Genomic DNA, 102,805 nt, shown 5'->3' on the forward strand with positions numbered 1-102,805 from the left:
CTGAGTGTTATCCCTGAATTTTTTTTTTTTTTTTTTTTTTTTTTTTTTTTTTTTTGCTGAAGGCTAGCACTCTATCACTTAAGCCAAAACCTCATTTTGCACTTGTTAGTGGTTCACTGGACAGAGTCTCATGGACTTTTCTGCCCAGGCTGGCTTTGAACTAGGATCCTCAGATCTTAGCTTCCTGAATAGCCATGATTACAGATGTGAGCCACAAGCCCAGCTATCATGAAACGTTAAAAAAAAAAATCTCTAATTAACTACCAAAGAGGCAGAAGTGGAGGTGTAGCTGGCAGTCGTGTGCCAGTCTTGAGAGAAAAAGCTAAGCAAAGTCTTGAGGCCTTGAGTTCAAGGTTCGGTATTGAACAAAATAACAACAATAATGACAGTTGCTTGAAAGAATTATGTACAAAAGGCTGCTATCCAGGATCATAGATTAGCTGATAATCTAATTCTTTCTTTTTTAAATTTTGGTCCAACAACAGAACTTGAACTCAGTACCTGAAACTGTTGCTCATTGGCTAACTCTCTCTCTGTATGAGCTGAGCTATGCCTCCAATCCATAGGGGTTGGTTATTTCTTTTCTTCTCTCTGTCTCGATCTTTGCCTCTGTCTTTCTCTGTCTCTGTCCGTCTGTCTCTCTATCTGTATCTCTCTGTCTCTCTCCCATCAGTTCTAGGGCTTGAACTCAGGGCTTGGGCACTGTCCTTGGGCTTTTTCAAGGCTAGTGATCTACCACTTGAGCCACAGCACCATATCCAGTTTTTTCTGTGTATGTGGTACCAAGGAATCGAACCCAGTGCTTTCTACATGTTAGGTCATCACTGTAGCACTAAGCCACACTCCAGGCCCCCTTTACTCTTTCTCCTATGATAATCTCTTCCATACTTTCTCCAGCATTCTAGAGCCACTTGAAGCCTTAGCCCTCAGCCCCAGTGAAAGAGAAAAGTGACACAACCAATTCCATTTCATCCTCAATGCCAATAATTCACTCTGAAATCCAGAGTGTGGACTAGGTGAGTCCAGACATGGCATTCTAGAGACAAAGACTGGTTTAAGGCTGCGCCATGGCCTCAGCCACACAAGGTCTATAGGAAAAACCAGACAAAAGCTTACCATGTGGAAAAGAGATCCTCAAGCAGGCAGAGATGGTGGCTGGTAGCTCACTTTCCTAATCCTAGCTACTCAGGAGGCTGAGATCTGAGGATCTCTGTTCAAAGCCAGCCCAGAAAACCAGAAGTGAAGCTGTGGCTCAAAGTGGTAGAGCACTAGCCTTGAGCAAAAGAGCTCAAGGACAACACCGAGGTCCTGAGTTCAAGCCTCATTGCAGATACCCTCCTCCCCCGCCGAAAAAATAAAATAAAATAAATAAAATAAAGCAGGCAAGAAAAAGCAAAAAAAAAAAAAAAAAAAAAAGGCTAAGAGACAGCGCCCAGCCCCCCGCCCCCAGCACTATGAAAGAAAGCTTATTATTTACTGCACTCCATGGCAACTTCATGAGTCATCTCTGAACTAGAAGCTGGGGCACAGAAAGGGTATGGAGAGGTAATGTGTTGCAGAGCCAAGCTCAGAAGCAGTGCAGTCTTTTTCCAGAGTCTTCTCTGAGCTCACCTCACTGTTCTGGAGAGAAGTTTTAAGAAGCCCAGGGGCCTGCAGAGAGAGCATATTGTACATGAATGTTTTTTCATGTTTCTCAGTGTGGTTTGGGGATGGATGAAGCTAACATTTGTCCTCCCATTTCATCTGCAGCCCCTTCTTCTCATCAAAACTTTTTTTTCTTTTATGGGGTTAGAGGAGGAGGTGATACTGAGGTCTTCACATTTGCTAGTCAGACCATCTGACACTGAAGGCACCTCTGTCTCTCTCTGTCTCTCTCTCTCTCTGTCTCTGTCTCTCTCTCTCTGTCTCTCTCCCTCCTTCCCCCTCCTCCCTTCCTTTCTTTCTTTTTCTCTCTTTCTTTCCTTCTTTTCCCAGTTCTGGAGCTTGAACTCAGGACCTGAGCACTGTCCTTGGGACAATTTTTGCTCAAGGCTAGCACTCTACCACTTGAGCCACAGCACCACTGCTGACTTTTTCCTGTGTATGTGGTACTGAAGAATCAAACCCATGCTTCATGCATTCTAGGCAAGCACTCTATCACTAGGAAATGCTGCCAGTCCCCTAGCCCTTTTTTGAATAGCTATTCCCCTCCCTTGCTCCAACTTCTTGGCTGACCTCAGATCATAATCTCCTGAGTAAGTGAGATTACAGATGTGTACCACCTTACCAAGCCCAATACATGTCTTGAACACCTATTAGAATCGTGTTGTGTGTTAGGAATACAAATGACAAAGAAGAATGTTTGTGCCTACACAGAAGTTGGGGGGAGATGACATTGTGGATGAATTCTGGAAGGGACTCGAGCAAAGAGAAACATGTAGTCTAGGAAAGGTTCTAGAAGGAAGAAAAGCGCCAGATAGGAGATGGTCGCTGGGTATATCAAAAGGGTTTCTGAGCCAGTGGCTCACGGCTATAATCCCAGCTGCTGAAGTGACTGAGATCTGAGGATTCTGGCTCAAAGTCAGTATTTGCAGGAAAGTCCATGACACTCTTATCTCCAGCAGGGCACTGGTGGCTCATATCTGTAATCTTAGCTACTCAGGAGGCTGAGATTTGAGGATTTCAGTTCAAAACCAGTGGTGGCAAGAAAGTCCGTGAGACTCTAATCTCCAATAAACTACCAGAAAACTGGAAGTAGTGCTGTGGCTCAAAGTGGTAGAGAGCTAGCCTTAAGCTGAAGAGCTCAGAGACAGTGCCCAGGCCCAAAGTTCAAGCCCCATGACCACCAACAGCAACAACAGAGAGAGGGGGGGGGGGCTCTTATCTCCAATTAACCACCAAAAAGCCAGAAGTAGAGCTGTGGCTCAAATGGTAGAGCACTAGCAAAAATGCTCAGGGACAGCATCCAGGCCCTGAGTTCGAGCCCTAGGACTGGCACACACATAAAAAAGTGTTACTAGAGGAATAACAAATAGCAAAGGGCAAGAAGACACCATGAGAGAGGATTGGGGAGGAAATTAATCTATTTCTTCAACAGCCAATCTTGAGGTAGGTCAAGGCAAAGAACAGCAAAAACAGGCTCTGAATCTTGAACTTGTGCTAAAGGCAGTTGCACCGACTGCTCCTTATCCTGTCCCTTGAGACCCAGGGACCTAGTGCTGCCTGGTGCTCAGAGACTCTACCCAGAGTACTTAACTTTAGTAGTCACAACCATGGCAGTGAAAAGCTACCCCCTGCCCAAGGGTTTACTCATTTTCTCGTGTGTGTGTGTGTGTGTGTGTGTGTGTGTGTGTGTGTGCACATGCTAGCTAGTCCTGGAGCTTGAACACAAGGCCTGGGCCCTGCCCTTGAGGTTTTTTTTTTTGTTTCTTGGTTTTTATTTTTTTGCTCAAAGTGAGTGCTCTACTACTTGAACCCCAGTGCCACTTCCGGCTCTTTTTTTTTTTTTTTAACTGAGTAGTTATTGAAGCATGTCAAGGACTTTTCTGCCCAGACTGGCTTTGAACTGCAACCCTCAGATCTCAGTCTCCTGATTGGCTAGGATGACAGATATGAGCCACCAACACCGGGACTTTCTCTTGCTGTTCTGTTGAGCCCTACTTGGTTTTAATCTCTGTGTAGAAGGACTGATACCTAAGCAACAAAATTGCTAACTGTGTTCTGGCCATCCCAGGCTGAACTAATGAAAGCATCAGGTGCAGAAGCAGGGATGTGACCTTGAGTCATGGGGAGAAGGACATTGAGTTCTGGGAGGAAGCTTGCCAGGAAGTGGTCAGTTCTAGAAGAGAGATCTCCAGAGAGGAGAAAGTTCAAAGCCAAAAAGCATGAAAAACATTGAAAGAGTGGGGGTTGTCTGGCCTTTAGCAGATGACTCAGGAGGAGACTGCCTGGCCCAAGGAAGTGGCAGTGGCGGTGTGTGGGGGGTGGGGGAACCTCTGGGAGGGTGGTGGGGGGCACTTGGGAAACTCTTGTTCCTTGCAATCCAGAATTCATTCCAACACTGGAAGCTGGGCTGTTGGTACTCATGAGACCCCCTTAAAATACCCCCCATCCCCCCCCCCCCGTCACCTCCTTCCAGCCACTCTTCTCAACCAAGTCTCTTCTCAAACCAAGCCCTAGTATCTCTTCCTTCCTTTGCACAGATTATTTTGCTCTCTTTCCTGAGGAAACTGATCCAGTAAGAAAAAGAAAACAAAGCAAAACCCAGCTGAGCACTGGTGAGTCTGTAACCGTAGTTACTCAGGAAGGCTGAGATCTGTGGATCCTGGTTCAAAGCCAGTCCAGGGAAAGAAAGTCCATGAAACTCTCATCTCCAATGAATCATCAGAAAACTGGCTGAAAGAGGTAGCCTTGAACAAAAGAGCTCAGGGACAGTACCCAGGCCCTGAGTTCAAGCCCCACAAACAACAAAACCAACAATAAAAAGCCAAAAACCCACTAATGCACCATTGGATAATTAGAATTATCTCTCTTCTCTTTTCCTGCGGTCTTGGGGAAGAGACTCGCTCCTGCCAATATGCCCATCCAGATGGCTCTCACCTTTTCAAAAGCATCTATTCTTCTACTTTTTTCTCCTCCTAAAAAACGAAGCTCCAATATTTTTTGCTGTTGTTGTTGATGGTGGTCATGGGGCTTGAACTGTGGGCCTGGGCACTGTCCCTGAGCTCTTCAGCTCAAGGCTAATGCTCTAGCCCTTTGAGCCACAGTGCCACTTCTGGTTTTCTGCTGGTTATTTGGAGATAGGAGTCTCATGCCCAGGCTGGCTTTGAACTGAGATCCTCGGATCTCAGCCTCCAGAGTAGCTAGGATTTACAGGCGTGAACCACTGGCACTTGGCTAGCTCCAATGTTTACTGTCTTTGATATAACTACTGTCCTATATTCCCATGTAAGTACATTTCTTTCTCTCTCTCTCTCTCTCTCTCTCTCTCTCTCTCTCTCTCTCTCTCTCTCTCTCTCTCTCTCTCTCTCTCTTTCTCTCTCTCTCCATTTCTATTGTAATTAATAGAAGGGTTACAGTTATATTTGCCAGATAGAAGATGCATCAGTTCATACCCATTGATACCCATTCTCATGCTTTTGTTCCATTTCCCTCTCCCCACCCCCTCCCTCTGTCTAGTTTTGTTTCTGTCCCAGGGCTTGAATTTAGGACCTGGGTGCTGACTCTGAGTTTTTATTCAAAAGCTCCACTTCTGGCTTTCTGCTGGTTACTCGAGGATGAGATTCTCATGGACTTCCCTGCCTTGGTAGCTTCCAGCTGCGATCCTTAGGGCCCAGCCACAGGAGTAGCTAGGATTATAGGAATGAGATAGCAGGAACTGACTGGTTTTTGTTTTTTTGAGATAGGGTCTTATGAGGTAATCCAGGTTGGCCTCAAACTCACGATCTTCCCGACAGCTTCCCAAGTGTTGGGCTTGCAAGTTTATACTACCACATCTGGTTCTATACAAATAATATTTTTTTCCCTGTCAGTCCTGGGGCCTAAACTCAGGGCCTAGGCACAGTCCCCAAGCTTCTTTTGTTCAAGGCTAGCACTCTACCACTTAAGCTACAGTGTCACTTGTAGCTTTTTCTGTTTAGGTGGGACTGAGGAATTGCACCCAGGGCTTTATGCATGCTAGGCAAAGCATTCTGCCACTTAGTCACCTTCCCAGCCCATACAAGTAAATCTTTAAGCATCCTTTTCTTTTTCAGTTTTCTGGAGAAACTCTGTCAAAGTCTTTCAAGCTATGCTATGGTGATGCTGTTCAAGCTATAGCAAGGTAATACATTGAACAAATATGAAACTGTCATTTTTGGCAATAACTTTACCGATATGGAGTTGGCACACTGTACAATTTGCCCATTTCCATTGCGAAGTCATCTTTCTGTGTGTTCACAGAGTTGGGCCTGTCCCCACAATTTCAGAACGTATTAATCACCCTAAAAAGAAGCCTCACATCCTTCACACAACCTTACTACCTTTACCACTGCCCCAATCTTCCAATCTCCTTCTTATTCCAGACATAGGAAATCACTAATTTACTTCCTATGTATCTGCATAGTTGGGACATGGCATGCAAATTAAATCCAGCAATGATATGCAGTCTTTTGAACCTTTCTACTTAGCATGTTTTCAAGTTGTTCAGTTAAAATATGACTCAGTACTCTGTGTGTGTGTGTGTGTGTGTGTGTGTGTGTGTGTATGTGCCAGTACTGAGACTTGAACTCAGGGCCTCAGGTTCTTGCTTCGCTCTTGTGTCCAAGGCTGATACTCAATCTACGTGTACTTCGGGCTTTTTTTGTGGGTAATCAATCAAAGATAAGGGTCTCAGACTTCTCTGTGCAGGCTGGCTTCAAACTGCAGTCATCAAATCTCAGCCTTCTTTGATTCTTTGGTACATCCACAAAAAAAAAAAAAGCTGGAAATGGTGCTGTGGCTCAAGTAATAGAGTGTTAGCCTTGAGAAAGCTGAAGGACAGTGCCTAGGCCCTTAGTTCAAAACGAAAGATTGGCAAAAAAAAAAAAAAGAGGGGGTGCTGGGAGTTTGGCCCAGTGGTAGAGTGCTTGCCCAGCATACACAAAAACCCAGGTTCGATTTCTCAGTATCACATACATAGAAAAAAGCCAGACGTAGTGCTGTGACTCAGATGGTAGAGCTCTAGCCTTGAGAAATCCCAAGGACAGTGCTCAGGCCCTGAGTTCAAAGCCCAGGACTGGCAAAAAAAAAAGGAAAAAAACACAGTAACAGCAAAATAAGCTTAACCCACAGGCATCAGTCCAGAAAAGCAACACCAGTGTTTTATTTAACCAATATTTAACCTGGAGTTTCCTAGGAACCAGGCATGGTTCAAAGGGCCTTCCATTTGCTTGGTCACTCAAATCTGGCAGAGGTTGAGTTAGGAGCTAGCATTGACTGCTTTATCAAAGAAGAAATGGCTGAAGGACCAGGGGAGCCAAGACGCTTGCCAAGATCTCTAGCAGTACAAAAGATACATCTAGAACCGGAAAAGGCCCATGTGAATCTTCCAACTCTGTGATAAGGACCTCTTAGTTGATAGTAGAGAAACTTTATTAGTTAAAAGGGTGTTGTTACAAGACCTTCCCTAGAGACTCAAAGGATGTTTTGTTTTGTTTTTTTTCTGTATTTTGAGACAAAGTCTCTCTCTATAACCCAGGCTCGCTTTCACACCCTGATCTTCCTGACTCGCTCAGGCTTCCAAATGCTGGGATTATAAGCGTTGGCTACCATATCTGGCTCCCAAAGGGTTGTTTTTTTTTTTAAATAAAATACAATATCTTTCATGGATTGATTTTTAAAAAACACATTTAGTTCTAAATCTAGCATCAAGGGCTAGAGATACAGCTCAGAGTGCAACCATCTATGTCTAAAAACAAAAATAAAACATATGTAAAGGCTGGGTACTGGTAGTTCATGCCTGTAAGCCTAGCTATTCAGGAAGCTGAGATCTGAGGATTACAGTCCAAAGCCAACTCAGGCAAGAAAGTCTATGAGACTCTCCTGTCCAATGAAGCACCAGAAAACAGGAAGTGGAGCTCTTATTCAAAATGATAGAGCACTAGCCTTGAGCTAAAGCACTCAAGACCAGTGCCCATTCCTGAGTTCAATTCCCACAACTGCCAAAAAACAAACAAACATAAATGGAGAGCTGGGGGTATGGCTCAAGTTGTAGAGCACCTATGTTTTATTTGTTTGTACAGATAATGGGGCTCAAATTCAGGGTCCAGGTCACTGGGTCAGTATCCCTTAGTTTTTTTCACACAAAGCCAGGGCTCTATCATTCTACCCTTAACTCTACTTTCAGTTTTTTGGTTGGTTAATTGAACTTTTCTTCCCAGGCTGGCTTTGAAATTTAGGGAGTTTGGGGAGGGGGGAGGTGCCAGTCTAGGGGCTTGAACTCAGGTCCTGGGTGCATGATTTTATGTCTATCACGATAAATATAGGAATTGCAAAATGAAGATAATATATTTGCAAGTAATAACTTTTGGCATAGCTAGACAAATCAGCCAGAACTATTGGGGGAAAATATTTCATAAAAGATGTCTAATCCTGGGGGCCGGGAGTTTGGCCTAGTGGTTAAAGTGCTTGCCTAGCATGCACGAAGACCCGGGTTCAATTCCTCAGTACCACATACATAGAAAAAAAACCGGAAGTGGTGCTGAGGCTCAAGTGGTAGAGCTCTAGCCTTGAGAAAGTCCAAGGACAGTGCTCAGGCCCTGAGCTCAAGCCCAGGACTGGCAAAAAAAAAAAAAAAAAAAAAAAGATGTCTAATCCTAGGTGCTAAGGAGGCAGAGATCTAAGGATTGAGGTTTGAAGCTAGACCAAGCAGGAAAGACTAAGAGAATTTTTATCTCCGATTAACCAGCAGAAGTAGAGGTGTGGCTTAAGCAAAAAGCTCAGGATAGTGCCTAGCCTGGCTGCACACAAGAAAAACAAAACAAAAAACCAATTGGCTTAAGCCAGTAAAGTAATTGGTATAAAACTAATGTTTCAATGTTTCAGAAACAAAACAAATCAAAACAAAAAAGCCAGGTGCAAGGAAGAAAGAAGAAAGGAATGAAGGACAGAAGGAAGGAAGGCTATACTGAAAATAGCACCAAAATCCACTATTTCAATATCAGCATCAACACTCATGAAAGTAAATGAAAGAAGAAATAAATGAAAAATCTATCATCTATTGTTCATTGATTGCAAGAATTAAGGGTAACAAGTTACATATTTTCTCTAAATTTACACTTAGCTTTAGTTTCATCAGTTAAAAATATATTATTTTTGAAAGTAGATTTACTGAGACTTAAGTTCAGGTGGAAAGATAAGCAGATGAAGTTAGTCTGGGAAATTCTAAATAAATTAAAGAAGAGGAAGAAGAAGAAGAAGAAAAAGAAGAAGAAGAAGAAGAAGAAGAAGGAGGAGGAGGAGGAGGAGGAGGAGGAGGAGGAGGAGGAGGAGGAGGAGGAGAAGGAGGAGGAGGAGGAGGAGGAGGAGGAGGAGGAGGAGGAGGAGGAGGAGGAGAAGAAGAGGAGGAGGCCGGGAGTTTGGCCTAGTGGTAGAGTGCTTGCCTAGCATGCACGAAGACCCTGGTTCGATTCCTCGGTACCACATACATAGAAAAAAAAAAGCCAGAAGTGGTGCTGAAGCTCAAGTGGTAGAGCTCTGGCCTTGAGAAAGTCCAAAGACAGTGCTCAGGCCCTGAGCTCAAGCCCAGGACTTGCAAAAAAAAAGAAGAAGGATTAGCCACAGGAAGTGTTAATACATAGGGCAAAGCTACATTTATCAAAAAAAGGTTGGTATTGGCACCTGAACAGAAAGGCAGATTAATGGATATAGTATTAGATTCACAACCAGAAGTAGCTCAAATGCATTGGAGAAACTAATTTAGAATGAAATCATATAGCAAACTAGACAGGAAAAGTTAAAATTATATGGTGTGCTAATTGGTGTAGATGTTGGCTAGCCATTTGGAAAAGCTTAAAGATAGATGACTGCCTGGCACAGACGTTCATGCTTATAATCTTCATTATTCAGGAGGCTGAGATCTGGGGAGCAAGATTCAAAGTTAGCTTGGGCAGGAACATTCATGAAACTCTTATGTCCGATTAACAGGCAAAAAACCAGGAGTGAATGGAGCTGTGGCTCAAGTTTTAGAGTGCTAACACTGAGTAAGAAAGCTCAGGGACAATGCCCAGGCCCTTAGTTCAAGCCTCAGTAGTGACACAGAATAAAAACAATCAACTGAGCTAATGTATTGGCAATGACACAAATGTTGAATATATGTTCATAAGAGAAAGGACACAGGTGATTTCCTATGTAGCTGGCTAAGATTGGCTCCTCAAAAGACAGATAAATAATATCCATCGCACTTAATAGCATTTACATTCTTCAGTCCCATTTATATTTAATAATCATTACATCCTTTGACCTCAATATCCCATTTCACAGTTATTTCAAGTTCATGATTGGAGGTATAAATAGAAGTTTTCAGAATAATTACAAATTTGACAGAAAAGTACTTCTTCCCTCTTTGAACCAATTGAAAGTAAATTGCCGACATCCTCTAGAAATTTTGTGAAATGCATGTCACATTGCCAAAAAGTACAGTAGTATCTATTTCTTCCCAGCTAAGGAATTTGTCTGCTAAGCCCTAGTCAACCACTGGAATCAAGAAACCGATGTAGATATCATAATGAAAGCCCCTACTTTGCATAATTAATATGAATTAATTTAAAAAACGAAAAGAACTTCAAGCTGGGCACTGCTAGCTCACTCCTGTAATCCTAGCTACACAGGAGGCTGAGATCTGAGGATCATGGTTCAAAGCTAGCCTAGGCAGGAAAGTCTATGAGACTTTTATCTCCAATTTACCACCAGAAAACTGGAAGCAGCACTGTGGCTCAAGTGGTAGAGCACTAGCTTTGAGTGAAAAAGTTAGGGGCAGCACCCAGGTCCTAAGTTCAAGCCCCATGACTGAAAAAAATAAAAGAAATTGGGCCAGGTGCCAGTGGTTCATACTTGTAACCCTAGCTACTCAGGAGGCTGAGATCTGAGGATCAAGGTTCAAAGCCAGCCTGGGCATAAAAGGACCTGAGACTCTTACTTCCAGTTAACCTCTAGAAAACGGAAGTGAGGCTGTGGCTCCAGGGATAGGGTGGTAGCCTTGAGCTGAAGAGCTCAGGGACAGCGCCCAGGCCCAGAGTTTAAGCACATGACCCACAAAAATAAAAAAAGAAATTAGCTGAACTTAACAGGCTCCATTACAGGGGATTGAACATCAGTGGGAAGGGATTGGGCTAACAGTGAGAGTGAGAGAGTTTGAATATAGTCCAAGTAGAGTTTGCATGTGTAAAATACAAATATGAAACCTGTGAAATTGTGTTAAGGAAGGGAGAGAGATTGATTGGAATACATTATACCTAAGTGGAATTGTCACAGTGAAATCCCACTCCATATGATTGATGTATGCTAAATTACATTAATTAATTTCTGGGGTACAGTGGCTCACAGCTGCAATCTCAGCTAGGCAGGAGGCAAAGGCAGGAGGCTTGTAGCCTAAGGATGTCCTCAGGCAGAAAACATGAGATTCTATCCAAAAGAATAATGTAAGCAAAAAGGGCTGGGCAAGTGGCTCAAGTGGGAGAAAATCAACTCAGAAATTGTGAGACCCTGAGTTCAAACTTGAAAAACATCACACACACAAAAAAGAGTAGTGGTGGGCATTGGGAGTTTGGCCTAGCAGTAGAGTGCTTGCCTAGCAAGCACAAAGACCAGGGTTCGATTCCTTGGTACCACACGCACAGAAAAAGCCAGAGGTTGGGCTGTGTCTCAAGGGTAGAGTACTAGCCTTGAGAAAGCTCAAGCACAGTGCCTAGGCCCAGAGTTTAGTCCCCAGGACTCCTCCCCACCCGCCCCCCCCCCAAAAAGGGAGGAAAGACACCATTTGAATCCTCATACCTCATTTAGCCCCATAATTAGACCAATAATATCTTTTGAAGGTGGGTAATTCTAGGATTAGAACTGGGGGCTTTTAGCCTGCTAGGCAGGCTAGCTAAGATTGGAGCCATATCCCTAGCTGGTAATGTTTTGCTTTGTTTTTGTTTTGTTTTTAGTAAAGGAATGGACCTCGGCTTTCATTGCCCTATCTCTTTGGACTCTTTCAACCAAGAACAGTTCCTATCTGGCATGTATTATTTTGACCCTTAAATAATTTGCACCCCTGCTACTTTGAAGAATGTCCTACAGTTGAGTTTGTGTGAATCTAAAAGATATCCCAAGTCTTTTAAGAGGAACGGCACAGGAACCATGTTGCATATTTCAAATTCCATTACCAAGCTGTTTCTCCCCCACCCCTCCCCTTTTTCATTCACAAGCATTTTTGTGGGAGGTGTTTCGCATCAGACTCTGAAACAGCTTTATTGACTCACATATTCTAACTGCATAAGTTGATACGTTTTGACATATGTATACAGCTGTGAAACCATCCCTCCCCTCTAGAAAACAAACATATGTCATCTCTGAAGTTTTCTTCTTCTCTTTTTAAAATCATCTTCATCATCTTCTCTTGCCCTTTTCCTACTCCCAACATTCAAGGACCTGCTTCTGATAATGATAACACAATATGCATAATCACATATTTATGCACATATAATTTGCATACATTTAATGTAAATTGAAATAGACCATTTGTGCCCCTCCTCTACTTATTTGGGTCTGGATTCTTGCTATCAGAATAATTATTTTGAAATTCATCATCCAGGTTGTGTATGTCAATAGTTCATTCCTCTACTAATGATGGGATTCCTTTACATAGGATTCACACTTGATGTGATTTGATTGTAAATTTATATCTTGAGTATTTGTTTTCTATGTGTTCCATTTATTCTTATTTTCCTTCCTGTCATTTGTCCTTTATTCTTTTTTTATTATTAATTTTTATTATAATTAGTAAAAGGGTTACATGATATTTGCCAGATAGAAGGTGCGTTAATTCACATACATTGATACCCTTTCACATGTCTTGGTACCCATTTCCCTCCCCCCCAACACCCCCCACCCTTGTCCTTTATTCTTTTGTTTTCTCTTTCTTCTTTCCTTTTTGTTTCTGCATACTTTAAAAAAACAACTTTTCTATTCAATTTTATTCCTTTGAAGAGTTCCCAGACCATTCAACAGGAAAGGACAGTGGAAAACTAGTTATTCACATATGAAAGAATGAAGTTTGGCCCATAACATAAATATTTTTTATTGGTTTATTAGTCACAAAAATGTTATTGTGCTGATTGGTGTGCTTGTACAATGTTGTCTACCTTAAAGCAATGACATCCTTATTTTTGCAGTACTGGGGATTAGACTTGGAGTTTGATGCTTGCTAGGCAAATCCTCTACCATGTTCAATCTTAATATCATACTTCTTAAATAGACCGTATCACAATAATACTTGTTTTTCTGTGTCTCCTTTTCCAGTTTATTTTTTCCATATATATTACAAGTCCCTCAGTACTTTTTTTTTGGGGGGGTGCCTTGAATTTAGGGCTTCACTCTTGCTCTGCTGCCTTGTTTTGCTGGTGATTTACCACTTGAGCCATGTCTTTGACTCCCATTTTCATTTAAAGTCAATTGATCATCTAATGACATTTCAGTAATAAAGTCTTTCAAGCTATTCAGGAAATTGAGGCCTGACCTTGCAATCCAGCCTTGGCAGAAAAGTCCTTGAAACTTTACCTTGAAAAAGTAACTGACATGAGCCGGGAGGTAGCCTAGTGGAAGAGTGTTCTCCTCACATGCACAAAGCCCTGGGTTCAAGTTCTCCGTACCATATACATAGAAAAAACTGGAAATGGTGTTGTGGCTCAAGTGGCAGAGTGCTAGCCTTGAGCAAAAAGTGTCCAAGGACAGTGCTCAGGCCCAGAGTTCAAGCCCCATGACTTGCAAAAAAATAAAAATAAATAAAATAAAATAAAAATAAAAGACCGGGCACATTGGCTCATGCCTGTAATCCTAACTACTCAGGAGGCTGAGATCTGAGGTTTGAAGTTGAAAGCTAGCCCAGGCACTAAAGTCTGTGAGATTCTTGAACCCAGGGCCGAGGCCCTGCCCTTGAGCTCTTTTACTCAAGGCTAGCACTCTACTACTTTGAACCATAGTGCCACTTCCAGTTTTCTGGTGGTTAATTGTAAATGAGAGGCTCATGGAATTTCCTACTTGGGCTGGTTTCAAACTCGATCTTCAGATCTTCTCTTTAGAGGAAATAACACATTTAAGTCATTGGAGCATTTAAAAACATGATAAATTGCCTTGTGCTAAAACATAAAATTGGATTCTAAGAAACTGGGTAGGTTAGATAGTAAGAGTTATTGACAAGTCTCTTTTTTTGTGTCATGAGAGGAATTTTTCTGATAATAGTTTATGGAATATGGGCATTCAAAAATTTTCAATGCTGGGTGCTGATGGCTCATGCATAGAATCCTACGCTGAGATTTGAAAATCATGATTTGAAGGAGTGGGACAGAAAAGCCTGAGAAATTCTATCTCCAATTAACAGCAAAACGTTGAAATGGAAGTGTGGCTCAAGTAGGAGAGCAAACCGCTGAGATTGAGGACTGAGGTCTGAAGCCAGCCCAGGCAAGAAAGTCTGTGAGACATTTCTTTTTTCCCTTCCAGTCCTGGAGCTTGAACTCAGGGCCAGCCTGGGCATTATCATTGAGCTCCTTTTGCTCAAGGCTAGCCCTCTACCACTTGAGCCACTTCCGGCACACTTCCGGCTTTTTCTGTATATGTGATACTGAAGAATCGAACCCAGGGCTTACCTGTATACTTGGCAAACACTCTACCACTCATCCACATTCCCAGCCGCTGACCTTGTATCTCCCAAGGTGGTGTGTTAGGTGTAGAGACACAGTGAACAGGACAGAATGGGTCTGCATTGTCCTGGAGCAAAATCAAGAGAGTCAAAGATGAAACACATAGCGGAAATACCTCATCCCCCTTGTGACTGATGCTGTGAAGAACAGCAGACTGTCTCTGCAGCATGTGACTGCAAAGGACGGAGGCAGGTGGTGGTGAGCAAAGGCTTTTCCCAGGGGAGACATGTGTGGGCTGAGAGCTGGAGGCTGCTTCTGAGAAGGGGGGACCTCTCAGAAAATGAAAGAGGGGTGCTTTGATTGTCTGGAGTATAGTGAACAAGGACGAATGACCAGAGAGCATGTTAGGGAAATGTGAGAGACCACGTTAAATGTACTAGACTTGGAATCTGAGATCTTAGAAATGGGGGTTTAATGTTAACCTTTGCAGAATGGTCCATGAGGCTCTGATCTCCAATTAACTAGCACAAAGCCAGAAGTGGAGATGTGGCTCAAGTGTTAAGTACCAGCTTTGAGGGGGGGGGGGAAGGCCCAATAGGGATACAATAATAATAATAATAATAATAATAATAATAATAATAAAATAGAATGATCTTTTGCTTCTAAAGCATTCTCTGTTTCTGTCACTCTCTCACACACAATAAAAAGCCTTGGAAGATAAAAATTTTTATTTTCTTCCAATTACATATTTCTTCCAAGTACATGGTATGCTAGTTATTTACTCTTCTCAATAAGCTCAATAAGAGAAGGAAGACAGGTTGGAGATTTATATTCTGGCAACCTCAGGAACTGAAAACAGAAGAGAACTTAGGAAAGAAAGAGGAAAAGTTTTACTTAAATCTACAGTTGTGTACCCTTTGTTTTTCTATAAAGTACTTTCTGATTTTTCTAATGGATCATGAAAGCAGAAAGTAAGGTTGCCAATGGATTTGAAACAAGATGCAGTGTAAAATCTGTTTTTCCACAGTATCATGACCCAGAAATGTAAACCTCCAGTCTGACATCTTTGCTTATGTCCTCACTCCTCAGGTGAACCTTACTATTGTTTAAGAAACCTTGATCTTAACAATCTATGTTGTATTCCTTTCTCTTCTCATTTCTTAGAACAACATCTCTTTTCCTCTGTGTGCTCTTGACGTCGTTTGTTAATTATACACCTGATGGTTGGTTTGAAACAAATCTGTCTTCTCAGCTAGACTTAATCTACTAGGCAAGTTCCTCATAAATGATAACCAGGTCCCGATTACAGTTCTTGGCAAACTACTCAATGAATACTGTTTGAAATGGTGGTAGAAAGTCATTTCGGTTAGTGAGGGGGACATAGGAGTGATAGGTGCAAGTTATTCTTTTCTGTTCTTCTACAAGACTTAAGGCAAAGGCTATGGGTGAAACTCACTATACCAGAGCTCTTGGGATAGGCACATCGTGAATTTGGTATAAAGGAGATGATGACAAAAGGTACAAAAATTAAAATGGTTAAGTGTAAGAAGGAATTTCAAAGTGGAGTCTAGATGCCTCTTAAGAGGGTGTGGCTATCTGTGCAAATGTTGCTAAGAAGTCCAGATAGGGACAGAAATGTTTCTGCTCAGTTGGATCGTTTCAAGGTCTTGGTGACCTTGAAAAGAGCAATGTGGATGTCAGATGAGAGTGATCTCAGAAAAGACATGAGCAACTAGACGCCACTAGGCACACTTCTTTTCTGAGAGGCTTTGCTAGAAAGAGAGCAAATCAAGAAAAGTGGGTAGTAGTGAGGATTTGGGAACTTTGGTGGTGAGTTTGTTTTCAGTAGAAGTTGCTAGGGTTTGTGTGATGAAGGGAAATAGAAAGAATACTATGAGCCTCTGGCTCCTGCCAGTAATCCTGGCTACTTGGGAGATGAGATCAGAATGACTGCAGTTCCAGGTTAACCTGGGCAGAAATGTTTTTTGTTTTTGGCTGTGGGATTTGAACTCTGGGTCTGGACACTGTTCCTGAGATTTTCAGCTGAAGGCTAGGGCTCTACCATTTTGAGCCACAGCATCACTTTTCCGGGTTTCTGGTGGTTCATTGGAGATCAGAGTCTCATGATTGTTCACGCCACGGATTGCTTTGAACTGAGATCCTCAAGAGAAAAACCTGGACACAGTAGTAGTAGCTGGCTTGGGCAAAAATTGAGATCTTAAAAATAACCAGAGCTAAAATGGTTGGTGTGGCTCAGCTGACAGAGTACCTGCCTAGCAAGTTCAAACTCTGAGTTTAAAACCCAATTATCTCTATGGCAGGAGGAAAAAGGTTCAGATCATGACATAATGGGTTCCTAATAAGGAGTTGGCAGTGAGCTGCTTCTTTCTTCTTTCCTCCTCCTCTGTCTTCACTGGTTCTTGAACTCAGGGCCTGGGCATAGCATTATCCTTAAGCTTTGCCCTCTCATAGCTTGTGCTCTACCACTTGAGCCACAGCACTTCCAGCTTTTTGGAGGGTTAAATGGAGATTCCATACTGGCTTTGAACCTTCATCCTCAGATCCCAGCTTTGTGAATACATACTTACAGGTTTCAGCCACTGGTGTCTGGCTTCCATCTTTCTTCTTTGACCTACTCCTTTGTACCAAGTTTAGGTGCCACATTATTTAAAAAAAAAAAAAGACCTATCTCAATCTCATATGATAAACCCTACCCTGAATTTCAGCCAGGAAGCAGTCAATGTGTGTGTGTGGGGGGGGTAGGGGGTAAGCCAGTTACTGTGGACATAACTTCAGGAAATCACACCATGTTTTTTTCTGGGGCTGGCTGGGAATTACTATCAGGGCTCAGCCCTGGTAGTATTGGCATTTTGGTAATACAGTTGTATTGTGAAACACTCATTATCCTACACCTTTGAGGATTTCTCAGGATCCCTAAACTCTACACATTAGATACCAGTAGCACCCAGTGTGCCAACTAAAAAGCAGATATTGCTAAATATCCCCATCCCCATTGCAAAATCACCCCCATTGAGTTACTCAGGCCTAAGAATGAAGAAAAATTCAGCTGATTTTAACAGCTGTGCAAATGTTGATAAATATTGCTATTTTCATTGCCTTACACTATTGTGGGAAATTATTCAGAAACCTGGCATGAAAACATATTGTGTCACACATATAGGCTCTTTAATAACAACAACAACAAAAATGTTTTTTAAGAAATGCTGTGCTTGCTGCTCTGGAAACTGACATCTGAGGATCAAAGTTCAAAGCCAGTCTGGGTAGGAAAGTCCAGTAAGAGTCTTATCTCACATTAACTAGCAAAAAGTTCAAAGTGGAGCTTTGCCTCAAGTGGTAGAGCACTAGCTTTGAGTTGAAAAGCTAAAGGATAGTTCAAAGATCTTGAGTTCAAGCCCTATTACTGGCATCTCTCTCTCTCTCTCTCATACACCCACACCCACATATACAATGCTGTAACTTTTTTTTTTTTTTTTTTTAGTCAGTCATAGGACTTGAACTTCGGGCATGGGCATTGTCTCTGATCTCTTCAGCTCAGAGTCCAGCATCATACCTATAATCTTAGCTATTCAGGAGGCTGAATCCTCAAATGCTAAGCCAGCCTCCAGCCTGGGTAAAACAATTATGCTGATTCTATCTCAGTTAACCAGCTAAAAACTAGATTAGAGGTGTGGGTCAGGTGGTAGATCACCAGGCATGTGCAAGTAGAACAAGAGTACTGGGCCCTGAGTTCAAGCACATTCTACTGGAGGTATGAGGGATCTCTAGAGTGAGATTTATGAGCAGGTATAAGACAATAGATTAAACTGCTAACAAGGAATTTTTAGATTTCAAGAGCATTGTAGGGATTGGATACACATACAGAGGTGAATACACATGTACACATTTGTATCTCTGTTACATTTCTGCATTATTTGTAGGCATGCATTGAATTATTGGATACAGATATGTATATATATATATATTTCATCCACTCCCATGTATGTTACACCGTGTACTTGCTTCTATTGCATGAGAGATTCTGGAAGCTGCTCTTGTTTGTGTGCCAGTATTGGGGTTTGAACTCAGGTCCTGGGTGCTGTGACTTATCTTGCTCACTCAAGGCTAGTGCTCTACCACTTGAACCACAGCTCCACTTCTGGCTTTTTTCCGTGGTTAATTGGTGATAAATGTCTCACAGACTTTCCTGCCCCAGCTGGAAAAGTAGCTATAATTACAGACATGTGCTACCATCACTCAGCCTGGAAGCTGCTCTAGAACTCATGTATTGTGTTTTATCTTCTAGTAACTCTTTTTGTTGTTGTTGTTGATTGTGGACTTGAATGTAAGGACTGGCCACTGTCTCTGAGGTCTTCCGCTCAAGGTTAGCACTCTACCACTTGGGGCCACAGTGATATCTCAGTTTTCTTCTGGTGTTTGATTGCAGATAAGCCTCGGGCCTTTCCTGCCGGGCTGACTTCCATATCGGATCCTCACATCTCAGCTTCCTGAGTAGCTAGGATTACAGGTGAGCTGCCAGTGCCATCTCTCTCCTTATTGATGAACATTTTTGGCTATTTGTAAAGACACCCGTGTTTATTTCCTGAGCAGAAATGTGTGCAGGTGGAATTGCTGAGTCAAAGCTGCCGAACGATATGCATCCGACCCAGATCCTTTACCAAGCTTCCTAACTTGCCTTAGAACTAGTGTGTGTGTGAGAGACAGAGAGATGGATCTTGAGGCCTAAACTTAGGGCGCTTCTCCCTGAGCATTTTTTTTTTTCCTTGCTCAAGACAAATCCTCTACCACTTGAACCAGAACCCCACTTGTGGCTTTTTTTTTGCTGGTTCGTGGGCAGTGAAGAGTCTGCGGGGGGGCCTTTCCCGGGCAGGGCTGGCTTCGAACCGTGATGCTGAGATGCTCCAGAGCGGTGAGCTCGGCCGGATTCCGGGCGGGAGGCTTAGCCCAGCTTCCTTCACCTGGACGGGAGAGACGAGGCGGCCCAAGGTCAGGACGCAGACACCGCGCCAGGCCCCCCGGGGCCCTCCATCATTTTGCCGCAGGGGTGGAATTGGCGGTTTGGATTGTATCTATTTATTTTTTTTAATTATTATTATTATTATTTTTTTTTTTTGGTGTGTGTCCGGCGGGGGAGGGGTTAGATCCTCCCCACTCCCCCCCCACACTCCCTCCCCCCCTCCCGCTGGCGGCCAGGAAGGAAACTTCGTGTCGCAGAAAAGAAAGAGGGGGAAGGAAGGAGGAAGAGGAGGCAGGGGAGGGGCGGGGCGGGAGGGGGCCCCCGTCAGGCCTGGGCCCGCCCGGGGTGAGGAGGGCAGGGCCGGGGAGGGGGGAGGCGTCCTCACCGTCCCCGAGACCCTCGGCCCCGGTGACCCCCGCCCCCCGCCCCCCGGCCCGCCGAAAGCCCCGGCCGGCGTGGTTGCCAAGCGCTTGGTGGGTCTGTGGATCTAGTTGCTAAGGCCTCCATCTTGGAGGAGGAGGTGGAGGAGGAGGTGGAGGAGGAGGCGGCGGTGGCGGAGGAGGAGGAAATGGGCCGCTGGGCTGCGGTGCCCCCGGAAGTAGTTTGCGAGCGGGGCATTCACTTCCGGTGTGGGGCCTGCGGCGGCGGCGGCGGCGGCGGCGGCGGCGGCGGTGGCGGCGGCGCGGCGGCGGCAGCAGCGGCGGCAGCGGCAGCAGTAACAGCGGCAGCGGCAGCGGCGGCCCAGAGGGGTCGGTGTCGAAAATGGCGCTGGTGCAGCGGCTCGGGCCTCTCCCCGCGGCGCTGCGGAGGGCTTGAGGCTCGCGAGCCTCCCTCACCGCGCCCCATTCGCTCGTGCACTTTACACACATGAGGTGAGCGGAGCGGGCGGCCGGGCGGGCGGGCGTGGGGGGGGGCGGGGAGGAGCCTCGGGCGCTGCCGCAGGGCCGCCGGTGCGGGAGGCGGCGGCGGCGGCGGCGGCGGCGGCGTCGGCGTCCCCGGGGCCTGGGCGGGCGGGCGCGGGCACGCGCGGCTGCGGACGCCGGGCTTCGGGTTTTGCACCCCCCACCCGCGTCTCCCGGACCGCAGTGTGGTGGGTGGGGGGGGGAGAAGAAGAAGAAGAAGAAGAAGAAGAAAAAAAAAAAACAACCCCAACCCCGCGACCCCGCCGCGGTGCGCGGCCGCCCCTCCCCCACCGCCGCGCGGGCTCGGTGTTCACGCGCATTTCCCCCCCTCCTCCCCCTCCACCCCTCCCCCTCCCCCTCTTTTTATTTTATTTTATTTCTGGTCTTCCGTTGCAGAGAATTGGAAGCTAAAGCTACCAAAGACGTAGAAAGAAATCTTAGCAGGTAAGATGGACGAGCTTTCATAGATTTATTATTATTATTATTATTATTATTATTATTATTATTTTCCAGTCTCTTCCCCTTCTCTTCCTCCCCCCCCACCCCAAATTTATAATCGTGGTTGCATTTCCCCCTTTCCCACCTTCTCACCTCCCCCCCCCCACCCCCTCTGGTTCATCATCCTCCCCCCCCCCCCGCACCCCCCTCTCCGTTTCTGGATCTAGAAGTTGTCCCAGTGTCATTTGTTAATATTCACATGCAGGCATTCGGGAGAAAACGGCCCCGGGGAATATTGCATTGGGAAGGTTTGCGAGGGAAAGGGGAGGAGAGGAAGGGAGGGGGGGGGGAGATGCGTAATTACGTGTGTGCTTTTTTTTTTTTTTCCTCTTTATTAAAAAAAAAAAAGCAAAAAAAGCAATTCTTGTAAACTTAGTTAAAGCATTCTCACCCTTTTAGGATTTAATTAGGGGACTGGTGCATTAATTACTATTGTAAATGGTTTGCAGGCATTGTGTGACTCATGATTGAGACAGGCCCTTATGGCGGGCTGTCAAACTGTTTTGGCTTCCCCGTTATTACTTTGTAGCGCAAATTGTTGCCTTTATAAAAAGATACTATGTGTTCGCATTTGCCCGCTCTCCCCCCCCCCACCTCCTTACACATTGTAAGCCTGCTGGGTTCGGTTGCATTGGAGACAGTTTTGCCCTTGAACTTTACCAAGCATAAACCGCTGTTTTGTTTTCCTTTGAAACTACATTTCATGCTCCTCTGTTCAGTGTGTGCTCTCTTTTATCGGCTGATAAAATAATTAAACTGTTCCCAGTAAATACTTACCTCTCCTGTAGGGTACTCTTGGTTTTTGCACTTTAAAACATCAAATCTTAGTGGCCTAGGAAAGTGGGCATTTTGTTGTTTGTTGTTGTTCTCTTAACTGATGCACTTACAATAATGTTTCGTTTTATTGAGCTCTAATGGCTTAAGTGCAGTGTTATTTAACTCCTTTTGGAATTCACTTTTGGTCTCCCCAGTCTTTTAAATTTTTTTTACTTACCTTTCTCTTTTGCTTCTATTGGGACACTGGAAAGACTTGGTGGAGGTTAAGCCAGTCTTCTCACTTGGATGGGGTAAAAATGAATGTCACCTTGTTTTGAATCTTCATGATGTTGACTTGAGTTGGGGTGCTTATTATAAACACTCCACAATTCAAATGATCTGAAATATTTTTCATCATACAGAATTGTTCCAAGTTCCTGGCTCTTGAGTTTTATAAATAGTTAATCTGCTTAGGTTGTGGGTAAACAATTTGTTCCTTCCGCCAAAGGATGGGCAACATGAATTTACCCAATAAAATTCTTCCGGGTCTCAAAATCATTATGGGATTGTGTAAAGGAAATTGAGCCTGATCTATTATTGGCTGATTAAAACTGTTCATTGGGCTCTCAAACAAGTTCTGTTGGCAGAACTCTTAATAAGATGGAAAGAAAGCAAGTGTGGTTGAGTTACTGAGGTGTACTTTGTGCAGCAGCGAAACCTTGCAGTTTGGGTTTGTTTTTCTTGCCATTTCTTTTGTAGCAGGTAGCTGCATGCATGTATGCCGCATGTATAAATTCATATTATTACAATTGGGTGGAAGAATTTCAAATCTCTGAATTGGCTTTGTATCTGAGTTTGGATCCCAGCTGTGCTGCTTAAAATATGACCTTGACTCTTGGTATATCATATAGCCGTTGAGATCTACAGCCAAAGGCTAAGGTTTGTTGGTTCCTTTTGCCTCTTGTGTGTGTGTGTGAGAGAGAGAGAGTTGTGGTGCTTGAACTCAGGGTCTTGATGCTGTCCCTGAGTCTCTGCTACATGAGCCACAGCACCACTTCCGGTTTTTGAGTTTTGGTTAATTGGAGATAAGAGTCTCAAGGGAACATCTCTGCTGGGGCTGGCTTGGAACCCCGAGGCTCAGATCTCAGACTCCTGAGTAGGTAGGATACAAGCATGAGCTACTGGTGCCCAGTAGTTCCCTTGGCTTATATAAAAAGGAGTCAGATACTGTCTGTGCCCTCAGAGGACATGAGTATCTGCTAAGAAAAGTGTAAGTACAGAAATGATGGCAATACAGGGTAGACCTTGCAGGGGCAAAAATGGTCAAAGGGCAGTGCTATTCCAGTAATACTTCTTCACTTGGCCAGAAGATGTAATAAACAGCAGACAGATTTTTAAATGCAGTGTGTTCAGTAGGAGGCACAGGAGATGGGGCCAGATGGGTGAGAGCTTCCTTCCCCTCTCTAAAGTAGACTGTACCTGTTTTTACCCTTCTACGCACCTTGGAGGAAGTCAAGGCTCTGTGTTCACCTTGTCACTTAATTCAGTTTTCAAACACAGCTCTAGGTAAGAGGGAGGGGAAAAATGTAAGTTAAATGCTGAATTTGTTAAGCATTCTAAGTCTGGCACACTGGCCTAGACTTTATTTGGATTCATCTGATCTTTGAAAGGTCTTTGTGAGGTAGGTGTTATTCTCCCTGTTTTACAAGTAAAGAATTTGAGTAGAAAGAGGTTAAGTACCAAGTAGGAGGCCAGATCACTGGCGACAGAGCTTTTTAGGCTTGGAACTCTCTTTAAATGGTCTCTTGTTGAAAGCTGGGTTTTTAACTTTGAAAAAACTTGAAAATTTCCTGGCAGCATCCACAAATGCATGCAGGATGTTTTGGTCAGGGTTTCTCATCCTGGACACCGTTGGTATTTCAGACCATATATACAGTCCTTGGGCTTTTACTCAGGGCCTGGGCACTGTCCAGGCTTTCTCAAGGCTAGAACTCTTGAATCATAGCACCACCACTTTTGGCTTTTTTTTTTTTTCCTTCAATGTATTTGGTACCGAGGAAAGGAACTCAGGTCTTGTGCATGCTAGGCAAGCACTCTACCACTAGGCCAAACTCGTGGCTCACTGGACCAGATAATTCTTGTGAGGACTGTTGTGTACATGGTAGGATGATCAGCCTCTGTCAGTAGTCGCAGCCTGTGGTGTTCGTAAAAACAAGGACTGTATCCAGATTTGGTAGAGAACTTGGGAGTGTGGACAGAATCAAACAGTTTTTGAGATCTGTGTCCTGGGGTTTGAACTCAGGGCCTGGGTGCTGTCCCTGAGCTTCTTTAATTTTTGCCCAAGGCTAGCGTTTTACCACTTGAGCCAGCCACAGCTCCACTTCAGCTTTTTGGTGGTTAAATCGAGATAAGAGTTCCACAGATTTCCTGCCTGGGCTGGCTTTGAACTGTGTCCTCAGATATTGGTCTCCTGAGTTAGCAAGGCTTTTATAGGTGTCAGCCACTACTAGCACCTGTCTCTTTCTCTGGCTTTCTAATGTGAAAATTCTTAAACTTAAAATTGTTGGATTTATGTAAGCATTAGTGCCCTGTAAACTCAAGCCCTGTGCGTGGCTCTTCACCTTGGAGGTTTTGGTCTCTTGCAACATCGGAGACAGGCCACAGGTCTCTGCTAAGCAGTGAGTCCTTTAGACACAATTCTAGGTACCCAGTTGCAGTTAGTAAAAGATTTAGGACTGGGAATGTGGCTTAGTGGTAGAGTGCTTGCCTAGCATGCATGAAGCCCTGTGTTCCATTCCTCAGTACCACATACACAGAAAAAGCCAGAAGTGGCACTGTGGTTCAAGTGGTAGCTAGCCTTGAGCAAAAGAAGCTCAGTGTCAGAGCCCAGGCCCTGAGTTTAAGCTCTAAGACTGGCAACCAAAAACAATTTAGTTTTTTTTTTTTGTTTTGTTTTGTTTTTTGCCAGTCCTGGGCTTGAGCTCAGGGCCTTAGCACTGTCCTTGGACTTTCTCAAGACTAGAGCTCTACCACTTGAGCTTCAGCACCACTTCTGGCTTTTTTTTTTTTTTTTCTATGTGTGTGGTGCCGAGGAATTGAACCCGGGTCTTCATGCATGCTAGGCAAGCACTCTACCACTAGGCCAAACTCCCGGTCCCAGTTTTTTTTTTTTTTGTCTTACATAGATTTTTTTTTTTTTTCTAAATGTATCTATCCTTTCAAACTCAATGTTGGCGGTTAGAATCAGAGCTTCAAAGAATGAAATCATTTTTTTTTTTTTTTTTTTTTGCCAGTCCTGGGGCTTGAACTCAGGGCCTGAGCACTGTCCTTGGGCTTTTTCCTCAAGGCTAGCACTCTGCCACTTGACCCACAGCACCATTTCTGGCTTTTTCGATGCATGTGGTACCAAGGAATGGAACCTGGGACTTCGTGGATGCTAGGCAAGCACTTTACCACTAGGCCAAACTCCCGGCCCCAGGAAATCAGTTTTGACTGTGGCAGAGAGAGAGCACTCATTTTAAGAACAGCAGCAGGGCACAAATGGAAAGAGGGTAGTAGTTCAGTTGGATTGTTATATAAGGCATTTGTAGCAAACTGGTTGGGTCCAGATGTGAAGACTGTTGACTATCTAGTTGAGGAGCTGTGCTGGAATTTTGTAGGGGAGCCATTGTGGTTTTGGGGGTAGCATACCAATGTGTTGGGAAAAAATACCTTCCATCCTGGGCTTAGCAAAGAAATTTATTTATGGGTGATAGCTAGTATTTTAGGCATGAGTTGGAAACTTGAGTTAAAATCATGGTGGAAGACAACACACGGTACTGAGAAGGTAGATTCGGCAGCTCATGAATCATGAGAGAGTTAAAGTACTTGGGCAGTATTGTCTTCGTCTTAGATTGGCGGGCCCCTCTCCAGACTTTAAACAGAATAAGGTCAGAGCAGAAACAGGAGTTTTTCTGGGAGGAGACAAGGGTAAGTTTTCCAGATGTTTTAAAAACTAAGTATCACTAGTACCACTCTCCTGGTCTTTTTTTTTTTTTTTTTGATCTGTCATGGGACTTGAACTCTGGGCCTGGATGCTGTCCCTGAGCTCTTTAGCTCAGGGCTACTGCCCTGCCTCTTGAGCCACAATGCTACTTCCCCTGCTCTAACTTTTAAAAAGTATTTTTGGAGACAAAAGTCATAGCGTCACTGAATATTTCGATCTGGCCCATGACCTTAGCTAGAGATAGGTCATCGTTCTGACTCCTTCATTTTTCCAGTGAGAAAGTTGAGGTTGAGCTGTAAGGTTGAGATCTTGTAAGTTACTTAAGGTTACAATGTCCTGCAAGTAGCAGGGCTGAGGTTCATACAGGCCTTTGGCTCTAATACTAGTATTGTTCTCACTGGGCAGTGTTTCATTTTAATTTCACAGAAGATAAAATAAAACTTTGGTTTCTCTTTTCTTTAGAAAATGTGACAATATATTTTATGCCCACTCTAGTGACGAATTTCCTATATAACGTAGGCTTTGTTGTCTGCAGTGGAAGTTAACACGCTCCCTGTTATTCCGAGCCTTTTCCTCTGCAGACGAGCTCAAAATGCCATTATACCACAGATATTGTGAAAGGTGCTCTCTGCATTCTAGTTATTAGGCTGGGATAGGTGCTACATCAGAAGAGATTAGAACAGCAGGACTGAACCAGAGCATTAGTTCTCCCTGGCTAAGGTAGGTCGTGTTTTTGTAATTCATCCTTCTTTTTTTAATTTTTGTGAAAGGGACATCTGATTTTCTTAAAGCCTTTCTCTTGGCTTTGCTGTGATATGGTTTGCAGGCTAATAGGTTCAGATTGGTAGGTTTCTTTTCAGCTTAATTTAGTAACTATGTGGGTAAGTCAACTGATAGTCTAAACTGTAAGCTTAACTTAAATATATGTAATAACCCTCTGGAAAATTTAAATATATGCATCATCAAGAGAATATAATCTTCAGTCTCTTGAATTTTGACATATGAAATATGTCTGGAAGTATAAATTTGACTTAACATATTTTCCATGACTGGAAAGACTAGACTGGTGTGTATTATATGCTTTCTGTTCAGCCTGACTTATGACAGTTCTCACTCAAAATTGAAGAAAATCTGCAATTAGATTGGGGTTGAGCTTTTTTCTTTTTTTTTTAGCACAACAAAATACAGCACTGGAGTTGAGTTAGTACTAAATATTCCTAAAAACTCATTTAAGGTAGTGTGGTCATCCACAGAACGATGATGCAAGTCTACAGCAAGACCCCAGGTGATAGAAAGTGGTTAGAAAGATAGAACATGTCCTTGGAAAAGGAAAACAAAACAGACAAGACCAGATATATTTTTTAGTATTAGTCAGATTTCTAAGGTTACTTTTCAAAGATTTAAGAGATACTGCATTACAGAAAAATGATGAAAAGGACATAACTGAGATTCTGAAGAAAGTAATCCACTAAGGCATAGCTTGTCTGAATCTTGATAAAATAAAAAAACAAAAACCTCAAATAAAACTCCAAATGAGCACACACACACACACACACACACACACATGCACGTGCGCACGCGCGCTCAAGTATTCCATTTTAGAGGTCTTATTTTGAACATGGTCTTCATACTCTAGTTGTTTTGGGTTGGCTAGGAACCTGAAATCCTGACATTTGCCCCCTCGGAACCAGGGAAAGAGCATCATGAATTTTTCCGGCCCGAGTCACGTGACCATGACTCGGCTGACTTCTTGTTTCAAATGGAATGCTCAAAACAGATTGAGACCTGGCGGAGGAGTGTTATACTTTGAGCCTTACAGGGTATTTTCTGCAAACAGCCATTGATTGAATTTGGTATAATAACAAACAAGACTAAACCAGCTCGCTTGGTTTTGCTGTTTTTCCTGGTGCGTTTCAGCCAGCAAGCATTTATTGAGCAGTTTGCTGCAGTGATATTGAATTTCTTTTTTTTTTTTATAGTTAGGGCATCTGTGCTTAGTTGACTTTAGTCCCATTTCTCTCCTGTTCTTTTGAAATGTCCCCATAAAACAAATATATGAGGAAGGAAGCAGGAGGAAATGGTGCTGTGTCGTGCTTAAGTATGTGCTGATTTTGAGCATTACTTCACTCAATTAACTGATTATACAAAGGCTGTTGAGAACTACATTCTGTTTGTGAATCCCTACGCAATATGATATATATAAATGAAAATAAAAGAAGTGACATAAGATGTATTCCCTACACTGCTGTTTAGCAGGCTTCAACTAAGCCACAGTTGTGAGCTTGGCCTATCACTTGTTTTCCTAGAATGCATTGCTGGTTCCCCCCATGACTCGAATTAAAGCTCTGACTATTGTTCTGTACTAAGCTTTGCAGAGCATCTTGTCATGTCCTTAATGGCTACTTGTGTATCTAATTTGGACAGTCGCCTATTTATATCTTCTGATGATTTTCAAATTGGATTGTATATTTTATAATTAAGTTCTAAGAATTTTTAATAGAAATGTAGGTATGTTCTTTATTAGATATGATTTACAAGTTGTTTTTGTTTTTTTTTTGGCCAGGCCTGGGGCTTAAACTCAGTGCCTGAGCACTGTCCTTGGACTTTCTCAAGGCTAGAGCTCTACCACTTGAGCCACACTGCCACTTCCAGCTTTTTCTATGGATGTGGTACCAAGGAATCTAACCTGGGTCTTCATGCATGCTAGGTAAGCAGTCTATTACTAGGCCAAACTCCTGGCCCTAACAAGTATTTTTTTTCTGCCCATTCCGTTCATCTTTTCTTTTTAGTGGTGGTCCTAGGGCTTGAACTCAGGGTCTAGACCCTGTCTCTTAACTTTCCATTCAAGTTGCTGCTCCTCCACTAGAAGATAACAGTCTCATAAATTTTCTTGGCTGGACTGGCTTTGAAACCTCAATCCTCAGATCTCAATTTCCTGAGAAGCTGGGATTACACGTGTGAGCAACCCAGTACCTGATTTCTCTTCACCATTTTTTTTTTTAATTTTTTTTTTTTGGTGCTAGTCCTGGGGCTTGAACTCCAGAGCCTGGGCATTGTTCTTGAACTACAGCTCTATTTCTGGCTTTTTTTTTTTTTTTTTTTGGTGGTTAATTGGAGATAACAGTCTCATGGGCTTTCTTGCCTGGGGTGGATTTGAACCATGATCCTCAGATCTCAGTCTTCTGAGTAAGATTATAGGCATGTGCTGCCACCACCCAAATCTCTTCGCTTGTTGTTGTTTATTATTGTTATTGTTATTATTATTATTATTTCCAGCTCTGGAGCTTGAACTCAGGGCCGGAGCACTGTCCTTGGCCAAACTCCCAGCCCCATATCCACAATCTTTGTATATGTAAAATGATTATATATATACACAAGTATGTGTATATATATATATGTGTGTGTGTATGTGTATGTTCACGTCCATGAATACATATTTTAGGTCCAGTTTCCACATATGAATGAAAATATGGTATGTTTTTTTTTTTTAAAGCTCAATATGGGGCTATCCAGTTCCGTCCATTTTCCTGCAAACAACACAATAACTGTGTAATATTCCATAGTATTTATCTACACAGTTACCTGTATGATACGTACATACACAACATAAACCACATCTTCAGATTTTAGGGTTTTTTTTTTTGTTGTTGTTTGTGGGACTTGAACTCAGGGCTTAGGTGCTGTCCCTGAGCCTCTTTGTGTTCAAAGGTAGCACTCTATGACTTGAGTTACAGCTCCACTTTCAGTTTTTGAGTGGTTTATTGTAAATAAGTGTCTCATGGGGACTTTTCTGCCTGGGCTGGCTCTGAATTGTGGTCCTCAGATCTCAGCCTCCTGAGTAATTAGGGTTACACTGGCACCCAGCCAGATTTTAAATGTTTTTTTTGGGGGGAGGTGGGGCCAGTCCTGAGGCTTGAACTCAGGGCTGGGTTACTGTCTCTGAGCTTTTTTTGCTCAAGGCTAGCATTCTTTTACTTGAGCCACAGGACCACTTCCAGCCTTTTTTTGTGTGTGTGGGTCTTGGACTTGAGCTCTGGGCCTGGGCACTGTCCCTGAGCTCTTCAGCTCAAGGCTACCACTCTACCCCTTGAGCCACAGCCCCACTTCCCCATTTCTAGTGATTAATTGGAGATAAGAGTCTCACATTCTTTATTGGGCTGGCTTTGAACCCTGATCTTCAGATCTCACTTTCCTCAGTAGTTAGGATTATAGGCATGAGCCATCACACTGGGCCACTTCCTGCTTTTTTTTTGTTTATGTGGTACTGAGGAATCAAACCCAGGGCTTCATGCATGCTAGGCAAGCACTCTACCACTAAGCCACATTCCCAGCCTCTATTTTAAACTATTTTTAAAGTCCAGCTTTTACTTACATTGTTTATGCTTTAGGTGCTCAATTCAGGGTACTAAAATTTGTTTTGTTGTTGTTGATTGTGGACTTAAACTCAGGGACTGGGTGCTGTCCTGGAGCTTTTTCGCTCAAGGATAGTACTCTACTACAGGCTCACAGACTTTCTGTTTAGGAGATTAGAGTCTCAGAGACTTTCCTTCCTTGGCTGGCTTTGAACCCTGATCCTCAGATCTCAGCCTCCTAAGTAACTAGGATTACAGATGGACTCACTGGCACTTGGCTCTTTGTTTTGTTTTTTTGGTTTTCAAACAGTTTTATAAATTTGTTGTTTTTGCCAATCCTGGGGCTTATCTCAGGGCCTGGGCGTTGTCCTTGGGCTTTCTCAAGGCTAGTACTCTTACTGCTTGTGCCACACCACTTCCAGCTTTTTCTGTGTATGTGGTCCCAAGAAATTGAACCCAGGGCTTTGTACCTACTAGGCAAGCAGTCTACCACTAGGCCACACTCTTGGCTCCTGTTTTAAAATAGTTTTAAATTGAGGTATATCACCTGTTTTCCTGTTTTGTTCATTTATTTTTGTTTAAGGTTTTTATTAGTGTATATTAATTGTATTTTAATATACACACCATGGATACACATAGTTAATATATAATTTCATCGTGAGATACATTTAAGTATGTAATGTGATCAAATTCAGCCTATTGCTCCTTGTCCTTCCAAGACCCCATCATCTAGTTTCATTCTTTTTTTTTTTTTTTTTTTTTGCCAGTTCTGGGCTTGTGCTCAGGTCAGGGCCTGAGCACTGTTCTTGGACTTTCTCAAGGCACCATTTCTGGCTTTTTTCTATGTGTGTGGTACTGAGGAATCGAACCTGGGTCTTCATGCATGCTAGGCAAGCACGCTACCACTAAGCCAAACTCCTGGCCCCAGTTTCATTCTTGACTTGTGACTGTCTCATTGTTCCAGCATTATTATTAAAAGAATTGTTGATCTTGACACCCACCTTTCTTGAAGGTTATAAGGCAAGTCCTGTTTAAGGCTGGCTTCTCTGCTCATCCAGTCTCAGTTTACTTAGAAATGAGAAAGTGAGTTCTTTCACTTTGCTCTCATGATTCTGTTTACATTTTCATATACATTTTAGTCCAGTTGTGTGTGTGTGTGCATGCGCATGCACCTGTATGAGGCAGGGCCTGGCCTAGGGCCCCCCTCCCCTTGGTAGTTAATTGGAGATTAAGAATCTCACAGACTCTTCTGAGTTGTGAGGATTATAGGGCTTGAGCAACTCTGCTTGGTTTACTTGTCAGTTTCAACGAAAGCAGTTTGGATCTTGATAGTAGCTGGGTTGAATCTATGGATCGGTTTCGACAGTATTGCTATGTTAACAATACTAAATCTTCCAGTTTATAGCATAGAATCTTCTTCTACTTATTTAGGTCTCTTAAGTTCTTTAAAAGCTGTAATGTGGGTTTTGGTGTATAATTTTTGCTTTTGTGAAATTTATTCCTAGGTATTTAAAACTTGATGCTATCATAAGTGGAATTGTTTCCTTGATCTGTTAGTGAATTAGTTAAATAGAAGTAGAGATTTCACCCAGGGCACCAAGAATGCTAAGCATTCACTCTGCTTCTGAATTGTACCCTCAGTCTGTTATCTGTAAATTGATTTACAAACTCCTTTCCTGTCTCCTGGTATTTGCTGAGCTCCCTCTGCTTCTCCCCTCCCCTCTGCTGCCTTTCCCTTTTTAGTTTGTTAGAAGTTCTAACACAGTATTGAATGAGATGTAGCAAGAATGGACATTACAACTTAAAGAAAATGCATTCTATCATTTACAATGGCATTGTGAGTCTGGCTCTTAGTAGATTCCTTTAGCTAACTTAAGGCTATTCCTGGTTGGGCTAGTCTGCTTTTACTGGGTATATTGAAATTATCATGTTTTTGCTCTTTACCCTATTAATGTACCAGTTTCCATAAGTAAAACCAGCTTTGCATTCTTGAGATAAATTGCACTTATATCGTCCTTTTTATGTTAATGGATTCAATTTAACAGACTTTTTTTTTTTTTTTTTTTGCTGGTGCTGGGTCTTGAACTCAGGGCCTGAACTCTGAGCCTCTCAAGGCTCTTTGTCTACTTCTGGAGCCTCAGTGCCACTTCCAGTCTTTTCAGAGTAGTTTATTGGAGATAAGAGTGTTTTTGAGGATATTTACATTTGTATATTTTAGGGTTATTACTTTATAGCTTCCTCTTCTTGTGATATTTTTGTCTGCTCTTAGTACTTTATCTGACTTGGTCTTGTTTGTAATTTGGGCTTAAGCTGTTAGTTTGTTATCTGCCTCACTCTTAATTATGCTGTAGTAACTAATTTTAAAATAGTCGGTTTCATTTTCTATTGTCTGGCTCCTTTAGTTTTAGCCTTCTAAAACTAGTTTTAGCCTACTAGTCCTTGCTTTGGACTGCATTTGCACAAGGTCTTGTGTAGCTTAGTATACTTGCCATATGCACAGGATTGAGCTGGTCCTAGCAGAAGTAGACTATAGACAGGAATAAGGGTGAGTTCAGGTGTTAGTAAAGGTAAGAAGCAGAGATTGACATCTGACTAAAAATGTCCAGCACCAAGGAGTACAGTCCAACTAAAACTGATACTAGTAATTAGAGTGAGATTAGCATGTAGAATAATTAAAGCATGAATATTGTACATATATATATAAATAAACATATATATATTTTTGCCAGACCTGAGGCTTGAACTCAGGACCTGGGCACGGTCCCCAAGCTTTTTTTGCTCAAGGCTAGCACTCTGCCACTTGAGCCACAAGGCTACATCTGGCATTTCTGCTAATTATTATTATTATTCCCACTCCCATGAATATTGTTCAGTTAGCGGTCAAGGATGAGTTTGTGCAGGTTGGAAAGAAATATGCAAGAACTAGTCAATAAGCTAAGCCTCAGAAGCGGAATGAAAGAACGGGCACTGGTGGCTTACTCCTGTAATCCTAGCTACTCAGGAGGCTGAGATCTGAGGATTTTGTGGTTCAAAACCAGCCTGGGCAGAAAAGTCCATGAGCCTCATCATCTCCAATAAACTTCTCAGAAAACGCCAGAAGTGGCACTCAGTTCCAGCTCTAGGACTGGCCAAAGAAAAGGGGGGGGGTGAGCGGGGAAGAGAATGGGATTTATTGGAAAGACAGCAGGCTGAGGTTCTTGCCTTTGACCTTTAGAAGATTGCTTAGAGCTTGTGGTCCTCTGGCTCTGGAAATATCAAATGAGAATACCAGTTCTATGTTTCAGGGCTATAAGCTCCAGAATAGATAACTCTTAGCAGGGAAAGGGATGGGCATTCCTCAGCATGAGATAGCTGACTGGAAGAAAAGTGTTGGGTTCAAATGGGCAATAAGCTGACTACAGAGAAGATAAGTGCAGTAATCCGAGAGCGTTTAAGACCCAGAACCATGATGCATTTATTTTTCACTGTCGTTCACCATCATGCTTCCCATCTATAGAAATCTGGACTGTTCAAGTTTTAGAGTACGCTAGGAACACTAACAGGATTCAGCATGTAGCAGTGTTCTTGGCTGTGATTTAGTGATGGCATACTAAATAAAATCAGCAAAAGAAGAAGGTCCATAAGTTATAATCCCAGAGAAACTAGGTACAAGCTTCTCAGAATTCTGCAGTTATAAGGAACATGCTTAATTTTCCAGACTCAAATTGTAATAGCACATGGAAAATGTTTAAAGGAGAGCTCATTAGAAATTCATGGGAACTTTCTGGGAGTGGGGGGTCTGGTCCTGTAACAAAATTCCTGTGTAAAAGCTCTGGGAAGAAAGCAGGGGTTCAGCATAAAACCATATTGCTTGTTCACTTTAGGTGTGTATATCTATAAGTTAGGGAATGGTATAAAATCTCTTGAAATACAACTTCCCTCATGTCAGCCCCCCCCCAAAAAAAGTCTTCAAGAATACATATCAGTAGGATAGATTGAGGAAACTACTTTTACAGTGCCTCAAGATCAGAAATGTACTTTTTTTTGGTGCTGGTCCTAGAGCTTGAACTTGAGCTAGGCACTATTCCTGAGCTTCTTTTACTCAAAGCTAGTGCTCCACTAGTTGAGCTACAGGTACACTTCAACCCTTTTGGTAATTTTTTTTTTGTTTCTTTTTTGCCAGTCCCCTGTGGCTTGAACTCCAGGCCTGAGCACTGTCCTTGGGCTTTCTCAAGGCTACAGCGCTACCACTTGAGCCACAGCACCACTTCTGCCTTTTTTTTTTTGCCAGTCTTGGGTTTGAGTTCAGGGTCTGTCCTTGGACTTTCTCAAGGCTAGAGCTCTATCATTTGAGCCTCAGCACCACTTATGGCTTTTGCTCTGTATATGTGGTACCAAGGAATTGAACCCAGGTCTTCATGCATGCTAGGCAAGCACTCTACCAATAGGTCAAACTCCTGGCCCCCATTTGAGGTTTTTGAGTGGTTTATTAGAGATAAGAGTCTTGTGTACTGTTCTGCCTGTCTTCAAACCTAGATACTCTCTCATCTCAGCCTCCCAAGTAGTTAGTATTACGATGTGAGCCTCCAGTGCCCAGCTCAGAAATGTGCTTTTAAGAAGCAATTTTTAAAATACTTTCCAGTGCTTACTTTTTCTGTTTCTAGTTCAGGAGGATATTTATTTTCCTGTCCCTTTTTTTTTTTTTTTTTTTTTTTTTTTGCCAGTCCTGGGGCTTGAGTTCAAGGACTTCGTACTGTCCTTGGGCTTTTTCTTAAGGCTAGAGCTCTACCACTTGAGCCACAGCACCATTTCCGTTTTTTTTTCTGTGTATGTGGTACTGAGGAATTGAATCTGGGTCTTTGTGCATGCTAGGTGAGCACTCTACCACGAGGCCATGCTCCTGCCCCGCATGTGTCTTTATACTGATGTATGCAGACATAACAAAAAAGGTGGGAAGAGGGAGCACATAACATACAATACAAAGTTCTAGTAAACAAAAACAGTGGCAAAAAAAATCAGTGTGGAAAAAAAATCAAAAACAAAAAGCAAAGTAACAAAAAAAACTTTTGTTTCCATTTCTTGGAGTTTATTTCAACAAGCATTTTATATGCTCTTGGCTATTGAGCTTTCGTGATCCTCCCCTAAGAATATCCTCGTTTAGTCTCAGTGTGTGAATGTCTAGAGTCCTGGGTAATTTATCATATCCAAATGTATTTTTTTTTTTTACCATTGTGTTTATTTGTAGATTTATAGGCACATTCTAGTTATAACAAATGAGGGAAATTACGCAACAACCTATGTTTCTTTGGATTTGGCCTACTTTGCTTAATGTTTTTTTCTGTCTTTCCATGTCCTTAGGAATATCATTCTTTCTGGTGGAAACCTAAATTTTCCTTGTGTATATGTACCACATATCATGTACCACATGATCCATTTTTCCACTGAGAGGCATCTAAGTTGATTGCATATCTTGGCTATGGTACGCAGTGCTGCAGTGAACATAGTTGTACTGGTAGCTTCACTGTGGCTCTGTTTGTAGTTTATTGGATAAATGCCCAGGAGTGGAGTTGATGGATCATAGGAAAGCTCTATGTTTAGTCTTTTGAGGAACCTCTATACTGCTTTCTATCTGTTTAGGGGAGTAGAAGGAGGCACATAGAAATGGTGGGACAAGCAGTGAAACAAATGTAGCTGTGATACTCACTAGACACTGTTGAAAGTGAACTTTACAATTAGGGAGTGGGAGTGGGCCATTGGAAGGAAAAACTAGGATAAAAGAAGGGAAGAGGTAACACTATCCAGAAAGAAATATACTCACTACCTGACTTACATAACTATAACTTCTCTGTACATCATCTTTGCAATAACAACAAAAAAGCACATAACAGGGGAAAAAGAAAGATAAAGCTTATAGCACTGTCCTTATTTCCGCCACTTGCTCTTTTCATTTAGTGTAGTGTTAGGAATATTCCTTCCTATCAGTAAAGAGGTAGATCCTTTTCAGGATGCTGTGCCATGCCAAAGACATGTCTTTACTACTAGACATTCAGCTTCTCTGCTCTTAGCCATGGGAACTAGGATAGCCATGTACTAGTGCTTTATTGCTATAAAATACATCTTTACAGATAGGATGGCTGCATAGAATATATATAGTGTGATTCATTGAAACCATTCTTGATCACTTTCCAAGACATTGTTCTTGTTTTAGTGTCTGTTATTTTTTTGTTGTTGTTGTTTGAGACAGGTCTTGCTGTTTCGTAGCTCAAGTTGGCCTCCAATTCTAGATTATATCCCCCTTCACTGCAGGAGTGCTGGGATTACAGGCATGTACCCTAATAACTGGCCAATATTTTTTATTACTACTCATAATATGAGTTTTCTTAATTATTTTTGCCAGCACTGCTATTCTTGGACATTCAGTGCTGGTAAAATAGGGCTGGGAATATAGCTTAGTAGTACAGTGCTTGCCTAGCATGCATGAAGCCCTGGGTTCAATTCCTCAATATCACAGAAAAAGCTGGAAGTGGACTTTCTTGCTGGACATGCTTTAAACCAATCCTCAGATCTCAGCCTCCTGAGTAGCTAAGATTACAGATGTGAGCCACCAGTGCCTGACTCCTCTGTTTTTAAAATAATCATAGAGTACACAGTACTCTGTCATGTATAATGCATTTTTCATATTGCCTTAAGGCCAGAAATTTCCTTCTTTCCTCACCCCCTACCCCCCTGCTCTTGTCCTGGGATTTGAACTCAGGGCTTGGCACTGTCCTTGAGCTTTTCAAGGCTAGTGCTCTACCACTTGAGCCATAGCACCTCTAGCCTTTTCTGTGTTTGTGGCACCAGTGTATTGAACCCAGGGCATCGTGCAAACATTCTACCACTAGGCCATGCTCTTGGTCCTAAGGGCAAAAATTTCTGCTAAACTCTCAAAGCCTTTTAGTTGACTTGTTATTTTTCTTTTTTTTAAACATGTAGCTGCTCAAATGTGGGGCTTCTCAGCTCTGTTCATAGTTGTGGTGATCTTGTTTTGCTTGCATTTTCCTCCCATAACACAAAATTAAAAAAAAAATGCCTTAGAGAACATCAGTGTCTGGGTCTCTCATTAAAACCCATGGTGATTTGGTCTTTTGTCTTCCCAATTATACATCCGTGGTTCTTAGAACTCAAATTCTTGGTTTTTAGGAGTAAATTTTGTTCTTATAAAAGATGAAGAAAATTAAGGAAAAGACTGTTGGAACACAGTCTGTGGGAAACAATGCTACAAATAAGACTTATCACAAACTATGGAAAAGACTTTTTGTTGTTTTTTGGATCGGTCATGGGGCTTGGACTCTGGGCCTGGGTGCTGTTCTCAAGGCTACTGTCCTGCTCCTGGAGCCAAAGCACTGCTCATGGTTTTCTAGTGGTTAATTGGAGATGAGTCTCATGGTCTTTAGTGTCTGGGCTGGCTTTGAACCATGATCCTCAGATCTCAGCCTTCTGAGTAGCTTAGGATTGATTATAGGCCTGAGCCACTGTGCTAGGCTTGAAAAGACTTTTTTTTTTTTTTGCCAGTCCTGGGGCTTGAACTCACAGCATGGGTACTGTCCCCACGCTTCTTTTGCTTAAGGCTAGTACTCTACCACTTGCAGTACTTCTGGCCTTTTCTGTTAATGTGGTGCTGAGGAATTGAACCCAGGGTTTTATGCATGCTAGGCAAGCACACTACCACTAAGCCAAATTCTCAGTCCTGAAAATATTTATTTTCTGTGACTCCTGAAAAGAGCTAGAACTTAATTTTGAGAGCTACCATGTGTAGGGACAAGGAGAGGCCATGATTGAAGAAGATAGATTTGAGTCCTGAGTTTAAACCCCAGAACTGAGCCTCCCCTACACACCCTGCCCAACCCCTCTCCCCCCAAAAAATAGTTTGTTAGCATTTAAATCCTAGGTAAACTTAGCTTTCTGAAACAGGAGATGATGTGGCAAAAGCATGAAGGTTCAATACATTTTTTTTTTCTCTTTGGAATAATAATTGGAACATCGGAAAACAAGATACAACACTGAAGATGATGTGTAGACTCTGGTGGATGGTCCTTTACATGCTGCTGAGATGGGTTCATGGTTTGGTATTTGGATACTTTTCCCACCCTATCACCCTATTTTATTTTACATGGCTCTTGCTACATAGTCCTGCTTTCTAAGTGCTAGGATTATAGATATGCCCTGCCATGCCCAGCTTTATCCCAGGTTTTCTTTGTTTTGTTTTGTTTTTTTTGCCAGTCCTAGGGCTTGAACTCAGGGCCTGAGCACTGTCCTTGGGCTTTCTCAAGGCTAGAGCTCTATCACTTGAGCCACAGCACCACTTCCAGCTTTTTCCTGTGCATGTGGTACCAAGGAATCAAATTCAGTTCTTTATGCATGCTAAGCAAGCACTCTGACCACTAGGCCAAACTCCGGCCCCCTTTATCCCAGTTTTAAAATGAAGAAATTAATAAGACTGTCACCAGAATATGGATGAGAATATGCCTCCCAGTTGCCACGCAAAACTACACACCCTTGTGATCACATGAGAAGATAGAGTCACAAAAAGGAGAGTTTTACAAGGTGAAAGTTTAACAAGGGTTTATTTTACTAAAACAAGGTTTTTAAGAAGAAAGAAACATGTCTTGTTCCCCATTCAAGAGATAGGAGTTACAGGATTTAAAATTGTAGCCTTTACCTTCATTCTTTCTTCCCTTGGGGAATACACATGGTCATGTCTAGCAACCCTAAACGCTATAGAGGAAAGAGGCATGGTACATTGACTAAATCTATCAGGCTCCTCTGATAGCTACATGACAGGTCCACAAAAAAGCAAAAGAATACATGTTATCTTATACTTCTTACAGCTTTTGACTAAGTTTAGCATCCAAGGCCTTTACTCATTATTGATTCTACATAATGACACTCATTTTATCCTTCTGCCTACTTTTGTCTTCTTTCTATCTCATCACAAAAGCTACCTTATCTTTGTTTAAGCTTATTTCAGCACACTTGTAATGTAGCATCCAGTCCTGGGGCTTGAACTTAGGACCTGCGCACTGTCCCTAAGCTTGTTCTTTTTTTTTTTTTCCATATATTTTTTGTTGTAGTTAATAGAAGGGTTACATTATATTCACCAGATAGAAGGCGCATTACATCACAAACATTGATACCCTTTCTCATATTAGCTTCTTTTGCTCAAGTCTAGTATTCTACCATTTGAGCCATAGTCCCACTGCTGGCCTTTTCTGTTTATGTGGTACTGAGAAATAACTAAGGGTTTCATGCATGCTGGGCAAGCACTCTACCACTAGGCCACATTCCCAGCCCCTCCCCTTCCAATTTCTTATGGACTTGTCTACCTTTCTGATTTTAACTTCTGATACATTCCCACTGTTATCCCTCTGTAAAAAATGGTTTTCATTCCTAATATATAGATGATGTATCTTGAGGCTAATCTCAAGGCTCTCTTAATCCCTTTGGAAAGCTTCCTCAGGGGACAGAGCTAGCTATTTGTTTTGTATGTGTGGTTTTCTCCAATTATCTGAGGGATTTGGTTGTTGATTTTGTTTGTTTGTTTTGTTTTTATTATTTTGAGCAGTGGGTCGTGGGGCTTGAACTCTGGGCCTGGGCGCTGTCCCTGTGCTCTTCAAGGCTAGCGCTCTACCACTTGAGCCACAGTGCCACTTCCTGATTTTTTTTTTTTTAAGTAAATGAGGTTTAGTTTCTAGATTTTAGGGTAACTAGGGTAACTGGGAGTAAGTAAGTAGCCAGAATGAGTTTCCTCCATCTTTACATGGACTTCTTTCTCCAGAAAGAAGACTTTCCTACTTAAATGAAATGGCTGGTACTTTAGGTGGATAGGTATGGCCTCAGGAAGGGAAGATCAGGAACCTCCCCAAAGGCTGACTTCCTCTGGGTCATCCATACCCTTGACGTTGTCCTGTAGAAAGAAGTTTAAGATAGGGTTTAAAAGCAGCAACTACTTGTAATGGTGTAAGGCTTAGGATGGGAAGTGGGTAGATGGTTTGGAGTGGCACTTCATAGCCTTTTAGTTCCTGTGGTTATCTTTTCACGTTGTCTCCATTTCTCTTCACTGTCTTTTGATCCGGGAGCTTCTCTAGATCTCTGCCATAGGGGATGGCAGGTATACTGTACCTCAGTGAGGTGCAGGGTAAGGAGGAGACAGACTCATTTTGAATCCTCCATCAAACGTTCTGTTGACATTCTGGAGTTTTTTGACATTTCAGAGAATTAAACTACACATTATTTCCTAAGAAATGAGTCACTTGGAATGTTTATGAAATGAAATTATTATCAAAATGCTGAAATACAAGTAGTCTATTTATGTATAATTTGTACTCTAAAGATGTCTGGAATATAGTTTAGCCTGTGCCAGGTCCTGGATTTGATCCCCCAGCAGTGCAGATACAGAGTGTGTGAGTGTGAATAACACAACTTGTTTGGAGGAAAGCAAGCCCCAGATACCTAAACAGAAGATTATGAGGGTGCCCCAGGCATCGCCACTAGCTGTTAGTTGATAATTGGCATCGGTAATGAGCAAACTAGCTTACTTAATGTGGTTTACATTTTACAATTAGAGGAAATTTCTTGTTTCCTAATGTGAAATTTGGTTAATTTTAGGTTGTCATCTTGAAGAGACTAAAAAGGACAAAAACTTAGTGCTTATGAGAAGGAAAGCTACATTATTTAAAGAAAATGAATTGTTTCGTGTAGTAGCTATGTAAGATTTAGGGTTCAAGTTTCATTTTAAATGCAGCTTGCTTGATAGAGGAAAGTATGCCCTGTCTTAATTTGTATAAAGTGAAAATGAACTTGTGTACATTTTTGGGAAAGTTAATTGCAACTGTGTGGTTCAGGGATTTAGTGCAAGAAGAAGAACAGTTGATGGAAGAAAAGAAAAAGAAAAAAGACGAGAAGAAAAAGAAGGAAGCTGCTCAAAAGAAGGTGGTATGTGATAAACTTTGTTAATCAGTTTAAACATAAGATGAAGGTTACTCTTATCTGACTGTTATAAAGTATTTGATTTATTGTTCTAAATTCAGTGAAGGTTCGTTTTAATACTTAAATGTTTTTGAATACATATAAAGTAGCTTGGTGTGCACAATTTAATGCATAATGTTTCCAATTTTCCAAAGGTAAGTATATTACATAGATTCTTACTTTTCAAATAGCTATTCCTAGGAATTTGTAAGTATTCCTACTTAAAATTTTGTAAGTGGCAAGAGTGTGGAATTTGTAGCTTTACAAGCAGGATTTGAACCCTCTTTTTTTTTTTATATAGCACATAAAATTAGTGTGGTCTTAGATTTTGTTTAGCCTCTGTGGGCATTAGTGTCCTTAATGTTTTATAAAGTGAAGGTTAAATTAATTAAATAATGTTGATACACATAGTAGAAAATAAAGTAATTCAGGAATACAGCCTTTGAGAGGTTAATAGATACTATGGAGAAAAGTGTCAATAGGATATTCTCATTTTATTTAGTACCTGAGCTGAGTTTTGAAATTTGTAGTTTAGATTTTGCTACTTTAACATATTTATTATAGAAGACTAGTGCAGTATAAGAAGCAATAATCAGAGCATTATGAGTTAAGGCTAAAAGACTATGCCTTTAATTATAAAATTATAGATGGTTTGGTGGTGCATATTTGTAATCTCTGTACTCAGGAGGCTACACAGGAGAATTGTGAGTTCTGGGCTAGCCTAGACTATATAGCAAGACCCTCAAATAAATAAAACAATGCAAAACCATTAAGGCTTTTCAAGTTATTATACTAAAGGCTAAGGATATTAATTATATCAAGATTTAAAGGACAGACCTTAAGCTCTTTGATTCATCAAGTTACTGTTCCATTTCTTTGTTGTAATGAAATTTTTTACATAAAAATTTATATATACCATGTTAGGAAGTAGATATAAATTATAACTGTATTTGCCACCATATTATATAAATGGGAAAAATCCAAGATACAAAGCTGTGGTGAGTAGTTTTGTTTTTGTAGAGAACTGTTGAGGCACTGGGGGAATTGTGTTGACAGTCTGAGAAATGGCAGAGGGACAGGAAATTTGCCTAGGATAGAAATTTGGTGAGTAAGAATCTGAGTTCAAAAGGACCCCAAGCAGAGTAAACTCAGAACGAAGCATCTGGTATCTTACGCATGTTCATGTTTGGGTTCTGAATTGGAGGTGGGGGCTGGGGGATCCAGGGTAGAAATAACAAGGAAAGGATGGTGGTAGCTTAGATACTTTGTGAGAGCTGGCCATGGGAAAAGCACTGATGATGTTTTAGTAGGAAAGCATAAGTTTGCAGTTTAGAAAGTGCTGGAGTTGATTAAAAGGAGTCAGAACCACATCAACAAAATGTTCTCCCTTTTGTATGGTACCTGAACTGATTTTTAAAACTTGTAGTTTAGATTCAGCTAAATAGACTGAAAACAGTGAGATATTGGCAAATAGAAAAATTGAAAATTAAAAATAATAATCCGTATGGCCAGGAGCTTGGCTTAGTGGTAGAGTGCTCGACTAGCACGCATGAAGCCCTGGGTTCCAGTCCCAGAACCACATACTCAGAAAAAGCCAGACATGATGCTATGGCTCAAGTCGTAGAGTGCTAGCCTCGAGCAAAAAGTGTTTGAGGACAGTGCCCAGGCCCTGAGTTCAAGCCCCAGGACTAGCAAAAAAATAATCATAATCCATAGTATTTGCTTAAAAGATGGGAAGGGAGAGAACCTAGATTGACTCCCAGGTTCCAGACTGAGTGATTTCAGTACAGTGGGGAGCAGTCACACTGGTTAGAGTACTGAAAGGGAAGGGAGGTGATCCATGACTTAGCTGTGAAGCTAGGGGAGGAGTGGATGGCAAAGAGCTTTTGAGGAGACTGACGGAAATGAACAGAGCTGACAGTTGAGTTGGCATCTGCTTTTAGATACCTTCAGGAGCAACTGGAAAGGAATACATAGGTGTATATCATAGCTAGAGTTTGGGTAGATTTTTGGCACTGACTGAGGTCTTGAGTCCCTAATGAAGGCTTTGTCTATATGGGACAGTCTGTGCTGGTCAGTCTTTATTAACAGACTTTTTGAAAGAGTTGTATCCTTTATAAGTTTAAGCTTGAAGTAGGCTTATTAGACTCTTACACTCTGTGGTGCCATTTGTTCAATGAAAGGATTATTTTTTTTTAAGGTAATGCAGGAGGAGGATGTTGGGTGTACTGTATAGAATTGTTTGTCTAGTTTTTTGAGTATTGCATTAGGCCCTGCTGGTCCTAAGGAATGTCAGGTATATATGAAGTGACTGAAGAAGTTGAATTTAAATGTTTTTGGTTGGAATTCATGTTTACTGAGAAATTTGTAAGAAAGGAAGATTGTGCTTTTGTGTGTGATTTTTAAGGTAGGACAATAATGGCTATAATTATTAAAAATACATCCTTAGGTCCCTTCATAACCAAGTTTCTAAGTCACTGAATCAGTAAAGGTGGTACTGTATATGTGCCCAGAACATTTGTAAAGAGCACCTGAATAGGAATTATTATTATTATTTTTTTTTTTTTGCCAGTCCTGGGCTTGAGCTCAGGGCCTGAGCACTGTTCTTGGACTTTCTCAAGGCTAGAGCTCTACCACTTGAGCCTCAGCACCACTTCCGGCTTTTTTTCTATGTATGTGGTACCAAGGAATCGAACCCGGGTCTTCATGCATGCGAGGCAAGCACGTTAACCACTATGCCAAACTCCCGGCCCCCTGAATAGGGATTATTATTAACTAAAGTTTAGTACCTTGAATAAATGTTAATTTCAAGTCTAAGATGCCACTGTAAATAAGACTATTCTCAGAATACTGGCTTACAACTAAATTTAAGTACAGCCAGTTGGTCAAGTAAGGACAGCTGGTGTTCCAGTTACCAAACAGGGAAGGAGAAGGAAGGAAGGGAGGGCTGGGGAAACACCCCAAACAAGCTCAAATTGCCACCCTTCTAGCCCAAAGATTGACAGGCTTCCTGGAGCTTGTCTTCTGACTAACAGGAGCAGCAGAAGTTTGCAGACAAATGGCAGGCATCTACATGATGCCAGAACATTGCCATAAAAACATCCCCTGCTTTATATGGTCACTCTACTTCATTTCTGTAAAATTTCTAGTATCTCTTGTAACTTGTTTCTTTTCACTGTTAAGGAAGCTGATCAGCAGACAAGAGCTAGATGTCTTTTCAGAACTCCTCACCATGACTTCCCCCCCTTTAATACACAACTTTGCGTTACACTTTGGTTTTACCTTTTTCCATCTTAAGGTCAACTCTAAATTGGGAATTAATATATTAGGGTCTTTTTTTTTTTTTTTTTTTTTTTTTTGCCAGTCCTCACTTTGAGCTCAGGGTCTGAGCACTGTCCTTGGTCTTTCTCAAGGCCTGAGCTCTACCACTTGAGCCTCAGCACCACTTCTGGCTTTTTTTTAAATATATGTGGTACGTAGGAATTGAACCCAGGTCTTCGTGCATGCTAGGGAAGCACTCTACCACTAGGCCAAACTCCCGGCCCCTATTAGGGTCATTTTTATAAAAGGGCATAAACAGATTCTTATGCCATGACTACAGAAAATATGTAACTTAACAGTTCATAGTAATTACTGGGGTCTTTTTGAACTCATAGCCTGGGTACTGTTCCCCAAGGTTTTGGGTTTTTTCCTCAAGGCTAGCACCCTACCACTCGGACCATATCTATCCTTATCATGGAGTTCACTGCCTAGGTTGGCTTTCGGTTGTGATCCTCAGATGTCAGGTCCTACTGAGTGCTAGGAGTACAAGTGACAGTCACTGGTGCCTAAGACCACTGGGATCTTTTAGGCATAGAAGATCTTATATGTGTGTTACTTTCTAATTTAAATTAAAAACCAGATAACACAATTTCTTTTTAGATCTAAGACTAAATAGTTTAACTGTGGTAATTTTTCTTATTTTGTCTGTTACTTAGTTTTTCTTTGAAGAAATTTTATACCAAAGTTGAGTGATTTTTTAAAAAAATATATTTTAGCTTTAGTACATATCTAGATAATACAGAGATCAGTGAATGGATAACCTCTTTTTGTGGGGTGGGGGGTTATGGGGCTTGAACTCTGGGCCTGGGCCATTGTCCCTGAGCTCTTCAGCTCAAGGCTACTGCCCTACTCCTGGGCCTGGGCTTTGTCCCCGAGCTTTTCAACTCAAGGTTATCTCCTTACCCTTGGAGCCACAGCCTCACTTCCCGTTTTCTAGGGATTAATTGGAGGTAAGAGTCTCTCCAGCACAAAAGACCACACTGGCTTTGAATCTCCATCCTCAGATCTCAGCCTCCTGAGTAGCTAGAATTTCAGATGTGAGCCACTGCTCCCGGATAACTTTATTTTTAATTTTCTGCTTGAAAACTTTCTCTGAGAAAGCTAACACTTTTTTTTTTTCATTCTTACATCTACGAATCAGTTGTGTTTTCTTAGTCTTTTGATTTCTTAAGCTTTAGAAGAAGAGTTTGCTAGCGTGCTTGTGTAGAGAAATTTTCTCCTTTAAAGAAGGACAGGGGCAGCCCTGGCAACAGGGTACCATGGATTTCTCTCTAGCTTCTGTTTCAGAACAAATTTCTCCAAGTGATGTTAAGGAAACTGTAATGAGGGAGAGGAGGTTGAGAAACAGGTTAATTATAGAGGGATAATTTAGTGTAAGCTTTAAGCTTGTAATTGTAGTTCCTAGAAAGCGCACCATGGTTGAGGCAGAGCAGAAGTATAAATTGGGATCTTTCATGGTTTTCCTTCTGTTACTGCGCTGAGTTGAAGGGATTTTTATGGTGTAGGCACACTAAATTCAACTTTAGTTGAATTTACTTTCAGAAGGAGACCTTTCTCCTTGGGATTACACACTCAGCAGTTCTGTGTCTAGGCTGGAGCTAGAGTTTATGCCTAAGCCTGTGAGGTGTTACCTGTAGTCCTACCCTACTGTACTCGTCTCATTCTTTTTCTCAGTTTTTAAAGCTCATCTTAGCACTCCTAGACCAGATGTTGCTTAGTAAATAAGTGAGGGCCTGGGTGTTGTTCCTGAGCTTTTTTGCTCAAGGCTAGCAGTCTACCACTTGAGCTACACCTCCACTTCAGGCTTTTTGGTGGTTAACTGGAGATAGGAGTCTGAGACTTCCTTGCCCTGGCTGGCTTCGGATCTCGGATCTCAGCCTCCCGAGTAGCTGGGATTACAGGCCAGACTTAACTTTTCATTACTAATGTTAGATTGTAAAACGTGTCACTGGTCTGACATGTAGATGATTAGGAAAGAGAAACTAAGTTGAGAACTAAGACACAGTACCTAACTACTTAAGTATGTTGAACTTCCGGCGTTTCCTAAAGCAGTGTAGTGGATCCTGTCAGACACAAAGTGCCCAATGTGTTTGTTGTGTTGTCTTCCGGTTTTTTGGTCTGCTGCTTTCATTGATGATCATAAGTCATGGAACTTACAGCTAGGGGTTAGTTTCTTTTTAAAGGAAGCAGTATTAGAAATGAAAATCATTTTCTTCTGCATTTCACAAATGTTTTAAATCTTATGGAGCAGTATCTCCGATGATACCTTCCCTTTAAACAGTGGATAGCCTCTCCCTTTCCCCTCCCAACATTTTTCATATGTTATTATTTGACCCTCACAAAAAACTCTGAAATGTAAGCAGTATAAACATTTCTATTGAGACTTAGGAAACTGAGACTCAGAGGGTCATTTACAAGTACAGTAAAGGTAATCAGTTCAAGACAATTTCTGTATATTTTATGGAACCCAGTAGTGCCAGAATATACCATTTTCACATATAGTCAGTGTAACATATTATTACTGAGATACTTTGTGTGTGTGTGTGTGTGAGTGTGTGTGAGTGATTTGGTCGGTTGTGGGACTTGAACTCTGGGCGTGGGCGCTGTCGCTGAGCTCTTCAGCTCGAGGCTGCTGCCCTACCACTTGAGCCACAGTACCACTCACCGGGCTGGCTTTGAACCGTGATCCTCAGATCTCAGCCTCCTGAGTAGCTAGGATTACAGGCGTGAGCCACTATGCCTAGCTCATACTTTGTGTTTTTGAAAATAAAAAAAAATTATGTTTGCACATCTCAGTTAATTAATTGGCCACATTTCAGTGGTCAGCAGCCACTTGTCACATGTTCTGGTGCAGGCGGTTACTATTAAAATCACTGAGACTACTTGGCAGTTTTCATTGTAGCAGTGTACGAAATCTTCTGGATCTCTTCCATGCCAGCCCACACAACCCATTTTAAAGAAGTAAAAACTCAGAGATTGTTCAGAAAGGGAGCCCTTGTTTTCTGTGACTGCTGTGCCTGCATAGCTAGCTCGGTGTATGAAGGGAGGGGCTTGGAGTATCTGCCAGTCTGCCAGTCTTCACAGAAGGCAGACTCCAACCAAGGTGGCTGACCTCTGTTCTCCCTCAGCCCCAGTTGTTTTTCCAGAGGCTTTTGTTGTTGTTGTTGTTTGATGGGTCATAGGGCTTGAATTTGGTCTGGGCACTGTCTCATAGCCCTTCAGCTCAAGGCTGTGAGTATATTAGTATAGACTGTGAGTATATTAGTATAGACTTGCATTCTTTCCAAGGTATTTACTTGTGAGTTTGTAAGCTAAGTCTAGCTTTTATCTGGAAAGAAGAACATGAATCCTTTGTCTCTCTGGGCCTGGTTTACTTCACTGTATTTTCAATATGAATTTTAAAATCTGCTTGTCAATTTTTTGCACAAAAGCCAGCTGGGAGTTTGAAAGAGATTGCATTCAATTTGTTCTTTTGGGGGAATGTTGCTTTTGGGGAAGGGGAGGGTCATGGGGCTTGAACTCGGCCTGGGCATTGTCCCTGAGCTGAAGAGCTACCACCCTACCCCTAGCCTGGGCACTGTCCCTGAACTCTTCAGCTCAAGGTTACTGTCCTACCCCTGGAGCCAAACCCCATTTCCCATTTTCTAAAGGTTAACTGGAGATAGAGTCTCAGGTCCTTTTGTGTCTGGGTTGGCTTTGAACCTTGATCCTCAGATCTCATCCACCTGAGTAGCAAGGATTACAGGCGTGAGCCACCACGCCCAGCTTTTCAGAGGAATTTGTAGCACATTTACTCTACATTGTAAGGCATAGAAGAGCAAACTTTCCCACTCAAAAATATTTAGTTGTTGACTAACTTTTGGCAGCTTAACCAGTTTGACACTAATTTGGTCTTTTTTTTTTTTTTAACCGGTCTTGGTGCTTGATACTCAGAGCCTGGGTATTGTCCTTAGGCTTTCTCAAGACTAGTACTCTACTACTGGAGCCACAACACCCATTTCTGGCTTTTTCTGTGTACGTGGTGCGGAGAAATCCAGCGCAGGTCTTGGTACATTTTAGGCAAGCACTCTGTAACTAGGCCACGCCCCCAGCACATGGTCTTGAGTTTTAATAATCATGTGTGACCTGCAACTTAGTTTCTTTTGGGAGAAACTTGTAGAAGTCCTTTAAGAACTATTTTCAGTATGCCAAAAAATTTTCCTGCTGATTACTTGACTTCAGAAAATTACATGTCTTACTTGACATAATGTTCTTGGTATCCTTTCTGAAATTTTAAGACTTGATTTTATCAGATTTTTAGCAGTGATTTCTCCCAGAGATCAAAGTATTGTCAAATTGGCTAACTGGTATTTTTTTTTTTTTTTTGCCAGTCCTGGGCTTGAGCTCAGGACCTGAGCACTGTCCTTGGACTTTCTCAAGGCTAGAGCTCTACCACTTGAGCCTCAGCACCACTTCCAGCTTTTTTGTATGTATGTGGTACCAAGGAATCGAACCCGGGTCTTTGTGCATGCTAGGCAAGCACTTTAACCACTAGGCCAAACTCCCAGCCCAGCTAACTGGTATTTTGCCTTTTAATTTTAAAGCACAGAGCCAGAGTTAGGCCTCCATTAATTTGTATGGAGGCAATGCTCTAAACAGGGCTTAGCCCTTAAGTGCCTCAGGATGAGTATTTGGTTCAGCTTCAGTGTTAGTCACTGCTTTGGTTTTACCGTACACTGGTAAGAATATAACTTAAAATGGAAACGTGGTAGCTCAGTTTCAATAACTAAGCAAAACAAATTGTCATGCTCTGTGGCTGTTAAGTAAAACTTTACCTTCATTTAGAAACAGTTCCTGTTTAGATGGCCATTTGCTCATCTTTTTTTTTTTTTTGCCGGGGGTGGGGGGAGGTCAGGTCACCCTCTAGTTGGTCTTGATGAGACGATTGATTTTTGTGCCAGTATTGGGGCTTGAACTCAGGGCCTAGGTGCTTGTCTTTAGTTTTCCCCTTCAAGGCCAGCATTCTGTCACTTGAGCATTTCTGGCTTTTTGCTAGTTAGAAATAAGTGTCTCATTACTTCCTGCCCAGGTTGCCTTCAACCTATAGTCCTCTGTGTAGCTGGAATTATAGGTGTGAACTGCCAGCACCCTGTCAAAAGTTGATTTTTGTTTGAGCCTTTTGTTGATCTTTATGAGGCCTTGGAAGGTGTGAGTTAGTCATCTCTTCCCAGATATAAATGTTGCTCATTTAACTAGAATGGCAGCTTAACTTCCAGGAAATTACATTAGTTGCTGATTTGTTCTTGAGTTTTAATAATACCATTATAAAGTTAGTTTTTGTTTTATTTTTAGCTTTTTGCCAGTCCTGGGGCTTGAACTCAGGGTCTGGATGCTGTCCCTGTGCTTTTTTTTTTTTTTTTTTTTTTTTTGCTCAAGGCTAAACCTCTACCACTTGAAACATGGCTCCACTTGTGGCTTTTTGGCTCATTGGAGACAAGAGTCTAATGGACTTCCCTGCCGAGTGCTAGCTTTGTATCATGATCCTCAGCCTCCTGAGTAGCTAGGATTACAGTTGTGAGCCACCATAGCCCAGCTAGTTTGATGATATAATGATGGTGATGATGATGATGATGATGTTTTCAACATGCCAAGTAATTTTTGCAGATTTTTTTCTCCCCACTTTGAGGCAGCCCTGCCCCCATCCCTTCTGGATTGTGTTGTCAGAGAACAGTAAATACCAGGGTGGCTCAGGCACCAATGAAAGAAGAGCTTAGTTTCTGGGCAGTTATTTGAATGGATTGCTAGAGGTAGCAAAGTGATATTCGTAGGAGATCTCCTTCCTTACAACTATTGAAATGTGCACTATATTTCACAGTAATGGCAGCTTAGCCTCCAGAAGTTATATTTGTAACTAATTGGGCCATAGGGATGATATAAAGCTTTGCTTACAGAAAATTTAGCTTATCTTTTGTCACTTGTAACAATATTTGAAGCCATTTAAACATGAACATTTATTAAATCCATAATATACAAAGATGGAAATTAATGATAGCCATTTTAAAACTAAATAATGGAAAAAGCACAGCTCCCACCTAGAAATTATATGCTTATTTAATGTCTTCTGTGTTTTGTGTCTAAAGAAAACACTTTCTCCTTAATAGGTAGTACTAGGAGCAGTGGGACATTATCTGTGGGAAAAGCATGCTTTGTTTGCATCTTTTCTTAGGCAGTTCATCTAATGGACAAATTCTTTGATAAAAGTGTGTATGTCTTAGAGTAATATATGAACATTTTATCATAACAATCCATTTCTTTCAGTTTCATATTTACATTGTTTTTTGTTTGTTTGTTTTTGTTTTAGGCCACTGAACAAAAAATCAAAGGTACGTTGCTTAAGCTATTTTTTATTCCTTCGTTCATGAAAGCAAGGGGTTGTTTCTATACCTTTTGGTTTATCTCTGGGATGGGAGAGAAGACCGTGCCACAGGGGTGAGAACAAACTTCTTCAGTGAGTCAAGAGTCCTTCTCTGAAGCCTTAGTGGATTATTGTGGTGTATGTTACCACATTAGAGTACACTTTTTTAAAGCCGCCTTCTTGAATAACTACTTCCTCATAGACTCTTAGGTTACATCTTTGGGCCCTCATACCTTCCTTTCCGTCTCCATCAAAAAACCTTCGTGCGAGGCCAATAGATAGAGTCTCACTCCACCTTCGGGGCTTCTGCCTGCTTTATTTCTTGTTCTCTATTGTGCTGTCAGCACTCACTTCTTCTTGAAGGCGTGATAATGACATCATCTCTGTATTTTCACTTAGACTACATAATAGTTGAATAGCAGGTTTCAGGGCGAGAAGAAATAGGAACCTGATTCCTCATCAATCAAGAATCAGGGTTTCTTCACTGTTCCAGCAGTTAACTGCTTTGTAATTAAAGATGCAAGGTTCTCAGAGGCTGTATTCATTAGGCCTCAATGTTCTGAATTTTGATTTTTAGTATCTTTGCATTTCATGTATATATGCACTCGAGTGCTGTCCATCTTTATTTAAGGGCAGGCAGTATTAGTTAAGGTGGCATCCATCAGATGCAGCTTCTCTGCTCTCAACTTACCTGTTCTTACACTTTCTAGAGTGTTTATATCTGTCATCTCATTGCTATTTTCCTTTCTAATATTCCTTAAGCACAGATTACCTTCATTGTGCCTTTTACTTTTTTTGTTTGTTTGTTTTTTGGCCAGTTGTGGGCTTGAGCTCAGGGCCTGAGCAATGTCCTTGGACTTTCTCAAGGTTAGAACTCTACCACTTGAGCCTCAGCACCATTTCTGGCTTTTTTCTATGCATGTGGTACCGAGGAGGAATTGAACCCGGGTCTTCGTGCATGCTAGGCAAGCACTCTACCACTAGGCCAAACTCCTGGCCCCGCCTTTTACTTTTTATAAACCTCTCAGGAGTTCGTGTTCTCTCTCTCTCTCCCTCTCTCCCCCCCTCTCCCTCCCTCCCTCCCTCCCTCCCTCTCTCCCTCCCTCCCTCCCTCCCTCTCTCCCTCTCTCCCTCTCTCCCTCCCTCCCTCTCTCCCTCCCTCCCTCCCTCCCTCCCTCCCTCCCTCCCTCTCCCTCTCCCTTTCTCCCTCTCCCCCCTCCCTTCCTCCCCCTCCCGCTCCATCCCTCTCTCCTTCTCTTCCTTTCTCCCCCCCCCCCTTCCAGTACTGGGGCTTGAACTCAGGGCCTGGGCTCTATCCCTAAGCTTCTTTTGCTCAAGGGTAGCTAGCATTCTACCATTTGAGCCACAGCACCACTTCAGGCATTTTCTGTGTATGTGGTATTGAGGAATCCAACCCAGGGCTTCATGCATGCTAGGCAAGCATTCTACCATTAAGCCACATTCTCACCCCCTATAGTTTATCTCTCTCTCTCCCCCCCCCCTTTTTTTTTTTGGTGGACCATAGAGCTTGAACTCTGGCCTGGGTGTTGTCCCTGAGCTCTTCAGCTCAAGGTTTCCACCCTACTGCTTGAACTACAGCCCCACTTTCCGTCTTCCAGTGATTAATTGGAGCTAAGAGTCTCATGTTCTTTATTGCCTGGGCTGATTTTGAACTGCTATCCTCAGATCTCATCCTGAGTAGGTAGGATTACAGGCATGAGACATTGCGCCTGGCCCTATATTTTATCTGTTGATGAGTTGTTTCACCTACCGTTGATCTTTACCTTTCCAACTTCTTAGGATTTTGTGAAATATCCTAAATTTGGGCACTTGACCCATTGATTTCTTTTCCCCCTCCTTCAACATGATCTTTGAGTGCCTACTGTTTATATTGTTTCCAAATGCAAATCATCTTTTTACATCCTTATATAAAGTATGAACAGTGTTTGGGTTATCTTGTATTTTCAGTTTTTCCACAATGAAGTTATGGACTAATAAAAGTACAAAAGTCACAGAGAAATGTACATTGATATTTGCACTAGTCTGTGGTATTGGGGGTTTCACAATTTACAAACAACACTTGGGAATAGGTTTGTCCACACAATGTTGGGTTTTTTTTATCTAAGTAGTTAAGTGGCCCTACCATTGAATACATTAACATAGCCATGATCTATCATCGTTGTCTGATCTTTTGGTGGAAAGAGAATTTAAAATATATTCTTAGTGCAGAATTTGAGGTTATAATAGCGTAGTAACATTGTTCATTAGCTCTCTTGCTTACCATCTTACATAATGTCAACATTGTACCCTTGGACTTTCATCTCTTCATCTCTTACCTCTTTTTTTTTTTTTGCCAGTCCTGGGCTTGAGCTCAGGCCTGAGCACTGTCCTTGGACTTTCTCAAGGCTAGAGCTCTACCACTTGAGCCTCAGCACCACTTCTGGCTTTTTTTTCTATGTATGTGGTACTGAGGAATTGAACCCGGGTCTTCGTGCATGCTAGGCAAGCACGCTACCACTAGGCCAAACTCCCGGCCCTATCTCTTACCTCTTTCCTTGATGACCTGTCTTTTCTTTGGGAGGGCATTTTTTCCCCCCTCCTTTTCATACTGGGGCTGGAAATTGATCTCAGGACCTCATGTATGCTATAGCCAAGCATTCTACCAACTGAGCTACACAGCTCAGTGTGTGTGTGTGTGGGGGGGGGGGATAGGCAGCACTAAGGCTTGAACTCAAGGTCCTGATACTGCCCTTTAGCTGTTTCCACTCAAGGATAGTGTGCTACGAGTCCTACCACACTTCCACTTCCAGCTTTTTGCTAGAATGGGACTTACCTACCTGAGCTTGCTTCTAACCAAGATCCTCAAATCTCAGCCTCCTGAGTAGCTAGTGGCTGCTGCCTGGCTCATTAAGTATTTTATTTCCTTGTCAGGGTTATTTCACTTAGTGTAATCTCCTTCAGTTTCATCTATGTCAGTTTTTAAGCTGAAGAACCTTCTGTTGTATGTTTATGTGTATGTGCATGTATGTCACAGTTTCTTAACTTGTGTGAGCAGACACCTGGATTTTCTTTGTCTTGGCTACAGAGGACACCGGAACTCAGGTATTTCTACAAGGTGCTAATCAAAGCTCTGGACATGCACTCAGAGGGATTACTGGGTGGGTCCTGTGGTATTCTGTTTTAATCTTTCTTTGTGTATGTACATATGGCAGTCTTTTCTTTAGAAGAATATGCCTATACACGAAAAGAAGATCTTTGGTTATCCTTCCTTTTCTGTCTTGAGACAGACAAAGTTCACTGGGGGTAGATTAACCAAAGGCTTAGGAAATACTATACTGTGAGAATATTTTTCAGAGATGAAACACAATCCTTAATGTTCACACTATGGTATTCCTAAACCTTTGGTTAATACATGAAACATGTATGACTTATTTTCTGTATATCACCCCCCTCCCACCTCAGTACTTAAGTTTGACCTCATGTTGTGTCATGCTTGTTTGGCAGGTGGCCTACCATTTTAGCCATACCTTCAGCCCTTTTAAAAATATTTTTCAAATATACCCAGGTGCTAACTTCATATTCCTAAATCTTCCATTGTTGCTGTCATCACACATACTACCATATCTGACTTATTGGTTGAGATGAGCTCTGGCTAACTTTCTGCCCAGGCTAGCCTTGAATCGTGATCATTGCCTCCTGAGTAGCTAGGAATGATGTGAGCCACTTTTCCCAGCCCATGAGACCTACTTAATAATTCCACTAAAGTAATATGGGGTACTAGAATGGCATTTTATTTATATACCTGCCATTTCTGGCAGTATTTAAGAAGATTTAGAATATAGCCAGTATAAAAGCTATGACACAAAGCTTAAGTTGTTAAAAGATAAAAATAATGTATATTCTTCAGCTATTCAGGTATAGAAATGGATCTTTTAGTTGCTAGTGACCAAAAATTATTAGACTGGTTTTTATTTAAATGTTTCTCCTAAATTGTAGGTAGTCAAAGTGAGTTCCTGTATTATGGTTTTCTATAGTAAATGGGTAAAAACTGAGTCTTTACACATTCTTTTTTTCTTTTTGGCCAGTCCTGGGGCTTGAACTCAGGGCCTGGGCACTGTCCCTGGGCTTCTTTTTGCTCAAGGCTAGCACTCTACCATCTGAGCCACAGCACCACTTTCTGGCTTTTTCTGTTAATGGTACTGAGCAACCAAACCTAGGATTTCCTGCATGCAAGGCAAGCACTCTTACCACTATGCTACATTCCTAGCCCGTACACATTTAAATTTTGATTTTTTTTTTAGAACTGGATATTATGTGATTTTTTTTACTTGAATATAAAAATCCATGTATTTAAAATTCATAGCCTTTGTTTTTAGAGCAGTTTTAGATTTGTGTTTTTATATAAAAATACTAGAAATTTGATTGAACAATGATGCCAAAAGCCTGTAATCCTAACTGCTTGGAAGGTTAAGATCTGAGGATCATGGCAGTCCATGAGGCTCTTACCTCCAGTTAAATATCTGTGGCTGCTTTCGGTAGCTTTGTTTTATTTTCTAATTTCTTAGTCCATCTGTTTAAACTGAAATAATGAGTTGGATCACAGTATGACAAAATATGTAAAAATAAAATCTGCTTACTAGTGTGTGCTTTCTTTACTAACTTTCCTTAAAATGTGAGAGAGAGAGAGAGTGTGTAAGTAAGTGTGTATGTTTATTTGCTTGTTTTTAAAAAATTTTTTTTTTCCTGCTAGACACCAGTAGCCCACATCTATCTATATAGTCTGGGCCAAAAAGTCCATGAGATGCTTACACCTCCAATTAACCACTGAAATGACAGAAGAGGTATGGCTTAAGTGGTAGAGCTTGAGCCTTGGGCAAAAGATGTTCAGGGACAGTGCCCAGGCCCAGGACTGGCACAGTTCCCCCCCCCCCCCAGTCAGGTGCCAGGAACTCATGCCAACAATCTAGACATTCTATAGAGGCTGAGCTCTGGAGGGTAGTGATTGAAGGTCAACACAGGCTGATTCTATCTCCAAAATAGCTAACAAAAAAGCAGGACTAGAGGTATGGCTCAGGTGGTAAAATGCCAGCCTAGCAAGCAGAGGGTCCAACTTCAAGTACTTTTTTTTTGTTGCTTAAAGAAATAAATAAATTTACAGATTTATTTAGTGGCATACTCATTAGCTATCATTATCATCCTCTCCTTTCTCCCTCTTCTTTATTGAAAGGTGATACTCCGTAATATCCACCTTAGCATTATTCTCTATTGTTCTGTCCTGTAGGTCATCTCATGTGTGCTCACAGAATTGTTGACTTGAGTGAGGAGTTGTGTGCTTGGTAGTACTAGAAGTGCCAGTGGGAAAGGAAAGAGAAATAAAAGAAGTCAGCACTTTGAAAGAGTTTCATCTCAATGAACAGGGCAAATTGTTGATGATTAAGTTTAATGTTTCTAAGATTAGTTGACTCTTGTTTCCTAGTAAATATGGACAGAAAGATTTGCAAAAACAAAAAAGTTGTCAAGGCATTTTGGGCAAAAGGGAAAGTTTGAAAAAACCATGAAACTCTTTTGAAGAACTGTAAGTATTTGGTATAGTAGAAGAGAAGAAAATATATCTGGAAAAGTTTTAGAGAAGTCATAAGGAGTTTAGAAGTTTAAGCTGGGTGCTGGTGGCTCAGGCCTGTAATCCTAGTTACTCAGGAGGCTGAGATCTGAGGATCATGGTTCAAAGCCAGCTTGGCACTAAAGACTGTGAAACTCTTATTTCCAATTAACCACCAGAAAACTGGAAGTGTCGCTGTGGTTCAAGTGGTAGAGTGATATAGCCTTGAGCTGAAGAGCTCAGGGACAGTGAGTGCCCAGGCCCAGATTTCAAGCCCCACGACTGGGAAGCAAAAAAAAAAAAAAAATAGTTTAGATTAAACAGGGATTTTAGCCGGGCACTAGTGACTCATGCCTCTAATCCTAGCTACTCAGGAGGCTGAGATCTGAGGATCATGGTTCAAAGCCAGCCTGGCACTAAAGACTGTGAGATCTCATCTCCAATTAACCACCAGAAAATAGGAAGCTGCGCATGGCTTAAGTGGTAGAGTGATAGCCTTGAGCTGAAGAGCTCAGGAACAGTGCTCAGGTCCAGAGTTCAAGCCCCATGACTGACAGGGGGGAAAAAAAGGAATTTTATGATACAAATAATTTAGAGCAGATAGAAGATAGATAATAGGGGGTCTAAAAGTGAGTGAGGCTTGGGATCCAGATTTGAGCATGAGAGACCCATTAGGTTTTTTGCAAAATAGATTGAGAAGTGCCTATTGAAGATAAACTTTTGGGTGTGTTGGCTTACTGATTCTATCTAGAAGGATTGGACGGATGGATGGAAGATCTTTCTGCCTCAGTAACTACATAGGCTACCCACTAAGACCATAAGTACCTTTCTCCCTCTGTAGCTTGACTTAATCTTTGTACATCTTCTTCTGCTACTTTAGCCTGTTCTTTGGCTTTTTCCATGTTTTTCTCATCCTACAGTTCTTGTGACTTTTCTTTTTTTTTTTTTAATTAATTAATTAATTAATTTATTGCCAGTCCTGGGCTTGAGCTCAGGGCCTGAGCACTGTCCTTGGACTTTCTCAAGGCTAGAGCTCTACCACTTGAGCCTCAGCACCATTTCCGGCTTTTTTGTATGTATGTGGTACCAAGGAATTGAACCCGGGTCTTCGTGCATGCTAGGCAAGCACTTTAACCACTAGGCCAAACTCCTGGCCCTTCTTGTGACTTTTTTATATGTATGTATTAAACCCAGATTCCCCTCCCCCAACGGTACTGGGGCTTTAAATTCAGGGTCTCTTGCTTGCTAATACTCAACCACTTGAGCCCTGCATCTAGACATATTTTATGTGTTTTTGAGCCCCGGAACCATATAACCATTTTCATGGACATCTTCTGAATCTCAGTAATCTGAGAATAAAGTCTCAAAAGGCTTGCTAAGTTTTCCTTCTAGAGCCAAGTGCACACTGGTGGCTCCATGCCTATAATCCTAATTACTCAGGAGGTTGAGATCTGAGGATTGCTGTTGGGAAATTAGCTTAGGCAGAAAAGTCTGAGAAACTCTTATCTCCAGTTTACCAGTTGAAAACTGGAAGTGGAGCTGTGGCTCAAAGTGGTAGAATGCTAGCAAAAATGCTTAGGGATAGCACCCAGGGCCTGAGTTCAAGCCCCACTATGGGGAGAGGGGGTTGGGAATAAAGGAAGAAGTTCCCTGTCTTGAGTTCCATGAGGTTGTACTCTCAAGAAGACTCTTACTTTAATAGGTAAAATAATGAGATTATTCAGAGGCTGCCTCACAGGATCTGACAATGGACTGGATGCAAAGTATGTGTCAAAATCTTACCTGCTTTGGGTAGGCCAGATTGTAGAAAAGATTGATAACACATGTAAGACTGTGAAATGTGCCATACGCTCACTAATTTTGTTTCGGTTAAGGGGGTTCTAATGCTTGTATGTGATTTTTTTCCCAGTAAATTAATGTTTTTTAAATATCTTTTTAAGCTTCTAATATGATATCTATAGATGTAATGCAGTGTAAGCACAGCTGTTTGGAGCATCTAATTTTTAAGAAAAAAAAAAGGAGTTTTGAGACTGAAATGGTTGAGAATTGCTATTTTTAGTAACAAACCTAACTATCCAAACTCCATGGTCTCTCACATATTTCCCAAATTTGATTTTCATCGTCTAGATGGCAGGCTCCAAACCTAAGGGTCATCTATAGATGATAGCAGAGTAATCACTGTCATTTATTGCCTTGAACTGCCATAGATTCTGTTCTTAATGGTGTACTTTGACAGTCTTGGTAACACCTCCCAATAGCTCTATGAGATTGTTTTTTTTTGTTTTTTTGTTTTTTTTAAACAGGGAAGGAAATAGTGGTCACACAGCTACTAAATCACAGCTAAAGTCTAGTTTAGCCCCTTTGAACTTGTGGTCTTTTGTTCTGAAATTCTTTATGGAACGTTGGTTTGTTTGTTTGTTTTTTGGACATACATGTATGTGTCTGTCTGCAAACTGCTGCCTGACCTACCTATCTGTGTAAAGTCATCTGGATAAATCTTAGAGGACCTTTTCAATACCTTACGGTATTCTACAGGGTCTTGTATGTGTGTCTATTTGCTAAATTATATTTTATAGATAGGGACTGGAAGATCATAGCCTATAGGCCACATAGGGCCCACAGCCTGACGTAGATATGCAAGTTTGTTGGAATGCAGTAATAGCCATTTCTTCATGTGTTGTCTGTTGTTATTCTTGTGTTATAGTGACAATTGGGCAACTGTGACAGATGTATGCCTCACAATGCCTTCCTGCTCCTTTATATGTTAGGTAGATTTTCTGTTTTATTGATATAGATGATTCATGTTTTCTTATCTTTCTAGAATGTCTGCATTTGAAATGATTATTTTCCTTTTTAATTCCTAGTGCCCTGTATACCTCTTCTTTTTGTTCCTATTGTTTGGGATTACTAAAATTTTATTTGACATCTAGATAATGTTATTAGAAAATGACATTAGATAATGTTATTGTTGTTCCATCTTTTACTGTGCTCGGCAACAAACATGTAGAGATGATGTTTCTAAAAAGTAGTAGAAAATACAGTATTGATAAATGAAACTATTTGATGGGTGCATTCATGAATATTTTTGTGTATTTGTGTTAGCCTATTAAAGTTCCTGCCTTTTTGGATGTCATTGTTTATATCATTCTTTCCTAGATTTTCAAAGTAGTTTGTAGAGTCCAGTATAAAGAAGTACCTTGCCGGCCATAAGTGGCTCACACCTGTAATCCTAGCTACTCAGGAGTCTGGGGAAAGCCAGCCTGGACAAAAAAGTCTGTGGGGCTCTTACCTCTAATTAATCACAGAAAAAACTGGAAGCAGTGCTATAGTACAAGTGGTAGAGCGCTAGCCTTGAGCGAAAGGATTTTGCTCAGGGACAGTTCCCAGGCTCAAGAGTTCAAGCCCCAGGACCAATTTTAAAAAGAAAAGAAAGAAATACCTTAGTTTTAGGAAATCATTTCTTAAGATAATGTGAATCTAGAAGTAATCTGATATTTTTATATTTAATGCATCTGAAATTTTATCTTCAATGTTTGTATTAAAGGTATTTATATTATTTATTGGTAACACTGAAAAAATAATTTATTTTTTTCCTATTTTCATTATAAAAGTAGATTAACCGATTTCATTTGTTAAATAACTGTACAGGTAGGTTTCACACTGCTCTCTGCCCACCTTATTTTTTCCCCCTTCAGTAGTGAATACCCCCATGCATGCTAGAGAAGTACTCTGTCACTTGAGTTATACACCAATCCGGGTTCACTTTTGAAGACATTGATTTCTTTTTCTGATTCTTTTTGTTTCCTTTTGTGTGTGTGTTTGTTAATTTCTTGACTTGGATGCTTTATATCTTGTTTGTTGGAAGCAATTTATGCTGTGAGTTTTTCTTGGAACATCTATTTAAAGCTGTATGGTGTTTTGCTATTTTTTAAAAATCCTGCATTTTGGGCCTTTAAGGCATTTTTACTAGTTTCTATCATTTATGGTGACCACATTGCAATTCAGAAGTGTCTATCTATATTTTTGCCCCCCTTTTTTAGTGTTATATGGTATGTATATGTATGATATATATATGTATATATGCATGTATGTATTTATTTATTTATTTGGCCAGTCTTGGGCTTGAGCACTGTCCTTGGACTTTCTCAAGGCTAGAGCTCTACCACTTGAGCCTCAGCACCACTTCTGGCTTTTTTCTATGTATGTGATACCAAGGAATCGAACCTGGGTCTTTGTACATGCTAGGCAAGCACTCTACCACTAGGTCAAACTCCCAGCCTGCAATGTGTTTTTAATAGCCAGAATTTATTACCTTATGAGACATAGCAGAGGAATATACAATATTGTTGCATGCTGGAAGCATTAGTGAGGTAAGGTACATAGATAAAATAGTTAGACCTAGACAGTAGTGGCTGAAACTTGTGGCCAACCCTAGAGAATAATGAAAAAGATTTCAAGAACTAGAATGTAATTTTTACCCAAAGTCCTCAGATTATAGTTTGCATGTATAGTTTATATGTATGATTTTCACATGGAAAAAAAAGAAGAGGCCAAGATGGTATATTAAAAAGTATTAGCGAAGCTGAGCACTGGTGGCTAATGACAATAATCCTAGCTGCATACTTTTTTTTTTTTTTTTTGGCCAGTCCTGGGACTTCAACCTCAGGGCCTAGGCACTGTCCTTGAGCTTTCTCAAGGCTAGCACTCTACCACTTGAGCCACAGCATCACTTCTGATTTTTTCTGTGTGTGTGATACTGAGAGGAATCAAACCCAGGGCTATGCAAACACTCTATCACTAGATCACACTCCCAGCCCCCTAGCTACATACTTATAAGGCTGGTTCAAAGCCCGTCTGGGCAGTCTTATGGACATTAGACGACTTTGACATTGAACTACCAAAAAGCCAGAAGAGGAGCTTCTCAAGTGGTAGAGTACTATCATTGAGCACAAAAGCTAAGAGGTAGTACCCCTGCCCTGAGTACAAAGTACTCCCCAGTACAAAGTATCGGTGTGATGTAGATTAGATCACTTGATGTTCAGAAAAACAAAACAAACAGAAAAAACAGGATTTTTAAGTGAAGTCTGGCTCTACAGCTGAATTTAGGAGAAAGATGAGCAAATGTTTTAATAGCCCAAATGACCAAGGCTTTAATCATATTCATTATAGGCCTTTATAAATATTTCTTTCATTTAGGCCACAACAGCAGCTTCTGTTTATTGAGTAGTTATTGTATGCTGGGTATTAACTAAACATCCTCCCTCCCTCTCTTCCCTAGTCTTAGGGCTTGAACTCAGGGCCTGGGCACCGTCCTCAAACTTCTTTTGCTCAAGACTAGCACTCTACTACTTGAGCCATAGCGCCATTTCCAGATTTTTCTGTTTATGTGGTACTGAAGAATTGAAACCCAGTGCTTCATGAATGCTAGGCAAGCACTCTATCACTAAGCCACATTCCCAGCCCTGACTAAACTGTCCTTCGAGAAAAGACAGAATATTCAGGTCCTGAGGGTGGGTTGTTTGTCTTGCAGGACTAGAATTCCTTAACCAGTAAAATAAAGTTTGGTGTATTTGATCACTAGTAGTATCTGTGAAGAGACATCAGAATTTGACAGAAATAAGAAACTACTAAATATACAAGGTGGTATTGTGCCAGTAGCCACTTGTATGGCCTTCCTTCTGAGGGTTTTGTTTTGTTTTGTTTTGGTCTGGTCAGCCCTGGGGCTTAAACTCAGCCTGGACTGAGCTCTTCAGCTCAAGGCTAGAGCTCTACCACTTGAGCCACAGCGCCACTTGCAGTTTTTGGGCGATTAATTGGAGATGAGTGCAATGGCTCCTGCCTGTAATCTATCTACTCAGGAGGCAGATCTGAGGATTGTGTTCAAAACCAGCCGGTGTGGTGTGCGAGACTCCAATTAATCACTAGAAAACCAGTAGTGGTGGTGTGGCTCAAGGGGTAGGGCTGTAACCTTGAGCTGAAGAGCTCAGACACAGCACCCAGGCACAGAGTCCAAGCCCACAACTGACCTCCCCCCCCCCCCCCCCAAAAAAAAAGGATCTCACGAGCTTTCCAACTTTCATGCCCGCTTGGCTTTGAACTGTGCTCCTCAGATCTCAGCCTCCTGAGTAGTTTGGGATTATAGGGGCATGAGCCGTCATGCCAGGCAGTTTTTCTTTTTGATGCCAGTTCTGGTGCTTGAATTCAGGGTCTTGGTACTGTCACTGATCTTTTGTTCTCAAGGCTAGCATCCTGCCACTTAAGCCACAGCTTCACTTCCAGCTTCTTTGGTAGTTAATTGGAAATAAGAGTCTCACGGGCTTTTTTCCCCAAGCTGTTTTTGAACTAAAATCTTCAGATCTTAGCTTCCTGGGTAGTTAGGTTAACAGGAGTGAGCCACTAGTGCCCAACAACTATTGTCTTTTTGTAAGGAAATGAACAGATTGTGATTGTCTTCTGTCCTTGCTCTTATCATCCAAAGATTTTGAGTAAGAACCTAGCTTGGTCCCTCCCAGTACTTGGGAGTCTAAGCCAAGTAAGATGCTTAGTTTGAAGCCAGCCTGGGCCCATACTGCCAGTTCCAGGCCAAGTTGGACCTACATACTGTAAGATCCTGTCTAAATAAATAGGGACCAAACATAATAAAAGTGAAGCAGAATGAAAACAGTTACCAGAGAATAGAGGACTTTAAAAAATCATTTATTTTTGTGGTGGTACTGGGTTTTGAACTCAGGGCCCTAAACTTGGCCTCCAGCCTTGCAGATTTTTTTTTTTATAGATAAAAATTGATTGACCATAGTTGTTCTTTTAGTTATTGTGAGTTCCACTGTTAAGAGCTTGGTTTCTCTGGTCGCAGATTGTGGGCATGATTATTACCCTGGTCAAGGAAGGCCAAGGGTCTGCAAAGTGCATAGTGAGTAGAAGTAAAGCTTAGTTCCTGGCAGAGATGTCCCATAGGAAAGTTTGAGCCGGAGAATAAGGATAGCCCGGATCTTACCTTCTGTTCTGATAGGATAGTTGTTTGTAGAGCCTTTGAATTTAGATGGCTTACTATGAAGGTGCACTTTACTGGCTAATCTTTTCCACCCCTTTTCTTTTGTTGGGATTAGTGCCAGAACAGATAAAGCCCAGTGTAAGCCAGCCTCAGCCTGCCAACTCTAATAACGGCACTTCCACAGCAACCAGCACTAATAATAATGCCAAGCGAGCCACAGCCAACAGCCAACAGCAGCCGCAGCAGCAACCACAGCAGCAGCCGCAGCAGCAGCAGCAGCAGCAGCAGCAACAACAGCCACAGGCCTTGCCTCGGTATCCTCGTGAAGTACCTCCACGATTTCGTCACCAGGAACAGAAACAGCTTCTAAAAAGGGGTCAGCATTTTCCTGTCATAGCAGCAAACCTGGGATCTACTGTTAAGGTGTTACACCACCAGTCAGAAAGCGGTGCTGTAACAAATCAACAGCCGCAAAGTAACGGAGAGGTGCAGAGCAGCAAAAACCAGTCAGGTGAGACTGAAGGCATTTCTTACAAGACTCATAGTTTAGTGTCATCAGCACTGGAGCAAGTTTATGAAGTCACAGCTGTTTGGTAATGTATTTGTGTTTAGTGGAATCTAGAGTACAGTTACCTGCCCGCCCTGCTCTTAAAATGAACACTAGCTGCTTTCCCTTTAGGTTCTGTTCATTTTAATAAGGAATGTACAGATAAAATTGATGCACATCCCATACCCCATCACGTGCTACATGCATATTTATACACATTATGGCATTCAGTCCTTAATAGCCCAGGAAGAAGTAGTGCTTATCTATACTTTCTGACTTTCTCAGTTAGTTACTTATTTTCTGCTCTGTACATTACAGTGGTATGTACATTATTACAGTGTTTCACAGCTAATAAGTATTAGACTGTGGACTCACATTAAAAAAAAAAAAACACAACTGTTTGAAGCCAGGAATGGTGGCTCACACCTGTAATCCTAGCTACTTAGGAGGCTGAGAGCTGAGGTTCAAGATTCAAAGCCATCCCGGGCACTAAAAAGTCTGTGAGACTCTTACCTCCAGTTAATCACCAGAAAACTGGAAGTGGCACTATAGCTCAAGGGGTAGAGCAGTAGCCTTGAGCTGAAGAGCTCAGGGACAATGCCTAGGCCCAAAGTTCAAGTCCCACAATTGTCAAAAAAAAAAAAAATCCCAAACTGTCTAACTCCAAATTGTGCTTGTAAACATTCTGTGCTTTGGCAACATTCTGGATGTGACAGGTAAGGAGACAGAGGACCCAATGTGAGTTTCTAGCATGGATATTTAGAGCGGCATGTTTTTGATGGAAAGGACGTAAATTTAAGTTACTATCCTGAGTTACTGTTACTCCCTATGTCGGAAGCCATTGGTTGACCTGAATGAAATTGATCAAGGAAATTTAACTCCTTTGACCACCTTTATTAGTCTGTAGTTTGGCTAGAACCCACAGCAACCCTGTGAGGACTGACTTACATGACATGTTAAGGCAACTAACAGTGCTCATGTTGAGATGTTGAGTAAATTACTTTTTCTTTAATGTTTTAGGGACGTCTGCACTTTTCAGAAGACTTTGTTTAGATATTGCATCTGATGACAAGAAATAGGCCATTAGTAATTTGAATTTCATTTGGGCAGCCAGGTTAGAAACAATGAGATTGGCTGTCAGCATAGTTAAAGCTGGTGGCTCATGCCTTATAATCCTAGTTACTCAGGTGGCTGAGGTCTGAAGATCGCAGTTCAAAGGCAGCTGGGACAAGAAAATCTGTGAGACAGTTAACCACCACAAAAAGTCAGAAGTAGAACTGTAGCTCAGGTGGTAAGTGGTATAGCACTAGCCTTGGGCAAAGAAGTTCATGCCTTGAGCACAAACCCTATGACCCACAAAAAAAGGAAAAGAAAAAGAAATCCATAGTTAAGACCTCAGAAGAGATTATTTATACAATAAATGCTGGCTGGCCTACTGGTAAGTTCAGCAAGATGGTATGTATAAATATTAAACAAGCAGCAAGATGGGGTAATATGTGTACAAGATGGTTAATGTTTACAAGATGGTTAATTTAAGAAGTTTCAAAGAAAGAACAAAGCTGTTTTTTAATGAAAATGATGAGTATAAGAATCTTGTGTCTCAAAAGTGAAGTGGAACCTGGCACTGAGGCTGAGATCTGAGGATTGTGGTTCAGAGCCAGCCTGGGCAGAAAAGTTGGTGAGATTCTTGTTTCCAGTTAACCACCAGAAAACCAGAAGTGGCACTGTGGCTCAAAGTGGTAGAGCACTAACCTTGAACAAAGAACTCAGGGATAGCTCCCAGGCCCTGAGTTCAAACCCCAAGACTGACCAAAAAATAAATAAAAAGTTAGAAGAACTAAAAGTTTACGGAGGACCTATCAGACCTGAAGAAAGCCGAGGGATGGGCGCAGGAAGACACTTGCTAAAGGTCTTAGAAGACAAAACATCCTGCTGTCTAAAAGAAGGGTCGACTGGGTTATAATGCAAGAGTGTGTGACAGTGTAGGGTAAGTCTCAGAATGGTGATGTAGTGACTGGCTTTGTGGAGTGAGTTTATCGTGACCTGTACATGTCATCAGCACGCTTTGTCTCACTTGGTCAACCAGATAGGCAGAGTCCCTAACACTTGCCAGATGAGGAAGCAACCCAGTAGCCAGTGAAGACCGAGGACTGGAGTGGATAAACACCGGGCGCAACAGCTGTAGAGACAAGAAGTCTGACAGCCACCACTGCTAGTTTAGAATTGTGGGAATCTGATTGTAACCATTTTTACTTCAAGTCTGCTCTTGTATTTGGCCTTTTTGAACAAAGATGGATTGTGGAATATGTTGGGAAGCATGTTAGAGCATTGATACCTCCTTTAGAAACTGCTTCTCACTTGCTCAGTGTAGTCAGAAAGTAAGGGACAGGACCAGGATGAGACTAGTCATTTTTGTACATGGAAACCCAGATGCTGACTACCTTTTATGGGCAGCAAGTATGTGGAGTAAATGGTGGAAGAAAAAGTAGGAACCGTGGAATGCTGCGTGTCCTCCCTAGGTATCCTTCCATGGACCCCATGCCAAACCAGACAGCACTTCTGACAAGCTTTGGCCTGGCACCTTTACGAAGCTACAACGTTGGTTCAGAGGTTTAATTGGGGTGACCTCTTGCAGTTGACTTCTGCAGCCCTAATATATCTTGCTGTCACCTCAGTAACTCCAAATTGGGGTCCCCCTGACCGTGGAGGGACTGATATTTAATCCGTTGTACTTTTTATCCATCCAACATGATTTATTCAGAAAAATAAAATGACTCTAACAGTATCTCCACCCACCTGCAGGGGTTCCCATCTTGACTTCAAATCCAAGTCACCGTTTTCTCTCTTTCTCATGTACGTGGACACAGAAGCATGCAAATATGTGCACACACATGTTTACTATGAAAGTGGCAGCCACCACGGCACTTCACCCACGTGGTTCCTCAGGGTAGTGTTCTGCACAAGCCTGGTACCATTATCAGCCTTAAGCAAAGGAGCCTTAGCAACCATCCCGCTGTGTCATCGGATAGTTCATGTTCACATTTCTGCCGTTCATCAAAAAAATGTTTGTTTTCAATATGATTCACTTACACAAAATATAAATGACAACAACATCCTATGTTCTTCAAATACAATAAGATGCAAAGAATTGCATGAGTAACTACCCTTGAGAAGAGGGGTGTAAGTTAAAGAAGGGTTCAAGGAGTTTGGAAATAAAGGGCTAACATAGCTGGGTATACACTATAATCCTAGCACTCAGGAGGCTGGGGTGGGAAGATTGAGGCCAGCCTGAGCTACATAGCAATACCTTGCCTCAAAACAAAAAGTATTGTCATTAAAATTTCTGGGGTTGCCGGGCATAGTGCCTCATGCCTATAATCCTAGCTACTCAGGAGGCTGAGATCTGAGGATCTCGGTTCAAAGCCAGCCCAGGTGCTAAAGACAGAACGAGAGACTCTTATCTCCAGTTAACCACTAGAAAACCGAAGTGTCCTGGTGGCTCCAGGGGTAGAGTAGCCTTGAGCCGAAGAGCTCTGGGACAGTGCCCTGGCCCAGAGTTCAAGCCCCATAACTGACGACAAAAAAACCCCCAAACACTGTCCACTCTTCTGGCTCTTGCTTTGGTCATCTCTGGGCAGTATAAGTTATAACTGGTGTAATTCTTTTCACTTCTGGCTCTTAGTTGTACATCTTTCTTATCTGGGAACATCTTTGAGTCTCTTCTCTTCTTGATAAAACTCCGTTAACCTCTACACACTCTTGAGCCTCTTATAGAACTTCTGTTCTTTTCAGAGTTCATGAAATCGAAGGCGGGGGGGCATGCTTACAACCTGTATCAGTGGGGGTTTTTTTGTGTTGGTTTTTTTTTGTTTTTTTTTTTTGTTTTTTTCTTTCCTCAAGTCTAGCACTCTACTACTTGAGCCATAGCACCACTTCTGACTTTTTTTTCCCCCTATGTATATGGTACCGAGGAATTGAACACGGGGGTTTGTGTATGCCAGGCAAGCTCTCTACTACTAAGCCACATTCTTAGCCCCTCGCCGAGTTTTTTTTTTTTTTTTTTTTTTAATGTTCCTACTGTGTGCCAGGCACTATATCAGACTAACTTGAAAGCCATTTTATTTATTTATTTATTCATTTATTTATTTGCCAGTCCTGGGCTTGAGCTCAGGGTCTGAGCACTGTCCTTGGACTTTTTCAAAGCTAGAGCTCTACCACTTGAGCCTCAGCACCTGGCTTTTTTCTATATGTGGTACCGAGGAATCGAACCCGGGTCTTCATGCATGCTAGGCAAGCACTTTAATCACCAGGCCAAACTCCCGGCCCCTCCCTCGCCGAGTTTTAAGTTTTATATTTTCATCTGATACTGGGGCCCTTGATCTCAACAGGTCTAAGTTTAAAGCCATCAACTTACTCAACCTCAACATCCTGCTGTTGTTGTCTTCCATCCCTTGTTATCCTCAGAAGGTTGGCACACCATCATGTAACCCTCTAGAATCTTTGAAATCATGCTTGAACCTTCCCTCCAAACCTCATAAGCCACTGCTTTCTTATGCTTTGTTAATTTTGAAACTCCTTTTACCGCTATCAGTGCCGTGATTAAGCTGCTGACCACTCGGCTTAAAGGCAGCATTCCCAAGAATTGTCTTTTGTAGCCTTTTCTCCACCACACTTACATGGTCTCCAAGCATGTTCTGTGCATTGTATTTGGTTGTACCTAGAACAGAGATGGGCTGGTAGCTTCTGTACTGTTCTATTGGAAGACTACCACACTCACTGATTTATACAGTTTGTGCTGCTTGACAACTGGCTGTAGATCTGCAAATACATATGTTAACTGGAACTTTGTTAACCCTGGTACAGGCTAAAATACCTGAGACACCTTGAACTTTTTGTTTACTGAAGAAGTATTTGAAATTTTTTGGCTGAAGTTCTCTCACATTCTCAAGGAAAGATTTCACATTCCTGGAAATACTAGTTTCCTGCAAGTACTAGTACTGTCCAAAGCTTTGCTGCCAGTGAGATTTCAGAAAGTAGATATTAAACTCTTTGGACATGCTGTATAATTTAGAACACGTGCGTTCCATTCTGAGCTTTTCTGAACATGCTGTTTCATTTCTTTGTTAGTTACTTGACCTGTAAGTAGTGTGGCTGCTCCTCCCACCTAGTCCTGTCCTTTCTGAGGCAGTGCTCATGCTGTCTCCGATCACCTTTGAGGACAGTGTAAGTAGGACTCTGTGCTTATAGCTTTCTGTGATACATAGAGCAGCGAGGGGCTTCTGATTCTACTTGAGATGTTGCTGTGTATTCTTTCTGTAGATGATTTAGTTCAGTGAGTTTGAGCTTTCTTGTGTGACAGGAAAATAACATTTTTCCTCCTTCAGTTACAGTGATGTTTGTTCCTCCAGTGTCATTTTTTCTTTCTGAAACTACAGTCTTTTTCATGTCTAAAAATGCTTTGTGACCCATCCTGGGTAACACATACAAAGTAGTCTTTTCATTTCAGTTTTGTTGAAATTAGCATATGTTCCACATTTAAAATGAGAATTTTAGCTAATAATTACGGATGTTACCTCTCCTTGTTTTCCTAAAATATATAGGAAGACATATTAAAAGACAAATTTAGAGAATGGCCATCTCCAAACCAGGTCATGGCCAGAGTTTAAGAACTTTTTTGGGGGGGGGGGGGTTGTGGAAGGAGGCCAGTCATGGGGCTTGAACTCTGGGCCTGGGTGCTGTCCTGAGCTCTTCAGCTCAAGGCTATTGCCCTACCCTTGAGCCACAGCCCCAATCCCCCATTTTCCAGTGGTTAATTAGAGATAAGAGTCTGAAGTTCTTAAGTGCCCAGGCTGGCTTTGAACCAAGAACATTTTTTACTAACGTTAAAGATGATGGAACTCACTTGCAGAATGTATTCCAATGTGGTTTTTTTTTTTTTTGATTGTGCTTTATTCTGACATTAAAATGTTTCATTTTAAGTAGTCAGCCAGGACTCATGCCTATAATTCTAGCTATTCAGGAGGCCGAGATCCTGATCATATTGGAAGCCAGCCCAGGCAGGAAAGTTTGTGAGTCTCATCTCCAATTTAACACCACAGAAACCTAGAATTGGAGCTGTGTCTCAAGTGATATAGTGTCATCCTTGTGCACAAAGCCCAGGGACAGCTCCTAGGTCTTACGTTCAAGCCTCAGGATGAGCACCAGGCCAAAAAAAAAAAAAAAAAAGTAGTCAAATGTTGTTTCTTCTGTGGCTCTCTAAAAAAATTGTTTTTTTTTTTTGCCAGTCCTGGGCTTGAGCTCAGAACCCGAGCACTGTCCTTGGACTTTCTCAAGGTTAGAGCTCTACCACTTCCAGCTTTTTCTATGTAGGTGGTACCGAGGAATAGAACCCAGGTCTTTGTGAATGCTAGGCAAGCACTCTACCACTAGGCCAAACTCCCGGCCCCTTCTATGGCTTTTTTGTTTTATGTGTAAAATGTCTTTTTATTGATGACTATAGTTTCAACTTGTAATGTTTTGATCATTTGGTGTTATTTTTGATATAGTGCCTCTTTTTTCATGAATGAAGATCCTTTTTCCATAGCCTATTTGGGAAGAGCTTCACCTGATAGAAATTCATCTTATAAAATGTGGCTTTTTTTTTTGGCTCGGCATGGGACTTGAACTCTGGGTCTGGGCACTGTCCCTGAGCTCTTTAGCTCAAGGCTAGCGCTCTACCCCTTGAGCCACAGTGCCACTTCCGGTTTTCTGGTGGTTAATTGGAGATAGTCTCATGGATTTTCGTGCCACTCGTTTTGAATTGGGGTCCTCAGATCTCAGCCTCCTGAGTAGCTAAGATTACAAGTGTGAGCCACTGGTGGCTCCCAGCTTAAGCATACATTTAAAAAAAATCACTTATTTTTATTTTTTTGTATTTCGGGTTTGAATTCAGAGCCTTATGCTTGCTAGGTAGACATTCAATCATTTTAACCACTTCTCCTTTCCTAAAATTGCTTTTAATTCCATTATAGACTGGTTAACTGTTTCTTATAATTGAAATAAACTTTAGTTATTTCCGCCTAAATTTCTGTACTTGTCTTCAATGGGCTACAATAAAATTTGATCATATAGGACTTGTTCAATTCCAGGTAATTTTGTGTTTCTTGGTGATTCAGCTCCTTTTTTCACTATGCTTATTCCTACTGTATTGGAAAATGACTGTGTTTCTATTTGTTGATTTTCTTTTTCTCTCCTCTCCTCTTAATTTTGGGTCCTATTTTACTAAATAGTACTTCCAGCAGAGTTGAATGCTGGTGTTAATGACAAGTGCTCTTTCCTTCTTTCCTCTTTGTGTGAAAAATGTTTCTGGTTATTTTACTGTTAAAATTAAAAATTTCAGGACCAGTTTTTATTTTCAACCTGTGTGATTTTGCTTCCAGTGCTTATTCTTACTTCTTATTCCTGCCATAGGGAAGTAACACCCAGGCAAATACTTGTAGTAGAAACACTTATGGGTTGTCTGGGGAGGTCAGCAGTGAAGACTCGAAACTGTTGTAGATTTGAAGGATGATGTACGGATGTGGAATTGTTTGTGGTTAGTATTTTCCTACATGTAGAGTTAGGCTAAAGCTTTGACTTAGAGAAGATACCACTGGAAAGGAGTCTGGAGGAGTGTAAGTTGAGTAGTTGACATTCTGTTGGAAATGTCAAAGTGGGGGTTGTAAATAACTAAGCAAGTTCATTTTTATGAGTGCTCTTTATGTTCCTCATGATAAAGACATGGAAGAGCTTGGGAGGCAAGACTGAAAATGATGATAGCCACAGGCATTTTTTGTTTATTAAATAAAGGGGACCAGATAACGCCCAATACACTTTCAGTTTTTTGTTTTTGGTTTTTTTTTTTGGTCAGTTGTAGGACTTGAACTCTGGGCCTAGGCGATGACCCTGAGCTTTTCAGCTCGAAGCTAGCACTCTTCCACTTGAGCCACAGCATCACTTCCCACTTTTAGTTCTTTAATTATTTCACCCTCATAACAGTCAAATGATTTTGGTACAGTTACTGTTTCTCTTTTCCAGATGGGGAACCTAAGGCACAAAAGAGGTTGAAGATTATGCCTGTGATCACTTAGCTAGTCAATGATAGAATGTCTTTTCACACTTAGCTATCTGTGACTACAAAAGCTGCTTGAAAGAGTCCTCTACTAGGTCAGGGTGGGGTAAGAATCTACTTGGTTATGGGCCTGCTTTTGTCCAGATGTTCTTAGAAGTTCACTGACCTTTTGGCTTGGAAATTTCTCTTTGAGCATATGGTATAAGAAACTGCTGAGTACTATGTCTGTACTTGGAGAGGTCAGGGACTGGTGCTTAGCAAGAGGGTGGGGCCTATCTGGTTGTCTTTTTCAAAGATACTGCCCTGAGTGTTCCCATGCCCTAACAATTATGCCAGAACATACCCACCCAGCACACTGCATAGATGGAGAATGTATTTAAGAATACACTGTGATTCAAAAACAATTTTTCATCTTCATCCTGTAGTTTTGAATACTAGACATTTTTCCCGGTGGAGTCAGACGGTACCTAAGTACAGGGTTGTGAATAAGAAAATGGGGCTCAGAAAATAGCTACTGGCAGTTTTTCTATTTTCACTTGTATGTAAATTTTAAAATGTGGGAGGGCCAGGAGTGTACCCTGGTGGTAGAGTGCTTGCCTAGCATGCATGAAGACCTGGGTTCAATTCCTTGGTACCACAAACACAGAAAAAGCCAGAAGTGACACTGTGGTAGAGTGCTAGCCTTGAGAAAAAAGAAGCGCAAAGACTGCCCAGATCCGGAGTTCAAGCCCCAGGACTGGCAAAAATAAATCAGTAATTAAGTAAATAAATAAAAATGTGGGGATATAAAGCATTAGCACACATCAAAATAGAGAACTTTCTGTAGAAGACTTAAATTGCTGACAGGAGTGAGCTATATAAGATAACCTGGCTAACAGAATCAGATTCCATGCATCTCCAGCACGTGGAAGACAGGTGTGAAGACTGTGAGCTTGAGGCCAATTAAAAGACCCCTGCCTCATATATTCCAAAGGTTAGAGCATAGCTTTGGTGATAGAATACTTGTATGCATAAGGCCTTGTATTTGATCCCCAGTACCACATTTTTAAAAGTACTTCGTTTACCAGATTTGGTGTCCATCCTCACATTTAGGTGTCTCTAGACTTCCAGTTCCAGTTGCTTTACGGAAGATTCTGACAAATCTCAATTGGTTTCTCTTTTGTTTTCCACAAGTTAACTTCTGTATCTTGATTTTTCTTACCTGAAAAGCAAATGTAATGCTTCTGTTATAGGGTTTTCCTGGTGGAGTTAGCAAGGACTCAAGGCTAAAAGCAAACATTGGGTGGTAGTGCTAATCCATGTATTGGTATTCGGATTTATTGGCACTTGGTGAGACTGACTTTCTGGTGCCTTCTAATTCATGAGAAGGCCTGCTAACGGACATTGCATCGGCACACTTGATTGCCAGCTTTAACAGCAGGACTCTACATATCTGGTCTCTCTTTAGTCACTTTTCCTGCCACTCTTTCTAGTTCGTTGTCTTTTATTTCCTAGCACACACTTGATTGACAGCTTTAACAGCAGGACTCTACATATCTGGTCTCTTTAGTCACTTTTCCTGGCACTCTTTTTAGTTCATTATTTCCTAGCAAATGTGCTTTGAGAGAAAGTGATACAAGGTGAATCAGAATTTTTTGTGTTAGCAAAGCACCCTAGCAGAGTCTTCCATTTATTTCCTGATCCTGTCTATACTCCCTGCAGGTTCATTTGTTAGGTCTGAGACATGGCTTGAGCATATGTTTTGTTTTTTTTTTTTTAAGCAGTACATGCTGCTTCAAAACAAAAAGTGCTGATTTCTTTGAACAGGGAGCTAAAATACAAGCAACCCTCAAAATAGTGTAAATGCAGACATGCGATACAGGTTAGTATCTCTGAGGCGTTTCTACTTACTATACCCTTGGAGCAACAGCAAATAAAAACTTAGGATAGCTGTCAGAAAGCAGTAGCTGTTCCTGTCTGTGGTACTCTAACAGGACTAGCAGGATTACAGAGCTCTGTGACTGGTTACCGCTGGTCTTTAACTTCAGCAGCTGAGGTGGTTGTTGTTTTAAACTATACTTAGGTTGTGAGTTGGAATATTCTTGCTTGTATGCAACACCTCATTTGAGTACAGGCAGTGATGAAATGGAATAGGCTTTGGAATTCTTAGACTTGCTAGAGAATGGTGTGGGCAAGCTATTTTAGGAAACAACAGAAAAATGATCCTAAAATAAGCCTAGCATGTCTCATCCAGTTTGGACTTCTTCCTTATCTTTACCCATCTACACCTGTCCCAGCATGGGTGGTTCTGTTATCTACATCACTGCTACCCAGTCCTCTCTGATCTGAAATCCTTGGACTTGCTGGCATGTTAACTATCCACTGTAATGTTTGTTGAGGAACCCTTGCATTCCAGGCAGTATTGAAGGGTCTTGGAATTAACATCAGCAAATGAAGCATCAAACTCTTCTGCCTGTGGAATGAGTGGATGTGGAAAGTGATGGCTGGAAGGTGACCCAGGGCCTTTCTAATCATACTGCCAGTGCCATGTCTTCCAAAAGTCGAGGCCACGTGCATTTCTGTCTAATAGAGTCGTCATTTTTTGAGCCTTGGTGTCATTTTGAAATGACTGACACTTTATAAATAGCTATGCTTCTCCTTTATTCTAGATACAAACCACAATACTTCAGGATCGCATTATGAAAATTCCCAGCGGGGACCTGTGTCTTCTACGAGTGACTGTAGCACAAACTGTAAGAATGCTGTTGTAAACGACTTGTTGGACAAAGAAGCATGGCCCTCAGCCCCTGGCAGTGATCCAGAGTCGGCTTCAGAATGTATGGATGCTGATTCTGCCTCCAGTTCTGAATCAGAGAGAAACATTACTATCATGGCTTCAGGGAGCACAGGAGGTGAAAAAGACAGCCTTCGGAACAGCACTGGACTTGGCTCCCAAAACAAGTTTGTGGTAGGCAGCAGCAATAATGCGGGCCACGGAGGCAGTCCGGGGCCGTGGGGCTTTCCCCACGGAGCCATCGCAAGCACATGTCAGGTCTCTGTGGACGCTCCCGAAAGCAAACCAGAAAGTAGCAACAATAGAATGAACGCTTGGGGCACTGCAAGTTCTTCATCAAATGGAGGGTTAAATCCAAGCACTTTGAATTCAGCTAGCAACCATGGTGCCTGGCCAGTATTAGAGAACAATGGACTTGCCCTAAAAGGGCCTGTAGGGAGTGGTAGTTCTGGCATCACTATCCAGTGCAGTACCCTCGGCCAGATGCCTAACAATCAGAGTATTAACTCTAAAGTGAGTGGTTCTTCTACTCATGGTACCTGGGGAAGCCTTCAGGAAACTGGTGAATCTGAAGTCAGTGGTACACAGAAGGTTTCATTCAGTGGTCAACCTCAAAATATCACCACTGAAATGACTGGACCAAATAACACTACTAACTTTATGACCTCTAGTTTACCAAACTCCGGATCAGTACAGAATACTGAACTGCCTAGTAGTAACGCAGGGGCCTGGCGTGTGAGCACAATGAATCATCCTCAGATACAGGCTCCGTCGGTTATGAATGGCACTTCCCTTTCTCATCTGAGCAATGGAGAGTCAAAGAGTGGAGGCTCTTACGGTACTACGTGGGGTGCCTACAGTTCCAATTACTCTGGAGACAAATGTTCAGGCCCCAACGGCCAAGCTAATGGTGACACTGTGAATGCAACTCTAATGCAGCCTGGCGTGAATGGGCCTCTGGGCACTAACTTTCAAGTTAACACAAATAAAGGAGGTGGCGTGTGGGAGGCTGGGGTGGCAGGTACTCCGAGTACGTCCTGGGGAAGTGGAAACGGGGCGAACTCCGGAGGAAGCCGCAGAGGATGGGGAACCCCTGCACAAAACACTGGCACAAACTTAGCCAGCGTGGAGTGGAACAAACTGCCTAGCAATCCACATTCCAACGACAGTGCAAATGGCAATGGTAAAAAGTTTACAAACGGATGGAAATCTACTGAGGAAGAGGATCAGGGTTCTGCCGCATCTCAGACAAATGAGCAAAGCAGTGTGTGGGCCAAAGCAGGAGGCACAGTGGAGAGCGATGGTAGTACAGAAAGCACTGGACGCCTTGAGGAGAAAGGAACTGGGGAAAGTCAAAGTAGAGATAGAAGGAAAATTGACCAGCACACATTACTCCAAAGCATTGTAAACAGAACTGACCTAGATCCACGTGTCCTATCCAACTCTGGTTGGGGACAGACTCCTATTAAGCAGAATACTGCCTGGGATACCGAAGCATCACCTAGAGGGGAACGAAAGGCCGACAACGGGACAGAGGCCTGGGGGAGCTCTGCAACACAGACTTTTAACTCAGGGGCATGTATAGAGAAGACTAGCCCTAATAGTAATGATACCTCATCTGTATCGGGGTGGGGCGATCCCAAACCTACCCTGAGGTGGGGAGATTCCAAAGGCTCAAACTGCCAGGGGGGGTGGGAAGATGACTGTGCTGCTACAGGAATGATCAAGAGCAATCAGTGGGGAAATTGCAAAGAAGAGAAGTCCACGTGGAATGATTCGCAAAAGAACAAGCAGGGGTGGGGTGATGGACAGAAATCAAACCAAGGTTGGCCCGTTTCTGCCAGTGATAACTGGGGAGAGACGAGAAGCAACCATTGGGGTGAGGCTACTAAGAAGTCCAGCTCAGGAGGTAGTGACAGTGACAGATCTGTTTCTGGTTGGAACGAACTTGGTAAAACTAGTTCATTCTCTTGGGGGAATAACATAAACCCAAATAATTCATCAGGATGGGATGAATCTTCTAAACCTAATCCTTCCCAGGGGTGGGGAGACCCTCCAAAGTCTAATCAGTCTCTAGGTTGGGGAGATTCGTCGAAGCCAGTCAGCCCTCCAGACTGGAACAAGCAACCCGACATTGTTGGATCTTGGGGAATCCCATCAGCCACAGGCAAACCACCTGGGACAGGCTGGTTGGGGGGACCTATACCAGCCCCGACAAAAGAAGAAGAGCCCACAGGCTGGGAGGAACCATCTCCGGAGTCAATTCGACGCAAAATGGAGATTGATGATGGAACTTCCGCTTGGGGAGATCCAAGCAAGTACAACTACAAAAATGTGAACATGTGGAACCGAAACGTCCCAAACGGCAGTAGCCGTTCAGACCAGCAAGCACAGGTTCATCCGCTGCTACCGTCTGCAAGTGCCGTCTCCAACAAGGAGGCGAGCAGTGGCTCGGGTAAGCTTTCACTTTCTGAAGTCAGACCAGCTGTCTTAGAAAGTACTTGACAGTATTCTGGAAGTAAGCTTTGTGTCAGCTTGCTGTTTATCATTTGCCTAACAGTACTTGAATGTGGACACAAAGGCCTTTTTGCTCTGTTTCAAAGAAAGCTTGAAGAAATTCCATGGGTCGTGTTCACCGTGAACTGGGAACACTGCCTTTGGCGATACCATTGGTGAATTCAGTACACTCCTCCATTCTCTATTAGGAACGCAACAGACAGAATTGGGAGAGTGGAGTCAAGTGGGAGTGTTCTACTTTTCCCTCTGTTCTTAGTCGAACCTTAATTTTCAGCTTTTATAATTTGACTAAAATACCCTACATTAAGGCAAATACCTAAGTGTAGTGTGCGCTCTCACCATTTAGTGCTGTATTTTATCTTGGCAGTAGGCATGAAGTCCAAGTCTACTTAGGTACACAGTTGACAGTACCTTTCTAGTATGTGTTCCCGCTTCCCTCTCCTGTAGTGAACTAATTCGTCCCTGCAGATTATCTTGACAACGGTACCATTAAAATGTGATTGCCATGCATTGTCTTTGTTAATAGAGGTCTTGTTGAATGATGGTTTCATTGGATGTAGGGGTGGGGATATTTTCATTGTATTAATTTTAATTCTTAGAAGAGTTACATACTTGAGGGGAAGCATTTGTTTCGATTCTGGCAAAGAAAAATGTACTTAAGACATAGCTTTTCTTGACTTTAGACAACTTCCTCATAATAATTTAGATTTTTTTTTTTTAAAAAGCATCCAGTATATATAAAAGTAGAGTGCTTACTTATTGTGTAGTATAGTGGTGTATAAAGATGACCCTTCTGGAAAAAAAATAGCATTAATTTTTTTTTTTTGCATTTTTGTATTGTAATTAGTAAAAGGGTTACATGATAGAAGGTGCATTAATTCACATACATTGATACCCTTTCACATGTCTTGGTACCCATTTAATAGCATTAATTTTTACACTATTATGAATGGCATCCCTTCCTTCTATTGACTATGTTTGGTTTAGAATGATTTTTCCAGGAATTGAATTTATCCTCCAGAAAGACCATAATTAGTATTATTCAAAAGAGCTATTCTAAGAGCCTATGAGGAAACTTTGAAAGAAGAGATTTAAAAAAAAATTACATGTGTTAATAGTTTTACGTTTTTTACGTAAAACTATTCCTTTTATCCATCTTTTTTTTTTTTTTTTTTTTTGCCTGTCAGAGCATTATTAAGTACTTAAACCGGAAGTTCTTGTCGGTTATTTCACTGTGCCTCCTTGTCATCTGTGCTGATGATGTCTTTTCCCACACTCTCTAAAGGCTGGGGAGAGCCCTGGGGGGAGCCTTCCACTCCAGCCACAACTGTGGATAATGGTACTTCAGCATGGGGCAAACCCATAGACAGTGGTCCCAGCTGGGGGGAACCCATTGCTGCGGCATCCAACACGTCCACGTGGGGCTCCAGCTCTGTGGGTCCACAAGCATTAAGCAAATCTGGTAAGTTATTCATAATCCCCGGTAGCTATGCAATCACAGTTTAATAATTGGATAATGTTTTTAAATGATTAATAGTGTGGCTTATTACGAGGAACCTAGTAGATGATGATACTTGGTATTTGGCCTTGAGTTTGTAACGTGACTTGCTCTTTTATCTTTCTGATTGCTTTGCTTCTTTGCCTCAGAGCTGTAATTATAAATGATTTGAATCTAAATGAAATGTTATCCTATTGTATAATCATGGCATCCAACCTGAGAGACTGAATAGCCCCACGTGAGACACATGCCCAGCCTGTCGGATGTCTCTCAGGAAGGTCCATGAGGTTCAGTGTAGCATGTTACCATCCCACGTGCTGTGTACTAGATAACCCTGTAGGAAGCCCAGAGGGTGTGTGTGTGGAGATGAGATGCTTTCTTGAAGATACATAACAAAATGATTCTCACAAATTTTATTCATCCCCTCTATCCTGTGTGTCACCATGCAGATTAAGTGACTGCAAACAAGAATTCTATCATTGTTCGTGTTTGGGAATCCTTTGGTTTGGCAAGGCATGGGAGGTTTATTTAATATTTCAATAGCAATAAATTCTGTTCCATTACTTTTTCTTTTTGCCAGTCTTGGGGCTTGAACTTAGGGCCTGGGTACTGTCCTTGAGCTTCTTTTGCCCAAGGCTAGCACTCTACCACTTGAGCCACAGCAACACTTCCAGCTTTTTCAGTGCATGTGGTATCGTGGAATCAAACCTAGGGCTTAGCAGGCATTCTACCACCAGGCCACATTCCTGACCCTTAATGGAATTTTTATCTCAATGTAAAACATTCCTTGTATCTAGATTTGGGAGAAGTAAAAATGCATTTTGTTTTCATTAGATGTCCCCCTAGCCCTGCTCTTCTAATATATTTCTATCCACAGCTTTATCAAAGCCTGTTTCTCTTTGTATCATAAATTCACACTCAGGACCCAAATCTATGCAAGATGGCTGGTGTGGTGATGATCTGCCGTTGCCTGGGAATCGCCCCGCTGGCTGGGAAGAGGAGGAGGATGTCGAGATTGGAATGTGGAATAGCAACTCATCTCAAGAGCTTAACTCATCTTTAAATTGGCCACCATATACCAAGAAAATGTCGTCGAAGGTAAACACTTCAAGGGCAAAGCCCTTGAAACTTTAAGTTCCAAAGGTAGTTAACCCACAGGAAATTAAGTGTTTGCCTGCCCATTTATGGCAATCAGTGCAGTCCAGGCAATCCCCACCTAGGAGTATATGGGCAGCCACCTAGAAAAATCTAAGACCACAGGAACTTCCTTTCTCCCCACTGCTACAGCTTGGGATTTCTCTCCTCTTCCCCACACCAGTGCTGCGTGGAGCAACCCCACCCCAGGGTGGTACCTGCAGGGGTGAGGATGAAGAGGAGGGCAAATCTGCACGTTGACTCTTTCCATTCCACTGCCAGTTCATCCCATTCCACCCCTTCACCCAGTCCCCCTCCCCAGCCAGCCACCATTCTTCACATTTACCCACTGTCTCTGTCCTCCTTATCCCATAGGTCCTGTGACCCAAATCCCTAGGAATGGGCTACATTTGATCTGGTTTTTATAGATGGCCAGCTTGTATTCCCAAACCTGCTGTTCCTGAGAATCATGTAGCATTTGCTATACACAAAATGTGCTGAAGTTTGGGAATTGAACTGAGGTTCCTGTTCCCGTGAGAGCCAGGTTTGGGAACACTGGTGTGGACCATTGGTCTTAGTGGGAGGTGCTGGGGCTCCTGTCTGACCCTGCTGGGGATCATCTGGCTGACAGGTGATTTGACTTCGCCCTCTCTATTCTGTTGCCCTTTGAGAGGCCTTCAGAGTCACATACCCCTTGGGGAGGTGGCCTAGCTGACTACCACAGTCCCTCCCTTCTATTCCTGGGATTCTTAAGTCTAGGACCCACCATTACCATCGTACCATCTTTTTTTTCTTTTGGCTGAACTTGCCTATTGCCTTGCCACATAGCTTATGAAATTGCTTTTACATGTTTTACATAGTCATTTGATCCTTATAACGTTTTAAAATAGGATACTGATGAGGAATTGGAGACTAGAAAAGGTGGTGACTTGCCCAAAGTTGTGTAGCTAGTAAGCGACAGAGCAAGGACTTGAGATCAGGTCTTCCAAGTCCAACCCTGTGTTTTTCCCACTGGACCATGCTGTTTTGTGACTTTGTCTTTCCTTACAGGGTCTGAGTGGCAAAAAAAGGAGAAGGGAAAGGGTGTGTAACCTTTTTACTCTTTCTCCTTTGTTTCTTCTAGTAAAAATCTTTAGAAAGCAACTGCAAACATTTATTTAGCTTCTGCTGTGTGCCAGGTACTGTGCTTGGTGCTGGGGATTCAAGTAGATTTAAGATACGAGCTTTACCTTCAAGGAGCTCAAAGTCTCATATGGGGGTATTAAGGAGAGAGTCAGAATGTCAGCTGGTTTCTGAAGGTGCTTGGGGTGGGACATGTTAAACTAAATGCACAATTTCTAGAAATGAAAAGAGAGCTGGCTCTGGGCAGGTTAAGGACCAATTATGAATGCGCTTCCAGTGTCATGCCAAAGAATTTGAAATTTTTTTCTATATTAAGTATTAGGGAGCTGATGAAATTGAGTAGAAAGCATCGTGAATGAATCTTTTAAATTATTTTTTGAAAAATTATTATTTTGGTATGAAATATAAATTGGAGCAGAGACCAGTGTTAAGGATCCCAGGAAGCTCCTCATTAATTCAAGTTAGAAAGGAGACGTTGAATTGGGAAACAAGAATGGATGCGTAGTTGTAGAAGGGATTCAACCTGAGAGATGTCTGAGAATGGAAGGGACAGAATAACTTGACACGGGTGGGAGTGAACAAGCCAACAGGATCAAAGACAGCTTCAGCAGCCTCAGAGGAGGGTTAGCTGCTTGCTTTAGAGGCCTGTATTTAGGAGGGGATTAGGAAGCTGTGTTCTGTCTCACAGTCAGAAGGAACAGATAGTAGCAATGGGAAAGGGAAACCAAGACACATGGAGAGTGGGCAAGAGCTGGCCACGTGCAGGAGAGCCCCAGGCCTCTTGAGCCTCCCACCTCCCTGGCTGCCGAGATGGTCGTTAGAGCCTTTACTGTCTAAGCAGAGCTTGTGTGGCTTCTGTACCATCCACACCCAGGCAGCCACAGAGAGCCAACAGGCAATACAGAATGTAATTTTTACTGCTTTTTCATCTGGAAAGTTTTTTTTTTTTCTTCTTCAGTACAATGTACATTTCATAATTCAACTCTGGATTGATGAATTTCTTAGGAATAACTTGTACATAATCATTGTTTTCTACTTTGGTATGATAATTTCAGAGCTCAAATTACAATAAATAATAGAACACATGGCCCATTTGTCAATTAAGAACCGCCTGAAATTTCTCCATTATGCAGACACCCCTCTCTCCCCCTTTTTTTTGTAGTTGTTGAGGCCTTTTGCTTCTGTCTTTCCCTTCTGACTGCTTGCCTTAGAGATTTCTCTATACATTACAGCTATACCAGAGGATTGGAGCAAAGGAAGTTGAAAATCAAATATGTTGATTTTTAAAATTGTAAACTCTGATAAGAGTTGGATGGAGGAGAAATTATTGGCTAAAAATCAGTTGAGAATTGTCTTGCAGTTTTATATTAATCCTTCACTGTACCCATATAAATAGAAATGGCCATGGCATCTTTCTACTTTTATTTTACAAAGGGAATGATGAAAGGTGGAAACAAACAAGAAGAAACATGGATAAATCCGTTTGTTAAACAGTTCTCGAACATCAGTTTTTCGGTAAGTTTGTTTTGTTATCTGTTCCTACCTCGTTCAGTGGTAGTCCATAATTTACCGGTTTTCGTTTCTTTTTTTTTAAAGATGAAAATTATTTTTCAGCTTTGAGTCCTTAGAATATGATTGAAGTTGAGTAAAACTGGCCTACCCTTACTTGTAATTTGTTGAAATTTTATTAAAAGCATAGCTAAAATTTTTTGAGCATGTCTCTTTTTTAACACCCTGTGGCTCATAGCTGTAATCTACTTAAGCGGCTAAGATCTCAGGATCATGGTTTAAAGCCAACCTAGGCAGGAAAGTCTGTGAGACTCTCTCTCTTCAGTTAACTATCAAAAAGCCAAAAGTAGAGGTGTGGCTCAAGTGGTAGAATACTAGTACTGAGCCACAAAGGCCCAGGGACACCACCCCGGCCTGAGTTCAAGCCCTAGAACCAACACACACACACACACAAATTTGGAGATTATATATGGTTCAAGTGGTAGAGCACCACTCAGGAGGTCCTGTGTTCAAACCCTGGTACCCCAGAATGTGTTGTGTAGGTTTATAAAATTGACAGAGCTTTATGATTCAGTTGAGTTTCCGATAGTAGAGTGTATTGTTCATTTTCATTGATTGCTAACGTTGCTTTTTCTTTAGAGAGACTCACCAGAAGAAAATGTACAGAGCAATAAGATGGACCTTTCTGGAGGTGAGACAATACTAATCTGCTTGGGTTTATGTTTATTAGTGGTGAGTGAACATATTGGTGACAGGACTTTAGTGGAAGTACCCAGAACCAGAGTAGGAGACTCTGCTCCTCTGCTCCCCAGAGTACCTGAAAATGCTGCGTTTAAGTGAGTTCCTGCTCCTGACCATACCATCACAGGCTGTGATCACCTTCCAGGAACATTACCAGGTGGAAAGAGTTCAGTTTTCTTGGTCAGTCTTCATGGTCCATATTCAACAGTTTCACATAGTGAGAGATAGGCCTGGTAACTAAAGGAGAGTGGGGCTGAGGGAGGTGGTGAAGCTTCCCTTAGATGCTAGAATACCAATAGGAGCTAAATTGTGGGATAAAAAAGTGTAATACCACTGGCCAGAAATCAAAATCGCTGTCAGCAGAGGGTGAACCAAAGACTAAAGATAGCAAAGCCAGGTAGAGATCAGCTGCAGTAGCCATGATTGTTTTCAGGGTTTCACACTAAGAAAGAAGATTGAAAAGGTCTTAAGTCAGTGAAGATGGAGGATTAGAAATAACAGAGGATTATGTTTGGGTCTAGAGATGTAGCTTAGTTGTTATATGAGTGCGGCCAGTGAGGGAAAAGTGTCAGGTACCAAATTTGAGTCCCAGTCTTCTTGGGATTAAGAAAATATAAAAGAGAATTCGTTTTAACCAGGATGATAAGGAGTGTGTGGTGAAAGATCACTTGGCCTTCTTACCTGGACCACGTAACTAACAGAGAATTAGAGTGGCAAGTGATTGGCTCTTAAAAGTAAAGGAGGGGCCTCGTGGTAGAGTGCTTGCCTAGCATGCACAAAGACGCGGGTTCAATTCTTCAGTACCACATACATAGAGAAAAGCCGGAAGTGGTGCTGAGGTTCAAGTGGTAGAGCTCTATCCTTGAGAAAGTCCAAGGACAGTGCTCAGGCCCTGAGCTCAAGCCCAGGACTGGCAAACAAACAAACAAATAAAAAGTAAAGTAGTACATGAGTAGCTGATTCAAGGAAAGTCACTAAGCTCGGGTTTAGGATAGCATGTCCAGAGGAGAGCACCATCCACCTGTTTCCCAGACGAAGCTCCAGACATGGGCTTGGCCCTGGCTCGCTGTACAGCAAAGATGTCACTCCATTGCTACAACAGTGTGAGTAGGAACTCCACGTCAGCAGGGAAAATGTGGACGAGAGAGTCATCTCACTGCCAGAGGACTAGGTAATCCGTGCTGCCTCCTAAAGTGGAAGAGTTCCAGGTCATAAGAGCACAGCATAACTGGGGCGGGGGGAGGGGGAGGAGCGCTTTCTTTTTGTAATGTCTAGCTAGCAAAGGGAGAAACACAAATGGCCCTGAATGGTTGAATTTAGAAGTGGGAAGCAGTCAATAGTGTGTAGGTTGCCTCAGCCCTTTAACTAATCTTCCACACATACTCTACTCTGAACATGGACTTCTCAGAACAATGGCAAATTTAACTCTATGCTGGTCTTTACCAGGATACAGCTTTCTTATGTGTGAGGAAGATGAGATGCACAGTCCCACCATCACTGTGCTATCCAGGCTATATTAACTAGCCCTCAGATTCAGTCATAGGCTCTTAGAAAAGGGAAAGAAAAAGGAGGGGGAGATGATTGGTCCATATAGATGTCCACATACAGGCAGAAGCACCAGAGGTTGATTATCCCCTGTCCAGTAATGTTTTGGATCTGAAACTGTAGAATGCATGTTGAACAGCTGTTATGCAGAGTGCCCCAAATCCACAGGTTCAGACTAATATTGCTGAACCGGCACTGTCATTCCTGATGTCTGTGACTTGCTTCTTCTACTTTCTGTCCTTTACTTGCTCCTTTCACAAGTCGAACCTTGGATGTTCTTGGTTCTTTCACCTTTATCCTAGGTCTGTGCTGTTAGTGCCCCTCTCTTTTCTGGTTGCTGTTAGCAAGGAAGAATTCAGTCCCCCACACCCCCTTCCCTGTCTTCTTTATGTGTCAGGGCACCACATTCCCCTTGGTAGTCAAAGCCGTTGGCTCCAGCACATTGCTTGGAACCGTGTTGCTGGTAATTCATGTGACAGTACAGCAGGCTTCAGCGTCCAGTGTAATGGCATCAGCTGTGTTGTCATGGCAGAAACCCTGTCCTTTCTCAAGGTTGCAGTAACAGGACTGAGTTTTCTAAGTGGCCTGTCAGACATGATTATGAGAACCATCTTCCTCACCTTTCCATTCCCACCCTCTGAATTCTGGTTATCAAGAGCAACACACTATATCCTGTAAGACTGAAGCCCTTCCCTTCACAGCTGGCTATATAAGCTAGCCTCAGCAAGCCCTTCCACCTTGGCTAGCAGCAACTCTCATGTGATGGGTCTGGAGGAAGACCAGTTAATGCTGTGGTTCTAAGCTAACTGCTGCATCTCCTTTGCTATGAAAAGAAACCTCGACAGGGCCAGTAGCTCATGCCTGAAATCCTAGCTATTCAGGGGGCTGATCTGAGCATCGCGATTTGAAGCCAGCCCAGCAGGAAAAGTTAACCATACAAAGTACTAGCCTTGAATAAAAGAGCTAAAAGACAGGGCTCGGGCCTTCAGTTCAAGCCCTAGTACCAGAACAAAAATAAAGAACCCCTTGACCTGACATGATAGGGTTGGGGCATTCAGTGAGACCATGGATAACAGAAGATTTGTAGACAAACATTTATCTAGAAGACTTGTTCATTCCTGTGAGCAAATATTGGTCTCCATAAACCCGATTCTGGTGACTCACAGCTATAATCCTACAGCTCAGTAGGCTGAGATCTGAGGATCACAGTTCAAAGCCAGCCTGGCCTAGAAAGTATGAGATACTGTCCTTAAATTAACCACCAAAAAAACAGAAAGTATTTCTTCTTGAGCAGAAGAGCTCAGGGACAGCACTTAGGCTCCAAGTTCAGGCCCCACAACCACCGCTACCAGTAACAACAAAAATCCACAGATGTTGCTGCGATGTCCTACTGGTGAAACTTGCTGGAAACCTAACTTGCCTTTTAAGATAGAAGAAAGTGCTTATTGATGGATAGGTAGTTCACCTGAGACACGGCTTAACCACTTCGAGGTTTGGGAGAAACCAGGCACTGACTGCTACTAGCCATTCAGACCCTGGAGAGGCTGGCGAAGACTGTTCATCATTCTAGGCTTCAGAACCTGCAAGCGAGCCCTGGATTGGAAAGCCAGATCTTTCTGCCTACAGTGCCTCTCCAACATCCTCTGCTGGCAAAGCAGTCAAGACACATGTTCATGGGATGGTCCGAGAATGTAGAGTGGAGAGACGATAAAGTAACTAGCTATTATTTGAGATAAGAACAACAGAAAAAAGTATTTCCTAGCAAGATTCTAAGTTTGAAGTTGCTGTGAAAACCATGTGGTGATGTCCAGTAAACAGAAGACACGTGTAAAGCCCAGGATGTAGGTAGAGCTGGAGAAGGCGACTCTATCAATTAGCCAAAGGGCTAGAGTAACCAGATTGCTGCAGTGCAGGGAATCAAAAACAGAGTCCTAGGGAGTAATGACAGTTAAATAATCTGAAGAGAAGCAGGGCAGGTTAGGGTAGACTATTCTTTAGAAGTAAGGTGAGCTTAGAGTCTTGGAAAGAGGAGGAATGGTTGTAGGAATGGGCTTGGAATACACCACGGGTGCCTGAGGAGCCCAGCTGGAAGAGTACTGGTAGACAGGAATCTGTGCCTTGGGCATGCCTGGCCAGCTTTGGAACAAACGTTGGAGAATGGTTTGTAGAGATGTGGTAAGACTTTTTTTAAAAAAACATGATTTATACAGGCATAAGTAATGTAAATGATGACTCATCATCTCAATAATATGAAGAGACCTATAAAAAGAGCTGGCTAGATTTAGCAAAGAGAATTTTCAGCGATGGGATTTTCCCAACATGCAAAATAACTAGCATGGGTTTACAGCGAATACTATACTGTTAACTAGGAGGAACAAGTCAGTCATTGACACGCCAGGAAGTTGTCACACGTGCCCCTGGCCCACAGCCAGAACATTTTCTTCATGAAACTAAAGGCATTCAAAAAAATGTATCTAAGCCGGGTACAGTGGCTCACGATTGAAATCCTAGCTACTAGAAGGCTAAGGTCTGAGGATTGTGGTTCAAAGTCAGCCCAGGCACTAAAGTCCATGAGACTCTTTATCTCCAGTTACCCAACAGAAACCTCGAGTGATAGGGTGGTAGCCTTGAGCTGAAGAGCTCAGAGACAATGCGCAGGCCCAGAGTTTAAGTCTCATGGCTGGACCCCCCTATACCGTGTGTGTGTGTGTTTGTATTTCTCGTTAAAATTCTTTTTCATTCTCATGTGCCTAGAGTGAGGGTAAATATTTTGGTGGTGTCAGACATGTCAGTAGTGCTTGGCATAAAACCGTGGATGAGATTTGAGAACTGAGAAAATAAGAGGATTGCAATAGAAGGAGGCTAACGTGTTTGCTGGAAGTGACAGAGGGCCCTGAAGTGGACGTGCTCCAGCCAGAAGGCAGAGGAGAGACTGCATTGAGGTGTGAAGGAGCTAGACATTTGTCTTTGAGTAAAAATCTAAGGAAAGCAGGTTTATAGAGATAGCGAGTACACCAATCACAGCAGCCTTACTACTCAACATTGTAGCTGCTTGAGACAGTGGACTGAGGGAGGGGTAAGAAGGGACAGAGGCCTTGGGGAAGACCTGACCTTGTTTGGTCTCTAGCTCCCCCATCTGTTGACTAGGGACAAGAGCAGCAAGTTAGAAGCATCAACTTTTTGCATGTAAAGAGGGGGAAGGGGCTTTTCCTGTGTATTTTTTTGTTTTTGTCACTTGATAAGTAGTAGAAAGCTTTTTTTGTTTGTTTGTTTTAAGAATGAGCAGATTAGAGGTGATAGAGAATGTATTGTGTGGCTTAACAAAAGGGAGATGGTGGAATTGGAGGTGTAACTCAAATGATAGAGCACCAGTTGCAAGCATAAAGGCTGAGTTGAGAGCACAAGACTGAGTTCAAGTCTCTGTATCAGCACAGAGGAAAAAGTGATTGTTAGCTACTGTGTTTACCTGTTCTGTTTTCACATTCGTTGGTTTAGAAGATACTAGTATTGTTAAAACCCAGTTTTACCAGTGAACAGTGAAACACAAATGCATTTTCACACGTCCCTGGCAAAGCAGAAGTCATGTATGTCAGTCATTGAGGAGAGTGAGTATTTTTGCCTTCCGTGTACATTTGTGTGAAATCAGTCGTGTTCCTACTGATGACACAGTCTCCTGCACTTGTTAGGAATGTTACAAGACAAACGGATGGAGATAGATAAGCATAGCCTCAATATTGGTGATTACAATCGGACGGTCGGGAAAGGCACTAGTTCTCGGCCTCAGATTTCCAAAGAGTCTTCCATGGAGCGCAGTCCTTACTTTGATAAGGTAAGCCTCTCTCCCCCCCTTATCTCTGTGACTAATGAATATTCAGAATACCATAATTTTTACATTAATGTTTAGAGTAGTTTCTATAATATAAAAGACAATCCAGTGCTAAGTCCTGTTAATTTATTTGTAGATCATTGTCCCATTTATTGTCTCAGTTTATTAGCATAAGGGTTGCATTCATGTTTCCTTCTTAAACCCATGAAATATGTTTGGCTCTTTCTGTACTCTAGAATTAACACTAATATGATCTCTTCTGTTTTCTACCTGTTTCCTGTTGATGCTGGAATGTCATGTGACTTCTGTTCCTGCAATGATTTCTCCCTTCCACTTGTTTACTTGGCTGGTGTTGCACATCTTTCTGTCTGTCCAATCAGGATGGCATTGTAGCAGATGAATCCCAAAACATGCAGTTTATGTCCAGTCAAAGCATGAAGCTTCCCCCTTCAAATAGTGCACTACCTAACCAGGCCCTTGGCTCCATAGCAGGGCTGGGTATGCAAAACTTGAATTCTGTTAGACAGGTAAGTCCAGACGTGTATTTTAGGCGCTCTGTTAAATGATTTATATTCGTAATAAGATCTCTTACATATTGTTACTGTTTTTTAAGTTGGTAGTATGATCTGGTGATGAGATATGTATCCTTAAAGGGTCCCCCTGTTACTTTGACTTGCTTTCTAGAATGGCAATCCCAGTATGTTTGGTGTTGGAAACACAGCAGCACAACCCCGGGGCATGCAGCAGCCTCCAGCACAACCTCTTAGTTCATCTCAGCCTAATCTCCGTGCTCAAGTGCCTCCTCCATTACTCTCCCCTCAGGTAAACGAGCACTCAAACCCTAGAGAAGAGCTTTGGTCACTTTGGAGTGATGATCAGTCAGACGCCATCATCATAGTAGATTCCTTGAGCTGTACCAAATTATACTACATTAGGATGTAGGAAGAAAGGAAAACTCGTCAAGGAGTTTGCAGATTGAAAAAGTGCTGTTGTCTTCTCAAAAGAAGAAAAGCCAGCAGCAAAGGAAAGTTTGCTGTCAAGATTTGTCATTTTTACTTTCCCAATAAGTAAAAGTAAGGCAGGCAGTTAGAAAGACCACAGCCCCTCAGTGGACAGAAGTCCACTATTTGAATTGTTGATAATTGGACACACAGCGCGTTTAGCTTGTGTGGGTCATGTCATCAGCAGTGTTGACTTCGTCCTTGTGATCCTCAGGTTCCAGTTTCATTGCTGAAGTATGCACCAAACAACGGTGGCTTGAACCCGCTCTTTGGCCCTCAGCAGGTAGCCATGCTGAACCAGCTCTCCCAGCTAAACCAGCTTTCTCAGATCTCCCAGTTACAGGTGAGCAGAAGAATGGTCTCACTCATTGAACAGGTTGAAGGGCAGGGAGTTACTGTACTGTGGTAGACAAAATAGGCATCATTGTAGCACACCTGCCTTTATAGCCTGTTCAGAAGGCAGATAAGGACCGCGGATGGGTGTGGGGTTTGAGAGAAGAGCAGAAATCTTAGGACATGCAGTCATGTCTGGGGTAGTGGTGGGGTTACCATGATCCTGCAGAGTTGAATGTTTAAATTGAGGATTGGAGGTATACCTCAGTGGCTAGAGTGCCTGCGTAACATGCCAGGCCCTGGGTTCCGCAGCCGTGCTGTGAGAGGAACAGGTTATACTAGGCAGGCCAGGTCAGCGGGTATATCACTGCGGCTCTGTGGATCCATTCTCTATAGTCATTCTGAAGCGTGTAACACATCTAGATAGGACTGACTGCCCTTTTCTGCCTCCACAGCGATTGTTAGCGCAACAGCAAAGGGCGCAGAGTCAGAGAAGCGTGCCTTCTGGTAACCGGCAGCAGCAAGAACAGCAGGTGCCTTAGACCCTTCTGTAAAGTGGCATTTTACCAAAACTGCATCGAGAGTTGTTTGTTAAGTCTTCTGTTTGCCTGTGAATTATCTTAACCCTCACACTGTCATCATTTATCTTTCTGCTAAGAAGGAAGTGGGCAGAGAAGGGAAAAGTTCGTGGGTGTTTATCTGTAAAGACTCCCTCAATTTGTTGTCCTTTTTTTAGGGTCGGCCTCTCAGCATGCAGCAGCAAATGATGCAGCAGTCTCGCCAGCTGGATCCAAACCTGTTGGTAAAGCAACAGACTCCGCCATCTCAGCAGCAGTCACTCCATCAGCCAGCCATGAAGTCTTTCCTCGACAATGTCATGCCCCACACTACACCAGAGCTGCAGAAAGGGCCATCACCAATAAACGCTTTCAGCAACTTTCCTATAGGTGAGTTTTGGTCACCCCATCCGGCTAGTACCTGAGAGCCACCGTGCTCCCTTCTCCTCTGCCTTGGCAGTTTTCCTGGTTGTTCTAGTCGCTCCTCTTTAGAGACTCATCAACGCCCTCTCCTCCAGTAAGCCCATCTATGTGTTTCAGGGACAGAGATTGTTCTTTTAGAAACAACGAGTGATTATGTATTCTTCATATGAGATATCTGAGTTGAGACTGAGATCTGAGGCTTGCAGTTTGAAGACAGTCCAGGCAGGAAAGTCCTTGAAACTCATTTCCCTAGTAAACCCCTCAGAAAAAGCCACAAAACGTGATAGAGTGTTGGCTTTGAGCAAAAGAAGCCCACAGATATAGCCCAGGTTCAGATTTCAAGCCGCAGAACCAGAAGGAAAAAAAAAATTTTTTTTTCCTCAAGTTGGGCACCAGTGGCTCACATCTGTAATCCTAGCTACTCAGGAAACAGATTTGAGGATTGCATTTTGAAGTCAACCTGAGCAGGAGAGTCCATGAGACTTTCACTTCCCATTCATTTCTCAGAAAAGGCTGAAAATGATGCCCTGGCTCAAGTGGCAGAGTGATAGTTTCGAACAAAAAGAAGCTCAGGGACAGTGCCCAAGTCTCTTAGTTCAAGCCCCATGACTAGGCAACAAGGAACTGTTTTTCTATGTGTACCATGATCAGCTCTGGACTGCAGAACCTTCTAGAGTATCTGTATGAGATGCGCTCTGATAACCTAACACAAGTGCCTCTCTGCAGTGTTGTCCTGGCCTCCGCTACAAGCGCAGGGGGTCTCTGCTGCCTGCCTGCCACATTTGCAGGATGATAATTTAAGGACTGTTAACTCAGTTACATTATTTCTAGAAAATAGAAGTGTGGCATCAGAAGGAAAACGTGATAAATTTCATGAGTTGTGTTTTTTTTTTTTTAATGTCTAAGGCTTGAACTCAAACTTGAATGTAAATATGGACGTGAACAGTATTAAAGAGCCGCAGTCAAGACTAAGGAAGTGGACGACAGTGGACAGCATTTCTGTGAACACATCTTTGGATCAGAACTCCAGCAAACATGGTGCGCGTTACATTTCATCCTTCCCTTAAACTTCCAGCTGGAAGTGTAGCTCGGTGATGGAGTGCATGCCTCTAGCATGCTTGAAGACCTGGGTTCAATTTCCTCAGTACCACATACACAGGAAAAGTCAGAAGTGTGGCTCAAGTGGTAGAGTGCTAGCCTTGAGCAAAAGAAGCTCTTGGATAGAGCCCAGACCCTGAGTTCAAGCCCCAGGACTGGCAGGGGTGGGGGGAAAAAAAAGAGCTGGCTACTCAGGAAAGTCTATGAGCATCTAATCTCCAAGTAACCACCAGAATAAACCCAAAAGTGGTACTGTGGCTCAAAGTAGTAGTGCCCTAGTTTTGAGCAAAAAAGATCAGGGACAGCACACCGGCTCTGAGTTCAAGCCCAATGACTGACAAGAAGAAAAGGATTATTATTTGTCCATCACAGTTTCTGGGTCCTTGAACATACTTCTTTATCACTTACAAGACTTGCAATCACCACTGGTTTTTCTTTGTCACAATCCTTGGTCCTCCCACTGGATTCCTTGTTTAAATCTTGACTGCAACAAAGAATTCACTGTCACTGTTCTCAGTTTAGGACGAAATGCAAATACATGAATGATATGGAAGTAATTCTGTGTTCACATTCTCAACTTTTCAGTGGCTGTGATCTTTGTGTCTTTGAAATGAAATCTACTTGGACAATTTAAACATTTTTCAAGTAAAATATTAGGCCTTTAACATGTAATAGAGTTAGAAGTGATTGGCGTTTGTCTGAGAACACAGAGCTCCCTTCCGCATTGGCACATCATTGACAGAACAGCCGGGAGCCCACTTCCAATAGAAGTGTTCCTACTATGTTTGAGAAACTAAAATAAATGGATGATATCTAGCTTCCTAGCCATCTTGGGGAGGGCAGTTGAACTCAAGCTTAGTGCTCTATCAATTAGGCTAGGCCTCGTTCCTTTTGCTGTAGGTTATTTTTCACATAGGGTCTCTGGCTTTTGCCCAAAGCCAGACTCAGGCTGCGATCCTCCTTCCTATACCTCCTGAGTAGCTGGGGTCACCACATGTAACATGTTCAGCAGGTAGTGTTTTCTCATGTGTCACTGTCATTTTCCCTCTGCAGGTGCTATTTCAAGTGGTTTCAGGCTGGAAGAGTCTCCATTTGTTCCCTATGACTTTATGAACAGCAGTACTTCACCAGCCAGTCCTCCGGGTTCAATAGGAGATGGCTGGCCACGTGCCAAATCGCCTAATGGCTCTAGCAGTGTTAATTGGCCACCAGGTAAGATGGTAACAGCTATAGTCTTTCACATAAGACTGTGTTTCCGTTCCAGTTTGTCACCTCTGGATTCCTAGTGACTTAGTCAGCTCCCTCCTGGTAAGGAGGACAGAACGTAAGACAGACGGATACCGTGCCTAAAGGTTCCTGGTGCTTCTCCTGTGAGCAGGGAATGCACCTGGGGTGGGATGTGAGCAAGTGGGGATGGGGTGTCATCAAACACCGTAAGCCATTTTTCCCTCCAGCTGCGAAAACGTTTTGTTTATTTAGTCAGTCAGTCAGACTGGGCATTATTCTTGAGCTCTTTAGCTCAAGGCAAAAGCACTCTACCACTGGAGCCACAGCGCCACTTCTGGTTTTCGGGTGGTTAATTGGAGATAAGAGTCTCACAGACTTTAGTGCCCAGGCTAGCTTTGAAACTTGATCCTCAGGTCTCAGGCTCCTGAGTAGCTAGGATTATAGGCTTGAGCCGGCAACGCCTGCCCCATAAAAGCATCTTTTTTTTTTTTTTTGCCAGTCCTGGGCCTTGAACTCAGAGCCTGGGCACTGTCCTTGGACACTTTTTGCTCAAGGCTAGTACTCTGCCACTTGATTCGAGAGAATCGAACCCAGGGCTTTGTGCATGCTAGGCTAACACACTACTACTAGGCCATGCTCCCTGCCCAGCATAAAATCATTTTTTTAAAAGCATCATTTAAAAATAAGTAAACCAAGGGGGTGGGAGTTTGGCCTAGTGATAGAGTGCTTGCCTGGCAGGCACGGAGACCCATGTTTGATTCTTCAGTACCACATACCAAGAGGAATGACTTCACATGTAAAAAACCTGGAAGTTATTTGTGGAGAATACCTTATTTTATATTGTTTGCACTAAATTACCCATCCTTTTTGGGACGTTACTATATAAATTAGAAGATATTTGACAATTACATAGAACTTTTAGGAATGCAAAGGTTTGCGGTATTTAGTAATGAATATTAAAATGATGATTAACCTTAAACTAATTTTAAATTTCCACTTCCAGAATTTCGCCCTGGTGAACCATGGAAAGGTTATCCAAACATTGACCCCGAAACTGACCCTTACGTCACTCCTGGCAGTGTCATAAACAATCTTTCAATTAATACTGTGCGGGAAGTCGACCACCTCAGGGACAGGAACAGTGGTGAGTGGGAGATACAGCCAGCCCATGCTTTACGAATGACTCGAAGGCAGGCTGAGACTTTTGAGCTGCAGGAAAGCGCAATTCTCAACTTTTCCATCAGTGACCTTTGTGGTTTCACACCCTCAGGGTTTGTCTCACTTGTTGGAGAAGGGAGAGTCAAAGGCCAGGTGTTTGTCCTCTGTGTTCCTGGGGGCTTTGTGCTATCCTGTGCCTTCCTCTGCAGGGACCACAGGCTGTCTTTACTGAGAGACTGGAGCCAGGATCACTTTGGGGATAAATGCTGGCTGTCTAATGGGTTCTCTAGTAAGCCCCCCCCCCTTAGCTAAGGCATGTGGCCGTTTTCTGTCTTCAATTACGCGTATCCTGTCCATGGTTTTTCACTGAAAGAAATGTAAGTGAGCACAATTTTTGGAATAGCAACAGTAACTGACCATTTTTTCTGTAATATAATAGGTGGCCAGCATTTTACTGTGAGAGTGAGAAAATAGAGTGTGCATTCTGAGGTGGAGTGGAGGTGGTTAAAACTGTACCTTCTGCAGAAAATAGTGGCGTCACAAAGCCTCACAGCATGGTAGTGAGTGGAGGAGGCCTCTCCTTCAGTTACAGGAGGGTCTGAGGAGGGAGGTGATAGGGCCGATTTACACCAGTGGCTGGAAAGGTGTCATGGGGTGGTGGTGAGTCCAGGGAGAGGCTGGGAGAATGTTGTAGTAACCAGTTGGTGGCCCAGCAGGTTCAAAATGAGGAGAAAGACTAGGCTTGGGGATGTTGGGGTGCAGCGTCCTATCGGGCCTGGCTCCCATGGGGCACGTGCCCGCAGTCCTGTGGTCAGAGGAGGGAGCAGTGAGCGCAGCCTTCCTTCCACTCTGAAGGAAGCTCATGCTTCTCCCTGCGTGAGCATGTGCTCTCAGCCACGTGAGAACAGGGAGCGAGAGGAGATGGCTGCTCTGAGCCAAGGCAGCCTCGGAAAGCCAGGAGGCTGTGCTGTGTAGAATGATGTTCGTCTGATTTCCCTGGGTGCAGTGCTGATGCTTGCATGGTGTCCCCACGGCGCTCACTGGCCTCTTCTTCCTGGCAGGGTCATCCTCATCCTTGAACACCACGCTGCCTTCAACTAGTGCCTGGTCATCCATTCGTGCCTCCAACTACAACGTTCCCCTCAGCAGTACAGCACAAAGCACTTCAGGTGGGCTCCCCTGCCTCCTCCTGGGAGGTGGAAAGCGCTGCAGCCCTCCTTTTTTGTTGGATTGGCTCTTTATGGGCAGTGGATGCTGCCCTTGTTTAAAAACCTGTCTTCATATTCTCTCCCCCTCTATCTTTGTTTTCCCTTCTCTTTTGAGTAGCCAGAAATAGTGATTCCAAATTGACGTGGTCTCCTGGTTCAGTTACAAACACATCTCTGGCTCATGAGCTGTGGAAGGTCCCTCTGCCACCTAAAAACATCACTGCTCCGTCCCGCCCGCCTCCGGGACTGACTGGTCAGAAGCCACCCTTGTCTACGTGGGATAACTCTCCCCTTCGTGTAGGAGGAGGATGGGGAAATTCTGACGCCAGATACACCCCAGGTAGGAGAGAAGACCCCGGGAGCAGTCTTTATTTGCTGTGGGTGCTGAACCTAAACAGATCAGCTGTGCATTGTTGTCTTTGGCAGTGACCACATCTCTGCGGGGCTTCACATTTTACACATAGACCCAACAGTGAATGCTAAAGCTAAAGGAATGAAGATTCCTTATTTTGTGCTTGTGTAGCAGACTGCCATGTGGCCAGCAGCCATCACCTAGTGGGACAGGCTTGGAGAGCACCGGGGCTTATTTGAGTGGTGGCTTGAACTGTCCATTTCAACAGAAATAGTTGCAGTGACTTTCACTATTAAAGCTATGAATCCTAGAGGGCCGCAGTGTCACACTTGTGAGCGGAGGGGTCCTGGGCATGTTTCAAAGTTCCTTTTCTGGGAGGAGAAGGGCTTCCTTGGGTCAAGGAGGAAGGAAAGGTGGTGACTCCTAGTTAGAAGTAGTGGGGAAGCCGGGTGCTGGCAGCTCGTGCCTGTGCTCCTAACTCAGCTGTGCAGGAGGCTGAGATCTGAGGGCTGTGGGTGGAAGCCAGCCCTGGCAGGACTACTCAGAAAAGGTGCTAGTGCTGGGAGCATAGCCTAGGGGTAGAGTGCTGGCCCTGAGCACAGACAGGCTCAGGGACAGCACGCAGCCCCTGAGTTGAAGTCCTCCCAGGACCAGCACACACAGGAAAGTGATGGTAAACCCCTCGTCCTCAAAGCTGCACAGGGAAGATGGTGCACATGTAGTAAAGCCTGCCAGGGCTTGGTCAGCTCTGGTAGTCTCGAAAGTGAAAAGCTGCTGCAGGGGGTGGGCTCGCATGGCTCTCCTGAGCCACTGCCTGGGTACAGGTGCCGGCACGTATTGCTGGTTCCTGGCCAGGGCTGGGGGCGGCAGGGGGGTCCCTCAGCCACCATTCTGGCAGGCTGATCCTGTTTCTTTTCCTCCAGGTTCCAGCTGGGGTGAGAGCAGCTCAGGGAGAATAACAAATTGGCTTGTTCTGAAAAACCTTACACCTCAGGTGAGGGGCCGGACTCTGATTGGGGAGGGGTGTGGTGGGGTGGGCAGAGCTGCTTGTCCTCATCCCTGTGCATGAGACCGTGTTGTTCAGGGTGGACCCAGGCTGCATTCCCAGAGCCCAGGCGGGAACCCGGCCTGCCCTTTCCACTCGCCTAGCCACTGCCCCCTTGCTGAAAGCCCTGGAAGGTCAAGGCCCTGTCCTCCAGGTGAAGCGGAAAAAAACCACTAGAGGCCCCAGGCTGGCTAGGTGGGAGGAGAGAGGTGTGCCGCCAGGTGCTCACCCTTGCCCTGCCTTGCACTCCTAGATCGATGGCTCAACTCTGCGAACCCTGTGCATGCAGCATGGCCCGCTGATAACATTCCACCTGAACCTCCCCCACGGAAATGCTCTGGTCCGCTACAGTTCAAAAGAAGAGGTAGTGAAGGCACAAAAGTCTCTGCACATGTAAGTGCTGCTCCGGATGTGGTGGGGCGGGGGTGCTTTCTGTTTTTCTCTCTGTCTGTAAGCACTGGATTTTGAACCTGACGCTCAGGGCCCTCCTGCTGAGCCCCGCCACCCCTTTTTTTGCGCTGTCTATTTTTGAGATAGGGTCTCCTCCCTTCCTTTCTTCCTTCTTCCCTCCCTCCCCCCCTCCCTCCCTTCTCTCTCTCCCTCCCCCTCTCTCTTTCTTGTCCCGGGGCTTGAACTCAGGGCTTGGGCACCATCCTTGAGCTTCTTTTGCCCAAGGCTAGTGCTCTACCACCTGAGCCACAGCATCACTTCTGCCTTTTCTGTATATGTGATACTGAGGACTCGAACCCAGGGCTTCTTGCATGCTAGGCAAGCACTCTACCACTGAGCCACACTCGCAGCCCTAGCGTCTCATTTCTTTCCCAGCACGTGGCTAGCCTGCCGACCGCGTGCTTCACGCTTTCCATCACGCCAGGCCCGTGTGGGGATGTCCAGCTCCCTCCACTCGTGTGGAGGTTCGCAGACTTTTCTGGAGCTGGCCTCCAGCCACAGCCCGCCCTCTCCCTGTAGCTAGGATTGTAGGCACTGATACCCGGCTTCAAACATGGTTGAAGACTCTGGGAAACCCCTTCCATGCCCTGCAGGGGGGCAGGCTGACCCCCACCCCAGAGTGTGCTCCTGAGAGGGCTTCCACTCCACTGCCCTCCGCTCCTCTGAGCGCGCGGGGGTCCTCACACAGGTCTGCTTCCCCTGTAGGTGTGTACTGGGGAACACTACTATTCTTGCTGAGTTTGCCAGTGAAGAGGAGATCAGTCGTTTCTTTGCACAAAGTCAGTCTCTGACCCCTTCTCCCGGCTGGCAGTCGCTCGGGTCCAGCCAGAGCCGGCTGGGCTCGCTCGACTGCTCCCACGCGTTCTCCAGCCGGACCGACCTCAATCACTGGAACGGTGCTGCCCTGTCGGGAGCCAACTGCGGAGACCTTCATGGCACTTCCCTCTGGGGGACCCCGCACTACGCCACCAGCCTGTGGGCACCTCCGAGCAGCAGCGACCCCCGGGGAATCAGCAGCCCATCCCCCATCAACGCTTTTCTTTCTGTTGACCACCTGGGCGGGGGTGGAGAGTCCATGTGAGCGGGCGTGCACTCGGTCCGCGACCTCAAGATGCGAAAGAAAGGGGCACTAAGTGGGCTCGCCGCCCGCAGCCACGGGCCACTGTGGGGACAGCTACTTTCTGCACATTTTCCACTTTGATTTCCCCAACACATATCAGTTTGAATACTTGAATCATGCAGGCCAATATTATAATGTGAAAGGTATCTATTTACACTCCCAAATAGCGCCATACACGCTAGACCGCGTGGCGTGAGCTCACGTGTGTGCATTCATCATGTTTAGCCTTTGGATTCTTTCTCTCCATTTTTTAGGGACTCCCCCCCTCACTTCGCCTCTCCCTCATTCTCTTCTTCCTTCTTTTTTTTTTTTTTTTTTTTTTTTTTTGCTAAACCATTTTCGGGCTGATAATGTATGAGCTTTTACCTTTGCACCGAGCGGCGTCCTCTGTGGCGAGGGGCGGGTTCGGGTGTACGTGTTTACTCGAGGACGTCCGGAGTGCGCGCTCCACCATGCCTTGACGTCTGCCTACCTTCCATGGTGTCGTGGACTTTCCGAGATCAAGTGCGGATGCTGACGTAGCGTTAGTGATGAAAGAATTGCACCCGTGTTTTGGGGTTTGTTGTTTTTTTTTTTCTCCTTCCTTTCATGTTGTAAAACTAAAGAATTTCACTCTGCAGTTTGAAAAACTGTGGCCACAGCTGTGACTCGCAGCCCTCCTGCCTCCCAGGCTGGGCCCTGCACTTTGAATAGGCTTTTCCATTTTGTTTTGAAGGTTCCTGCCGTGGGCCCTTCTTGTTTACAGATTTTTTTTTTGTTTGTTTTTTGAGAAAAAAAAATGTTTACTCTTCCATCATTTAAAAAAATTTTTAAAGACAAAAAAAAAATGGAGGATGATTTAAAAGATGCTTTCTATCTCTGGGAAAAAAAAAAAAAAGAAAAAAAAAAAAAGGAGCAGCATTTGGCCATGTTCTTTTGTTTTCTATTCCTGTCCTAAATCAAAGAGCATGGTTCTCAGGAAAACCAGTTCCCCAGTTAAAAAAAAATAAATATATATATATATATATATAAAAAAAAATTTTTTTTCCTTGTAGTTTCTTATAGGAAAAAAAAAAACCACCCAACTTTTAGCACTGATATTACGTATTGCTCTGTTAAAGAATTTTTTCTCTGCCAAAAAGAAAAAAGAAAAAAAAACACACACACAAAAAACAACTGCTTAAAGCTGGAGTTTGGCATTCTGCTTTCAGACGCTGTCTTTTTATTAGTGAGTGATGATGGTTTGCTAATAATAGGTGATCATTTTTTTTTTGTGACCCCATCAAGTGGCTCTGTTTCTGCCCTCTTGTGACTGTGTTAACGTTTAACTGTTGTACCTTAAAGCTGAAATCAGTAACTATGCATACTGTATCCAAGTTATTGGGCTTACAGCTGTTGTTTGTTGTATAAAGAGAATTTTAAATGTTGTTGCAAACTAACGAGTTACACCATTTTTAAGTCCCCTCTCCCGCCCTTTTTTTTTTTTTTGGCCCACAAATGGTATTCTAATGCTTGCTTAGTCAAAGACAGGACTAAACAAGGGTAAAACTTTTACAGATCCAGTTTGCCATCATTCATTGCCTTGATTCTTAACTATTACTGTCCTACGAGGCAGGAGAAGTCAGTGGCTTTTAACTGTTTACAAATAGAATGTGATTGTAAAATGTACAGTTTGGTTGTGTTTGAATTATGAAATCTCTTCAGATATAATAAACCATGACTTTTTGGCTGCTCACCATGAATTGTCTCTTCTTTGTGAGTTTATTTGTAGGCTCTTTTTTCTAACAAAAGGTTTCAAAGTTGCTATGTATGAGGGTTCTCATAGAGCAACTGCTTACAAATCTAAAGCAAATATTTGAACATTTGTCTCTGAACTCATCCGTACTTTCACCCTGAAATAATGTGAGAACAACGGAAAACTGTAGCTTGCTCCTTCCTGCCCTCTTTGAGCGCCTTTGGGATCTCGTGGCTCAAAGCTTTGCTGTGACTTCACCCTCCCACCGCTTGTGCCCATCTCCAGCCTCAGCGGGAGACCATGGACCATGAAGCTTCATGACTTGACAGTGTACTAGTGTTCACTCATACCTCTGTCACCCAGTGAGAAACGCTCTCGCCACAGCCTGGACTGGCCTTTTCTTCTCCCCTCAGGCCCCCCCTCCCTGCTCCTTCCCACGGGAGCTCTGGGGCCAAAACCTGTGTATGTATTTCAGTGTATGACTTTAAATCCTGCTCTGACTTGCCAGGGGTAAGCTGATGTTGTCCGACACTTTTAATCTAAGCAGCTGTTGTTCAATGCATTTGGTGTATATTGATTCCCATACTGGTTTTTCCAAAAACCAAAGGTAGCTTTGAAAAACCACGTCTGGAGATGTGTGAGCGTTAACGCTGATTGGCCTTATGGGGCTTTGAGTAGTAGATAACTGACTTCGTAACGACGTTCATTGTATTGTTCAAAAGTGTTTGGGAGTTCTTTGTTTTTTTGAGGGTTTTTTTTTGTTTTGTTTTTGTTTTGGGTTTTTTTTTTTTGCGCTTGTTAATGTGGAAATAAAGTGTTTCATTTAAGAAAAAAAAATGTATGTTGTTTTGATTTCTGCCTTGTCTGTACATTATAACTTTTTGGGGGGCAGGGGGAATCATGGGGCTTGAACTTGGCCTGGGCACTGTCCCTGAGCTCTTCAGCTCAAGGATACTGCCCTACCCCTTGAGCCACAATACTACTTCTGCTTTTCTTGTGATTAATTGAAGAGTCTCATACTCTTTACTGCCTGGGCTGGCTTTGAACCACAATCCTCAGATCTCGGCCTTTTGTGTAGCTAGGGTTACAGGCGTGAGCCACCTCAACTGTCTGCATTATAACTTTTTTCCGAGGTGCTTTCAGCTGTGAGTTGTTTTTTTTTTCTCTGAACTGCCCTGCCTCCCACGACATGTACGTACTCTTGTGGTTAAATTGCTCTTCAAAAATTTCTAGTGTTGGCCTGGGAGTGTGGCCTGGTGGTAAGAGTGCTTGCCCTGGGTTCGATTCCTCAGTGCTACATACACAGAAAAAGCTAGAAATGGTACTTGTGGTAGAACACTTAAGCAAAAAGAGTTTAGGGACAGCACCCAGGCTCTGAGTTCAAGCCCCATGACCAACAGTTAAAAAAACAAAAAATAAAACTTTTAGAGCCTAGCAAGATGAGCATAAAAGAGTTGGTAGGATTTCATCTCAATGGAGAAAGCTGGGCATGAAATCATGCACCTGCCACCCCAGCTCCAGTGGGAAATGTAAACAGAAGGCTCATGGGGGAAAAAAAGTAAGGCCCTATCTTAAAAGTAACCAGAGCCAGAAGCGGAGCTCTGATTGAAATCGTAGAGTGGAAAAGCCAAGCTTGTGTGAGCAAGGACCCGAATCCAAGTCCCAGCACCAAAATTAACAACCAGAACGAGCTGGAGGTGTTCCAGTGGCAGATGACCTGCCTAGCAAGTCTGGAACTGTGATTTCAAACCCCAGAAGTGCTTCTGTAAGGGACAGGCCAGCATGCAGAAGTAGGATTGCAGACCTCTCTGGCCAGGCTCCAGGGCCAAGGCACACACCCCTCAGCAGGGTTCCTGGTTCCTGGTTAAAGAGGCCTTTGGAATTAATCTATTGTGGGTCCTACATTACCAAATGAAACACAGGCTCTTTTGCAAATGCCCAGACCTTGTGCTTTCCTCCCAACAGCAGGTTTTGAACCAGAGCCACTGTCAGGCCTGCCACCCTCACCCTTCCCTTCTACCTCGAACTCCTGCTGGCCCCTTCCTAGTCTGCCAGCCCTTTCTGATCAAGTTCTCACCCACACACAATGAAATGTAGTTGCCCCACAATAAAATGCCTAGAAAGAACTAAAAACGCATGGCTGGGATTAGAAGCATGGATCAGTGGTAGAGCACTAGCCAATGAGCACAGGAGGGCATCGGGTATTGAGTTTCAAGTCCCCAAACAGAAAGAACATAGCCAATAATCCCAGCTACTCAGGAAGCTGAGACCTGATGATCACGATTCAAAACCAGAAGTGGAGTCATGTCTCAAGCAGTAGAGCACTAGTCCTGAGCTGGTCAGGGACAGCACCCAGGCCCTGAGTTCAAGCCCCAGTACCAGCACCAAACAATAAATCCTAGCTCCCCATAGGCTTACAAAACAGAAGCATTGGCCTGAGTGTGGATTTTTTTTGTTTTTTCCCTTCTGAACCTAGCCCTTCAACTCTGTCTGGACACTGTCCCTGGGCTTTTTTGCTCAAGGCTAGCCCTGCCACTTGAGCCAAAGTTCTACATCTAGCTTTTTAAAGCTGGTCTATTGGTGATAAGAGTCTCCGGAACTTTCCTGCCTGGGCTGGCTTTGAACTGGGATCCTCAGATCTCAGCCTCCTGTGTAGGTAGAATGACAGGAGTGAACCACTAGCACCGGGCTTTGACTACAATTTTCAATTTTCTGCATTCAAAGCC

General features: G+C 42.8%; 1 protein-coding gene across 7 annotated transcripts; it reads left to right on the top strand.

The window, feature by feature from the left end:
• The first annotated feature begins 19,987 nt into the window (after positions 1-19,987).
• Tnrc6a (trinucleotide repeat containing adaptor 6A) lies at positions 19,988-100,086 on the top strand. 7 transcript variants are annotated; one of them, XM_090357857.1, is made up of 25 exons: positions 19,988-20,180; positions 20,607-20,654; positions 40,664-40,754; positions 50,449-50,470; positions 63,208-63,603; positions 74,377-76,956; positions 78,304-78,480; positions 79,439-79,614; positions 80,701-80,733; positions 82,207-82,287; positions 82,921-82,972; positions 88,254-88,396; positions 88,774-88,920; positions 89,078-89,215; positions 89,609-89,737; positions 90,183-90,260; positions 90,464-90,674; positions 91,614-91,745; positions 92,859-93,017; positions 94,036-94,176; positions 95,252-95,359; positions 95,517-95,738; positions 96,674-96,744; positions 97,049-97,188; positions 97,951-100,086. In XM_090357857.1, the coding sequence occupies exons 1-25, from the start codon at positions 20,176-20,178 to the stop codon at positions 98,324-98,326; spliced, it is 5,856 nt and encodes a 1,951-aa protein (XP_090213983.1). In that variant the 5' UTR covers positions 19,988-20,175; the 3' UTR covers positions 98,327-100,086. The 7 variants fall into 7 exon arrangements, with proteins under 7 accessions (XP_090213983.1, XP_090213987.1, XP_090213986.1 ...); XM_090357856.1 differs by lacking the exons at positions 19,988-20,180; positions 20,607-20,654 and having other exon boundaries at positions 39,499-40,751; XM_090357858.1 differs by lacking the exons at positions 19,988-20,180; positions 20,607-20,654 and having other exon boundaries at positions 39,500-40,754; positions 63,208-63,468.
• The last annotated feature ends 2,719 nt before the right edge of the window (positions 100,087-102,805 follow it).

Source organism: Megascapheus bottae, chromosome 25 (genome assembly GCF_031878675.1).
Source record: "Megascapheus bottae isolate mThoBot1 chromosome 25, mThoBot2.hap1, whole genome shotgun sequence".
NCBI classification, from domain to species: Eukaryota; Metazoa; Chordata; class Mammalia; order Rodentia; family Geomyidae; genus Megascapheus; species Megascapheus bottae.

Bases quoted from the DNA above. Each gene is read 5' to 3' on its own strand.
- Tnrc6a (XM_090357855.1), top strand. From the start codon at position 40,584: ATGCCCTGTCTTAATTTGTATAAAGTGAAAATGAACTTGTGTACATTT. The intron at 63,604-74,376 runs GTGAGACTGAAG...CCTTTATTCTAG, and splicing joins GAGCAGCAAAAACCAGTCAG to ATACAAACCACAATACTTCA. The intron at 97,189-97,950 runs GTAAGTGCTGCT...CTTCCCCTGTAG, and splicing joins GCACAAAAGTCTCTGCACAT to GTGTGTACTGGGGAACACTA.